Genomic DNA, 144179 nt, shown 5'->3' with positions numbered 1-144179 from the left:
AATATTATTAACCAAATTCTAGAATTAACTGTTTGGAATATTTTATTATATTTGGTTGGAGGGAAAAATTATTTGAATTGGTTAAATACTTTTATTTAGAAATAATAAATAAATAAATGATTTATTTATCATCTCAAGGAATATGCTTAAGGAATAATAAACAAATAATGATTTGTTTAAGTATTCCTAGAGGAACTAATCAAACTTCACAAGGAATAATAACTAAATAATGATTAATTAATTATTCCTAGAGAAAAATAAGATAAATAATGATTTATCTAATTATTTCTCATGATTGGGTCAAATATGACAAGGAATATTAGTTAAACAATGGTTTAATTAATTATTCCTAGAAGATAGTTAAATAAATAATGATTTATTTAATTATTCTTCATGGGTTTAACCAGAAATAACTTTAAAAATGTGGTTTATTAAGTAATTTCTTATAGTGAAAGCAATTTTACTATTGTAAAATTGGCCCCACATGGTGTACTTTGATCCATCTAGTAGGTTATGGCTAGATGATCAAATTTTGGTGATAACAGATTATATTTTGATGGATATTTAATAAGTATAATGATGTTGCTAATTTGTATGGATTTCCAGGGAGGTAGGAGCGGGAGGGGTTGTTTCTCACCTCAACGAAGAAAGGGAGATCAAATATGCATGGGGGCTAGGGGTGACGACCAACAACCAGGTAAAGTATATGTCATTATGGCAAGGGCTAGAACTCATAATAGAAAAATGGAGTACAACAACTAATGGCGACTCTAAAATTGTCATACAACAAGCTATAAAGTGTCGCACAACAGAGGACTTAAGGATTCCATCGCTTTTGCATAGAATCAAATTATCAATGGGTCAATTTGAATCTATTGATTTTTACCACATCAAAAGACATTTGAATGAGTCGATGGATCAAATGGAAAACATGGGAGTCTTATTAAATCTGGGAGATCTGAAAATAAATGGGGAAAGACCATCATTCAAACCCATACCATAATGACGGAAAGGTACTCATAAATTAGGAAACTCCATGGGTGCATTAAGCTCGAGAATAGTGAACAATTAGTGGATTCAAGTCAGATTAAATACATTTTAATTATAATAAAGATGAAGCATCATATTTTTGTGGGAATTTGTGTTTGCATGGCCACCTGGAGCACCTATGTAAGCCCAAAGATGGCACCAAACAAAGAACCCATGATGATTTGATATTTATTAAGGTGAAAATGTTTGAGATCCATACACCGGCGTAGACATATCTGTTTTGGTGGAGGGTTGAATATAATCCTTCAGAGTTATCACGTTGATCCATTAATGGATCTGATGCAAGTGGGTAGGCATAGATCAAAAGCCTTCAATGCGACTAGACTTGGGAGCAGGCTTGGGATAGGAATTGCATTGTTATATATGGAGAACGAGGGCACTTAGGAGGCCAAAGTGAAATTTTCTTATTTTCTCATAGCATTGATATGATTAATGCGATATTTATAGGCGATAATGACAAGCGCTAAAGGAGAGGAAGGTGGCGAGATCAGCCTCCATCTAGCTGTGATCACAGGGGAAATGGAATTCTTGATTATGTTGACATATCGTCAAGCAGAGATGCAACTGACAGAGACCAGAGCCATAAATGAACTCCTCTCCCATCAGATAGGTCTGCTAGAGCTGAAGCTGGAGTGTCTATAGTTGGCAACGAAGATGATGCAGTTCAGGGTGGAGAATCTCTGCCACAGGCTAGAAGGAAATGAGATGGCGTGCAACATGGGAAATATTGGAGTTCATGAGTTTGACAGACTCGAAGGGAATGACAGTAAGCCAATAATGGCTAATGTGGAGCATAGCTCCAGTTCTGAAGACTCTATGGAAGACAACTTGCACCAAGCCAAGGGTTCCAGGTCCAACACCAATGACTTTGGGGAAAATGACATGTAGCAAGCAGCAAATGGTGAGGAATACCGGGTCACTGTGACATAGGAGGATCAATAATATTTAACTTTTAATAGATATATATGTTATGCCGATATGTAGTTTTTAATGGAGTTTTTTGGAGAGTATATGGGGAAAACTTTCTTAGTATAATAATATGTGTTATGAAGAAACTTCTGTATGTAATGGGACGATAATTTTGGAAACAAGATGGAAATGATATGGCAATTGATGTAAAAGGTTGTGGCCTTTAAAAAAAATGATTTTATTGCCACTCAATACCTGTTCCTTTTAAAAAAAATTGTATGGATGTTTGTTTCCCTAAAAATTATTTATAAATGTTATCCTATAAAATATTTCAAATGCATTCATATGACTTACTGTATAATCATATAACTTATTTAAGAGACGTGATATATTTAACTAATTAAATTGAAATAAAACATATTAATTTAACTATATGCAAAACAATAATATTTTTTGGAAGAAAAAAAAGAAGCAACAATGGAAGCCAAATTGGAAGCCACACTAGAAGCAAAACAAGAAGAAAAATCAGAAGCCAAACTGGAAGCAAGCCCTGATGCTAAACCTGACACTATTCCTAACGCTTGGAAGCAAAAAAATAAGCAACAATGGAAGTGAAATTGGAAGACACACTAGAAGAAAAACTGGAGCAAAATGAGGAGCAAAATTGGATGTAAAATTGGAATCCAAACTCGAAGCCAAATTGGAAGCAAAATGTGGTGTTATTTTTGGCACTATTCCTAGCGCAACTTTTGGTGTATTTTCCAACGAAATTTCTGGCGCTATTGACATTGTTATATCTGGCACTATTAATGTTGTTATTTCTGGAGCTATTGACATTGTTATTTCTGGCATTATTGTTGGTGCTATTATCATTAATATTGTTTTTGCTATTTCCGATGTAATTTTTGGCGCTATTGCTAGAGATATTGTCATTATTATCTCCGATGCTACTGTCAGCGCTATTGTCGTTAGTATTTCCAATGATACATAGGATGCTACTATCGATGATATTACCTATGCTACAAATGACGCTATTGTCAACGCTATTGATGTTGCTACAAATGATTCTATTGTCAACGTTATTTCTAGCGCTACTAGAGGTGTTTTCTTTTTCAGCACTAAGATAGGCGCTATTCTCAAAATTATTTCCAGAGTTATGTAGGGCACTAAATTTGGCACTATGATAAACATACCTGGTTGCGCCCTTTTTTGCGTCAAAGAAGGTGTCCAATTCATGGACTGGAATAGAATAAATTCCAGCCCTATTTGCCTATTCTGTTGTTGTGTTTCCTGGTTAATCATAATGTGCTCTGGATTCCTTGGATTGGGTGGAGCTATTGTGTGTTATCTCTTTGGGGGTGGAGGTGAAAAGTCCACAGGATTCCTTTGTTTTTGGCTTAGGGTGGAGGTGTTTTAACCTCTGGAATTGATTATTTGGTTGTTGGGTGGAGATAAGAGGATCTCTAGACTCCCAGTAATGTGAAAGTATGAAAAGTCCCTTGAAGCGCCCTTCCTCAAGCTCTGAAATCTAGCTCAAGGGTGATAGATGCAAGTAAGAATTGGTTGTAGCTCATCTAAGGTTGGGTGGAGAGTTAGAGTCCCAATCTCAATTGCCTAGATTCCTTCATTTTCAAATAAGTGTTCATACAACATATATGCATGTAGAACTCTTGACTTTGGTTATTATATTATGAGTGCATCTTATGCCTTGTGTACCATGGATTTCCAAATGGATGTTTGTTGTGTTGTATAAATGTTATTGAATGCTACATATGTGTTCAATTACGCTCTCAAAGCATGGTTTAATGCTAGGAATGGGATTTCCTGTACAAATATGGATTCAAAGCCTTTTGTGTATTTATACGAAGATTAGATTGATTCTGGTGTTTCTTTCGGAGCCTATATGTTAGCTTGAAACTTTGAATGGGATAGGTAGGTGGATCTCTTTATTAATCTGAGCTTCAACTCGTCTAAATGCATTGAGTGTTTATTAGTTATTAAGTATTTTGATTAACAATGGCCTTGATAATACTAGGAAGTATAGTTCCTTTATGCCAATGAATTATTGAATTCATGAATAGTTTTGTAATTAGTTAAGCCCCCGTGTTAATTTGAGTATAAATTCTAGTTAAGGGCATGTATGTATTTGAATATGTGAATTGGTTATTGCTTGAGTTTAGAGCAATGTCTAAGTTTCCCAAGTGTCAAGATGTAGAAGGATCTCTGTAATAACTATTGTTCTGTTATAAGAATGGCCATTAGGCCTTGGTTTATAAATTGTAAAGTCCCAAAGGGCTAGCTTGGTTTTGTAAGACTATATATATATATATATATATATATATATAGAAGCCTCAACCCAACCCGACCTTATATATATATGGTTGAGTCGTTATCAAGCTCAGGAGAGATTGTGGCTATGTGCGAGTAGCACACAAGAGAAGGACCTTGAGGAGTTTACATATCTAAATATGCATTTATGCTTGGGGCCTTGGGCAAAGCCTCAAGTGCCAGAGGATTAAACTTGAGCTTGATGCCCCATATGTACGAATGTTGTGACCAAGGGCTAGAGAGGATGTGATCCGAGCCGTTAATCGCATGCCATTGTAACAACCATTGGATGATCCCTGGACTTTTACCCTTAAGGTTTCAAGTAGACCCCATTTGAGACTCCCAAGATTTAATCACTAGGGTGATGTGGCGTGTAGGCCCAGTCGGTTGTAGTCGTGTGTAAGGCCATGAACACCAAGTTAGCTGCATTTTCGGCAAATGACGAATCAAGCTCCCAAATCACCATTTGACTTAAACAATGTAAACTTTGAAATGGGAACTATAAACTCAAAACGGGAACTCTCGTCAAAAAACCCCGTAAAAACATCAAAAATAGTGCTAAAAGTGAAAAGTGTTAATGCTGTAATAACACATTTTTTTTCTAGGGTAAATTTTCAACATATTCTAAAAATGGCAGTGAAAACCAATTTTTTGTGCAAAAAATGTCCAAAAAATACCCTTAAAACGAAAAGTGTTGATGTTCGAATAACATTTTTTTTTCAATGGTAAATTTTATGCAAAAAACACCCTCAAAACGAAAAGTGTTGACGCTAGGATAACACTTTTTTTTCAAGAGTAAAATTTCAACATTTCGATATAATAGCGTAAAATATTTTATCGTGACCCCGAAACATTAAAATTTCAAAAAAAAACAAACAAACAAACAAACATATGCTAAAAAAAAAAAAAATGGACAAAAAAAAATCAATCATAAAAATGTTATAAAAAAAAACAAAATTAACCTATTAAAAGATAAGAATTAAAAAACAAAAAAAAAAAACTTAAAAATTATAAACAAATAAATAGTAAGAAAAACATATTTAAAAAAAAATGGAAAAACAAAAAAAATTATCTTGTAAACCATATAAAAAAAAAAAAAAAATGGGCAAAAAAAAAACAAAACAAACCAAAAATATGGAAAAGAAAAAAGAAAAATAATTAAAATTAACTAAAAAATTAAGTAGGTAAAACAAAAAAAAAAAAAACCTACTAAAATTAAGATTAAAATGTTGATTATTTAAAATATATATATAAAATATATATTAACAAGACGAAAATAAATAAATAAATAAAAATTATCTCATAAACCATAAAATAATTTGGAAAATATATATATATATATATATATATATATATATATATATATATATATATATATATTAAGTAAGTAAAAAGATAGAGGAAGAAAAAAAACTAGATTAAATATATATATGTATATATAAAATTAAGTTAAAAAAAAAAAAAAAAAAAATTAACAAAAAATAAACTTAAAAAACTAGTAAAATTAATATTTAAAACATTTAAAAATAAACTGAAAAAACAAAAAAAAACTCAAATTATCAAAAAAAAACCAAAAGAAAATGAAAATTTAAAAAATATATATATCTTTTCAAAAAAAACAAAAAAACATTTAAAGTTTAAAAAGAAATATGTATTTTTTATTTAAAAATAAATAAATATTTTTTTTTTTTTCTTTGCTAAGACTAACCTACGCACCCACGGGGATTTGAACCAGTGACCTATCGCAAGGAGTGCCTTAACAGCGCACCCATTCACCGTCAATCCAAAGCCCCGTGGGCTAAAAATAAATAAATATTATTAAGCCTTATATATATATATATATATATATATATATAGACAATTTTTTTTTATTTACAAAAAAAAAAAATACCCCGCTATCGCCCAGCCGCCCATAGTGGCGGCAAGTCCCGAAATCGCCTCTCCGCCGCCCGTGGTGGCTCGGCCCTGGGCGAAGGGTCTACATGCATACCCCTCCCTCTAGGGCCGCACCACCAAGGGCGGCTGGGCGTTAGCGAGGGTAAAAAAAAAAAATTAAATAAAAAAATAATTGTTTAAAAAATAAATCTTTTATTTTTTTGTTTTCAAATGAAAAAAAAGTAGGGCTTAATAAAATATAATTAACAAAATCAAAAATACATATTTCTTTTTAAATTTTTTTTTTAATTTTTTTTTAACTATATATATTTTTAAAATTTTCATTTTTTTTGGGTTTTCTTTTCTAATATTGAATTTACTATGAGTTTTTTTTTTTAATCTAGTTTGTTTTTATTTTTTTTTTAATTTTTTAATTTTTACTTACTTAATATATATATATATATATTCCAAATTCTTTTATGGTTTATGAGATAATTTTTTTTTAACATTTTTTATTTTTTTGTCTTTTTTTATATATATTTTTATATTTGTTTTTTAAGTAATCAACATTTTAAAAAAAAGAAAAATAAAAAAAACTTGAAAATTCGTTAAGTAATCATAATTTCAAAAAAAATTGGATATAATAAATTTTAAAGTGTGAAAAATAAGTCGTCTAAAAAAAAGGTATGCTGCATCAACACGTTTCAAAATCAGCATGAGAATCACTAACATTTAAAAACAAATATTTATATTTGATACATAAGAAAATTTAAGGTGTAAAAAATATGCTCAAAAAAAAGAAGTGTATTTTGCATCACCACTTTTCAAAATCAGGTCACGTTTTTACTACCCCTACGAAACAGGTAATCGTATCGGTTATTTAAAGTGCCAAAAACTATGCCCTAAAAAAATATGTGTGTTTTGCATCGCCCCTTTTCAAAATCGAGTCAATTTTTTGTTATCTCTACGAAACGGGTAACAGTATCAGTTCCCATCTCAAAGTTTATTTTGTTCTTACAACTAGAATAAAGTGGTTTGTGAGGGATTGAGAGCTTGGTGGGGTCCATGGCCAACATGGTGCACGCTATAGAAGGAGGGTGATGTGGCACCTTCGTGGTGTGCCATGTGGAACCTTGGTTCTATATTTTATAGGTCCAAGAGGGCTTAAATCACATGGCATGTACCGCTTGTGGAGGAGACCACGTGGAGGGTGACGTCATGTTGGCGGAAAGGGCCACTGATGTCACCCTAACACCATGAACCTAACGATTTCTGGTGGAGTCAGGTGCAATCCTGTAAGGATTTAATTTCTAAGGTCCGGTGACAGTGGTGGGAGCCACCTACACAGTGTAAGGGAGTGGAATCACATGATTGGTTGAAGCAAAGTGAAGTGACAAATGGCTAGTTGGACTCCCACGTTGATTCGAGTTGACTCAACTCCCGGATTTAACCAAGATCTTTTGCTTTCGTGAAGTGATTAGAATTTCATTTAAAAGAGCATAAAGGAACATATATGCATGCTATAAAGAAGAGGGAACATTACAAGAATCAACAACATAAAACACAAGACATTGATAACGAAGTTCGTCTAGGAGGGACTACGTCTCCAGGCCCCGATGTCAAGATGATGTAGGCTGCTACATTAAGTGTTGGAAAGAGTGATGATGTACATGCATGTGTTTTCTCTATCATACAAGGAATATGCCCTCACGCAAGAGTGGCTCCAAGAGATGTTCCGTTGCAAGAACTCTCATTCAAAAAAAAGGACTCCTATCAACATGATATAATTTCATGTATGTTAATAATGAGCATCCCGCCAACATGGCATCAAAGGGATCTCAATTCAAACATACATGGCGACAACATGAGTATCCCATCAACATGACAACTAAGAGATCTCAATCAAAACATGACAATAAGTACATCTCACATCAAGAACAAAAAAAGATCCCACATCAAACATCAAACAAAGATCTATACAACACAATGCATCTCAAGCAAAGAGATAAATAAGTACATGATCACACTGCATATACCTCACATTAAGGAGTTATCTGAAGAAGAGGATGATAAATGTTGGATCTGGCTGCACCATCAATCTCGTGGCGTCGAATCTCATGGAAATGATTGCTCACACATTGAATGTTGACACCTGCACTTCACTTTGAAAAGTGGCTGAAAAATGAAATAATCAAATGGAAAATATGATTGCACCAACATATTCATGGTGTCGAATAATGTAAAATCGACAGTCAAATTTATGAATTCTGACAAAGTGAAAATCTGGGGCTTAAGGAATCTTTTAGATTCCTCAAAGATTCCCTCCTCCAGGTCAACTGAAGATATGTTGCTCAGATCAAAATTATGTCTGTATCATCAGGTTCGTGTCGCTGAGAGGTGTAGGATAGACATAAAGTTTGTCCAATTTGGACACTGGAAAAATTTTGCTCTCCTGGAATTTTGGCTCAATCATGATTCCACCTGCTCTTTTCCAGGATCATGGTTCCAATTGCAAAATTAATTAAAAAAAAATTATACGTCTCGAAAAACGCGCCACCACTTTGGAACTGCGTCTTCTCGCGGTTCCACGTTGGTCTGCTCCCATTCATATTTGTTCCGTCCTCTCCCCCTCCGTGCCAAATGAAAACATAAGGTTTTAATATCTTTTGAGGGCGAAGCTACCCAAGTGGCTGTTATGGCTTAATGGTTAAGGAGGAGAACCAAAGGCGAGAAGTTGGGGGGATCAAATCCCGACCCCTCCAAAATTACACAAAAGTTTTGGTGTGTGGTTCATTTTTTGTTAATGGGTAACTGTTTGGGCGTTAAATGGGTTGGTTGGATGTATTAAATGGGTGGAAGGTTGTTTGGTTATTGCACGGTGCCACATGGGGCTGCCTGGTGGGGGTCGGCCCACGTGGGCCGGGCAGGTTCAATCCCTGCCGACTCCACTTTAATCAACACATATATATATTGGCTAGGGGGTGTGGGCCGGGTCCACCGGAGGTGGCCCGCCCACCCCAATGTAAATATTAATATAATGGAGTGTTGGTTGGGGGCCGACCGGGCTCATGGCTCCTTGGGCATATTTAATTTTTAAAAAAAATCTTTGTTTTAATATGATATGGTTTTCGATTCCGACGATGGTGGCGGGGGTCATGGCCCGCCACCTAATTTTATATATATATATATAGTCGTTTTCAAATATTTCGAAAATAAGGGATATTGGGAAATTTAACGAGGCCACAATTTCACCCGTTTTGGGAGCTAGGTTTCATGCCCTGGAGTCGGTCAAATTGTAGGATACTTAAACCTGGCCCATAACCTAACCAAAACTTTGATTGGCTCTTTCTCTCTCATACGAGCTCAGATTTGAGTGTCGTTCGCACCATTGGAATCAGGGTGATGAGCACTTCGATTTGGTGCTAGTTTGGGAGCATTTTGAACACTTTGAATTTTGACACTTTCTAAGTCCTCTTGGACTTCTGCTTGTGTCTGGAGCCACTTGGATCAATTTGTAGAATTTCCCACTATAGATCAACAGATTATGCAATATATTAAAGCAAAATACAAGGTCTACTTCTACAACAAACTTGCGGAAGCTTAATCGATTATGAGTAAGATCAAATAGAACACATATAACTGAGAATGAGAAAGCAATCACACATGAACACAGAAGAATACTCCAGGGAAAGCCTCAGCTAAAAACCCTGATCTCTGTAATATCATACAAGTGGAAATATGTCCAAATTACACAAAGCTTTAGCTCACAATCTATCCAGCTCTCAGTACAATCCTTCTGCTGCTCATAGACAGTCAAAGGCTTCTCACAAACGTTCTCCTCTGCCCTCCAAGCCTCCTATTTCCTTGCGCAGTTTCTCCTGGGGTCCAATGCTGCCACTTGTGTGAATTTACCTTTCACACAACACATTAAACTCAAAAGTAACTGCACAGTCCTGAAGGAGATAATTCCTTCTGCGTGGATGAGTTTCCTATATAGGAAAAATCCTCCAACTAATAGTACATTGTCTCTTCATCTGATCTCAACTGGGTCTCTGACTGAACTAACATGCATAAGTTATTTATGAGAGAATATTCAGTTATCTGAAGTGCAGCAGTTACATGCATGCATGCATTAACTAACTGAACTCACAATTAGTTCCACAAACTGTTGGAACTAATCTAACTGGACTTAACTGAGATAACTGAGCTAACTAATTACAAATCAAAGTACAACTCATCCTGATCTCCTTAATCGAGGGATAACTTCCTCAATCGAAGGGATAAATGTTGCATGTCTTCACAAAGACTTCATGTTTGATTTTCTCCAACTAATTAACTCAAGATGAATTAATTAGCTATTTTACAAACAGTTGCTAAGATCAAATTCGAATTTTAATTCTCAATTTTAGTTCAGGTACTAACTAAAATTGGAATCTATCCCGAAATGCTATTTTTAGCATTTCTATTTTATCATTACTTGTTGCTATTTCCAACACTGGTACCTGAGATGTTATTTATAGCATTTCTTGTTGCTATTTTCAACACTCCCTCTCAACAAGAAAGACATTCAACTCGAACCCGATCCTGAACCTTTGGAATGTTCTGCATACAACACTTCTCCCTAGTGTTGTTGCTCCAACAACTCTAGAAACAAACAAACAAAAATAAAAAATAAAATCCAACCTAAATCAGAATGATGCCTCTGTCATCAAAGTCTCTAACTGATATTGCCTCTGTTGACTGAAAAAATTTGCACCTCTTTGCTCTTCAGTATCTGACTGCTCTAGCCTCTGTCACTTTGATCTCTGACTACATCAATCACACTGATTCCTCCTGCTGCATCCATGCTGTTGCTGGTCCTGTCTCCCAGCACTGCATCCGCACTGCACCTCCTCTCATCATGTTGCATCGTGCTGCCCACTGCTGCACTGCAACTCAGTTACTGAGAAGTAAGTAACTGATCTCCCAACTGACCTCCCTGTTGGGCTAGAAACATCCTCTGATGCTGAAGCTTTCTCTGTCGCTCCATCTGCATCTGTCTCTACCCACTCGGCCAGTGCTGCTACTCCTCGTCGGGTCTCCCATAGTAAGGTCTAGTCAAAGAGGTTGGGTACCTCAAAGATCCTTCCCCTATTTTAGCTTTCTTGGGACTATCACTCCACATCGCCCCACCTCCTACCTAGAGGTATGGATACATGTGATCCCTCTACCCACTTGGCTCGAAATTTCCCCCTACTAGAGGTCTCTGCATGAGTGGATGCCTCCACTCAGTCTCCTCTCGACTTCTCCAGTTGTGACTGCTCCACAACCTCCTGAAGCTGCTTCACCAATTGTGGTTCCTCCACAATTGTCTGAGACTTCTTCTGGCGCTACATGTTGAGAGGTAATGTACTCTCCCTCTCAACCACCAAATCTCCAATAGTTTCCTTGCTCCTCAAGGCTTTGCATGCATCTTGAACCTCAAGAACATACAGGGTCTTGACTCGTGAACCGATCTGCTTCACCTGTCTCGTGGTGATGTGTCTAAGGAAAAATTTTCCCTTACTGAAGACTACATCATAGCCTTTGTCTTCCAGCATCACGATCGATATCAAGTTCTTCTTCAGTCTTGGCACATACTTCACATCTGTCAAGGTAATGTGAACTCCATGCTCCCTCTGAAAAACAATGGTGCGTACACCTGAGACACTATAATTTTCCTCATTACCCATCTCTATGAGTATCTGGAGGTCTTTCTCCTCCAAGGTACTGAACAAACTCTTATCGCCGGTCATGTGGAATGAAGCTCCAATGTCAAGAAACCAACTGCAACCCATCATCGATGAAACCATGCATGCGATGAGGGTAAAATCCAACTCGAACTGTGAGGCTAGTGCCTCACCTTCTAATCCTTCCAGGGATCCCTTCTTGGATTTCTTCTGTCGACAATTTGTTGCATAATGGCCCACCTCATGACAATGAAAGCATCACACTTTTGATTTGTCAAAATTCTTCCCATCATGGGAAGAACTCGATTTGGGATGAGAATCCTTCTCCTTCCCTTTCTTCGCCTTACTCGCTAAGGCGCAATTTTCTTCATCCTCCTTGGATGAAGAACCATCTCTGGTGCTTCTTCTTATCTCCTCCTGCATCAGATCTGACCAAAGTCGTTCCCAATATGGTAGTTTCTCTCTTCCATTTACCGAGTCTTGGTAGCTATGCTAGCTCTTAGGAAGACCGAGGAGAGAAAAACTCACCATGTCATCATTGTTGTCGTGATCCCTACACTTCTAAGCTCATCCCTACATTTCTAAGCTCATCCCTACAAGTGGTGAGTTTGTTCAGATATGTAGAGATCGTGTTGCCCTTTTCACACTTGATTTTCCAAAGCTTGTCTTTTAGCACCAACTTCCTCTGATCGCTGCTATTCTGATATAGATCTTTCAATATTTTCCACATTGAAAACAGTGTCTCCTTGCCATGGAGACTCGAGACTATGTGGTCTCGAACTCCCTCCAGAAGGATTCTCCTCTCTCTAGCCACACATTTCTTCCATTCCGCCAATTCTATAGCATTAGTTGCTACTAGCTTGGGGACTTCTTGATCAATGAAGTCCTTTTGACTGTTGTCCTCTAATATTGGTTCCATGTGATCCTTCCAGGCTATATAATTCGAGCTACCACCAAGGGCATACTCGAGTCTTAAACCATTGAACGCCATTAGTGAAATTTGAGATGTGATAAGAATTCAAATTCTATAATCAGGAACTTCAACCTTCGAACTTCTCCCTTCTTTGTATACTATTGTTTACTTTAATCACCTTTGCTCCGATACCATGTAGAATTTCCCACTGTAGATCAACAAATTATGCAATATACTAAAGCAAAATACAATATCTACTTCTACAACAAACTTGCGGAAGCTTAATCAATTATGTGCAAGATCAAATAGAACACATATAACTGAGAATGACAAAGCAATCACACATGAACACGGAAGAATACTTTGGGAAAAGCCTCAGCTAAAAACCCCGATCTCTGTAATATCATACAAGTGGAAATATGTCCAGATTACACAAAGCTTTAGCTCACAAGCTATCCAACTCTCAGTACAATCCTTCTACTGCTCATAGACAGTCAAAGGCTTCTCACAAACCTTCTCCTCTGCCCTCCAAGCATCCTATTTCCTTGCGCAATTTCTCCTGGGGTCCAATGCTGCCACCTGTGTGAATTTACCTCTCACACAACACATTAAACTCAAAAGTAACTGCGCAATCCTGAAGGAGATAATTCCTTTTGCATGGATGAGTTTCCTATATAGGAAAACTCCTCCAACTGATAGTACATTGTCCCTTCATCTGATCTCAACTGGGTCTCTGACTAAACTGACATGCATGAGTTATTTATGAGAGAATATTCAGTGATCTGAAGTGCAGTAGTTACATGCATGCATGCATTAACTAACTGAATTCACAATCAGTTCCACAAATTGTTGGAACTAATCTAACTGGACTTAACTCAGAAAACTGAGCTAACTAATTACAACTAAAAGTACAACTCATCCCGATCTCCTTAATTAAGGGATAACTTCCTCAATCAAAAGGATAATTGTTGCATGTCTTCACAAAGACTTCATGTTTGATTTTCTCCAACTAATTAACTCAAGATGAATTAATTAATTATTTTACAAACAGCTACTAAGATCAAATTCTAATTTTAATTCTCAATGTTAGTTCAAGGAATAACTAAAATTGGAATCTATCCCAAAATGCTATTTATAGCATTTCTATTTTATCATTCCTTGTTTCTATTTCCAACGTTGTACCTGAGATGCTATTTATAGCATTGCTATTTTTAGAATTTCTTGTTGCTATTTGCAACACAATCCTCCCCACTGAGGAGCTTCTGATCCTCCAAAATCATGAAAATAATCTGCCACTTCTTTGTACCCTGTCTGCACTTGCAAGTATCTAATATGTCACCCTTCCTTCTCCTTCACCTTTGTCTTTCAGAGCCATAAGCGATGAGATGACACCTGTAACTTCTACAACCTATAGTACATTGTTTTTGCAAATTACATGCTTGATTCACATGACCAACTAATGACCTAAGCATTCCATACTTGCCACGAGTTTATAACACATACTTGGTGGTCAAGTTTACATCATAATGGAAACAATACCCTAGCTATGAAAACAAGGCCAAAATATCATTGTTGCGTCAAAAAGTGATGGAAAACACATCATCACTACAACACATGTTTTACACAAATAAGGCCAAACATTATTGTTGCTTTGACAAGTGAAGGAGACACAACATCACTTTCAGAGTTTAAAATCCAACACAAAATAAGACCAGACATCATTGTTGCTTAACAAGTGACGGAAAACATATCATCACTTTTACATTTTAAAATGCAACAAATGATTTACAAAAGCACGACCATGACAAGTTAACATATCTAAAAATCATTTTTCACTTATCGATGTGAATGGGTCATCCCCCTACGGTGGTTTTGCTTGTCGAACAACTGTTTCACCTGGTTCATGCACCGATGCTTTGTCTTTAAGGCGTTCTTCTGGATGGAGCCTCCAACACGTGGCCCTTTGGTGACCACTTCTGTTGCAATGACTGCAATAGATCTACTTTACCTTTTTCTTTGCTTGCTATTGAGAGGGTCTTTCACGCCTCATCCTTTTTTGTGTTGTTATTCTTTTCCAACACTTAGAAAATGTATGGTTATGTAATCCACAAAAGGTACATGTTTTTCAATGCCTTGATTTATGTCCATCATTAACAACATGATTATAATTGAAATGAACATTCGAATATTGAGACTGGTTATACCTTTCCTTGTCGTCTCTGGTGTCATTATGGCGATGAGAGCTTGCCTCAGCTCCTTCCTTGCAATGGGTACTTCCATAGGATGATGGGATGTGTTCCCATCATTCTCTTTCCTCGACGATTTCAACGATGTCTTGGAAGAATATGACACCTTCGAGCATTCTCCTTCAGTGTATCCCAAGCCTGCAAATCGAGGTCTCTGCACAACCTCCAATGGTTGAGTTATGCCTTGGTTATTAACACCAATTTCTTCTTCCTCCTTGTACCTCATCCTAGTAAGGAGCCTCATGTTTGTCCCTGTAATTGGTATCTCCACATTTCCAACAGAAATCATACTATGTGAAGATGAAACTAAAGGGAAATCAACATCTTTTACCTCCACTGTCGAGTTGGAAAGAACTGATGAGGGCTTCTCATCATCTATTTTTGGTGGTTCGCTTGCTATCGTGGCGCATTCCCCAACTTCCTTTCCAACATACCCAAGTCCTGCCTAACGGGGTAATTCCTCTACTTTGATGGGGTTGACAATGCCTTGGCTATTAATGCCCAATCCTTTTCCTTCATATCCCATTTTCCTCAACAGTTTGGAGCCAATTCTTGTGGTATGATTTTCAAAAACAATGAAATCATCATCAGGAAACATACATGAAGTCGAAGAACTACTTTTTACCTCACATGGGTCACACTACAGCTTTTCCAAGGCCTCGTCCTTAGATTGCAGCTCTTGTAGCAAACTATGCTTCTCCTCTTTCTCTTTTTGGAGAAGCATCTTCAATTCAGCATTATCTGCTTGAAGACTCTGGTTGTTGTGCTTCAGTTCTTCTAGGGCCTCTTCCGTGGCTCGCAACTGAAGCTGCAATCACTCCTTTTCCTCTGTCTCTTTTTGTAGAGCTTCATACATTATTTCCACCTTTTGGGAAATTCTGAGCATGGTCTCGTACATTGCTTTGTCATCCTCCATCGTTTCACGTTCCATTGTTCATGCTCACAATTCACATCCATGCAAAGACCGCTTTGATACCAAACTTGATTCGAGTTGACTCAACTCCCGGATTTAACCAAGATATTTTGCTTTCGTGATGTGATTAGAATTGCATTTAAAAGAGCATAAAGGAACATATATGCATGTTGTAAAGAAGAGGGATCATGACAAGGATCAACAACATAAAACACAAGACGTTGGTAACAGAGTTCGTCTAGGAGGGACTACGTCTCCGGGCCCCGGTGTCAAGATGGTGTAGGTTGCTGCATTAAGTGCTAGAAAGAGCAATGATGTACATGCATGTGTTTTCTCTATCATACAAGGAATATGCCCTCAAGTAGGAGTGGCTCCAAGAGATGTTCCACTGTAGGAACTCTCATTAAAAAAAAAAGGACTCATATCAGCATGATATAATTTCACGTATGTTAATAATGAGCATCCCGCCAACATGGCATCAAAGGGATCTCAATTCAAACATACATGGCGACAAAATGAGTATCCCATCAACATGATGACCAAGGGATCTCAATCAAAACATGACAATAAGTACATCTCATATCAAGAACAAAACAAGATCCCACATCAAACATCAAACAAGGATCTATACAACACAATGCATCTCAAGCGAAGAGATAAATAAGTACATGATCACACTGCATATACCACACATCAAGGAGTTATCTAAAGAAGAGGATGATAAATGCTGGATCTGGTTGCGCCATCAATCTCGTGGTGTCGAATCTCATGGAAATGACTTCTTGCACATTGAATTTTGATACCTGCACTCCACTTTGAAAAGTGGCCGAAAAATGAAATGATCAAATGGAAAATTTGATTGCACCATCAGATTCGTGGCGTCGAATAGTGTAAAATTGACTGTCAAATTTCGGAATTCTGATAAAGTAAAAATCTAGGGCTTAAGGAATCTTTTAGATTCCTCAAAGATTCCCTCCTCCGGGTCATCTGAAGATCCACTGCTCAGATCAAAATTCTGTCTATGCCATCAGGTTCGTGTCGCTGAGAGGTGTAGGATAGACGTAAATTTTGTCTAATTTGGACACTGGAAAAATTTCACCCTCCTGGAAATTTCGTTGAATCATGGTTCTGCCTACTCTTTTCCAGGATCATGGTTCCAACTGCAAAATTAATTAAAAAAATATATGTCTCGAAAAATGTGTCATCACTCTGGAACTGCGTCTGCTCGCGGTTCCACCATTGGTTTGCTCCCCTTCATCTCTGTTCCATCCTCTCCCCCTCCGTGCCAAATGAAAACATAAGGTTTTAATATATTTTGAGGGCAGAGCTACCCAAGCGACCATTGTGGCTTAATGGTTAAGGCGGAGAACCAAAGGCGGGAAGTCGGGAGATCAAATCTCGACCCCTCCAAAAATACACAACAGGTTTTGGCGCGTGGTTCATTTTTTGGTAATGGGTAACCGTTTGGGCCTTAAATGGGTTGGTTGGATGTATTAAATGGGCAGAAGGTTGTTTGGTTGTTGCACAGTGCCACATGGGACCGCCCGGTGGGGGCGGGTCCATGTGGGCTGGGCGGGTTCAATCCCCACTGGCTCCACTTTAATCAACACACACACACACACACATATATATATATATTGGGTCGGAGGTCTAGGCTGGGTCCACCGTAGGTGGCCCACCCACCCCAACGTAAATATTAATATAATGGAGTGTTGGTTGGGGGCCAACAGGGGTAATGCCCTGTTTTGAAGAATTTGGTATCTACAGATAAATACCAATTCCATAGACAAGTAGCCATATCTAGAACAAAAGTTTAAAGCAATTTAGCCTTTTCCTATAAGCAATAGATAAGACAAATAAGATGAGAAGACCTACTTGTAGTTCCGCTTTCCTCTTGTCTCTTTTGTATCGATATTGTCGCTCCTTCTTGTACTTAACACACTTGAGAAGTCCCTGTAAACATCAACAGAAGACAAAGAACCGATCAAAGTAAAAGATCTATTGAATACAAGTAAATGGAATCAGATTCATTCACACATATAAGCATCATATAATAAGATAAGCATATGGGAAAAATGTTCAAATACTTTATTGAATAGAAGAAGGAATTACAACCATCAAGTCTGATTCGAAGTCACTCCTCTAGCTTGTATCCCATCCACATCACATCAAAAGCATGACAAACTTGTAGCATAACAATACTTATCTCAAATTCAATTCTTGTAGCAACATTATCTCCTTACAATTCAACATAGTCTAGCCTTTGATCACTTAATTGAGTGCTCAATTTATAGGAAGATGGAGGAGGTTATGTCATAAATGGGGGTATTGAATGGCTTTCTATACTTAGAATTAGTTCCATGGAGGAAGGGATGAGAGGATAGGATGCATCTTAACTCATTCCTTATCCATTTTCGAGCTCATAGGATTTGATAAGTGAGGGAAACTTCTAGAAGACTCCAAGAGATAAGAATATTCCCCAAACCCTATGTGAATTTTGTTCAATCTCGCCCAACGCAGGTCAAAGAGGGCCTAAGTGCTCTGCAGAGCACCCTGGCATGTACTTAAATTCTTTGCAGCACACCCTTACATGGGCCTAACTGTGTTGGTCCCTTTAGAGATCATTTCAGGATGTCTTCAAGTCATGAATTTGCCTGGGAAGGAGGCATTCAAAAGGTTGACTTGTTTAGGGCATGTAGCAACTAAAATTAGGGTTTAATGAGCCCTAAAACATTGATCTGGATGATGGGAGTGATATGCCCAAGTGGATATGTAACATGGCCCATCAACCATATTTAATTTAAAAAAACTTTGTTTTAATATGATATGGTTTTCGAACCCGACGAACGTGGCGGGGGTCATGGCCCGCCACCTAATTTAATATATATATTTTTAATATTTTAAAAACTATAGTCGTTTTCAAATATTTCGAAAATAAGAGATATTGGGCAATTTAACGAGGCCACAATTTCACCCGTTTTCGAGAGCCAGGTTTCATGCCCCGTGCTCGATCAAATTGTAGGATACTTAAACCTGGCCCATAACCCAACCAAAACTTTGACTGGCTCTTTCTCCCTCATACGAGCTCGGATTTGAGTGTCGTTCGCACCGTTGGAATCAGGGTGACGATCACTTCGATTTGGTGCTAGTTTGGGAGCGTTCTGACCACTTTGAATTTTGACCCTTTATGAGTCCTCTTGGACTTTTGCCTATGTCTGGAGCCACCCGGATCACACGTGACCCCAACATTTTGAATGCATCATCGAGTGGTTTTGGCCAAGACGATATGGTAAGGTGGAGCTCGAGCACATGTCCATAGTAATTAATGAGATGACACATGGATGGGGGGTCCACGAGGGGTTCACGTAACCCCATAAGACCTTCCCCTACTATTTCGATGAGGGACTGCATTGGAACCTATCAAGATTATATTCCTAAGGTGATGTGGTCATGAGAGGGCTCGTGTTCGCATACATTGTATATGTTATATATAAAAATATTATGTTGGGCCTCATGAACCACGAGAGAGTTATAACGTGTCACATATATAAATGGGTTGGTAGCTGGGGTAGATTGCCACATGGGTGGTGAAATGGCGATGACTTAGGTAGCCACTTGGAAGGTCAGATGATGTGGCATTATTTAATGGGCCAATCCTTGAATGACCATATTTTTGGATCCAGGAGTCGGGTTGAGACAAACTTTATATCACTAAAAAGGTTTCAATGAGAATGCATTGATGTCATTCGTTTTAGGTCTTGAGAAAGTAGAAAAATTTAGACCCCGTTTCCATAACTTGTCCTTGGCGGTTGAGTCAACTTAATAACTAACTCCTTCTAACTTTAATTGGAGCTAGAGTTAGTGGGGGTACGTTACATAGAGTTGGAAAAATATTGATAATTAAATTTTCTATAAGAATATTATATATATTTTAAATAATTTTTTGATTTATTAAATTTTTATTTTCTTCATTAATTCTATTTTTTATTTTATTTTAATTTAAATAATTTTATAACTATATTTTGTTTAACATATATATATATATATATATAATTTTATTTTATATTGAAAGATATTTTACATTCAATATAAAAAACATATTATAATATAGTAGAACATTAAATAAAATAATAATAATAAAACATAAAGTTAATTCCATTTATAATAATAATAATAATGATAATTAATTTTATTGTATTAATAATATATGTATTACATTAAAAATAAATTTAAATAATAACAATTTTAAAATTTGAATTATTTTTATTTTAATTTATATGATAAGATATATTTATTCATATTTTATATATATTTTACATTTATGCCGATATTTTTATTTTTTTTAAATATCTTTTGGATTAATTAAAGTTTTATTTTCTTCATTACATCTTTTTTTAAAATAATTTTATAATTATATTTTGTTTAATATATATAATTTTATTTTATTTTGAAAAATATTTTACAATTCAATATAAAAAACATATGATGATGATGATGGTGGTGGTGGTTAACGTCTACTGAGACCAAACTTTGGTTTATCAGACCTAAAGAAACAAATTATTTAGTTTGATTTAAGATTCTATTCCTATGCTCAAAAAGCTTGGAGAGAAGCCTCCCGAGCTCACTATAATTTTGACACCATAAAAGGCTAGGAAGGTCAGTATTGTGACAAAGATTATGAAACTGAGATCTAATGTGGTCGTACGCAGGGCACTCTAAGAGGAAGTGGTTTTCATCCTCGATGTTCCTATTCTCACAGAGATGGCAGATTCTTTCCATCCATGGTGTTTTAGGAACTTCCCAACGACCTGTTTCACTATGGAGCTCATGAGAGTTCGTTCTAATCTTCACTGTATTAATTTTCTTCTTTGAGCTAGTTAAAATAGAGAGATACTTTTGATCTTCTAGGGTGGGGTTGATGACCTTCTTATAATAACTTAATTTTCTTTTAGCTGCTAAATCTTTTTCACACCACATTTTTTCTTTGAACTTAGAAGTAACAATATTTTTAATGTTATTAATGTTTTGCAATGCATCATTCTCGTTGATCTCCCAATGGTTTAACCAAGCCCTTGTGTCTTTATACCACCCCCGTTTGAGCCTTAGGTGGTTTTGGCTGGAATTTAAAGCTAGCTTAGGAAGTCTATGATCTCCTATGTTATTGAGTTTGTGCTTGTACAACAGAAGCCTAATCATAGCTAGGCTCTCGATAGGGGAAAGACCTACTTCTATAAGGAGAATAGGATAGGGTGTATTGCTTTTAATTTTCAGGTTATACGTTATAAAGCGCTTCTGGATTTGCTCAATCTTTCTCCAGGATTCTCTAGAGATGCTGCAACCCCAAACCTCACATCCATATAAGATAACAGGAGTGACTAAGGTTTTAAAGAGGAACTTCTTTTTATCCCACATTACGAGGTTTGTCGTTTTACAATTATTTTCAAGACCAAAATAAGATTTCCACCCCCCATTAATCCTTTTCTTAATGCTATAGTTCTAGTTGAGCTTGTGATGAATATCAATTCCTAGGTACTTGTAAGAATACACTTCCTCCAAGTTATTATTGTCATACATAAAATTAGTGTAAGCGTCCTTCTTGGATTTGATAATCATAACTTTTGTTTTATCAATGTTAACAGTCATACCCATGGTAGAGCAGAAATCCTTAAGAAGCCTAAGTTGCTTATCAAGATCAGATTGGCACCTTGCGAGAAGAACAATATCGTCAGCATAGAGAAGAAGGATGACAACTATCCCAGCTAAGATCGTGCTAGCACATCCTGCTTCCTCTAAATAACCTTCGAGCTTGTCGATGTAAATGCCAAATAGGGTAGGGGAGAGGGGGCAACCTTGTTTAACTCCGATATTACACTTAATATCTTTCGCCCACCACTCATTGCTCTTTAGCTTGGCAATTGCATTCTCGTATAGCCTTATAGCGATAACTCTCAACTCGAAAGGAACCTTTAGCTCTTCTAATATATTCCAAAGGTTGTTTCTAGGAACCGTATCAAACGCCTTTCTAAAGTCCACAAAGCAACAAAAGAGATTGGATTTATCATTACGACATTCCTCCATAATGATCCTAAGCATAACGAGGTGGTATGTTGTTGAGTGATGCCTTCTGAAACCCGCTTGGCCTTTAGCCCGCTTACCTTCACTTTCAAGCCATATGCTCAACTTCTTTTCCAAAATACTACCATATAACTTGGCTAAGAGAGGGCTGATCATAATTGTCCGATAATTAGAGGGGTTATTTGTATCCCCACTTTTAAAAATAGGGATAATGAGGCTCTCAGTCCATGGTTTAGGGAACCCTTGCTTGACTGCTTGATTGAAAAGCTTGTGGATGTGGGGGATGAGGACAGGACCTCCAATTTTTAAGATTTCCGCCTGGTAACCTTCAATGTCCTTAGCTTTCCCATTAGCCAGGCGTTTAACCCCAAACTCAATGTCTTCTAAAGAGAAAACTTCTTTCATTGTGAGCAGGGTTTCAAAGTTATCCATGACATTTGGAGATTCATAAAGCTTTTTAAGATAGGAATTCCAATCGTGTAGAGCAATTTTATTATTATCTTTAGTTTTCCTAGTCAGAATCTGCCTCCAAAATTTCTTAGGAGCTACCTTAGAGAGGTGTAAGAGATTCTCTTGTCTTTTACGAATGTACTGCCTCTTTTTCCTTTTAGTTAAGGCTTTGTATATTTTTATCTTGCCCATTTTAAGAGATTCATAAAAAACTTCCTTAATTGCTCTCCTCGCACTTTTACAATCTTTGTCATACCATGGGTTGGTTTTTCTATTTATTTTATTATTTGAAACTTCAATTGAGAACTTGTTAATAGAATATGAGAGGGTTGTAGTAAAATTATGATAGAGGTCTTCTATGTTGTCTATACTAGATAAAGGAAGCAAATTAGTTTTTAATTCATTTAGAAAGAGATCATTTTTATTTCTATCAAATATTAAGTTCTTTTGGCTATAAGGATTATTTTCTATGGGATCTCTATGCATGACAAAATTGAGAGTTATAAGTAAAGGCCTATTATCAGAGTCAGGCTCGTGGTCGTTTAAGATGTCAAAATTTATTATTTCGTTGTATAAAGGGAGATCGGAAATAACATAGTCTACCACGTTGCTACCAAGCCCATGGATGCAGGTCATTAGGTTAGAATTGGACCAATTCTTTAGACCGTTGCAAATTATGAGATCCTAAGCACTACAGAGCTTGACTAACTCCGACCCAAACAAATTCTCCCCGAGGTCTTCAGAGCTCCTTTTGTACCTACTAGCCAGAGTAGGGTCTTCATCTAACCAAAGAGGATTAGGGTTGAAATGATTGCTTAGAATAATAGATTGTTGCTTGAAGTTCGAGCATTAAAGTCACCTATTAAAAGGATATTACCTTCATTCCTTAGGCTAGAAATATCATTCTCTAAACCATTGTTAGGACTATTTTTATCTAGATTCTTCTTCTTATAGAAGTTAGAATTGATGGGGGGAAATGACATATTGCTATGTAGGTCTTTTTATTATTAATGTCATTGATCTCTATCCAACTATATTGGTTGTAAGGGTCGTTTTTATAAATCCTAGCATGGGGGGGATGTTCTTCTTAATGTAACAAGCTATTCCCCCAATGCCTCTACGTGAGGATCACTTTTAATATTATAATATAGTAAAATGTTAAATTAAATAATACTAATAAAAATAAAGTTAATTCTATTTATAATTATAATAATAATAATAATTTAATTTATTATATTGTAATTTTACCTCATCTCATAATATACATATTACATTAAAGAGATGTAAATAAAAATATTTTTTAATGATAACCATGATATTTTAAATTTTTATGTTTAAATTTAATTAATAATTATATAAAAAATTAAATTTTATTTTATTTTATTTATTTATTTTTTTAATTTTATATATAAATATACAATTATTTTATATTATATATTCCATTAAAGTTAAATAGAAAAAATTATAAAACATATTAATAATGTTATATACATATGTATGTAGCTATATTTATAATGATACTTTTAGTAAAAATTAAAAATACCTCGTTTTTTTGAGCTGAGCTGCTGCGCGTGATCGCTCGGCCCTGCAACCTGCGAGGTCCGCATCCCACGGATCCAGAAAGCTGCGAGCGCGCCCGCTCCTGCTCCTTTCGGTCACTGCGGGAAGGTCCGCCGAGGGCTCTTCCTTCTGGCTGCGGTCGGCTAGGGTTTGGCCGCTGAAGGCACTAGCTTCTGGCTGCGGTCGGCTAGGGTTTGTGCTGGATCATCATGGAGGAACCAGATCCCCCCCAGGGGCCTTCCTCCCTTTCTCCACCTTCCGCTGCTGAGGCCTTCAGATCCTTGCTGGCCTCTCTGCCCAAGAAGAAAGCTGTGGAAGCCGCCAAATTCGTGAAAAGACTAGAAGACATCCCAGAGATCGCTCTTCCTCCTGAAGGTCCGATTCAAGTAGCTTTATCTCTGGCGGATCGCGCTCTGGTTGGCCAGTTTACAGGTCTCTGGCCTTCCCCGAAATCAACAGAGAACTGGGTTGCTAGGAACTGGGCTCCACTGATAAAGAACAAGGTAACCTCTTACTTCCTCGGAAGAGGATATTTCTTATTTGAATTTACTGATAAAGAGGATAAGGATCTCATCTTCAGAAACGGCCCCTATTTCATGGGCCCCCAAGGGTTGTATCTAAACAAATGGACGCCAGACTTCGATCCGGCGGTGGATGTGCCTTCTGCGGTCCCGGTGTGGGTAAGGCTCCCAAATCTTCCCGTCCACTGCTGGAATTGGGACTCTTTGAAGCATATCGGAAACGCCCTCGGGAAATTCATAGACAAGGCTAACAGCAAAGATCAATACGACTGCGCCAGAATTTGTGTGGAGGTAGATCTGGAGGTCGGATTACCAGAGGCCATCAAAATAAGGGTAGGTCCGTGGACGCATGTCCAAAAATTAGATTATGAGCAGCTGCCATTCAAATGCCGGAAGTGTCAAGTCTACGGCCACTTCGCCAGAGACTGCCCAACCAAAGGGGTTGAAGAAAAAGGGAAAGACGAGGGATGGAACCAGGCAAAAAGATCCAAAACTTCATTCAGGAAGAACGCAAACATTAATGTCAAAGCCCCCCAAGCGGGATCTCAGAATCCACCCTTGGAAAGCCAAGGGAACAAATTTGAGATCCTCGGATCAGATATCATGACTACGCAAGAGACAAAAATCCCGAAAGTAGTCTCTCCGACCAAATCCATAAGTATACCAGAGAAATCCAAAGAGAAATTGTCAGAAGATGAAGAGGAAACTCAAGAGTCCGAGGAATCAGAGGAAGAAGGGGAGATAGGGGAATCACAGTCTACCCCCAGAAGATCTACGAGAGGCAGGATGTCAACAAAGGAAAAAAGAGACCAAGAGACATATAAAGACAAGCTTCAGGGCAGCCAGCCAACGCTAGAGAAACTCCTAGCTAAAACCTCGAAGATGAAGAGGATCCAAACTCAGAGCTCCAAAGGGGCTCATCACAACAAAAGTAAATGATGAAGATAGTCTCCTGGAACTGTAGGGGAATGGGCTCCAAAGCCAAGGAAGAAGCTATGAATAGTCTAATAAGACTGGAAGCCCCAGACATTCTTCTCATCCAGGAGACTAAATTGGAGGACTCAGTTTTCCTCCAAGCAAGCAAAAATTTTTGGAAAAAAGACGGAGCAAAAGCAACCTCTGCTCGTGGAGCATTGGGAGGTCTTGGGTCACTATGGAATCCAAATAAGTTCTCTCTTATCTCTGAGTCCCTAAATACTCATTGGATTTTGTTAAAATTACAACACTTAGAATCTAAGGAAACTATTTGCCTGGTAAATGTATATGCTCCTAACAATGCAGGTGAAAAAAAATCATGTTGGGATTCCATCAAAAGTTTGGCAGATCTAGAAAACTTGGAAAATATAATCATTGCTGGAGACTTGAACCTCGCCCTCCTCTCGTCAGAAAAAAGAGGAGGCAGTATAATTAGAGATCCGGCAAGAGAATCAGTAGATGACCTCATGCAGGATTGGGATCTGATAGATATCAAGCTGGCTATTGGCAAGTACACATGGTCAAACAAAAGGGTTGGCCCGGGGCACATAGCGGCAAGACTAGACAGATTCTTGGTGCAAAGTTCCTTTCTGCTCCTTGGTTTAGAAGCCAGATCGCACATCCTCCACAATAGCATATCAGATCATAAACCCATAAGTCTTGAACTGTTGACCCCTAAGGATCTGGGGCCTATTCCTTTTAGATTCAGCTCCCTGTGGATCAAAGAAAAGGATTTTATGGATAAGATCAGAGAGTGCTGGAAAAAGCTAGTCAGTGGATCAACGTTTTTTGTGTGGGGGGGAAACTCAGAAGAGTTAAAAGCATGCTAAAAAATTGGGCCAAGACCCTGTCAAATCCTGCAGCGGAAAGAAAAAAATCCAAAGTGAGTTAGAAAGACAGCATCTGCATATTGAAACAACGGAAATCACTAAGGATGAGTTAGAAAAGGAGGCCAAACTCCAACAAAGCTTCCACAAGGCCTGCCTGGCAGAGGAAGAATTCTGGAGGCTCAAGTCCAGAAGCCTCTGGCTCAAATCTGGAGATAGAAACACCTCATACTTCCACAAACAAACCCAGGCCAGGAAAGGCCACAACACCATCAGCGAAATAAAGGAAGATAACCACGTTTTGAAGGACTTTAACAGCATAAAAAAAGCAGCTACTGATCATTTTGAACAGCTGTATAGAGAGGAATCAGGAGCTGAATTCAACGCTGACCTGTTGGACGCTGTCCCTAATATGATCTCCTCTAAAATGAATCAATCTCTTGAATCAAAAATCACATTGAAGGAAGTTAAGGAAGCCCTCTTCTCAATGGACCCGAACAAAGCCTCAGGGCCAGATGGTTTCACACCCAGGTTTCTCCAGGTCTGTTGGCAGATTGTAGAGAAGGAATTTTACAAAATGATACAGAAATCTCAAGATTGCCAAAATATAGGTGGCTGTACAAACTCAGCCTTCCTCGCCCTCATTCCTAAGGAGAAAGGAGCAAACTCCTTCAACAGATTTCGTCCAATTTCCCTATGCAATATTGGGTACAAAGTCATAACTAAAGTGATAGCCAACAGGTTGAAAAGGATCCTCCCCAAAATCATCCCGGACAATCAAGGTGGATTTATCCATGGAAGGCAACTGGTGGACAATTTCGTGCTGGTCCAAGAGGCGATCCATTCCAGTCTTCACCGAAAGGAAAAAGGTATGGTCGTCAAACTAGATCTTGCAAATGCTTTTGATCGGGTTAGGCATAGTTTTTTGTTTGATGTTTTGCAAAAAATGGGGTTCGGTCCAAGCTTTATCAAGTGGATTAGAGCCTGCATCTCGGAGCCATGGATTGCCCCATTGGTGAATGGAAGGGCAGCTGACTTCTTCAAAGCCACTAGAGGGCTGAGGCAGGGGTGCCCCCTGTCTCCACTCCTTTTTGTACTTCAGGCCGCTGTTCTCAGCTTCCATCTACAACGAAAGCAACAAGATCAAGACATATCAGGCCTGTGCATAGCTAGAGGGGTCAAAAGAATCAATCACGCCCTCTTCGCGGATGACACTATTTTGCTGGGGGCTGCAACACCTCATTCAGCATCCAAATTTAAAGAAGTTCTGGAAGAATATTGCAAGGCTTCGGGCAGTGTCCTAAACAATGCCAAATGTCACATCTACAGCTGGAATGTTCCTGCCTCAACTGCAAGCTCCATTGCTCGCTGCCTGGGTTTTGCAATCTCAGTTTCATGGTCGTCTTTCAAGTATCTGGGATTGCCCATCTTTCATTCAAGGGCGTTGAATAAAGACTGGCTGCCTCAGTTAGACAAATTTAAATTAAAATTGCAGTCCTGGGGGTCCTCCTGGTTAAATATAGCAGGGAAATCAGTTCTCATAAAATCAGTGCTCAGCAGCCTTCCCCTATTTAAATTCTCAGTTCTATTGGCACCTGTAGGAATCATAAAAAAATGGAAGATCTAATCAGAACTTTTTTCTGGAAGGGAGGTAAACAAAACGAGAAAAGAATTTCGTTGGTAAATTGGGATACAGTCATGAGACCACTTCAGGAGGGAGGCTTGAATTTTAAGGATCTCAATGCCCAAAACTTAGCCATGGGAGCCAAAATAATTTGGAAAATCATAGCTCCAAATCCTGGCTGGGTGCAAATTGCGTTATGGAGAAAATACTTCAGAGGACCGAGAACTAGATGTCTGGAGCAGCCCAAGAACAAATTCAATTCGCCTTTCAGCAAGTTTATCAGCAAAACCAGTTCGTTGATAAGGAACCATGCATACTGGATCCCAGGCAATGGAAAGCGCATACATATTTGGAATGATAGCATCCTTAATAGACCTCCGCTGGCAGAAGCAAGGAGCATGCCAGAACTGCAACGCTGGATGGCAGAAGCCAGCATAAACACGCTGTGGGATCTATCAACTTGGGAGGAAAATGCGTGGTTGGGGTGGAAGCAACTCGCAGTCCCTTCCTATCTTCGCTCTGACCTGAGCACTCTTATCACGAATTTGCATGGGATCGCTCCATCCCGAAAAACCAATCAAGACGTGAGAGGCTGGGGAACGAGTCGATCAGGCTACTCTGTAGCTCAGGGCTACGCCAAACACCTCGAGAGGCCTCACGTGCCTCCCAACCCTGCTCCCTGGATCGGCATTTGGAGAATTCCTTCAATCCCCAAGGTGGACCACTTCTGCTGGCTCCTCTGCCATCAGAAAATTTTGACTGAAGACAGGCTCCTGAAAAGGGGCTTCTATGGGCCGTCTAGATGCTCTCTATGCAAGGAAAACTCTGAATCTGCTCTCCACATCATGATTGAATGCAGATTCACAACCTCTTTATGGCAGGAGCTCCTAAACACTTGGAATCATAAATTCGCCTTCCCAACAGCAGTCCAGGATCTATTTGCGAGTTGGATGACCAAATACCCAGGCTATTCCCCAAAAAATAAAACAGTCAGGTCAGCTTGGAGTGCTTTACCAAAGTTCATCAGCTGGCAAGTATGGCTGGAAAGGAACCGAAGAATTTTTCGAAATAAGGAACAGGATTTCAGACTAGTGGCCAATGCAGCAAAATGCCAACTAGCTGAGTGGCTGGAAGATAAAGGGGACGACACAAACTTAAGCCAGCAGGACATAGAGCTAGGATCTGCTCTAAACTTTAAATTCCCAAAAGCCAACAGCTCCTCTTCTCCTTGCAAAGATTGGCAAATCAGAAAAAATGAACACGAATTCCAAAGCTGGATGTCCATCCAAGCTCTTCCATCTCTCTTCTTCGATGGGGCTGCTAAAGGGAACCCAGGCACTGCGGGAGCCGGAGGTATTATCATAAGTTCAGACGGAACATGGGTGCATAGATTCGCTTGGGGATTAGGCCACTCCACAAGCATTCAAGCGGAAGCGATGGCCCTCTACCAAGGAATTAAATTCCTCAAGGATCTGGGCTATAAGGAGGCAAATGTCTTTGGAGATTCCCAGGTGATTATCCAAGCCTTGGCGACCAATTCCAACTCAGCAGACTTGCAGCTTGCAAGGATAATTTCAAGGATCAAAGGTAAGACAAAGTCCATGAAGTTGAAGTACTTCCATGTCTTAAGAACAAATAACAAAGAAGCAGACAACGAGGCAAACAAGGCAGCTCAGCTAGACGTTGGTTCCCTTCTCAAAGACAACGAAATTCTTTGGGACCCAATTCCCTAAAGTGAAATGTTTTTTTGTCTCCTTCTACATCAGTTTGTTTGTATCTTCCACCTTGGGAAACTAGCAGCAGAAACTCACTTTGTTAAATGTAATAAGAAGATCCTGTTAAGAGTAGGTGGCATAGCTCACTCGCTGAAAAGTCATGCAGAAAATCTACCCCGTCTTTGTAACCGAATTTATGGCTTTTGGCCGCCCAGTTAATGAAAACTCATACCCGTTTCTGTGAAAAAAAAATAAATTAAAAATACAAATATTTATATAGTATAAATGTGCAATATAAATAAATCTATTTTATCATATAATTTAAAATAATAATAATTTATATACATAATTATAATATTTCAAATTTAAATAATAATTGATGATGATTATATATATATATATATATATTAAAATTTAATATTTATCACAAATACACTCTTTATTATTCTTGCGGCCTCAGGATATAACACATTCGCAAATGCGTTGAAGTTAAATAGTTATTCTTTAACCAAAAATTAAATGTTTATTTGTAATGTGAACTTTATAAAAAAAATATTTTATTTATTTTTTATTACATTATGATTGGTCAAGATAGTTAGATTTTATTTGGTAATCACGTGCCACCGCGGAATCATGTTGTCGCCACGAAGCCATTACTCTGCACCAACCCATCACATTATCATGCTATCATGCATTATAGTACGTTGTACATAATTAAATGGCAGCGAGTACCTCCAAAATTGGCACTTTGGCACCCACCAAATTCAGTGGCGCCGAATCTAAACATTTCAAGTAATGATTTTTATTTTGTTGGGCGTAGAATTTGTAATTGTAATTTTCTATTCTTTAAATAGTATTTTTAATATAAAATAGATTTAATTCTTTCAAAAATGCAAGATATTTTTGTAAATTTAATAATTTAAAATTATTTTATTTTTTAATTAAAAATTATTTTTTATAAAATTTTAATATTGTATTCTTTAAATTATGTTTTTAAATTTAAAAATGAAATTTTTTTATTATAAAGATACAAAAGCTTAAAATTATATTTTTTCAAAAATAGGAAAATCATAGTTTTGGGTTGTTGATGCAACATAGTCTAAATATTTCATGTATTTTCAATGACATTTTTCTGCCTATAATAATGCAATTTAAAACATAAAATATTTAAGACATTTTTCTACATTTAATAATACAATTTAAAACATAAAATATTTGAGATCTTATTAAAAATTAGATCATTGAATTATAATGAAATAATTAAACAATTATTCATTATTACACAATTGAAATATTTTAAAATTTTTTTAGAAGGTTGAATTTATTTATATAATCAAAAATACATTTTAAATGACTAAAAATCACAATTTCACTTAAAATCATTAAATTTTTAAAATAAACTTAAAATCATTAAATTAAATTAAAACAAAAAAAATACAAAAAAAATTACCAAAAAATAATTTCAAACTTAATAAAAATCCTCCTATAAAATTCAATAAAAAAAGTATATTCCACTAACAATACTTTCACTACTCAAGGGGAGTAAACTGGTTGAAGTTCACCAGTTTACCACCACTAACCTAGCTTGGTTTTTTCCTCTCAATTTTTTACTAACATATTTTTGGCTCTAACTAGCTATATTATCGTTGCCTCTCCATGTGCACTCTCTCCCCCATTAGCAAATTTATTTTCTGGCAGTTAACAATTTGCCATTAAACAACTTACATATAAAGCATAGAACATCCGAATTTATTATATTATATTTTATTTTGTTTGTTAAATAAGGTTTCTATTCTATATTTTAATTTTAATTTTATTTTTATTTTGAATGAACAAAAATATCTTTTTAATTTTTAATGAATAAGAAAATATTTCCACATTCTTGTTTATAAAAATATTATATATATATATTTTATTTTATTTTGAATTTCTCTACTCCTATATTAATACAAAAATATTTTTACAAAGAGGCAGTGGTCTCGAGAAGTCTAGCCCAGAGATGCGACATGTTCACATTACATAGCTGAACACTGACCAAAAAAACTTGCTGAAAACTGACCAGAAGAGCTTCTAGGACCATGACCATGACTAGTTCATAGAAACAGAATACGACAATATCGAAACTGAAGACTGACCAGAAGAAATTCAAAGACCAAAACAGGCTGACTAATGTGGAAAGATATACAATATGTGAAAATATATACAATATGTAACTCCTTAGACGAATCTAGGGGAGTGACCACCTTATAACACCAGGAGTATATCCAAATACCTACAAGCAATATATACCAGATCTTATGATTTAGCAACCTCCAAGCAAGATATACCAGGTTTTAAACAAACTCTTATTTCAAAAAACACAACATATTTTTTTTTTAACCATGAAAAATTGAAAATTCCTTGGACTAATATAGGGGAGTGGCTACCTTATAGCACCAAGAGTATATCCAATTACCTGCCAACAAGACAAGATATACATTCGATAACTCCTTGAACTAATCTAGAAAAATGACGAGATATACTCTCCTTACATCTTTGAACTAATCTAAAAGAGTCATTACCTTATAACACCAAGAATATATCTACAAAACAAGATATACAAAATCTTATGATGTAGCACGAGCCTGCACTTTCAAAAATAAGAAATCTACTCCGACTTTCAAAAAAGAGAAATCTACTCCTTGAAGTGATATCGTAAGAAACCATGTACTTAATAAGATTTCAACCGTGGTTTCATTAGTTTCACCCCACTAAAGTTACCATTAAACACAGCATATTACCCAAATCGCAATGTATAAAAACACACCATATTACCCAAATCCCATCGACGGATGGTTGGTGTAGTCGTCTTTAGTCGTACGCCCCTGCAGTTCGTCGTGCCACAGGATGAGAGGTTACAAAAATTCCAAATTTTAGTAGATGTCATTTACACTGGGATGCCATGGATGCCTGTATCCATTCTACCAGTGCAGGAGCTAAGATACCAATAGCCATGCTCTGTAATTTCTTGTCAGAAAGGCGAGGGAGATTGGTGTTGAACCCATGGGGACTTTCCAGAAAGGGGAATTCAACCAGCAGAGGAAAAGTAAGCTCTCAATTAGCCAACCAACCCACTCCAAAGCAACCTCAGAGTATAACCAAACGGTGTTTGCGATGCAACCGGAACTATCTGGACGAAGAGAACGGTCCCCAAGCTTGTTCTTACCACGGTCACATGAACGGTAATTGTCCTCTCGTCCTCTCTGTCTTTCTGCGTCTAGCCTGCGTTGGCACTAGCATTTCATGTGGGTGCTTGTTATTTGAATTGATAAGAGGATTCAGCATGTGAGCAGCCTTTATGCTGTTTTCTTCTTTTAAGAGGTCACTAGTTCCTCCCCCACAGAGTCCCCTGTTTCAAATTTTCGATGTGCGGGTCCGTTTGAAATTTTCAGGTGATAGAGGGCTGTTCTCGTTGGCGCCTCCGCATCAGGGCATTGATGGGGAGTGGACGGATGCAAGCGGAGTGATCGTGTACAAATGGAACGAGAAAGACAAGAGACCCAACACTGGAATGAGTAATTGGAAAAAGAGATGGAGCTGCTGTGGAGAGTATGATGACATGGCAGTCCCCTGCAGACGTGGATGGCATGTGTCATATGATGATGGTGGAACCCTTTTCTAGCTCATAAGTAATTTTCTCTCCTTAGCAAAGTGCAGTACGGGAGTAGAATATGTTAAAATTCATACAAAATTACCTACCCTTTTCAAGTCGCATAAAATCGCTCGGACTCATTGCAGTAACTGTGTTGATTTTATAGTATCGTTTGCTGTCATGTATGAGGCAATTTAAGGAATGAAATTAGTATTTTCCATAATCCTGATTTGATATTAGAAGAGGAATGGTGGGATAAAACTCGGATTTCTAACAAGTTCTTGCAAGGTGTGTCTCTTTTGCACATGGTAATTGTAAAGCTAAAACCAGTGGTCAAGGATAAGAAGGATATACCTACAGGCTTAGTTTGGGCTTCTTCTCCTTGTTGAACATGCTTAGTCTTTCTGTTTGAGTTGAATTTTTTATTTCATTGAAGGTATATTGGCTAGAATGGATTTTTGAATTTTGAAAGATTGTTACATAGGGCTCATAATGCAGTCTTGTTATGTTCTAAATCCTTGGAATAGTATAATAAACTAGAGTATGCACAATGTACAAGCACAACTGCAAAAGAGATAATAGAATCTCCCCCAAATATCTCCTTGTTGCGCTCCTTGTTAATGGCGGTGTTAATCTAACGCTCCCGTGTGTTTCGTGGCATGTGCTTAACACTAGCGATGTTTACTAACACCTGCGGGTTTTGGTGTAACGGCAATCGTGACTCTAACAAGTGGTATCAGAGCCAAAGGTCTCGAGTTTGAAACACACCTGGCTTGTGTTGAGGGGGAGATTGTTGCGCTCCCCATTAATGGCGGTGTTAATCCAACGCTCCGGTGTGTTTCGTGGCATGTGCTTAACACTAGCGATGTGTCTGTTCACTAACACCTGCGGTTTTGGTGTAATAGCAACACTCCTTAAAGAATAGGAAAACCTTCTCCAAATACCCCAATACATTCATATATTTAAATCACATGGATACATCGACTTCTATAAATGTCTATTCTCATTCATTGCACATGTGGGCCCTTACTATGCTGATGCCAATTATGTATATGTGTAATCCCATATATGCGCCCCTTGGGCCATATCAAAGCTTCACCTATCAGATTCCCTCATACTCTCCTCATGGCTTTGGAGGGTTCCAATTGGGCTATGGTATGTAATGATGGCTTCATCCAAGTGACCCAGAGCACCAATCGGGCCATGGTATTGTAAAGTTTTCTAAACCATGGTAAACATAATCTACATTGTAAAAGAATTCCTACATGAAACTAAACTGCTGAAACAAAAAGGCCTCTTAAAACAGCTCTTTGTAATAAATGCTAGAATCTATAAATGTATCCTATAGAAAACAAATAAAAAGACTCAATAGCTGACTTTCAAAACCTGCCACTGGTTATCGTTAATTCTGAAGAAGAAAATCCGCTAGAGAAAAACTCTAAACTGTTAACTGCTGAACTCAAAATCACTATCCCAGATCCATACACTGCCTTTCTTTCATAGGGGATGAAGAAAGGGATACTAGGGTGTTCAAAATTAAATCTAGTTCCTAGAGCTACGGACTTGCGTGAAGATGAGGTGGTGGATCCCAAGGAAGGAGTTCATATTCCCTTGGGCTCTGCACCCTAACTAAAAGTCAAACCCCAAAATAAAAATTGCTAAAAAAAATAAGGCTGAACTAAACTTGACACTATATCTACTTTAACTGGGAATTAGGGATAAAGATAACCTTATCCTATCTAAAGCTGGCACATGCATGCATGCGCTGTTATTGCTGGAAGCCAAATTTAATGCTGTGCCCTCATCTATAGATTGTATCTGCTGCTGCTGTAATAGAAGGCACATAGATCTGCTGTATGTGCTCCAGCCCATAGAAGACAGTCCAAGGTACACACTAGTGACTACTTCCTCTTACTAAGGAAAATGTTCTCCACAACACCAAGTTGGTCTCTGAACATTTCAAACTTTTCTTTTTCAAGGCTCTTACTCAAGATATCAGCAACTTGCTGATATGTTGGAATGTATTGTAGAACCATGGCTCCCTTCTTAACCCTGTCTCTGATGAAGTGGTAGCTGATGTCAATATGATTGGATCAATCATGAAATACAGGATTTTTAGAGAGTTTGATACAGTTCTCATTGTCACAATAAATCACGGTAGTGTCCAAAGTCTGGTCTGTTTGTTCTTCTAATAACTTATGAAGTCTGATGGTTTTACAAGTAGTAGAATTGGTTGCCATAGAAGTATGCTTTTCACTAAACAAGGAAATCGTACCTGAACCTAAACTGAAGCAACACCTTGAACTGCTCTTCCTATTACTGGCACTACCTGCCCAATCAGTATTCGAGAGATCATGCTGCACCAACGCTCCATCACCAACATAACTTAGTCCAAAATGCACTGTGCCCTTTCAAGTATGGCAGCATGTGTTTTTCAGCAACCCAATGAACCTGCTTGGGCTGCACCATCTGCTAACTCAAGGTGTTGATTACAAAACAAATGTTAGCCCTGGTATTTACCAAATACATGAAGAAACCTATTATTCGCTTGTACATAGATGGATCAATCATATTTGAATCACAACCAACAAAGGAATTTAGATTTCCTACCATAGGAGTAACCATGGGCTTGTAGTCTATCATTTAAAATCTCTTCAGAATCTTGATTTCATACTTGCCTAATCCAAGGAAAACTTCGCTTGGACTTTGCCATGCCTCTGGAGCTAGAGAGTAGTGCATCAAGCTGATGTCCTCTCTGTCAAATTCTCTCCCAAACTCTGTCTTGCACCATCTTATGAGTTTCCTTGAACTTCTTGTAAGTATGAGATTGTCTACATACAAGATTAAAACAAGAAGATTATAATTATCAACCAAATAGTAAAGATTGGAATCTTCTTGTCTTATAGAAACCCAAAACATGAAAGATACTTATCGATCTTGGATATATGCACATGATGCCTCTTTCAAACCATAAACGACATTCAACCTGCAAACATGGATCTCATGCTCATGCACCTCAAAGCCTCTTGGCTCATTCATGTATACCTCTTCCTCAGTCAAACCATTAAGAAATGCTATTTTCATATTCATCTGATATAGTGACAATACAAAAACTGCTGCTAAATACATAATGAATTTGATAAAGGTATACTTGGAAATAGGAGCAAAAGTCTCCTCATAGTCAACTTCCTCTTTTTAAGAGAACCCACTAGCCACAACCGAGATTTGAATTTGGAGAACCCGCTAGCCACAAACTGAGTTTTGAATTTTTCTTTGCTGCCTTTTGTTGCATGTTTCACCTTGTACATCTGCCAAGAGTCAAATCGCTTAGTTCTCCTTTGGTCTAGGCACTATCTCCCACATCATTCTTCATGATGTAGTTGTACTTCTCTATTATGGCATCTTGCAAAACTTGCTGACCTGTTGCCTCCTCAAAATTAGAAGGATTTTCATGAATGATGGAAGATATTAGTGCCACATACTACAAAAATTTCCTAGGAGGATGGCTTATTTGAAACAAAGTCATAGGAGCTCCAACTTGCTCCTGCATATCTTGTAGTGTCTAGGTTGACTACCTAGGTTTCCTAGCTGAATTGGATGTTAAAGAGGCATCTCCCGCACCCTTAGAAGCTTGCTGATTTGTATCTGATTTTTCTAATTTTTCTCATTTATGTAGATTAGCCTTTGGGGCAACAAGCTCTACTACCTCATTGGTCAATGCTGGAGGATTCCAAGACTTGGAGGACCGTGCATCCTCATTAAACTTGACATCTTTGCTCACAGCTACCTTCCTATGAGATGGAATGTAAACTTCGTAAGCTTTTGAGGTCTCATTGTGACCAACAAAGATACCCTTTAAACTAAAATGTTCCTATTACCCATTTAGATACATGGGTAACCCTAGGAGAATTTTTTTCTCTTATGTTGCATCTTGCTAGCTTGTAGCCCGACCATGATCCATAGATTTCCAGCCTTAGATGCCTCATCCATTCTTCAATTAGTGCATTCATTGATCTATCCAGCTCATTCAATGAAGGTGGGTCATCTATTGTGAAGTACTTTAACCATTTTTGCAATCAAGTGCTATCATTTAACGTTTGAGGCATTCTAGTATGGATCACATGTTGAAATTGGATTATCGATCGCTATTGGCTATGTACTTGTTCTCTTTCTTCACCTTGCTAGTTATCATGTGTCCCTAGCCTCGTGTGACCTTCTTTAGGGTATGCTGCCGCAAACTCTAGCAGGCCTGGTGCAAAGCCTCACTGGGCGGGACAAGACCTTATGGCAACAAGAGAAAGGGTTGCTGCTATCATCTCAACAACCTTTCTCCTGCTCTTTAGTGGTATTTAACCACACGGGAGGATTCCCTAGATCATTTGAAGGATGTTCTAAATGCTATGGCTTAAGGTGATGGATAAATAGGTCTCTGATATGGCATAGAGTATTGCCATGGCCTTGAAAGGCCTAGATGTTCTATACTAGGGTTCAAACACTCTATGCCTAGACCAAAGATAAGGCTGCTATAAGTTAGGGTTTGATTGGTATGCAGTAAGAAGGCACACAATTTCATATAGTAGCCAATGCAGAGGCCTTCTAATGATAATCAACAATAAGGGAACAAAGGCCTTCCAATAGAGACTAAGGTTAGGTTATAAAATTAATTTTTATGGCTATTAGGTATGCATAGACAACAAAAGAAGGATTATGTCAGCTCTAAATAAGAAAGATTAATCACGCAGTATGCTAGATTTTCCCTTTATATTATTTATAGATGCAATTCCTAATTTACAAGCCACAAACTTCTAACCAAAATTAACTTTTATGCATAAATCTGCCTTAGAAACCCTAGCGGTTAATTCTAGATGCCTAGGAATGGGATAAAGAAGATGAAAATTAATAAAAATTATGGATGATCAACACATCAATGATTAGCGCCTTGTCCTACTAGGGTTTAATGGAGTCTTTTAGGGCTAAATTTCATGGGAAAGACCTTGATGGAGTAAGGGGGATGGCTAGGACATCCACTTTTAAAACCCTAACTATTATTCTTGTGAGGGGGGAAATAAAATTTACGGAATGCACATTCAAGGTTTCCATATAGGCCTTAAGGAGAACAATCTTTCATGCAAAATTGTTGCAAGATTTTAACAATAATTAAGCATTTAATCATGGCATAAATAGAAACCCTACTACATACATCCAATATGCAAAATATCAATGATAAAGCATTAAACTTACAAAATCCTCCAAAGAAGCACTTCTTTCAATCCTAGAATAACATCTCCATGCAAAAGATCAACTCCACAAGAAAATCACACCATAAAAGATCACATCTTGCCCATTGTAGTGAAAAAAACTAATTCACACTCCCTTTGGAGAGAAGAGAATAGATTGTGTGATGATGAAAAGTTGAACTGAAGGGAATCTCTATTTATATGAGACTTATCTCCTTCATTTCTACAATAATACAACTAGAAACCCCTAATTACAAGCTTACTTTGAGTGTTCCACAAGGTAGAGGTTACAAGCCAACCTCATAGCTCAAAAACATAAGAAGATGCCAAAAGGCTCACACATGTGGGAGAAAATGCTTCCTCCACTTTGATGTCATATTATAAATGAGCTCTAAATGCCGCAAGCGTCAAGTGGGCTAATGAGTGCTTCGTACTTTAAGGAGTAGCTCCATGTCAATAGGAATGCCTCTAAAATGCCTTCAACCCAAGATTTCATCACCATAGTGCCCAACATCACCCTCTAGAAGGAAAGAGGGGTGATGTGGCACTCTTATACTCAAGCATTGGGGCTAAAAAGTGATGTGCAAGCCCTCCCTTGTCATCTCAAGGATAATCATCATCATTTGGGATTTGGAACAAGTAATTCCCATCAAACAGTGTCAAGGCCAACTTGGGGGTATCTTGGGTCCACTAGGCACATCATCAATATCTCCAATACCAAGCTTCCAAGGCCCAACGTTCAACATCTAAGGGTACCTCGGAGTGTCAAGTACCATGCGGAATTGTCAAATAGCCCAATGCTCTTCTCTGGGTGGGCAATGTTGCACCAACAAGGTCATATCTGTTCTCTAGAATGTGTAAAATGGCCTCTAGTATGTAGCTAGATGGAGTGATAATTATGTCTCAAAAGGCCTCTGTTGCTATGATAATGGCACTTGACAAAACCCTCTCAAGATCAAGTGAAAATCACTAATCATTAGGGATAATAATTGTAACAACCACACCCAACTTACCCCATGGGGTGGCTGCGATTGCTAATCCAACCCTTCTTGTGCTCTCAGAAGAGTGGGGCAATTTACATTATTTTTTTTTTGCTCACACACACACACAGATATATATACTAATTGTGTAATTATCATAATATATATATTTAATATACATTAAGTATATATATATAGAACCACAAACTGTCACTGCACCCTGGCAGTCCTCCACATCAGCCCGACGCTTTATCTTGGTGCATCCCTTGCTACTCCTCTTACACCTTCGAGGTGGGGACCATTAGAACAGGTCATCCCGATCCCCATCATTGAAAATATATATATGTATGTCTATATGCTCTAGAGCAGAGCCTGATTACAGAAGGACTAGTTTAGCGTGCTCATTCGAGTTTCTCCTCCATAGACCCACTATGCTCAGAGTCCCACCCTCGCTAAATTAGCCCGTTAGTGAATTTAAGTGTGTTAGTTAAACAACGAAGGTTGCGATGCCCTTACTAGTGCTCACCTACACCAACAATGTGATAGAGACACACTCAATGCTTCCGACTATATATACCACACCAACAATGTGATAGAAACACACTCAACGCTTCCGACTATATATATATATATATATATATATACATGCCTCCTTGCATTCAGAGCGTTGAGAGGAAATCATAGTCACAAGAACCATTTGACAGGGTCTCCTTCCCTTCCAATTATCACTGTAATTTATGCACATTTCAAGCCATTCAATGCAACTTAAATTTAACAGTCAACATATATCAATGTCTTTAACCAGAGTTCTTTGTTTCAAGCTAGAATACAATGAAATATAAATAGAATGATTACAAGCGTTACTCAGCTATTGTTGCCATCATTCAACAGAAAAGAGACATTCATTTATTGAAATTGCAGGTATAAATGAACACTTATCTTATCTCTTATGGGCATCTGAGTTTGGGACAAGGACTCTCCACCCAACCATAAATAGCTGCAGCCAAAGCTCACTTGCAACTATCACCCTCAAGCCAGATTCCAGAGTTTGAGGGGCTTGCTCAAAGGATTGAAACACCAACTTCCAGCTGAAACCGAGACTCCAGAGGACTCCTTCCTCCACTCACCAACCACTCATTGGTTAAATGATGCACAGGGAATCCAGAGGCTTCTTCTCCACCCAAATGCACACAGGGAATCCAGAGAAGCAAGTCTCCACCCTAAACCACTCATCGGTTAAATGATGCACAGGGAATCCAGAGGCTTCTTCTCCACCCAAATGCACACAGGGAATCTAGAGAAGCAAGTCTCCACCCTAAACACAATGGTTCCACCCACTTTGAGGAATCTAGAACCCACTGCAAAATCACAACAAGAAAGGCTTCAGAGGTCCTCCCGCCAGGAATCCGGGGACATAATCCTCCATCCCCACCATCAAGGGAATCAAGAGAAAAGCCATCTCCACCCTCTGGTTTTACAGGGACTCAAGAGGCATTTCTCCTCACCAAGGAGATACAATCTTCATGCCAGTCATGCCAATCGACTATTGTCATTATCTTTTCTTCCTTTCAGCAAATCCTTGCTCTTCTCTCCTCTGCGATATTCTCTGCTGAATGCTGCTCAGATGGATGCTCTGCCTTGAAGGTGAATCCGTGAAGTCTCTCCTCCATGAGGTCAAACCCCTCCTTTTCCTTTGCTGCCTTCCTTTCTGCGTAGGGATTTACTTCCTCATCTTTGTTGCCTAGCAAAATGTCTGATCTTCATAAATTTCCTGTCCTTATTACCTTGTTGTGGTTCTCAAGCACATGGCCTCTGTACTTCTCTTTGCAACCCAATTTAATTCAGAAAACTAACTTATTAAAGGCACACCAACCAACCTTTAATCGCTGTCGAAACAGTCTAGATTTATTGCATAAGGAAACCTCACATATTCCAAGCAAGCCATCTCCTTAGCTTTGGAATCCGTGTCACTTTTTGACTTGACCCTTTTTTGACCATTTGGTTCTAGGGTGGTGCTACTTTGGAAACCCCGATTTTGGGTGTGTGGTCCCGCTCCTTTATCCGCACATAGCACTCCCTTTCCACTCACTATACCCCCATTCATCTTTTCTCCCACCTGGGACCACATTCCCTTTCTGTGTCCACATAGGGCTAGCCTCCCTATCCCCTTACCCCACCTTGGGTCTGGCCTAGAATGATGCCCCAGAGGTTGAAGCAATTAAAAGAAAAAGTGAAAAGCATAAATGGCCGCATTTAATAGGAAATTGTACCACAAAATGTAAAAGATGGCCGAGACAAAAATAATTAGCACTTGGGCAAAAGTCATTACATAAGTTCTACCCCAATCATTGGCCATCACCTTGGTTCCATAGGCCCTATATGAGCCTCCTCTATTATTCAGGAACCCATGATTGCCCCAACCCCTGGAGGGCAATAAACCGTCCTACCTAAAAGGGGATAATCACTGCTATATCTTGCACATCATGCTCTTGTCCTTTGAGCCCCGAGTAATTAATTAAAGAAAATTCATAAAAGGCAAAAGGTATATGAAGAAGGGTGGAAAAATCAAGGTCGGGGCACCTCATGTACCACGATTTCTCCCTCCTATATATTACATACCCAAGTGTGGGCTTCCCCTTATCTAGCTACCCCTATGCCCCACTATGTGGCCCAATATTGCCCCTCTCTTTACCTATTCCATTCCACTTATTTGTCACTTGCCACCCCCATTAGAGGGATGTACTTTGGACATACTATCCCCTTTAAGCGCTGAAAACACCTAATAAGGTAGTTGGCTAACCCCCTTTAGAGCTTGGAGACACTAGAACATGCCAAAGCCCACTATAGTAGGGCATGGCATTATGAAGTACTCACGTTGTTATCCATGATTTGGAAGCTTTTTATCTGATTATTTTAATGACTGGTTGTACTAGAAGCCTAGGGGACGCATTGGATCTTATGCAGGATTACAGGTGGTTTCCATTTGGGTTTGGTTTCCCTATATGGGATCCTAACCCCTAGAGATCTACATTGGCACATGAAGGGTGTGCGTAGAGGGCCACGGGCCTCCACAACAGCAGACAACACTCCACGGATCTTCATGGATGCTCAGAGATTACTAGCGATCCACTTTTGGGATGATGATGACATGCTTGCTACATTATGCACAGCAGGCCCCCACAGGAGCCCCACACTCTTGACAGGTTTCTCAAGACTTGTACGATGTCATGGAAACATTCATTCCACCACTTGGACCCTTGCAGAGGATCTCTGGTTCATATGGAGACCCATGGGGTCATATATGTGCCCTCATACCCAATGGGAGCACCACAGGTCTACTACTTGGAGAATAAGGGGCCACCCCCTTGTCCATCATGTTCAGAGGAATTTATTCTTCAATATGGCACTTCAAGATATTATTGAGCCTTTAGAGGGCCCTACGCCATGCACATGTTATTATTTGGCCCCTTGTGAGGCTTGTTTTTACACTTATGAGCTAGTTTGGTGGGCTTGTCATTAATAGGGGTTTTATTTGCACATTATTTTATCATTAGGGGCTAATGTAGGCCCATAGGCTAATTTGAACTCCTTAGGAGGCTATATATTGATGTTAGGTACACTCATTTGTATCATTACTTGAATTTGGATCTCTCTAATCATAGATAATTTTCACACTTTTTCCTTGGTGGATATTTTTGGAGATGGATGAATTTTGATGTATGGATTTGGGCTATTTCTCGTGTCTTGGAGATTTGTTGAGCAAACGAAATGTTGGTTGGATATACTCTATAATGTTGTAAGTAAATATTGATGTTATTATTCTTGTTGCTGGACACTGTTAAAATTAGGGTTAGTTGTTGCATTGTCGAAATGTGGAATTGAGCATGTTTTAGCTAATTTAATGTATGGGCTAATGTTATATGAATGAAATGTCCTAGAGATTTTTTTATATCGAGAAGCTTGCGTCATTTGATTTGAAGTATAAATGCTTGAAGGTCACTTTTCTTTTCTTTCTCTCAACATTGGACGAAGTTGATTTTCTGGGCTTCCTTGATCAAAAAACCAAGTTCTTACTCATCATTATCCTTGATTCCATATCCCCAAGTGAGCTAGGCATTGATCCCTCAAAAAGGGTGATCATTTTAACCCTCCTTTTAACCATTTTACCCTTTTTCCCCAAGTCTAGCCCCATTAGGTCACCTAGGGCATCAATTTCCCTGGGACTTGAGCCAAGGAAAAAATTTGATCTCTTATAGGCTACTGCGTTGGTGGGTACCCTCCCTCTCCTCAAAATTTGACGTAATTCTAATGGTGAAATCTCCGGGAATCTCAAGCCCTAGCTCTAGGATCGAATTGTGCCTAAGCATCCCCAAGGCTAGACCTCAATAGGATCGATTCAACCTTTTGAAGAAAGTATTCTTGTTTGGTCCTTTCCCCTCACGTTGTCCAGAATAGGAGCATCACTGGTTGCTACATTCCATCCCCGAACCTGGGCTGGGTTCACTTGGCCTCGTATGGTCCCACTTCTCAATAAAGACTATTTGTCAAGGACCATTTGGGAATCCAAGTTTCCCAAGGATTATAGGGATTGAGAAACTTGTTCATAAGCCTATCCTTTTTCCCTCAACCCTCCAATCCTCACCCCTTATCCTTGGTGGACCAAGTCCCTTGCTTAAAGAGCAAGCAAGCTCCATTTTTCACTCCATCCTTGGGAAAGGGTTTTCGGGGTCACTTCTCACCTATCCATTGACATATACTTTACAAGTGAATCCCTACACTACCGAGATTCCTCCCATTGGTGAAAGTCCGTAAAGAGCAGGGAGACTTAACTGTGGTGATAGTGGGCTAAGCCTCCATAGTTGCCCTTAACCTAACATTTGCCCTCTTAGGAACCCCTTTAGGTCCTTTGCTGGTTTGAGTGGTAATACTGCCTATCTTGTGCCACTTTCAAATTTTGTTTGATGATTTGAATTTGATGCTCCATTTTCTTGAGCATATGAGACCCAACAAGGACCTTGTTCACTGGGTCATTCCAGCTGATAGGAGTATTATAACCCCTCCTATACAAATGCCTCAAATGGACTCATCTTAATGGATTCTTGATATCCATTGTTGTATGCAAACTCCACAAGTGGCAGGTACTCCAACTTCTTGGGCTGATGCATTACATACATCCTCAACATGTCCTTGAGGATCTTATTTGTCCTCTCTGTTTGCCCAACTGTTTGTCGATGATATGCTGTACTAAATGCCAACTCGGCTCCCAAACTTGCAAACAGTTCCTTCCAAAATATTGAAGTGAACTTAGCATTTTGGTCTGAAATAATCTTCTTGGGGATAACATGTAGTCTCACGATCTCCTTTATGAAGATTTGTGCCACCTCACTAGCAGAATTGGTGGATTTGACTACCACAAAATGAACCACTTTGCTCAACTTGTCAATCACCACCACGATAACATCATGCTGCTTGGAGGTTCTAGGCAAACATGTGATGAAATCCATAGAAATTACCTCCCATTTCCATTCCAGAATGGGAATGGGCTGCAATATTCCTGCTGGATGCTTGCATTCAACCTTTGTTTGTTGGCATTCTATACATTTAGCCACAAAATCAACCACTTCTTTCTTCAAGTTTGGCCAGTAATAGAACTTTTTAATGGCTATAAGGGTCTTTTGATACCACGAATGGCCTGAATAAGGCTTGACATGAAACTCTTTCATTATGAACCTCTTCAATTCTTCATTATTCGACACATACATTTTGTTTTTGAACCTGATTAGGCCATCATCAGTGAGGTGATATTCTTCATCCTCATTACCTTGTGACAACTTTTCTCTCATCTGTTGATATTTTTCATCATGCTGTCCTGTATTTCTGACCCTTTCTACCAGGTCTGATTTGTACAAGCTTATGGCTGCTAAGATTCGCTTGAATCCTTTTGCTAAGTGCGTCAACAACCCTGTTCTGCTTGCCTTTGATGTACTTATTCTCAAATTCAAACTCACTAAATGTGGCCAACCATCTAGCTTGTCTTGCATTCAACTTGGGTTGCTCAAACAAATACTTGAACGCACTATGGTCTGTCGTAAGTGTAAATTTTCTACCAAGGAGGTAATGCCTCCACATTTTCAACGCATGAATGATGATAGCCAATTCTTTATCATGGATCACATAATTTACCTCATGCTCATTTAGATTCCTTGACTCATAGCATACTACCTGTCCTTCCTGCATCAAGACTCCACCGAGTCCTTCTTTGCAAACGTCTGTGCAAAGAAGGACGCCTTCCTCCACCCACCAACCACTCAGGAGTTAAATGATGCACAGGGAATACAAAGGCTTCTTCTCCACCCAAGTGAATACAGGGAGTCCAGAGAAGCAAGTCTCCACCCTAAATACAGTGGTTCCACCCACTCTGGGGAATCCAAAACCCACTGCAAAATCACAACAAGAAAGGCTTTAGAGGTCCTCCCTCCAGGAATCCAAGGACACAATCCTCCACCCACACCATCAAGGGAATCCAGAGAAAAACCATCTCCACCCTTTGGCTTTACAGGGACTCGAGAGGCATTGTTCCTCACCAAGGAGAGACCATCTTCATGCCAGTCATGCCAACCGACTGTTGTCACTATCTTTTCTTCCCTTCAACAAATCCTTGCTCTTCTCTCCTTTGCATTGTTCTCTGCTAAATGTTGCTTGGATGGATGCTTTGCCTCGATGGTGAATGCATGAAGTCTCTCCTCCATGAGGTCGAACCCTTCCTTTTCCTCTGCTGCCTTCCTTTCTACACATGGATTTACTTCCTCGTCCTTGTTGCCTTGTAAAATGTCTGATCTTCATAAATTTCCTATCCTTTTTGTCTTGTTGTGGTTCTCAAGCACATGACCTGTGTACTACTCTTTGCAACCCAGTTTAATTAAAAAAACCAACTTATTAAAGGCACACCAACTAGCCTTTATCACATATCCAAAGCAAGCCACCTCCTCTGCTCTAGAATCTGTGTCCCTTTTTGACTCAGACCTTTTTAACGTATTTTGTAAAATATTACATTACATTTTCACGAGGAAACCTGGGTTGGGGTTGTCACAATAACCATAAATAAAACTCACTTTCAAATGTCTAACTAGATCAAGTTCTGGAAACAAGTTACCTCCTTATGTCAATGATGGTTAGGAGGATAATCCTATTAGGTGTTTCCATCCCCCAAGAGGAAGTGACGTGTTCCAAGTTAGCCGATCAATTCATAGATGTGCATGAGAATGGTGGCAGGGGAGTGGGAATGACTATAAGGTAAGTTGTCATAGCTAAGTGATCAACTAGTGGAGGTCCAACATCCTGAGTGTATAGATGTAAGAAGGGACCAATCATGGAGGCATGAGTTACCCCTTTTCTTGGCCTACTTTTTCCACCCCTTTGGTGTGATTTTTACTTCTTTAGATTTGCTTTGATTTGCGTGCATAACTTAGGAGCCCAAGCTTGCTTTTTGATATTATGCCCTAAATGATGAGTTAGTTTATCGCTTATCAAGGTTGAGACAATACAAGAGTTCCTTTTGTGGATGATGCATCATGTGCTTGAGGAACTGGGTGATGGCTAATGAGAGGGGTAGAGCTCATGCTCATATTTTTCCCACACGTTAATCAAATATCCCAACTATTTTTGGCATTTTATCCTTTTCTTTCAGTGAAGCCTTCTTATGATTTTATCTTTCAGTTAGCTGCATCAACCTCCAGAGCAAATTTTTATGGCCTAGACTCAAGGATGAGGATTAAAGGATGCTAATCCCCATGACCAATGACCACTATCCCAACGAATGGAGATGAAATAATGGGAGAGATGGAAAGTGGTATAGAATATCTTGGACATGCTATTGCAATCAAAGCCTCTCTAGTAGTGCCCTTTCTAAATGTGAAAATTCCTCAAACCCAGGAATTCCTACTGCAGCATTGATGATATTTCTTCTACGTGTTAGATTTACATGAACAAGTTATTTGCAGTTTAGCCGAAACAAGAAACTAAACAATAGAGAAAGATACACAAATGACACAATTGCTTTTGGACAAACGTTCTCGGAATAACCCAATGCGGGAAAACCGGTGCAGCAGATCTGAGGGTTTTTATTATTAAGCTAAATTATTTATGAATACAACTACTGGATATAGAGAATATCACTCGACAGAAGAAATTAGTGAGATTACCTCACTCTACACTCTAAGACTCGGCTGATCCGACAGCTGAACCAACGAGTCCCATACTACTTCTGCGTTGCCCCTGCGTGGGCCTTGTGTCAGCCTCTAAGGCATTGCGTCATCTCTGCTGGGAATCGATTTGCCCTCTGGCGCTGATTCCAACCCTCTTGGCTCAGAATATCTAGCTCCCCAGCAAATTTCAGACTTCTGTGTAGGAGGTTTTGCGTTGCTCTATGGGCCCTTCCTGGCTCCGCATCACCCTCTCTGGCCTTTGCGCTGCGTCCTCTGTGTGTCTCTCTGCCTCTATGCTGAGTATCCTTGGCTCCGGAGAAGATCCTCTAGCCAAAACTTCCTCCGCCCCTCTCTGCGTGATCACCACAAATCACTACGCTGCCTCTAGCTTCAGCAATTCGATTTGACTGATCAACTCTCTGTGTGTCTTCCAAATGACCCTCAAGCTTGATCATTTATGCTTGATCCTTGTATTCTTCTAGAAGTTACACCCACAGTTAGATTGATACCCATTAATTATTTTATTTTCCTAAGTTTAGACTTAGGGCCCCATTAAAAATAATTAATTATTTTAATAAACCCGTCTCTAGGTGGAATTTCCCAAAATGCTTTCTGGGTTTTTTGGAATACATGTGCCCAAGCCTCCCTGCAAAATTCTAGACTTACAACACATCTGATGCTACCAGAAATCAACACTCCCTCTTAGCGAGGAATGTGCTCTAGCAATGCCTCCCACTGAAACATCACCTTGACTTCATAACATCGTCCTCTGTGCTACTGATGTCTGACATGTTGTCCACCAACTACTGTGCAAATGCTGCATCTATACTGTTGCTGACCCTGCCACTATCAACATTGCATTCGTAATGCAACTCCCTCTCAATTCTGCATCTGTGCTACTGCTGGCACTGCCACTTCCAACTGCATCTGCACTGCAACCTTCTCCAATTGCTGTTGCTACTGCATTAGCAAAGGAAAAGCATCCCAAATTACTGAATTGGTGTTCAGTATGATCCATCTCGATGTTGAAGATCTGACTGCTGCTAGTCCCACACTATCCCTCTGAAGCCACTGTGCTGTTGTTGCTACTGCACTGTGCCTTCGTGCACTGTTGCAACTCTGCACCACGCTACTCAGACTTGGCGTTCTAGCCACTGCGTCTATCACTCCAACACGCCTTTGCACCAACTGACACTGGTCCATCCTGCTACTTCTGATCTGGGTTCCTGTAGCAAGGGATTGATCTTGAGGTGTGCTTCTCAAGGATCCTGCCTATCTGTAGCTCTTTCGAACTACAACTCTAAATCAACTCACCTCCCTCCTGTAGGTATCTCGGCTGTCATGGGAAAATCCTCCTCGATCTTTGCAGGTGCAACCTTCAGATCATGCTTCTCATATTTGTCCTTCTTCTTGTGAGGACATTGTGTTATGTTGTGACCCATTTCACCACACCTGAAGCATTTGATCTTCGAGATGTCCTTCTTTCGCCTCCACTAGTCCTACTGCTCCTTTGATGCAAGGGCTGCATTCTCATCCTCCTCCTTGGGCTTCGACCCACTACTGCTGCTTTCATCAAGTTTACACTTGACCAAGTCTCTCCTCAACTCCTCTTGCTTGAGAGCTGCCCACATCTCATCCCAATTTGGCAAAGTTGCCTTGCCCAGGATACTCTGGACAAAGGCTTGCCACTCATCTGACACTGAATTGAGGGCCAGTATAACCAACTTGGATTCTTGAGGTGTAGACCCCATAGCTACTAACTCGTCCCGGTTCCCTTGAACGGATATATGTGCTTTCCCTTCTGCATCTGTGCAGATCTCAGTTTCTGCTCTAAGTACATCTTCCGCTGCTCGGAAGATCCTTGATACAACGTTGCCAAGGCATCCCACATCTCCTTAGCAGTCCCTTTGCTAGCGATGTGACAAACTACGTGATCCTTTACTCCATCTAGGATCATCCTCTTGGCCTTCGCCATTTCTGCTCGGTACTTCTTCAGCGGATCTTGATCTGCAGGCACAACCACCACACTGTCGACATAGGTCTTGAGAGAATGCTCATTTAGAAGGGATGACATTCTTGCCTTCCAGATGACGTAGTTGGATGCCCTATCCAGCCTGTCATGATCTCTGAGCCCACTAGTTTCCATCTCTGTCACGAAAATGTTGAACTGCGCCTCTCTATTTCTTATTGTTGCTGCTCAGGCAATAAGAAAACAAACTTCTTAGTGGGAAGTCTACTAAGGAAAAATTCCCTCATTGTGCTTTTCTCTCTCTTCTGATGTCTTTCTGCCCAGCAAAAATGACCTACAAAAAAAATGCGTCTCACTAGCTCTTCCTCACGCTGAGGCTTCAGCGTCGCTCCATTCGCGATGACAAAATTTCCACTGGAAGCCCTTCCTCTCTGTCGACTCACTCAAAGAGAGACTGCCTCGAAATTCAGCCCTCTGGCTTGGACTACGCAAACCCTTCTGGGGATTCGAACTGTTGCCTCCTGCAACTATTTTGATCTCCTTCTTTGTTCAGCGCTGGGTTCTTTGGCACTATTCTTCTTGCTTCACCTACACTGCTCTGATACCATGTGAAAATTCCTCAAATTGGGGAATTCCTACTGCAACACTGATGATATTTCTTCTACTTGTTAGATTTACATGAACAAGTTATTTGCAGTTTCCTACGGCAAACATCGAAATACATACACTGCAGCCTACACCATTTAAATAATATGCCGAAACAAGAAACTGAACAATAGAGAAAGATACACACAAATGACACAGTTGTTTTTGGACAAATGTCCCTGGAAAAACCCAATGTGGGAAAACCGGTGCAACAAATTTGAGGGTTTTTATTATTAAGCTGAAGTATTTCTGAATACAACCATTGGATGCCTTCCTAGCAATCCAGTTACAGACAGTATCACTCGGCAAAAGAAATTAGTGAGATTACCTCACTCTACACTTCAAGTCCCGGTGGATCCGGCAACTGCACCAACGAGTCCCCAACTACTTCTGCGTTGCCCCTGTGTGGGCCTTGCGTCAGCCTCTAAGGCACTGCGTCACCTCTGTTGGGAATCGATTTTCCCTTTGGAGCTGATTCCAACCCTCCTGGCTCAGAATATCTAGCTCCCCAGCAAATTTCGAACTGTTGCTTAGGAGGCTTTGTGCTGCTCTGCTTGGGCCCTCCATGAGCCCTTCCTGGCTTTGCATCACCCTCTCTGGTCTCTGCGCTGCCTCCTCTGTGTGTCTCTTTGCCTCTCTACTGAGCATCCTTGGCTTTGGAGAAGATCCTCCAACCAAAACTCCCTCTGCCCCTCTCTGCGTGATCACTACAAATCACTGTGTGCCTCTAGCTTTAGCAATTCGATCTGACTGATCAACTCTCTATGTGTCTTACAAATGACCCTCAAGCTTCCTTAAATAATCTCCTCTGTGACATTCAACAACCCAGATTATAAACTAATCAATAGCTAAGATCATTTATGCTTGATCCTCGTCTTCTTCTAGAAGTTACACCCACAATTATATTAATACCCATTAATTATTTTATTTTCCCAAGTTTAGACTTAGGGTGCCATTAAAAATAATTAATTATTTTAATAAAATTGTCTCTGGGTGGCATTTCCCAAAATGCTTTCTAGGTTCTTTGGAATACATGTGCCCAAGCGTCCTTGCAAAATTTGTCACTTAGAGCACATCCGATGCTACCAGAAATCAACACTAAAACCCATAAGCCATAGAAAATATCCCATTGAACTAGAGTCAAATACTAACCTCCCAGGTGAATTGGGGGAACAAGAATATACTTAAGATCGATCAATTCTAGTTTGTCCCTTGATCCATATTAGTGATGGGCCTCCAAAATAGGTAAGTCATAAGGCCCATTAATCCAATCCTAAGCACAAAAAAATTATATTAAACCTACCTTTTGCATTTAATGATACATTTTCCTAGCTTAATGGGTTTTTAAAAGAATCAATGAGGTTTTTTATATTTGATGTGCCTTAACATGTTTATTGTGCAAGATTTGAAGAGATATTGCACAGATTTCAAGGAATCCAACGTTGGATATATTCTTGGGACTTGTTCCTTGCTGTAGGAGAGCCTCAACTTCCCTGGCTAAAGGCATTTAGTGCCCTTTCCTGTAGTTGCGAGGTGGACTTGGAGCAAGATCTCCTTTTCTAGGACTTTTTGGAGGGAAATGCAATCCTCCTCTCAAGGAGACTGCTTCCCACTCATTGCATAAATAAGAGGCTCGAGTAGCCTAGTAGGGAGATAGAAAAGAGTATGAAGAATAGGAGGAAAACCTAGATTTGTATTTCCAAGCAAGTTTTGCAATTCTATAATGTGAAAACAATTTCCTAGTTAATGGAAATGGTGTTCTGTTTTAGCTCTTAGTTTGGCTTTCCTCCGAGGACTTTGAATATCCTTGGGCTAGGCCCACTCGAGGAACTCTAGAGCCTTTCTATACTTGTGTTAGTGTTATTCTTTTATTCACTTTTCCAACATTTCTAAAGGTTACCTTTTCATAACTCTTATGCATGGTTAAATAGAAGATGTTATGAAACCAGCTCACAAAAGAATATAAAAGATAGATCAACGCCTTAGAAACCAACCTCTTCAAGGGGGCAACCTCCTTTACATTACACAAATGAACAATTCTTGGATGATACAAATGAAAAAACCTCCTTTCTAGATATAGGAGTCTAAGGGGTCACAATATAACCAAAGTCGACCTAACAATAATAATATAAGAGCACAAATATAACAATAGTGGGCTTCTATGGGGTACAATAATAACAATATGGGGACAATGGGGGCACAACAATAACAATAAGGGATACAATGACAATAGTAATGGGGGAATCACTAGTATTATAGGGACTTAACATGCCCCTCTCCTTCAAAAAAGTGTTGTCTTCAACGCTTGAGTAGTTCTGAATGCTTTTGTATAAAATTCTCATCCTCCCATTTGGAATCTTCAACGGGTAAGTTCTTCCACTTGATGAGAGACTCTGAAATTGATCGATTTGGTAGCTGTCAAGTTCTTGTTTCTTTGACTGCTTCAGGTTCCAATATGATTTTTCCTTCCTCATCAAGTTCTGGCAATATTGTTTGAACTGGGAGCTTGTCACCTGTAACCTTCTTTAAGCATGACACATGGAAAATTGGGTGCACTCGGGAAGCTGTAGGAAGCTCCAATTTGTATGCCATAGTACCTATCTTTTGCAACACCATTTATGGACCATAATAGTTTGGTGATAATTTATTATCCTTCGTAGCTTGCTTAAGGGACATTTGTTTATATGGTTGTAGCCGTAGGAATACCGAATCACCTACATCAAAACTTCTTTCACTGTGATGTTGATCTGCCTGTTGTTTCATTCTATTCCACGCCAAGGTGAGGTTATCCTTTAAGAGTTGGAGAACTTGTTGTTAATGCTCGATGTGATCTTCCACTGCTTGAACCTTAGAATTTTCTCTTAAATATGATGTGATGGATGGTGGATGATATCCATAAAGTGCCATAAATGGGGTCATTTTTGTTGCAGTATGGAAAGAAGTGTTATACCACCATTCAGCCAGAGGCAACCATTTGACCCATTGCATCTGTTTATTAGATACAAAGCAACGAAGATATCCTTCCAATCATTTGTTTACTATCTCAGTTTGCCCATCAGATTGAGGATGATAAGATGAGCTATGAGCTAACTGAGTACCAAGACAAGAAAATAATTCTGTCCAAAAATTTCCAGTGAAAATGGCATCTCTGTTGCTTACAATAATCTGTGGGTTTCCATGTAGCTTTTGAATTGTTTCCATAAATGCAATAGAAACTGTACTCGCTTTAAATGGATGAGATAATGCACAAAAGTGTGCATACTTGGTAAGTCTGTCAACTACCACCATGACAACACTCTCTCCTTTGGACTTGGGTAAACCTGTGATAAAATCCATTAAAACCTCCTCCCAACATTGGCTTGGTATGGATAAAGGTTGTAATAGACTTGGGGTCTTAATTGTTTCAACTTTATTTTGTTGGCAAACCAAACATTCTGCCACAAACTTTTGAATATCTGATTTAAGGCCATCCCAAAAAAATTCCTTCTTAACCCTGTGGTAAGTTTTTAGAAATCCCGAGTGCCCTCCTAAGGAAGAGGTGTGCAATTCCCTAAGAATCTTTTGTTTGAGTTGGGAATTCTTACATAGGTATAACCGATCTTTGTCCCATAACGAATCATTTTTCTAGCTAAATGTATCAGATGCTCTGGGATCTTGTTGTACCTTTTGAATGAGTGTCCACACTTCTTCATCATTCTTCCATTCATCCCTTGCTTTATTTATCCAATCTAGTTGGATAATAGAAATGGCGCAAAGAAATGCTTCCACATTCTCATCCTTTCTTGAGAGTGCATCTGCCACAACATTTTGCTTCCCTTTTTTGTAGATGATTTCAAAGTCATAACCCAACATCTTTGTGACCCATTTTTGCTGCTCTTCTGAAGATAATCTTTTTTCTAAAAAGTATTTAAGACTATTATGATTTGTTTTACCTTGAAGTGTCTTCCCATTAGGTAGGGTCGCCATTTCTTAAGTGCATGTAGTATTGCCAACATTTCCTTCTCATAAATAGCTTTGTGTAAATACTTTCCTTTGATTGGACGACTTTCAAAAGCAATGGGTCTTTCTTCTTGCATTAAAACAACACCAATTCCATTTCATGAGGGATCACATTCCACAATAAAGTTTTTTGTGAAGTCTGGTGTGGCTAAGACTGGTTCTTGGCACATTGCCTCTTTAAGATGTTCAAAGGCCTTTGTTGCTTCTGGAGTCCATGAAAATGCATCTTTCTTCAATAATGTTGTTAGAGGTGCTGCTATTCTCCCATAATTCTTAACAAATTTGCGAGAATACCCTGTCAACCCGAGAAATCCTCGTAGATGCTTTATGGATGTGGGGATTTTCCATTCCTTAATGGTTTTAATTTTGCTACGGTCTACCTTAACACCTTCATGAGATATAATATGACCCAGATATTCCACCTCTTGTACTCCAAAGGAACATTTGGAGCTTTTTGCATATAATTGTTTCTCCTCCAATAGTTTGAGTACCCTGTCAACATGTTGAACATGATCCTTCCAAGACTTGCTGTAGATTAGTATATCATCATAAAATACTGACACAAATTTTTTAAGGAAGGGTTTGAAAATGGAATTCATCAAACCTTGAAATGTAGAAGGTGCATTGGTAAGGCCAAAAGGCATGACCAAAAATTCATAATGACCCTCATGAGTTCTCAATGCTGTTTTTGGAATGTTCTCAGTCTTCATTCTGATTTGATAATATCATGAACGAAGATCCAACTTGGTGAAGTAAATTGATCCATGCAATTCATCCAGTAATTCATCAATGATAAGAACGGGAAATTTATTTTTAATAGTGAGCTTGTTGAGCTCCCTATAATTTGGACACATGCGCCATGATCCATTCCTCTTGTGAACCAGTACTACTGGAGCAAAAAAAGAACTTTGACTAGTTTGAATTATACTAGCCTTTAACATTTCAGCAACCATACGTTCAATTTCACTCTTTTGGGCATAGGGATATCTGTAAGTCCTATGTTTGGAGGAACACTTCTTGGAATCAAATGAATAGCGTGATCATGATGACGAATAAGTGGGAGGCCTTTGGGAGTCTCAAATACCTTGGAATGATTGTCCAGGGCTTTTTGGAGATCTGGAGAAATAGATGATTTCGATGTGGGAACCTCTAGTGAACATAATTGTGTAATTATGCCTCATTGTTTTTTCTTTAGAAACTTTGTCACTCCGTTAGAGCTGATTATCTTTCCCGGTTTCCCTGCGATACCCCTTAATTCAACTTCCTTTCCTTCTGAAGAAAATTTCATGAAAATTAAAAGCTATTGTACCTAAGGATTGTAGCCATTGGATTCCTAGTACAACATCAGAACCATCCATTGGAATGGAATCATTGGGCTATTCAATACATATTCTCCCATGGATAACTTGATATTATGGAACTTTCTTGAGCAATTTATGGTTTCTCCACTTGCAACCATCACTTGACACTCTTGTGCTGGATATAGGAAGCAATTCAATTCCTTGGCTATCTTACAATGAATAAAATTATGGGTACTGCCCGAATCGTTTAACACTATTACCTTTTTCTTCTTGATATGCCCTTCTATCTTGATAGTTTGAGGAGTGGTAATTCTAGCCAATGCATTACAAGATATGGTCGGATTCATTTATTCTTTCTCTAGGGTTTGTTCTTGGTGTATATCCTCTTCTTTTAACGTTTCTTATTCATTTTTTTCCTCCTCTTCATAGTCTATGTAAAATAATTTCTTCTCAACACACTTATGACCTTTAGTGTATTTGCTATCACAACTATAACAAAGCCCTTTTGCTCTTTTTTTGTCCAATTGTTGTGGTGTCAACCTTGTATGTTGTGGATGGCTAGGGGCAACAACACTTCCATCTTTATGATTGTGAGTGGTAGGCTTGTTGCCATAATTTTGCTTTCCATTTTTCTTGCCAACCTGAATGCCTTCTTCAATGAATCAGGTTCCCAAAGGCGAACCTCATGTTGGATGTTATCCTTTAAAAGCGAACCTCATGTTGGATGTTATCCTTTAAAGTCCCTATGAACACATCAATCCTATGTTCCTTTGGAATATATTTTACCCTTATATTCAATTTTTGGAAGTCCTCAATGTGCTACATCATTGAACCCTTTTGTTTGAGATTTATCAATTGGCTAAAAAAAGTGTTGCTTTTTGTATTCTCATAATGTGCTATCATTTCATCCGTAAGAATAGCCCAAGTGACAATTTGTTTATGAGAGCAAAGCCATCAATACCATACAAACTGATTTGGTTCCAAATATAAAGTTGCAATGTGTACCTTTTGTGTGTTTTGGACATTATGGAGATCGAAAAATTGCTCCATCTGTAGTATCCATGTTACGGGATCCTTGCCATCAAACTTCCTCGTATCGATCTTTGGAACATGGTGGTTCTTCGATCCAATGTTAGAGTCTATCAAATCATGATTAACATTTATTTTGTTCTCATCATGAGTTTCCTTTACTACACTTTCGCCATTAGTAAGCATTTCTTGTAGAAACTTTGTCAAATCTGTCATCAAATCTTCCATCTTAGCTTCCACGCCTTTCTTTAAATCATCCATCTTAGCTTTCACGCCTTTGTTTAAATCATCCATCTTAGCTTCCACACCATCCATCTTAGCTTCCACATCATTCATCTTAGCTTTTACGCCTTTATTTAAACCATCCATCTTAGCTTCCACGCCATACATCTTAGTTTCTACGTCTTTCTTGAAACCATGCATCTTAGCTTTTGTTACTTTTTGTGCGAGTGAAATTTGTTGCACTTGGTCTCGTAATTTTGATATATCATGTTGCATTTTTTCCTCTTCTTCATGAGTCATGCTAGAGCTTTCAGATTGCTTGTTTCCATTTTCTTTCTTCGAGGCATCAATCACTGATAATAATGCTTTACTATGCCCTTTGAATTCTTTCAAACTAATTTTTCAAACCAAACTTATGCAAAAATTTAAAAAAACTATACACCTTTTTTCACATTGTAGGAGCTCGATATTGAATCTGATGTATCTTTGTAATTTTGGATCTTCAAGTTCTGAAATTGCTTCTTGCGGTAATCCTTTGAGTACTCTTTCTAACCCCGCAAGTTTGATCAAGATTGGATTCTCCAATGAAGAGTTATGCCAAATCTCCCACGATGACCTGATTATAGACAGGTTCAGTAGAGCAAGCTTGTACAAAGTGCCACATGTCACTGTTTTGACCTTAGGATTTGAAATGGATACACAGAAAACTACAGTTCGTCCTCTTTCTGTAACTTCTTATGAAATTTCAATTTGATGCTCAGAAAACAAGTTATGATGATTTTCCCTAGGTCACCTATTTGAGATATAATTCGGGATCCTTCAAAAACCATAACTTCCCTGGATCATATCTACGAAACTATAGGGAGATAAGATTTGAAATTCGGACCTGCGGTTCAGAGATATTTTGGCTCAAATGGGTTTTTTTCGCGTCTGAAACATCGCAGAACAAAAGTTATAGCGAAAAGTCCACGATGACCTGTTTGGAGCAGCGAAACCCTAGAATCCAAGCTCTGATACCAAATGTTATGAAACCATTGCACAAAAAGATAGAAAAGATAGATCAACGCCTTAGAAACTAGCCTCTTCGAGGGGGCAACCTCCTTTACATTACACAAATGAACAATTCTTGGATGATACAAATGACAAAACCTCCTTTCTATATGTAGGAGTCTAAGGGGTCACAATATAACCAACGTCGACCTAACAATAATAATATAAGGGCACAAAAATAACAATAGTGGGCTTCTATGGGGCACAATAATAACAATAGGGGCACAACAATAACAATAAGGGATACAATGACAATAGTAATGGGGGAATCACTAGTATTATAGGGACCTAACAGAAGATTTTATGAACAATGCTTTTCTGTAGGTTATTTATGCATTTGATTATAGTAGTAGCATTGGTTAATGCCATTTCAAACCTTCATTTCACTTTATTTCTCTTGTTGTTGCAAACTTTATTGTTCACTATTTTCTTTTGTTGTGTAATTAGTTTTGCATCCACAGGAAACACATAGAGTTTGGTTTTACTAAGATAAATTTGTACTTGGTTGTCTTAAAGCTTTCATTAGGTTGTTGTTATCATTTTCTAACATTTCCATAGCTTCCTTTCTTGTTAGGTTTGCATTTTGCTTGGTTTACATGCTCACTAGACTGTCCCCTGTAGAAAAATGAGGGCTCCTGTAGCAACCTGTAACGAACCCTCCATTATCACTCAACTTTGCAATAAATTCATGATTTCATTCCTCTGGCATATTACAACACTCTTGGAACACTGATATTGAAACTTGGAAGTATAGAGACCTCATAGATGCTTTTGTCAATTTCCTTTGGAAAACTACTTTTTCTTGCAAATTAGGGTTTTGAATTCACAGTCTTTCATTTCAGCAGTGTACTTTTCCATTCCTTGCAAACAACATATAAGTGTGCAAGTGTGCTTTTTCATTCATTGCAGGTAGTATAGAAGGGTGCAAGTGTGATTTCTTTCATTGCAAGTAGCTTATATTTGCGTTCCATTTTCCTTTCAGCAAGTCATTTTCTGCAATTATATTTTCCCTGTAGCATAGGTTAATTAACTTGGTCTTTGTGCATCTAGTCTTCATTTCAATACTTCCACCTACATAAAAATCAATTGGAGAAAGAGATAGTGCCTGTTGCACATACAATGTCGACCCTTCTTAAGTTTGTACGAACCCCGGGTTGATAATAAAAGCTGAGATCTTTGGGAGTTGCAACATCGTTGTTGCAATACTGAGGGCCATCACTTTTTGGCATCGTTGCCAGGGAGGTGTCAAAGTATGTACTTCCTTTTTTTTAGTTGATTTGCTCTTTCTTTCATTTCATCTCTTGTAAAAAGAAAAACCACATTAACATCTTCTTTTCAGAAAATACAAAAAAAACAAATTATTTTCTTCTATGCCTCGAAGAATTAGGACAAGACAATAAAAGTTCTACCAAGAACCCCAACTTCCACTAGTAGTTAGCCATTTTCAATGGATTGTGAGCCTCTTGCACAGTCCATAGGGACCTTTGAGGTCCTTTTCGGTAAGCAAGTGAGGATTTTTGAGGAGCTTGCAGAAAAAGAAAGACCTTCACACCCCACTGACACTATGGCTGAAGATAGACAACCATAAGTGTTTACATTTCCCATTAGATAAACAGATGGAGAAACTAGAATGAAAAACATTAACCCATCTGTGTTCCCACACTTCTATGGTTTGATTACAGAGGATCCTTACACTTTCATGTTTGAGTTTGCTATGGTATGTAGGACTTGTGATTACACCACTGATGAGGAGAAGTTCAAATTGTTTCCTTCCACTCTAAAGGATGCAACCCTCCAATGGTTCATGAGCCTAGAAGGAAATAGCATCGCCACATGGGAATAAATGTAACAAGCTTTCAACAACCAATACTGGGATTACTATAGAGCAAGGGATACCAAAGGTGAAATATTCAGAATGATCCAAGAAGAAAATGAGTCTTTGGAAGACTTTGAAGAGAAATTCCAATTGAGTTATAGAGGGTCGTATAATTGCACTTTGGACCCTGACTCCTTAAAACTAGTTCTACTACAAGGAGTTAGGGAAGATCTAATGGAAAAACTCAACTTGCTAGCTAATGGAGATATCTACCAGCTCACTTATGATGACATTAAACATGTATTCAAAAATCATTTGAGAGCCACTTGAAAGAGAGGTAGAGCAAGCAAAAGCTCGGTAAGTCCCTTCTCTTCCTCCCTGATTACTAAGAATGAAATAGGAGGCATGTTAGAGGACATGAAGACCGAGATATTACATACATTTTGCATGTATATGGACACTTTGCAGATAAAAAAAATAGGAGGAAGATGAAAAGGGAGTAGCCATATTTTTCCCTCAGTGCACTAAAAGACATCCTAGGAATGAATGTCCTTTAAATATCATATAAATATGCTTTGTATGTGAGGAAAACTATTCCACCTCAAAATGTCCATCTTTGTAAAGTTTGAAGGCTGTGTACCAAGGAGTAGAAGGGAGCATGGAACAATTGTGCTTTGTCAACCAAAAGAGGCCATAAGCTCTGCGGAAATTCCAATAATGTATGGACTTTCCTTCTCCTTTTAATCCTAATTACACTACTCACTATCAGTCTTAGTGCCCTCTTAATCCTTCACCCTAGCCTATGCCCACTCCTTGGCTGTATCCTCTTCAAACTGTTGTTCCTCCCTTCCAGCCATATCCTAATCAACCTCCTCAATGGGGTAGTCCATCAGAAGGATGGAGGACTTAGGTGGCTCAACCGTTTGCTTTAATGTCGTCTCCTTAGCAATAAAAAGTACCCGAGAATATTCCTCCAAAGTAACCCCAGATGCCTGCCCAACCAAATGCAAACCCCAATAATAAGCAGGCTTAGCTAGTCTATAGTGGAGAAACTACCTACCAAACTCATGCTATAGAAATCTAGGAAATTGACCTTAGGTTAGGGAAGGTCCTCCTAGATGTCCATCCATCTTCTATAATTGAAAATCCCAAGGAAGAGAAGGAGGATTCTGTACCTCAGATCACCCAACGAAAACCTCCATATCTTGAAAGGTTGGTAACCCAAAAAGCACACACCCTAGAAGAAGCTAAAATTCTGGGAGAATTAAAGAATCTGTGTCAAAATTCCTCTCCTCCAAGCCGTCAAAGATGTTCTTATCTATAAGGAATGTCTTAGAAGGCTTGGAAGAAAGAGAAGGGATGCCCCTCCTATCAATGTCATAGGGAAGCTAGTTGGTCTAATGCTTGGGAGAGTAATCATTCCCAAGTATCTAGATCCTGGAAGTCTAGTAGTTGATGTGCACATAAATGACTTTGCAGTTTCAAACACTCTCATTGAATTGGGAGCTACAATCAACATCATGACCAAGGAAACCGTGTTGAAACTACTCCAAAGATCTCTAAGAAAGACCACTACTGTGTTACAGCTTGCTGAAAGATCCACAATAGCACCATAAGATATCATAGAAGATGTAATGGTCTCTATTGACTTTTGGGAGTATCCCACAAACTTCCTTGTTCTCCAGCCCAAAACCAAGTTTAATGGCTATCCACTCATCTTAGGGAGACCATGATTAGTTATTGTTGATGCATATGTTAGTTGTAGGGCTAGAAACATGACCATCACCAATGGGCAATCCCGAAAATAGCTTGTATTAAACCCCCCAGCTCAACCTCTTCTCGAGAATGATCTTCCTACATGGGTAAAGGAAGAAGAAGAAGAGGATTCTTGCCTCTCATCATCCTACCCTATGTGTACATTAGAAACCACCCTTGGAAGCAAATAGGTTGATGAAGATGATTTAATTGATAATTTTTTGCAAAACCAATATCTTGTTGCCATGAATATTGATGGGGCTAAAAGAAGAGTCATCTCTAGGGCAACCTAGTTGTTCCCAAGACAATCTTTGGGTAGAACTGTTGATTGCTGGTTTTGAGCAAAACAACATAAAAACAATAGAAATCAACCCCTCTAAAATGTTGGAAATTAGCTCTCCCCTTTCAGCTGATCAGGAGGACCAACTGCTTATTGTCTTAAAACAACATATTGATGCATTTACATGGGACTACAAGGGGATGAAAGGAGTACATCCTTCTATGTGCACTCACCACATATACATCAAGGAGGACCACAAACTTGTTCACCGGTATCAAAGGCGAATGAAACCCTGCATCAAAAGATATTGTAAAGGAAGAATTGCAGAAAATTTCTAGATGGAGGGTTCATCTATCTGATCTTAGATAGTGAATGGGTGTCTCCTTTGGTTATTAGTCCTAAGAAAAATGATAAGTGGAGAATTTGTGTTGACTACAAAGAACTTAACAAGGCCACAAGGAAGGACCATTTCCCCTTGCACTTCATTGACCAAGTGCTTGATGTGTTTGTGGGGAATAAATTTTTTTCCTTTTTGGATGGGTTTAGTGGGTACAATCAAATCCAAATCAGTCTTCAATATTAGGATAAGACCACCTTCACATGTTCTTGGGGGACTTTTGCTTATAAAGTCCTCCCATTTGACTTATGCAATGCCCCTGCCTCCTTCCAAAGGGTTGTGCTTAGTATATTCTTTGATCTAGTGCATGATTGGGTAGAAATATACATGGATGAATTCACACCTTATGGGGATGATTTCCAAGAAGCTCTCTCAAACCTGAGCAGGGTCTTGCAAAGGTGTGGAGAGGAACCTCTCCTTGAGCCATGAAAAGTCTCTGTTCCTAATAAATGAGGGAATTGTTCTAGGACATTATCTCTCCTCAAAGGAATCCAAGTGGACTCTAGTGAAATAACCATCATTAAAAATGATCCTGTTTCTCAAAAACAAAGAGATGTTAGAGGCTTGTTAGGCCTTACAGGATATTATTGGAGATTTATAAAAGATTTCAGTAAAATTGCTTTGCCTTTATTTTCCTTATTGACCAAAGATGCTAAGTTTTGTTGGACAAATCCATGTCAAGAAGCATTTGAGAGTATAAAAGAAAAACTGATGGCAACACCTGTCCTCAGATGTCCAAATTGGACCTTGCCCTTTCACATTCATACAAATGCATTAGATAGGGAAATTGGGGAAACTCTAGGACAATTTGAAGGTAAACTCCCATATGCAATTTATTTCATTAGCAAAAACCTATCCAAGGCTGAAACAAACTATACTTTAATTGAAAAAGAGTTCCTTGCCATTGTACATTCTTTAAATAACTTTAAACATTACATCACTAGTTACCAAGTCTTCGTGCATACTGACCATGCAACAATTAAGTATTTAATGTAAACGAGATGTGGATGCTCGCGTATTTTCGTGCCCTAAATTTAGGAATTACCCAGACAATCTAAATTTTATGATTTAATTGCAAGAAATTACTTGAAATGCCCTAAATTTTCAAATTACCCAGAGAATCTAAATTTTAACAATTTAATTGCAAATACTTATTTGGAAATCGTGTTTGAAGGTGATTCTGAACTGTCGTTGCTCCCACTCTTGCTACCAAACCGACATTTTCCTCCTAGCCTATCTAGGATCAACATATCCGGTTCCCATATCCAAAAGACTTCAAAAAGTTAAGTCTCTTGGCCCCCATGCCCAAAGCTCCGAGAACAATTCTCAAACTTCCTCCTCTGTTCGTGACTCTCTTCGTATTTCCTCCTCTATCTTCGCTTCACTGGAAAGGAAAAATAATAACTCCCCTTCTATGCCCTCTTCGTCCTCTTTATATCCCAAAACATCACCGCCTTCCCCAATTATAATAAAGTTTCCTTGCGGTGAGAAGGCTCTGAAGAGGCGGTCACATTTTTATAAGCGCTATGAGTGATGGTCTAAAATCAATATTTATTTAATTCGCATGACAACATAGTATTTAGGATTTCAATTTCTTAATACTTTTGAACTTACACTTTTATTAAAATTTATTAATTTAATTTGTATCTTAAAATTAATTATTAAAGTTGTTTGGGAATTAATTATTGAAATGATAATGTCATATGTCCTTTCCAACATATTTATTTAGTTTCTTTTTAGTTAATATAATATATACAATTTCTCTTAGTTACTATAAGAACTAATATATAATTATAATTCCCTTTTATTTTGTATAATCCATTGTATTTACCTTTTTTTGGGAATAATGTATTAATTATATATTATGATGGTGGTATACATATCAAGTACCCCACTCAATATATTCATTATATTCTGGTGAGTTAGGCATTTACTTCACAAATCAATTCATTATCCTATACTTGAACATTTTTTTCATTATTAGCTAGTATGTATACTAGTGCAGTACATGCGATGCATGCATATGTAGCTATCATATGCATGCTTCGTATGCATGTTAATATTCTTATGCTCCCTTTAATTCGAGATGGGTCATTACACATAATTAGGTGGTTATTGTTGTTGCAACAATTTGACTTGACTATTGTTGACAAACTAGGGAAGGAGAATGTTGTTGTAGATTTCTTGTCAAGACCAACATTGTCTGTAGATAAAGAAGTGGTAGATGACTAGCTCCCAGAGGAGTGTCTTTTTGCCATATCACTTCTTTCTCCATGGTTTGCCGACATTGCCAACCATCTAGCCACTGGCCAATTCCCTCCTCACTTATCTTTAAAGGAGAAGAGCAAAATTGTCAGAAAAAGTGTTTCCTCTACTTGGATTGGGGGAACCTCTTCAAGATGGGCTTTGATTAGATTTTGGGATGTCTGAGGGAGGATGAAGTCTATTAAATCCTCCAAGCTTGCCATGATGGACCTTGCGGGGGTCATTTTGTTGCAAAGAGGACAACTTACAAAATCCTACAAGTAGGATACTTTTGGCCAACCCTTCATAAGGATGCCTAGAGATACACTGCACAATGTGATGAGTGCCAAAGGATGGGAAATCCTACTCGGAAGGATGAAATGCCCCTTCAACCTCATGTTTTTTTTGAGCCATTTGAGAATTGGGACATTGACTTCATTGGTCCTATCGATCCCCCATTTATGCAGAAAAATTACATCATTGTATGCACTAATTACCTGACCAAATGGGCTGAAGTGAAGGCAATATAAGCAATAAAGCAATAGAAAGTTATTGAATTATTGAGGGAAAATATCTTCTACAAGTTTAGTTTTCCAAGAGAATTGGTGACAGATCAAGGCTTCCAGTTCACGTCCAATCTAATTGAAGGAATAATGAAAGCAACACCACATTCGCTAGCGAAAGTCCACTCCATACTACCCCAAAGAAAATGGGCAAGTAGAAGTCACTAACAGGGCATTAGAGAACACTCTTACCAAAGTGATTAGTGGTAGCAAAAATGACTAGGTAGAAAGGCTTGTTGAGGCCACTTGGGCCTACAACACTACTTGGAAAACCACCACTGGTTTCACCCCCTATGAGTTAGTCTATGGGAAGAAGGCTTTATTGTCAATTGAATTTGAGTACAACACACTAAGGATGGAAGCCCAACTTGACATTGATTTGACCAAAGCACAAGCTGATAGGATACAACAATTGAATGCATTAGATGAGTATAGAATGCAAGTCTTGTTACACACTGAGGTATTCCAGTTTCAAAGAAAAGTATGGCATGACAAATACATTAAGACCAAAGCCTTCCAAGAGGGTGATTGGGCTCTCTTGTATGGCTCTAGGTTTAAGGACTTTAAGCAAAAACTCATGATCAGATGGCTAGGGCCTTATCTGGTGGAGAAACGCTATGATAATGGCTCTGTCAAAATCAAGACTACAGATGAGGAACAAATACCACTTCTAGTGAATGGATATCGGTTGAAGATTTACAAGAAGCCCCTATCCATGGCTGACTTTACAAATTCAGTAAGCAAGGAACTGAATGTGATTGAGAGCATCAAAGCTTTCAATCCATTCAATCCTTGACCAACAATAAAAAAGAAGAGAAGAGAGAGAGAAAAAAGAAAAAAATAACCTCAAGTGAAAACCTCCTTTGAGGCACTTGAGATAGACTCACTAGCTGAAAACCTCTATGAAGCAGTTTGTAAGTTTGGAGAAAAAAAAAAAATAAGAGCTCCAAGTGAAAACCTCTTCCAAGGCGCCTGAAGCAGACTCACTGGCTGGAAATATCCATGAGGTGGCCTGTAAGCCCATAAAAAAAGAGAAAAAAAGGAAAGAAAGAGAAAAAGAAAAAAGAGAAGAGAACAATATGTGTATTTTTTGCCTCACATTGATTTATGTGCAGGTACTGCCAGGACACAACAAATCAGGTCAAATAAGTCAACCTGCATCACGGTCCAAGTTATCAGATCAGTCACTCCAAAGGGGCCTAGATGACATCCTTGTGCCATCTCCCATTTTCCTTCATCACCCACAACATCAACCATCACATACCATCTCCTTTGTATTTGCTTTCTATAGTTTCCCTGAACTGCTACAGGAAAGTCCTGTATTGCTACAAGAAAGACCAATTTAAAGAAAAATCCACAAATTGAAGAAACTTTTAATACTTGGCATGAGAAAGGACACTAAGGGAATCCTAGCAACAATTTTTTTGATCATCATGCACTAAAACCTAGTTTCTCCCTTACTGTTCACCTCCTTTTTGTTAGTTTTTGTAGCATCGGAGGTGTTCGAGTCTTGAGACTTTGTGGAGAGGCTAAAACACAAGAGTTCTCCATAACCCAGAAATAGCTTTTGGAAATTCCACCAAGAGATGACTCAATTAAATTAATTGACCGTAATTTAAAAAATTCTTAGTTAGGAATAGCAATTAATTAATAGAAATTAATTGAGAAATGTGTGAATCATCTAAACAATCACATGGATTGACTTGGGGATGATCTTGGCCATTGGAGTTCCACAGTGAGATTATAAGAAGTTGATGGGTAGATGGAGGAAGACACTGGAGACACTTGAGATTGATTTCCTTGGGCAGTTTGAGTTTCCAGGGAGCAGCAACCGGAAGAGTTCGAGCCAGAGAAGGGAAGCAGAGGGGCAGAGACAGTGAGTATGGAGGAATTTTTCTAGTTCTGGAGAGTCAGAAAGAGGAGACCGAGATTTTCTCCAGGAGGCTGTGTAGAGGCAGTGCAGAGCCTCAAGAGGGCAATTCGATCCAGCTGAAGAGGAGCTCGTTCTCAGTTCCATAGGTCAGGAATATTTTCCAGAGTGTCAGATAGACAATTTCTCAGTTAGCAACAGGGAGGAAGGCTAGATTGGCAGCTGATTCAGGCAGAGCGTGTGAGGGACTGTGCTAGGGTGACACAGGGCCTGCGCAAAGCTGGTTGGACGACTAGCTTTTCAGAGGTAATTAGGTGCCAAGATTGCTCGCAAGAGGGTAAAATCCCTCAGATATTTTTTGCCAGTATTTCTCTTGGATAGATTCACCAGTTTGGCGATATTTATTGTACTCAGAATTTCTCACCGTTGCTTAATAATAAAAACCCTTAGCTACTGCACCGATTTTCCCAAGTTGGGTTTTTCTGGGGACTTTTGTCCAAAAATAACAGTGTCATATTTTTTGTGTGTGCCAGTATTTTCTTAGTTTCCAATTTATCTTCTGCAATATTTTTATTTGTGAAGATTGCATTGTGATTAATTCGTTGTTTCCGTAGCAATAAACTGCTAAAATTAATTTACAGTTAGAAAAATTAATTCCAATTGCTGCAATAGAATTTCAGTGGTGAAATTTTCACATGGTATCAAAGCGATTTTGATCAGATAGGGAAGCTCAGAAGCGGAATAAGAAATTCACTGTTTAGAGGGAGCAACAGCACAAATTTCTGGGGGCTGCGCAGAGCCTAAGACAGGCAGTGCGAGTTGCTAGGCAGTGCGATTTTTCAGTGTAGGATTGGTAGACAAATTTGGCTTGCTTGAGTGATTCTAGCAGGCATAGGGGGCAACAACTCAGTCATTTTCGTTGAGCAGATTCCGTGTTTGGGCGCAGAAGGGTTTTGCAGCAGTTTGCTAGAGCATAATTAGCGCCGAGTGGAAGAGAAAGTGCACACACAGAGGGTTTCTAACCCATAAATCCAAATTTCCAGTTGCAGTTGATAGTAAATGCAAGAAAATCGTCTCACTCCAAAAGGGAGTGCGAATACCAGATTCAATAATTGAGTAGGTGAAAGAGGGAGGTTTTTCCATTTCATATTCGAAGATGGCCACAACTGGTCTTAGAGATCAGGATAGGCTGGAGGGAGCCTCCAAGTATGCGGATCAGCTGAAGGAATACAAGAAAGAGATGACAAAGGCGAAGTAGATGATCTTGGATGGAGTCTGGGAGCATATAGTCTCACATATATCGGCCAAGAATACGATCAAGGAGATGTGGGATGTTCTCACTTAGCTATATCAAAATCCTTTCGAGCAGGTAAGATTTTCCTAGAAGAGAAGTTGAGGAACATCAGGATGCAGAAGGGTGAAGGCATAGATCCCTTCCTCACTAGAATTCAGGAAATCTGGGATCAACTTGCAGCTGTTGGGGAAGCGCCTCAACCTACAGAGCTTGTGTGTTTGGCCCTAAACAATGTCTCAGAGGAGTGGCAAGTCTTTGTCCAAAGCATCTTGGGATGAGACACATTGCCAAGGTGGGATAGGATGTGGTTAGATTTGCAACAGGAGGAGATGAGGTGAGCTCTAGTAAAGAGCTCCATCAATGGAAGCAACAATAAGGGTTCGAAGGGTTCGAAGGAAGAGGAGAATGTGGCCCTTGCATCAAAGGGTTACAGTCAGGGACAGGGGGAGGAGAAGAAGAAGAAAGACCTATCTAAGGTCAAGTGCTTCAGGTGTGGCAAGTTTGGCCACTACAATACTCAGTGTCCTCGAAGGAAGAAGGACAAGCAAGAGAAGCAAGACCAGGCGACAACATTTGCAGAGATAGACTAGTTTTCCTCCATGCTGGAGGAATATTTTGCCATGTTTCCAGGAGTGAGGTGGGGCAATATGGAGTTATAGTCCTAGAGCAGTGCAGATTTGGGTAGGGTCCATTGAGATGTCCTCCCCAGATCATTACCTTGCTACATGGGTCCACAATATTCAGTAGTGGTGAAGAAAACGTGACTAGGTTTGGTTTTCATTATGACTTGTAAATATGATATTATGAAAAGAAACATTTATTATTCCTTGCATCATGGGTTTCATGAGCAAGATGTGTTTACCATAGGTCAAATTTTTTTTCTTGATGTCTTTAGGATTTTGTGTCTTAACATAAGTATTATTGAAGTCATGTCAAAAAGATCTACTCTTCAATGAATAAATGTCATTATCCCTTGCAAGTCAGCTAAATGAAAAACAATGATCTCCTTGATAAGTCGGCCCAACTTATGGCTTACATGTCGGCCTAATATATGTCAACGCTTGCCCATATATATAATGCATGAAGTGGCATTACAAGGACAAAACTTTGGATCATCTCTGAAGAAGAAAAGCGAAGAAGAAATACACAGAACCATAGTGACTCGGAGAAGCTCGGATACAAGTCTGTCTCTCGGTGAAGCTCAGAACACAGTCTATCCCACAGAGAAGTCATCTATCTCATAGTGAGGTCTGTCTCTCGGTGAAGTCTGTCTCTCAGTGAAACTCAGATGATCTATACTCTCTAGGTATAAGACTGTCCTATCACTGCCAGCATAGCGAAGAACTCAACACACTGTCTCAAAGACTGTGTCATTCAAGATCAAGTGAAGAACTGTGGTAGCTGAGAAGCAGTGGACTGTGATAAGAAGACGAATGTATAAGGAGGCTGAAATCTGAAGGAGTGCAGTGTCATAAATACAAAAGACTATGAAACAAGGACCGAATAGTGTAAGGGATAGTTACAAGCATATTAAAGGTAATCTTTAGTCAAAGATTTGTCAAGGGTCTTCGTATTCATACACTAAACATCTATAAGAAGAGATTCAAGGGTTTTACTCTCAAGAGGCGAGGTTGTGTACTTGTTCTATTGTTGATCTTCTATTTTGATAATTGTTTGAAGAACACACTAACATAACGAAGATAAGCATATAGAAGAGAAAGACAACACAAACATTATCAATAAGTTTAAAGAAGAATCACTAAGCCATGATTTGCCCTAGATTCTTCAACATGGTATCAAAGCTATGGTTCAAAGAGGGCATGAAGGAGATCAACTATATCATAGAAAAGCTGGTAAAGAAGTGCTCATCTTTAGCTGGACTAATCAAGCAATACTTCAAAACAGTATGGAGTAAATTCTTCTATTCCCAAGATCCAAAAGATTCAAGAAATGAAGGATTGTTCTCAGCTCTCTCTAGAACATTCCAAGATGAAAACATATGGGTAATAGACAGTGGAGCTTCAAGGCATATGACCAGGTATCACAAGCAACTCAAGACCTTATCTAAAGGAAAATCTTCATACTCAGTGGAGCTTGGTGACAACAAAAGTTATCCCGTCAAAGGAATTGGATCAACATCAATTGTGTTGGAAGGTGGAGGTAACATTCATCTCAACAACATATTATATGTTCCAGGTTTGTACAAAAATCTAATTTCAGTTTCATCTCTAGAAGAAAAGGGAGATAGAGTTGCTTTTATTGATGGTAAAGTAGTAGTTTGGGCCAAAGATTCAAGCATTGAAAAAGCTAGAGTCATTGGAGTTAGAGAAGGCAGACTATACAGACTCTCATCTCCTCAAAATCAAGCACTTGTCCACATTGAGATAAGCCCATGTGAATTATGGCATAGAAGATTGGGCCATCTCCATTACAAAATTCTACCAACCCTAAATTCCATTGTAAATGGGATTCCAAATCTTAAAGAAGAACATGAAGGAATCTGCAAAGGTTGTGCCCTGGGAAAGAGTACAAAGAAACCATTTGCTAACAACACATCTAGAGCTCAAGAGATTCTGGATCTCATTCACTCTGATGTATGTGGGCCTATGTCCAAATCTCTTGGAGGTCATCTATACTATGTTACATTCATCGATGATCATTCAAGGAAAACTTGGGTTTATCTACTTAAAACAAAGGATGAAGTATTCACAAAATTTCAAGAATTCAAGACAGAGGTAGAAAATCTTATAGAGAGAAAGATAAAGATCCTGAGACCAGATAATGGAGGTGAATACACTTCCAAAGAACTTATTGCTTTCTGTAAAGAGGCTGGGATTAAGAGGGAGCTCATTGTTCCCTACAATCCCGAACAAAATGGAGTAGTGGAACGAAAGAATAGAGCTATAGAGGAAAGTGTCAAGGCTATGTTCCTTGATCAAGACCTAACAAAACTCTTGTTGGGAGAAGCAACAAAAACGACAGTATACATTCTATTCAAAATAGAAGTCCTCACAGGTCTCTTGGCAATATAACTCCCGAAGAAGTCTTTACTGGAAAGAAGCCTAATATTGATCATCTTCGAATATTTGGATGTCCAGTATATATCCACATTCCCAAGGAAAAAAGGAAGAAGCTAGATCCTACAAGCAAGAAGGGAATCTTTGTTGGATATAGCAACTCTTCCAAAGCCTACAAAATCTACATAAAGGAAGGACACCAAATAGAAGTAAGTAGAGATGCAATCTTTGATGAAAGCATTGCCTTCAAGAAATCCAAGGATCTCCCATTTGATTCTGATGAAGAGGATCTTCCTATGTTTGAAGAGGAAGCTTCTAATGAAGAAGAAATCTCTCACCATGAAGAAGAAGGTCCCAGTGAACCTATCACCATCCCTGAAGGAAGGAAAAGACCTTATTGGTTAACATCCACTCTTCAAGAAGCAGAAGGTCACATGGAAAACCGAACTTTCAGGGAAAGCAAGAAACCAAAAAGATACTCAGGATATGCAACATACATATCAAAGCTCATTGAAGAAGAACCTTCTACCTTTGAAGAAGCAGCCAAACATCAAGAATGGAAAGATGCAATGAATGAGGAGTACCAATCTATCATGAAGAATGGAGTTTGGGAAATTGTCCCAAGACCAGATGACAAGTCAGTGGTAACCTCCAAATGGTTATATAAAATCAAGCACGCTGCCAATGGAAGCATTGACAAACTCAAGGCAAGATTAGTGGCTCGAGGCTTCTCTCAGGAAGAAGGCATTGACTATGAAGAAACCTTTGCTCCCACAGCAAGGTACACCACAATCCGATCTCTGATATCTCTGGCAGCATCCATGAAATGGAAGGTACATCAAATGGATGTCAAAACAACATTTTTGAATGGCACCATAGATGAAGAAGTCTACATCGAACAACCATTAGGATATGAAGTAAAGGAAAGGGAGACTCACGTTTGCAGATTAAAGAAGGTACTCTATGGCCTCAAGCAAGCTCCTAGGGCATGGTATGCCAGAATGGATGCATACTTGCAAAGATTGGGTTTCAAGAAAAGTACAGCTGATCCAAACCTTTACATCAAAATAGAAAATGATGAACTTGTCATCATACTTCTATATGTAGACGATCTTCTAATCACTGGGATCGAAGAAAGAATTCAAGAATGTAAGAAATTGCTGACAACAAAATTTGACATGAAGGATTTAGGACTCATGCACTACTATTTGGGTCTAGAAGTTTGGCAAGAGCCAAATGAAATCTACCTGGGACAAGGGAAGTATGTGATCGAATTACTAAAGAAATTTGATATGATGGAATGCAAACCCATGACTACTCCGATGATCACAAACTTGAAGATGTTAAGAAACTTTGAATCCAGTCCAGTAAATCCTACCAAGTATAGACAACTAGTAGGATCTCTGATGTATCTAGTAAATACTCAGCCATATATATGTTTTGCAGTAAACATTCTTAGTCAATTTCAAATAGAACCGAGACATGATCATTGGATAGCTGCAAAACACATATTAAGATATCTACAAGGAACCATCCACTATTGCCTGAAATATGAAAAGGGAAGAAGTGTAAATCTAGAAGGATTCACTGATTCCGACTGGGGAGGAAGCGAGAAGGATGGAAGAAGCACTACAGGAGGATGTTTTAACCTAGGATCCTCTATGGTCTCTTGGGTGAGCAAAAAATCAAGAGACAGTGGCCTTAAGTAGTGCTGAAGCCGAGTACGTTGTAGCTTGTGAAGTAAGCAGGGAAGCAGTTTGGTTGAGAAAGATGCTATCCGATTTGTTTGCAGGACCATTGGACCCTACCATCATACATTGTGATAATACCAACTGTATAAGACTATCTGAGGACCCAGTATTCCATGGGAAAACAAAGCACATAAACAACAAATACCACTACATTCAAAAGTTGGTACAGGATGGTGTGCTAAAGCTGGAGTATATCCCCACCGATGATCAAACTGCAGACATTTTTACGAAGCCTCTACCTAATAAAAAGCTTATGTATTTCATAAATAAGCTTGGCTTGGTTGACATATCTTCCCTAGTTGAGAGGGAGAGATAGACACATCATCCTTGTCTTCATTTTGAAGAAAGGATGGAGGATTGAGTAATCATTTGGCATCCGATGCTCTTTGAGGATGTGTAGGGCATCCAAGATAAGAGTAGGCAAGAGGACTGATATTCTTTGAGGGCTGGGGATCCAAGATAAGAATAGTCCTAGACGGTCATACTTGGTGAACACCCGAGTGGGTATGTACCTTGAGAGACAATGATGAAGGTGTCTATCATCATTGGTCTCACCAACATTGTGCTCTGATCTATTAAGAGATAGAGTTGTTAGTCAAGGCCTTGCTATGTGACAATGTTGGTTATCATGATGCTATACAGATGGATTACTAGTCCGACTCTTTTTATGAGATCTCTTTAGTGATGAATAACCTTGTACCATTTAATGAATACCTCCCTAGTTAAGAGGGAGTGTTGAAGAAAACGTAACTAGGTTCGGTTTTCATTATGACTTGTAAATATAATATTATGAAAAGAAACATTTATTATTCCTTGCATCATGGGTTTCATGAGCAAGATGTGTTTACCATAGGTCAAAGACATCTTCTTGATGTCTTTAGGATTTTGTGTCTTAACATAAGTATTATTGAAGTCATGTCAAAAAGATCTACGCTTCAATGAATAAGTGTCACTATCCCTTGCAAGTCGGCTAAATGAAAAACAATGATCTCCTTGATAAGTCGGCCCAGCTTATGGCTCACATGTTGGCCTAATATATGTCAACACTAACCCATATATATAACGCATGAAGTGGCATTACAAGGATGGAACTTCGGATCATCTCTGAAGAAGAAAAGCGAAGAAGAAATACACAAAACCACAGTGACTCGGAGAAGCTGGGATACAAGTCTGTCTCTCGGTGAAGTTTGTTTCTTGATGAAGCTCAGAACACAGTCTATCCCACAGAGAAGTCATCTATCTCACAGTGAGGTCTGTCTCTCAGTGAAGTGAAACTCGGATGATCTATACTCTCTAGGTATAAGACTGTCCTATTGCTACTAGCATAGCGAAGAACTCAACACACTGTCTCAAAGACTGTGTCATTCAAGATCAAGTGAAGAACTGTGGTAGTCGAGAAGCAGTGGACTGTGATAAGAAGATGAATGTATAGGGAGGCCAAAATCTGAAGGAGTGCAGTGTCATAAAGACAAAAGACTGTGAAACAAAGACTGAATAGTGCAAGGGATAGTGACAAGCATATTAAAGGTAATCTTTAGTCAAAGATTTGTCAAGGGTCTTAGTATTCATACAATAAACATCTATAAGAAGAGATTCGAGGGTTTTACTCTTGATGAGAGGTTTTTCCTTGGCTTGGAGCCAACATACTGTGTACTTGTTCTACTGTTGATCTTCTATTTTGATAACTATTCTAAGAACACACTAACATAACGAAGATAAACATATTGAAGAGAAAGACAACACAAACGTTATCAATAAGTTTAAAGAAGAATCACTAAGCCATGATTTGCCCTAGATTCTTCCACTAGTAGGATGGATCAGTGTCAGTTGATGCAGTCAGATTCCTGAGTGATAGTTGCAGACTAGTTGCAGTTAGGTGTTGAGGAGCGCAGATGCAGTGTTGACAGTAAAGCAGGTGGTTCAGTGCAGAGTTAGCAACAACACAAATTCTTGAGTCGACAGTGCAAAGACTAGTAGCAAGTCAGATGCTTAGTAGATAGATGCAACACAGGGACGTAGTTGATTCAATATTTTAGATGCTTCTCAGTTGCAGTAGTAGCAACAACAGTTGAGAGGGAGTTGCAGTGCAGATGCAGAGTTGACAGCAGTATAACAATGTCAGAAGTAACATAGATGCAACATCGGGGTTGCGTAGTGGTTGATGGGTAGTGGTAGGCAGTCAAGTGGCTAGACATCAACAATGTACAGAGGGTGATGCAGAGACAGAGTGTTGGAGCAGTTCAACACTTGACACCTTCCTTGCTAAGAGGGAGTGTTAGTTTTTGTAGCATCAGAGGTGTTCTAGTCTCAAGACTTTGTGGAGAGGCTAAAACACACGATTTCTTCATAACCCATAAATCGTTTTTGGAAATTCCACCTAGAGATGGCTCAATTAAATTAATTGACCATAATTAAAAATTTCCTATGTCTAACTTAGGAAAAGTGGTTAATTAATAGGAATTAATTGAGAAAGGCGTGAATCATCTAGAAACTCACACGGGTCGAATTGGGGATGATCTCAGCCATTGATTAATATTTAATCTTAGCCGTTGGAGTTCCACAGTGAGATTATAAGAAGAAGTCGATGCGTAGATGGAGGAAGACACTGGAGACACTTGAGATCGATTTCCTTGGGCAGTTCTACTTTCTAGAGAGTAGCAGCGGGAAGAGTTCAAGCCTGAGAAGGAAAGAAGAGGGGCATAGACAGTGACTCTGGAGGAATTTTTCCAGTTCCGGATAGTCAGAAAGAGGGGGTCGAGATTTTCTCCAGGAGGCTGCGAAGAGGCAGCACAAAGACTCAAGAGGGCAATCCGATCTAACTGAAGAGGAACTCATTCTCAGTTCCAGAGGCCGAGAATATTTTCTAGAGTGCTAGAGAGAGTTTCTCAGTCAGCAGCAGCAGGATGGCTAGATTGGCCACTGATTCAGGCAGAGCGTGTGAGGGACTGCACTAGGGTGATGCAGGGCCTTCACTAAGCTGGTTGGACGGCTAGCTTTTCAAAGGCAGTTAGGTGCTGGGATTGGTTGGAGAGAGGGTAAAATCCCTCAGATAATTTTTGCCAGTATTTCTCTTGGATAGATTTTCCAGTTTGGCAATATTTATTGTACTAAGAATTTCTCATTGCTGCTTAATAATAAAAACCCTCAGCTGCTGCACTGTTTTTCCCATGTTGGCTTTTTCCGGGGACTTTTGTCCAAAAGTAGTAGTGTCATATTTTGTGTGTGTGCTAGTATTTTCTTAGTTTCCAGTTTATATTTCGCAATATTTTTATTTGTGAAGATTGTAGTGTGATTAATTCATTGTTGCCGTAGCAATAAACTGCTAAAATTAATTTACAATTAGAATAATTAATTTCAGTTGCTGCAATAGAATTTCAGTGGTGAAATTTTCACACTTTCAGCCTATAGCAACCCATTTCCTCCATCTTTTCCATCACAGCGACACTAAAACCCTCTCCATCACCATCACCTCCATTTCCATGAATATCTAGCCACCCAGCCACTTCAAAAGGTTTTTTTCAACGAGCATGAGGGGCCTTTGTGCTTGCTACAGTAGAGTACACAGTCCTGTAGCAGACTGCAGAAATTCTACAGGCCCAGTTTTCAGATCAACAATTTTTTTTTGAAGAAGACCACACCTTGTAGTAGCGTAAAAACTTCAAAAACTTACTCCAACTTTGATGAAAGGGTCTTCAGTAGCTACAAGATCCCCTGTAGGCTGCTATAGGATTAACTGTCCACTACACAACATGTTGAAGGCACCTACAAACTGACAAACAATAGTCTCCAACACCATGAAAGGTAAACTGTAAGTTATGAAACCTCCAACTCTTGTTCTTTGAATTCATTCGAGCATAGGGTAAAATATCTTTCGTGCAAAAAGATTGGTTTAAATAGCCTAGCCTAACTAGCAACAACCTCTGCCAAATTAGCAGTTAAATCCCCTTTATTTAAAAAGTTATTCCCATGTGTGTCGGGGGGTACGGGGGGGAAGGGGGGTAAAGTATTATGCAAAATTATGTGGGTAGGTGGGCTAGCTCAGTGCTGTGCGCTGAGCGTTCCATCTCCACCACCTGAACAAATCATTCAGATCTCCACTTAAGTCATGAGATAACTCAAGCTCACCATCTATCCTCCAATTGACGCTATGTGTGCAAAAGGCCATAAAAGGCCACCACGAAAGTGCCCAACGTTACAAGAAGCAAAGCTATAGGTTGCATAGCTATAGGAAACAGGTTGCCAAGCACTACAGGAAGCAAAGGGTTTACTATAAGAACACAATTTGCTGCCAAAATCACTCACAGAGACCCCTGTGCATGTTGTAGAGGTTGGTGCTCTAAAAAACAACATTTGAATTCTTGCCATCACTGTGTTTTGAATTTGGAAAAGGTTTGTTACATGTTTGTTGACAAAACACCAGCCCAATTTTTAGATATTTCTGTGTTTGAGTTGTGAAATAAAGGAAAGAGGGCGGTCCATTAGTTTTTATCCTCCAAACATTTGTGAATAAATAGACAAGGCTGGGTTGCTTTTACATATTCAGAAAAATAGAGTACCCTGATGCCATAGGAAACTCTGTATCCTGTAGCAGCACGGAGGCAGTGACTTTTTCTGCCTACAGAGGGAAATTGATAAGTCTGACCATATTTCTGAGAGAACCCCTCGAATCAAACCCAACCCTGGTTGAAAGGACTCCTTTAAATAAAATGGGGGGCAGTTTTAATAGGAGGGAACCTACTGATACCAGCGAAATTCACCGAAACTCTGAGGTTGTCACCATCCTGGAAAATTGTCAGTGCTTGGAATTCTTTGAAAGATTTACAGGGTTTGATGATGAGATAGCTATGGAGTTTGCAATGAATTTACATAATCCTGAGGGACAAGAGCTTGTCACTGCAGTGAAGGGGTTGGTGATCTATATCAATGAAGATTCCATTAGCATATTTACAACTCTTCCTAAGGGGCTGCATTGGAACAAGGAAGAAAGACAAGAATCCATTACTGCTAAGAGAGGATTTTTCCTATCCAATGAGCAGCCTGATGAAGATAAAAATGGAATAAGGAGGGAGAGTCTACCTAGCCCTTGGGATGAGGTAGCTTACTACATTCTTAAGTATATTTCCTGTGAAGGAAGTTTGAGCATAGTATATGCATATCGGTTTAGATTGTTATATCAGCTAAGGTTTCAGACCCACATTCTAGTCAATGAGCTACTGAGTATCCCCTTTTTCCTTCTTCAATCTCTCAAGGAAATGAGCATCAAAGTAAAAGAGGGCAAGCACAACTACTTGGCCCATCATGACTTGATCAAGTTAATAGTCATTGATGCATTAGAGGACTTACAACATCCCATCTCTTGGGTTAATTTTGTAGACATGGACAGGCAAGCATTCTTAGAGGTCTAATCAAAATTTAGTAAACCACAGAAGGGCTCAGCCAAGAAAAGGAAAGGAAAGGAAGTGGCCAAGCTTGCAAAGCAGGAAAGGGCAAACACCCTAGAAGAAGAGGAAAAGGAGATTGCAGCCACATTGGCAGGCCTTAGCACTCCTTACAAGCCCAAGGCAAGTAGGCCTGCTTAGCAAATTGTGTATACAAGGAGGAAAAGTACCAGAATAAGGTTCAATGGGAAATCAAAACCTCCTTCTGCTACCCCCATTACCATCGAAGAAACACCTAGTCTAGAAGGGGAGAGGTTACAGGACGAAGAAGTGCAATGATTACCAGAACTAGAGGCACAACGAGGAAAAATGCTAATACTACTTGAGGTCATAGAGCATCCAATACAACTATAGTGGCAAACTGTCCAACTATGGGAGTAGCCTATACAACTACAGAAGCATTCTGTATAGCTACAAGAGACATAAAAGGCAACAAACCAATCAATGCCAAGGAAACCACCTTCCTTCTTCTCCTGGCCACTAAAGGTTGTTCCCCCTATTGCAGGAACATTAGGGAGAATGGTCCCTGCACACTTGGTGCCCCACTTAATGGTTGATGTGGATGAGGCCAAGGTAGAAACAAATTGATGGAGAAAAATAACACATGACAAAGGATTGGCTAACATTGCTAAGATGGAGGATGAAATAAGCAAGATGAGGGAAGAGATGACCTTATTAAGTATAGATGAGGCAAACAAAAGAGAGCGGCTTGAGAAAGAAAACTAGTAGCTAAGAGGCCAATTGCAACAAGCACAGGAATTGCTGAAGGCCAAAGATACCCAGATTTCATCATTGGAAACAGCCGTGGGGACTATGGTGCACCTCTCCTTGGAAGTAGTTAGTTGTAGGCAACCTTCAAGGGCTTATTGACTATTTTTGAAGGAACAGTGGTGGAGGTTCCAAATAAACCAGATAGCACAAAGGGGGACAATTTGGCTGCAAGAGACTAAGGATTTCATTGATTTTTGCCATGGAGGACAAAGCTAAGGTAGCTGAATTCTACATCCACAACCTTGTGCTTACCAACATGCCCATATGGGATCCAAATCCATACCTAGGTGATGCACAACTGTTAGCACTAACATCCTGGTTGAGGCATGAGGAAATCAAGGCAGAGGAAGTGAAGAAAAAATTGGATGGGGAGCTAAGAGAACCACCATGGATAAGGCTTGAACATCTAAACCCCTCCATACTCACCACAACTCATGCCATCCTTGCAAAGGACCTTGAGATAATGGACATTTGGAAAAAGAGACAAGTGGAAGCCATCCTCCATTTTGAAAACAATTTCAGACTATTAAAGGGGAGAACTCACATGCTTGTCAAAGAATATGGCAAGGGTTGCCCCATAGCATGAATATCAGAGAATGCCACTCTCTTGATTGGTGGCAGGTAGCACTAGCCAGAACTCCCTTATACAAAAGGATCATCCAAAGACTTGGAGTTCAATGGATAAAAATCCACTCTTGCTATTGGGGCTCCAAGAACACCAAGATTGGGAAGGAGAATCCAAGGAATGGAAGTCTATAGAAGAAAATGTAGGATCCCACCCAACAGGTGCAACTACTACTAACTCAGCTTGGGATATCAAGCAGGTTAGCAGAGAGATGAATGAAAGAGAGAAGAGAAGAGAAGAAGAGTAAGCTGCTCAAAGGTGAGCAACAGTTCTAGTAGGGGGGTATGATGGACCTCCAAAATAGGTTAATCATATGGTCCATCAATCCACTCCTAAGCACATAAAGACTATATTAAACCTACCTGTTGCACTTAATGATACTTTTTCCTAGCTTAATGGGTTCTTAGAAGAGTCAATGAGGTTTTTCATATTTGTTGTGCCTTAACATGTTTATTGTGCATGATTTGAAGAGATTGCACAGATTTCAAGGAATATAGCTTTTGACATATTCTTGGGACTTGTTCCTTGCTGCAAGAGAGCCTCAACTCAATTGGTTGAGGGCATTTAATGCCCCTTCCTGTTGCACTGTGGTGGACTAACAACACGATCCCCTTTGATAAGGATTTTTGGAGGGAAATGCAGTCCTCTCAAGGAGGCTGCTCCCCACTCATTGTATAAATAAGAGGCTCGAGTAGCCCAATAGGGAGATAGAAAAGAGTGTGAAGAATAGGAGGAAAGACTAGATTTGTATTTCCAAACAAGTTTTGCAATTATGTAATGTGAAAATAGTTTCTCAGTTAATGGAAGTGGTGTTCTATTTCAATGCTTAGTTTGGCTTTCCTCCAAGGACTCTAAGCATCCTTAGGCTAGGTCCACCCCAGAAGCTCTAAAGCACTCCTGTTCTTTTGTAATTGTTATGTTTTTTTTCATTTTTCCGGTGTTTATGAAAGTTACCTTTTCATAGCTCTCATGCATGGTTCAATAGAAGATTTTATGAACAACTCTTTTTTGTAGGTTATTTATGCATTTGATTATAGTAGTAACACTAGTTAATGCCATTTCAAATCTTCATTTCACTTTATTTCTCTTGCTGTTGCAAAATTTATTGTTCACAGATTTCTTTTGCTGTGTAACCAGTTTTGCAGCTACAGGAAACACACAGAGTTTGGTTTTACTAGGATAAATTTGTACCAGGTTGTCTTAAAGCTTTCATCAAGTTGTTATCATTTTCTAACATTTCCATAGCTTCCTTGCCTCTCAAGCCCGCATTTTGCTTGGTTTACATGTTCGTTGGACTGTCTCCCATAGCAAAACAAAGTTCTCCTGTAGCAGCCTATAAACAACCCTCCATTCTCACTCAACTTTGCAATAAATTCATGATTTGACTCTAGCATATTACAACACTCCTCGAACACTGATAATGAAACTTGAAAGTATAAATACCTCATAGGTGCTTTTGTCAATTTGCTTCATAAAACTGCTTTATCCTACAAATTAGGGTTTTGAATTCACAATCTTTCATTTTAGCAGTGTGCTTTTCCATTCCTTGCAAATAGCATAGAAGTGGGAAAGTGTGCTCTTTCATTCATTGCAGGTAGTATAGAAGTGTGCAAGTGTGGTTTATTTCATTGCAAGTAGCTTAGGTTTTCGTGCCATATTCCTTTCAGCGAGTCATTTTCTGCACTTATATTTTCCCTGTAGCACAAATTAGTTAGTTTGGTCTTTGTGCATCTAACCTTCATTTCAATGCTTCCACCTACATAAAAATCAACAAGAGAAAGAGATAGTGCTTGCTGCACATATAGTGCCAGTCGCTCTTAAGTTTGTACAAACCTCGGGTTAATAGTTAAAGCTGAGACCCTTGGGAGTTACAATATTGAGGGCCATCAATTAGTTTGCCCATAACATTAAGCACATGATTGCAAAATGGTTAAAGTACCTGTCGATGGATGAACCTCCTTCCTTCAAGAAGAAAGGCTGGATGGGGGAGAGAGATTTGACTAGAGAAAGAAGTGGAGGATCCTAGCATTATGTTGTGTTGAACAAATAGGGGTGCTGCCTGGCTAGCTGTCCAAGGACGAAAACAATTTTCTCCTATGGGTTACCCACTTTTTGGTGTGTAATAGGGTCTTTCTTTCACTATCTAGGAGGGGCACAAATAAGAGGCTCTGATGATGTAGTGCTCCATGTTATTCATACTTAACACTTGTTGTCATTCCCCTATGTCTGTTATCACATCTTTTGATTGGTTGTTGTCAGTTGCTTGTACTAGTTCCCTATTGGCGTTGTCTTATGAGAAGAAGCAATTGAATATATTTGAGGTTGATGCAGCTGTAAGAAAAGAAAGGGCATGAGGCAAACATTAAAATGCAAAATAGTGGCAAGTGATGTAAAGCAGGGTAAAGCCAATTTTAGCTTGAGCTTTACACTGTCTTATATAACTACTCGTCCTTGAGAGTATCCATGCATATCACACCTATCAAAGTTAAAGGAAATCTTTGTAAACATCCTGACTCTGATGAAATGATAAGTCACCAATCATTAAAGAGGGGTTATTTCATCATTATTAGATGATAAATCGATGAAGCTTATTAAACAAGCCATATTGAATCAAGGAAGAAACAGGAAAATTTGATGGCTTGGAAAAACAAAGGCAAGGGAAGGTAACTCAAGTAGTCAAGTGCTCCCTTTACAAAGACACTCATGGACAATAAGACCAAGGCACCTTTCATGAAGTAAACCCCAAGCTATAAACTCCTATCACTTGCATTTATCATTTGAAAGGGTCACCCTAGGAATTGTTCCTCCTCTTAGGGTTGTGTCAACCCCTGCATTTTCCCTTGCAAATTTAGAGGGGTAATGATCAACACATTCCTTTAGGCTGGAGGTTTAGAGACATGTAGATATAGTTTTGCTTGGGATGGGGGTTGGTTCCTTAGGAGATTGGTTGTAGTATTGACTCAATGATTATTCAGAAACAATTTTACAAAGATTGAAGAGAGTTTCTATTTTTAACAATTCTCTTACTTTTTAGGAGACAAAGTTCTTGGGCTTGCACGGAGGTATTCATTACATATTCAAAGTCTTTGAACTCGGGATTCCAGTGAGACTTCTCTGGGTGACATACATGACACTCTCTATTTTTAGCAAGTTTGGTCTGAAGACTCGCATGTCAGAGATACTGGTAGTTTTGGGATGCTTGGGAAATTATGAGTTTGATGAGCTACTTTTGAGTGACATGTGAGCACCTCCTATTTTTAGTAGTACTTACGTGTTAATTTTGATCATGGATTCACGTTCCTCGCTGAAAGACAAATCAAATGAGTATGGTTTCATAGGCATTTGAGACATTTTTAATTTAGTAGCAGTCGTATTATGTATGCCAGATGTGGTTACATATTCATACTCCCCACTGAAGACTGAGTACGATAAGGGTGTTTTCGTCAAAATGCGAGATGTTTCTATTTTTAACAGTCTTTGCATGGCAGTGTTGATAGCATAAATGAACTCATGAAAATATGAGTTTGATGAGTATAATATTTTGGACACGTAGACAATTTTCTATTTTTAGGTGTACTATATTTGGTATGGTCCCCCTATCTGTTTTGGATTTTTTTTTTAATCTTTTCTTATTTTTCATTGGGATTGCTATTTTTGGCATGTCTATTTATAATAGGGTGACATGTGGCAGTGTTGGAGGTTGACACATGGCAACTTTTGAAGTGGACAAGTGGCGATGTGTCATTTGTGATGTAGCAAAGCGCATGAGTAATTTGCTTGCATGGAAGGGGGTGTGATGTGGTACTAACATCAATTTATTTTGATCTTCTCCACTCTATTTTCTCTCTTGATGCACATTACCTCAAAATTATGTAAGGATAGTTTTAATCCAATTCAAATTAGCCAAAATTACCTGAGGATATTCTTAACCTAGTTCAAATTACCTAAGGATATTTGTATCTCAAGTCGAATTTACTCATAATACTCGAGGATACTTTTTACCCAAGTCAAATTTGCTAAAATAGCGCTCAAGCATATTTTTATCTTGTGACAACTCAAAATTACTTTAGTGGAACTCAAGCATGTGCCACTTCACCCAATGTTTCTTCTCCAGTTTAGTTCAATGGATGGCAAGTTAACTCTACATGATTTCCCAAGTGTGCATTGATTTTCCTTTTTGAGGAATTCAACCTCCTATTATTCCTAGTGCGCATTGGAGGAATTAGAGGAGGGAGAGGGTTTTAAATATAGGTGGAAGCTATGGTTTCAGTTGAATTATATTTAGTAGCAACAACATATATTATCTTTCTCTCGTCTCCATTTTCTTTCTCCCTTCCAACTTCTATTCTATTGTGTTTGAATATCATTGTCATTGATTGTATAATAGTCATCTTGGCGCAACCAACATCTTGGCCTTTGCAAAATAAAGCTCGTTTTTTATTTATTCTATTTCTCTGGGTTGTTCGATGTCTTAATGTTTATCTTATGTAATATTGTTAAATTTTTTGAGCCTTTTTCATTGGATAAATATGCCATTTATATGTGCTTTCTATCTATTTTATTTTCCACTTAAAAGTCAATACTAGAGATTATTCCACTTTTTAAGATATAAAGAATTTTATAATCCCATTTGGTCGCTAACTTGCTGGTCAAAAAAACATTGAATGCTGTTTTTTCCATGTGATTTTGCAAATTTGTAGGTGAAAACAATACATGCTAGACTAGGGACACCCCCTTGAGGTTGGCAAGCACTAGCTTGAATAGAGAAGTGAGCTAATTTGTGCACAATCATAAGGTAGTAAGACCATTGAAGATGATACTCGTGTGAAGTACTTTAATGGCCTTAACATTGAATATGGCCCACCTTGATGCTTTATGGTTCTCGTACCTGTGATGTTGATCTCACCTGATTCCTTGAGGGATAAGTGATGCTTCTCCAAGACTTTGTAGAGTGCGTCCAACAACATTCCATGATGATGCGGGACACTTGATGGAGGATGTTGGAGCCCCTTTGAGGAGCATTGGCCTTAATGAGGATCTTAGCACTAATGATGTAACCCTCCATTAGTTGCAAGACCTTGGACGTTAAGCTTTGGTGCTACGACATTGACTTGTGGGATGGTGCACCTGAGATGACTGGATGCCCCCAAGTTGTCATTGTACCTTCTTGATGGACATTACACTTCTCTTGATGGTGTTGATCACTTGGGACCTCTTTGGAGGGGTAGATACTCCTATCTTGATGACATCATGCCTTAGCTAGATGACATCATCCTAGTTCCTCATTTCATAATGATGTTCATGACTTTTGGGGAATGATGTGGGCTTTGGAAAGCTATGTTGATGATGTGCCACCTCATGTGGGTGAAGATCCATAAACAATGGGATAAGATACATCCTGAAGTTATTCATTGCACCTTTTCGTCGAGATACACACCTTTTGGATGATCATGTCACCCTTGGAGGACATTAGGCTCACATGTATGGGCTAATTGAGGCTTTATTTTATGTTTTATCATTGATTTGGCTATGTTTAGGGATTGGCTTGTGACTTATCCACCTTGTATCATGGCTTTTAATTATTTTCAAGGCTTTTTAGTCTAATTTGAGGCAAATAGACTTGCCTACCCTCATATAAATAAAGGGAGTTGCTTTCTTTTGGATCATTGTCACACTTGGAGTATTACACTTCTTCATTAGTGATCTTTCTCTCTAGCATGCAATGAAGGCCTAGTTGAGCGACTCTCTTGGGTGGATGATGTGATGTGATGTGATCTATTTTCATGGATGCTTATTATGGATCTGAGATCTTGCATGGTGAAGTTAGTTTGCTTGATTTATCTTGGTTTTATGTTCCATGGGCTGTATGTTCTTGTGTTAGGTTAGCTTATTTGGCATTTGCTTCCTTATCCCTTGTTGATCTAAATTCTTCCTCCAAGTATTTGAGGAATAGCAATAGTTTTTTTGTTTTTTGTTTTCCTTAATCATCTAGAAAATTGAGAACCTAATGTGAAGTTAGCTTGTTTGCTTTATCTTGGTTTTATGTTCCATGGGATATATGTTCTTGTGTTAGGTTAGCTTGTTTGGCATTTGCTTCATTATCCCTTGTTGAGCTGAATTCTTCCTCCAAGTATTTGAGGAATAGAGATAGTTTTTTTTCCCTTAATCATCTAGAAAATTGAGAACCTAATTTGCAAGCTCTAGGGTAAGTTTTATTTTGCCCTAGTTTTGCTTGAATTTAGAATCACTTCAAAAGAAACCTTAGAAAAGTGTGTATACTAGACTATATTTGCCCTAGATTGATAAGGCACCAGTCTTTATCATTTATGGTATTTTTTTAAAATTCTAAAATCGTTTTTCTTTTTGTTTTAAGGTAAATTAGGGTTAAATTATAGCAAAATCTTGTATTTTAGGAATTTAATGACTTCTTGATGTATGCCCTTGGGTTAGATTTTATTTAAAAGTGCATTAGAGAGTCTAATTTAAAATTTTTCATGCATTTTGAGCCATTTACTAGGGCTGATGTCATACTTTATTTGTTGTTATATGCTATATTACTGCCAAAATTTGTTGTAATTTTGTCCTTAGTTTATTTTTGAGTTTAATTTTCATTCCATATAATTTTTACACAATTTTAACAGTTAAATTTGCTGCTATTATAAAATTTTGTTTTGCTGCAATTTGCTGCCCTAAAACCCTAGTTTGTAGCAGCCTTGAGATTTTACTGATTTAGTGTGTTCGGGTAACCTATTTGAGACTCCTAGGGCTAACCCAAACCTTTAGATTGACCCATAGGCACTTTGAACTTGAGTCTTGAAACTACTCTTTCATCCACTGCAAACCCTAATTTGTCATACCCTTATCCAATGGATTTATATTGTAGGATCTTTAGGGGGATTTTAGCTTAAGATCCTTGGGTTACTTGATCCCTAAGCCCTACCAGGGAAATCTCCCTTTCGTTGGATTGTGTCCTTCACTAAAGAGAGCGGAGTAGTTGCTGAGGTGATAGTGGTAACACTCTTATATGTTGTACATTGTCTAGGTCACTTGGTGAAGCTTTGCACTAGGTGATAGATTTTGCTGTAACAATTTTTTGGTGCTGTTGCCAAGGATAAAGTCCATTTCCTGAAAGACGACATTGGATGAAGTTTAGACTTGAAGATCTTTCCATCCAAGCAACTCCATTGGAAGAACAAAGTCCTTGTTCTTACAGTTTTTGAAGACTTGATGCTTATGAGGTGAGACAAGCACCAATGTGAAGGCATTTGATAGCTCACATTGGAAACTGCATTGTGAAAAGGTATGAAATTGTATATATCATAAAATTTGAATTTGCATTGATGAAATATGGCTCCTTGGAATTATCATATATTTTTTCCCAAGTTGGATATTGAGAATATTCTGGGATACCCAAACAAGCCTCCAAAATTTCATGAGGAGCCTCCTAGGTTTGAAGGGGACCCTTTGCTGCTGCTCCACATGTCTTGGTGTTTATGAAGCATATGGTAAAATTCAAGGACAGACACAGGGATGCCATGATGAAAGTGTTCATTGTTTCTTTGGGGCAAAGGCATAATGACTGGCTCAAGCATTCTTGCAGCCTAAAAAGCATACATTCTCTCAAAGCTCTGGTTGAAAACTTTATCATGTTTTGTGGCCCAAGATTTCAGAGATATGGTGACACATATTAAGGATTATCGACAGCCCACAACAAGAAGGCCTTTTTGAAGGAAATAAAGGCGTTAACAATAATGAATTGGTTGAAAAGGAGGTCCATATTTTTCCCTTTGAGAAACATGAAGAGATTGAAGGAAGATTTTGTTACAAACAAGGAGGTTGTTACAGATTTGCGGGATACATGGATGCTCTTATGGCATCACAGCAAAGGAAGGATTCTCTTGTCCCTAATAAAGACAATGACAGCTCTGATTTGCAAATTCAAGAGTGAAATTCATAGGTTAAGGCTCTAAACTTTGATTTGCTGGCTGTCCAAAATGAACAGGGGTTGTTGACAGCCTTAAAGGACAAAGACTTGCCCTCGTTGGAGCTAATGATGTCCTGGACCAAGGAGACTGGTATGATTTTGCAACTGTTGTGAATGAACAGAGCAGCATCGAAATTGAATGAAACAGTGTTGTTGACTCCCAAAATGAAAGCCACCGTGAAGAAGATGATAACAAGGTCAGACAAAATATATATGGTGAATATCACTTTTTTTGGGGAAGATGTGCATCATTTTGTTGAAGCTCCTGTTAGTTGCATCCTTGAAGGAATTTCTGCAGGCTCAAAAGAACAACCTATGGACAGTACCTGTGGCCATGATGTCAAAGAGATCAACGTATCTTTGGATAGGATGCAAACTGGTGATAGATACTATACTTTGCAACTTGATTCCCTTCCTATGTATGACATTGATTGCGAGGAAGATTATTTCAGGGTGACAAAGCATGGTACAATGTCCGGTGATGAGAGTCTTGCTCCCCCAAAATATGACAGTAAGATCAGCACGGCATAATTGGTGGGTCCATGGTTATATTGTGAAATCGGTAACAGGCCTGTATTGCATATGGATGACAAGGACGAGTCGGTAGACTATAATATTGGTTTGAAATTTTGCAGTGATAACATCCTTGTTGTCCCTAAAGAACAGTTGGATGATGAGGTAAAAATGGATACCTTTCCTCTGTTTGCTGCCAATGATCAGTCCCAGAAAATATTGGATATATTGGATCATGAACAGCATGAGCAAAATGATAATGGTAATGAATGGAATTCTAGTCAAATATCAGCCAGGGATCAGACGATTAGCAGAGTTAGCAGCATTGATTTTTCTGTTAGTTTGGAGCAAGATAGAGACAGAACCATTATGTGGGACTGTGCTATCTTTCTTATTAATGATGACTGTCATGACAGCCCTGCAGTGGGAATTGAGAACAGCATTTTGGGATTGTAAGTCTGAAAGTTTTCAAATATGGTGACAAACTTGATGAAGTCGTGAATATTGAAGGAGATTGTTTGTACAAGCCAAAGATGTCAGTTGGTCAGTTTGCCTCCTTGATGATGACATTAATCTTTTAAATAAATATTTGGTTGTCCCTGAGAGAAATAGTAAGAAAGGAAACAGAATGTTTAATACCCCTTTGACAGAGGTCTTTGCCTACCATCACATAAATTTTAACATATTTCTGTTTTGCATGATCATCAAGCACAGAGGAAAGGGTCATTGTTCTTCCGAGATTTCAAGATGGTTACATTGGATTGCAGACTTCACTTGGCATTGCCTGATTTCATGACCAGAGATTTCTCAGGTTCTCAAGAGCCCCAAGGAGTACACTTGTCCCCAAGTTGGAGCCAGATGTTACCCACCATTTTGCTGGGTATTTAAAGGGAGTCCTGAAAGCACTTTAAGGAAGAAATCACTGAAAGATCATCCAGATGTAAACTACTTCTCAGTGTCCTTTGAAGATCTTAAGTTAAAAAGAAAAAAACAAATGATGAGGACATGGCATTGATGAAATCTTGAAGACCTATTGTGATTTTTTATTGCTGTCAAGACATAGTTATTAGAACCAGACCAGTCATTGAACCAGTAGCCCCCGGGACCGGGAACCGGTTAGAACCGTACAGAAACTGGTAAAAAAACCGGACCAAAAAACTGGTCAACAAAAAACACATAAAATTTTCAAATTTTAAAGAAAAACATATATATTCATGTGCATCCATATGAATCCAAACCATTTATACACAAATAAGCAAGAATTCTCATTTATATAGTATGTAAGTGTGCACATAACCAAAATAGCACCGAGTCCAATCCATCTCTAAATCGAAAATACATCAGCAAACAAGCTCCACATGGCCTTTAGCATCCAAAAAAAATTATGCTACAACAAATACCTACATATCATCAAAATCATTGTCTATATTGGGATCTTTGTCATCAATATCACCCTCTAAGCATTAAAATAAGATAGAAAAATCATAGCATGTCAAGTCAAGATTTTGTTTGAGTGATGGGTATTTTTTTAGTAGGCTCATGATAGAGGAGTTCAACAACCAATGCCACTAACATCAAGGTACATAGAGGGCTTGGTGCTCTTGATTAAATACTAGTTCCATACCCTCGTACATGAGAAAATCCAATGTAGTGTTGCAATCCCCCCAATCCTGAAATCTTGGAAAACTGTTAAGTTTGCTGGATTTTGAGTGAGATCTAAAATTTTACTTTCTCCATATGAAATCCAATGAGGTCAAAACCACTCTCAAACATCCCGAGTCATTTTCATCCTTTTTCTTAAATTTTTAACATTATCATGAAATGCATAGCAATAGTAGGACAATATGCTTGAATATTAGGCACCTATTTTGCGTTAGTGCCTATCTAAGACAAACATAAAAAGAAAAAAACAAAATAGGCCCCACTTGTTGCATTCTACGTGGTTTTACCGTACCGAACTGGAAAAAAATGGTTCAAGTCATCGGTTCGAACCAGTTTTTGCCCCAAAATGGTTGGACCAGTCTGAACCCGCTGGTCTGTTCGGTCCTTATAACACCAAGAGTCGGGGCAGTGGAGGAAAATGAGGCATATAGAACCTTGAATTTGATAAAGATAAGCAAAGTATTTTTCTTGCCCCATATGATTATGATCTTGATAGACGTCAAGGAGCATGTCAATGTGTACCACCCTTTTATGATACCCTTCTAGAGGATTAAAAAATGGGTCTACAGAACCTCCTTGGTTGGAGGCCCTGTCTAGGAAACTTGGATTGGATGAGTTTGAAAATGTAGTTGTTATGCCTACTGGAATTGCAGTATCTCCTGTTGTGAAGAGTATTCTTTTAAGGTGAAAATGGAAGTCGTCATGATGTGATACAGGTCAAAGATATTTTGACTGTTTTCTTTGATTCCTTCAAGGAGCAGGTTTTGGCTCATACACTTCCACAAGTCCAACAAACTTCTTGTTAGAGGCCCGATTAAGTTGAGAGCGGTTACATATTTTTGGGTAGGTTGGGACTTGATGGATCAACTTGGAGAACTACATTGTTCCATTCTGGATTGGATTGCGAAATGGATGAGCTTGTTAAAGGATGTTGTCTATACACGCCAAAGGTGTCTATGGATCAGGTTGTGTTTCCAGGCAACCAGAAAGAAATGTTGTTGAGGACTGCAAATAATTTCACCAATTTTTGGCAATAGAGGAAAGGACCTGGTCAAAATTTCAAGAAACCTTGCAATAATATGCTCGCAGAACTGCATTTTTATGGCCTCCGGAGGACTCTGTAATCAAGAATTATTGATATTGCATAAAACTCATCATTTAAAGACCATGTATTCAACTCTGGAATCCCCAACACATAACAATTGAGAGAAGTCTACTCAAGTGTGTGATTGAGGAAGAAAGGGCAGATTTTGAATCAGTCTGGAGGTCTCTCACATATCAGCCTGGATTTCAATCTATAACTTATGGCACCAAAAAAAGTGTGAATTTGAAGGAAGAAGAGGAAGAAGGATAGCTAAAGAGAAGGAGGTCTCTCACAAGCATAAAAAGTTGATTTTTTCGCTCTTTCCCACATGTGTGAAGTTGTGTAGTTGCTGCAAGGAGGATGAAATTTTGCAGTAACTAGGAGGTCGAAATTCTATTGCTGGGGGTTGAAATTTTGCAACTAGGAAGTCAAATTTCTGGATTGTTGTTGGGTTGGAGCTGTTGGATAAGAAGAGACTACTATATCATCTTGGAAGGCTGACTTGGTGGAGGAGGAAAGTTTGTTGGTCTAGGGTCTTGGTCCATCTCAATCTGAATTACTGAAGGAAGATTTCTTGACTGGGTTTTCCCCTATATAGGGGTTTTAGCCTTGGTTCTCCGCCTACATCTGGTGTGCCTGATCTTCATGTTTTTATTTTGATAATTGCTTGATGAAACAAAGATGAAAGAAGAACATAGGAAAGTTAATAAGAACATAAAGATATCACAAGTAGTTATCAACATAAGAAAATCTTTCTGCCTTTCTGATTTTCTAGCATGGTAAAAGAGCTAAGGTGAAAGAAGGAAGGAAAAAAAGATCTATTGAAAGGAGAATAAGGAGTTTCAAGGTTAGAATTAGAAGATATCAACATGACAAACTCAATGAAGGCAGAGAACAAACTATAAGAAGCCTCCAACTATAGGGCCTGGAAAAAGAAAATAGATCTCATTCTCGAAAAGAATAAAGTCTTAGATCTTGTTCAAGGAAGAGTCAAGAAGCCTACTGATGAATCAAGCAATGCAGATAAAGTGAAGTTTAGAGAACTTGAATTTGTGGCTATGAATATAATAGTGGATGGAATTAAGGATAACTTGATTCCATATATATCCAACATAAATTCCACTCAAGAAATGTATGAGGCTCTCTCCTAGTTATTCACAATCAAGAACATAGGTCAAATAACAAGCCTCAAGAATGAACTAAGAACTGTTAAGATGACAAATGATGATAATGTTTCATCATACTTTATAAGGATATCCAGAATCAGAGATGAACTCCAAGCAATAGATGAAGTTGTCCCAGAAAAGGAGCTCGTAATTACTACTATTATAGGACTACCTAAATTTTGGAGTGCCTTTGCATCAGGACTCAACAGTTGGAAGGATATGCCTACATTTGAACAAATGTGGAATGCATGTAGCCAAGAAGAAGTCAGAATATCAATGGTAAACAAAAAAAGGAAAATGAAGAAGAAAACACCTTGAATACTTACTCTACGCATCACAAAAAGAAGGGAACCTTCAATAACTTCAGAGGACCAAAGAAGAAAATGGACCTATCCAAGGTTGATTGTTACAATTGCTACAAAATGGGACATTACTAGAGTCATTGTCCTGAGAATCCAAGAAATAAGAAGAGAGAAAGAGAGCATGCAAATGTTGTTGATGAAGGACCACCAAAGAAGAACAAGATAGAAGAATTTGAAGTCAGAGACTTATTTGCTAGGGATTCTTAGGGACACTATCCCTTACATATCCTTCTATTCTAAGTTTTGATTTGTTTTCCTTTATGTTTTTATCTCTAGAATTTGTAGGTCTAACAAGTCTTGTTAGAACACCTTTTATTTTGATAAAGTTGTAGGTATCCCTCAAGATTGGATTAAGAGGGAGCCCCTCATCATTTTACTAAGGATGAGTATCTTACTCCTTGTCTTATCTTTTATGTTTCATTTCCCTCTATTATCAAGATGTGTTTGTATTATATGCTAATAACCTTTCTCTTTATATTTTTTCTTGGCTAGGAAAGCTTGCTAACTGCTCAAGGATAATGGAGAGGACTTCAAAGGATAGACTTGAAGTGTGAAAGAAGTTCTATTGAAACCCTTCAAGCATTGATGTCCTACAAGGTTTTTGAAGAAACAAACTAAGGTATGTCTTAGCCTATAAGCTTTGTTACAAAGATCTCTTTATTTAAAGGTACGATCATTCTTTTAAATTTTTCTCTACGTTACTGACATCGTTATGTCTAGGGTTTTGAATAGTAAGAGACTCTTGTTTGGGTGATTAATCATTAGATTGAATCTACCCTCATTATATTTTGATCATTCGTATGGAACCCTAAAAGGTTCTCTATAAAACCCTAACCTAAGGGTATGTCCATAGTTATGAAACCCTAGTCTACTTAGGGTTAGTAATGCAATTTAGAAATCTTATTCTCTTGGTAGTCTTATAATAGACACCCTAGTCCTTTAGGGTTTGCTGTTAATGTTTAATAGAACCCTAGAACTTTAGGGTTTATGACCGAAACCTTTGTAATGGCTATAGTAAAGTTCTAGGGATAAAGCCCTAGGTGTATGTTCATATGTTTGATTGAAACCCTAGCTTAGAGAAAATTTGTTGACGTTTGTGTCTTAGGTTTACCTAGTAAATATTGATGAAAAATGCATCCTAGATATGTATATTCGATTATGGTTACCTAATTATTGTTGCTCATGTATATTCTAGGGTTTATAACAAAGCCCTAGTAGAGATTGATATTCTAGGATATGATGATATTGTTTTCGATATGATTTAGTCAAGGGTATGCATCAAACCTTAGTAAAGTCCAACATTATTGAAACACTAGATGCATAATAGGATTGTTATTACTGATATCTAAAGCTTTGTGTATTGAAAATAAAATCTAGGGTTTGCAATAATTATAGTAGAGACTATCACATATCTTTGGAAGTAATATTGAAGCCCTAGATAGAATGAGACTGATTTCTTGATTAAATTGCTTTATTTTGTAGTCTAGGGTTTTTAACAAAACCCTAGCAAGAAGTAGAAGTTAGAAGTATGCATCTCTTGCTGATTATGTACCTAACCAGGTTTAGGTATTTGATGTCTAAAGTATTTGATTGTTTTGATGATTTCATTATATTGACATAACTTTGATACTGTTAACCTCATGCTTTTGTCTATATATATTTGGTTGTACTTGCTATGAAAGTGTTACAGGTGCATAATCTTCAAAATGACGAAGATGTTCGTATAAGCACGATGAAGGAAATTATATATCAAGATGACCTTGATACTGTGAGAAGAAATGACGCTGTGAAAGGTTCTCCAATATTATGGAAGAAGGAAGTACTTGATCTCCCTGAGCTAGGAGGGAGTCTGAATAAAAGAAATGCTATATCTCCCTAGTTGAGAGGGAGGACATATTATGATAGAGAATACTTTGAAGTAAACAAAGTACTATTGATAAATGTTCATGAAAAACATTGAGGCTATATTTGGTACTGCTAAAGAAGTGAGCTTTCGATAAGATGTATTTGGATAGCTTGATGATGATATAAGCAACATCGGAATGAATGAAGACCCCGAAGGTTTGTGTTTACTTGTATGTATATTTGAAAGTTTATTATTGAGGTTTGTGTTTGTATAGGTAAAACTCTCCATAAAAAGGTTGAACACTCTGGAAGCATGCTTGGACAAATGGATATATCTATTTTATTAGGGGTAGTTGAAGCATCTAATGGTGGATGTTTGGGAGGATATATGGCCGGCCTATGTGTTGATGTCTAGATCCGGAAGAGGGAGGGTGGCGTTGGTCTTGGAGCTCTGACCTTGGATACACACCTAGAACCGTGGGTTGATGGTTAGCAAGTAAGCCTGATGGTACCTAGAGTCGCTGAAAGTTTATTCCATCTTAATCCACCCAGATAGATAAATCTGTTCAGTTATCTAGTCTGTGGCACTGAGTGTGCCTGAACTCTTCATAGTTTGTATTGGAGATCTTCCATGTACCTCTATATGGTGTTAATTATGAATACCTCCCTAGTTAAGAGGGAGTGTTAACGAATGTAACTAGGTTTGGTCTTCATAAATGTATTTAAGTCACAATATATTGTATTTGTTAAAAGAAAGAAAATAATTTTTTAAGTCACATGTATGGTATCCCACTTGCTCTTAAAATATACAATAATTTATTTCCATCCGCTCCACCAATTTTGCTATTGTGATAAGTGAAAGAAAAGAAGACCTAGGCTATATAAGATTTATATTTTGTTGTTTTTCTATTTGAACCTTTGTAAGCTTGGCTAAGACATTGAATCGAAGGCATTGGAATTTAACATTTAAGGAAGGGTTTTCAACCCTATGATTATTTATAATATTAGTGAATTCCATTGTGGAATTTTATGTGTGATATATAGATCCTAAAACTAATATAAAGTGTTTGTTGTGAAGAATTTGGTTTTCCCTTAAGTGTGCTTGTTTCTTTTTATACATTTGTGTGCTTCCTTATTTGTTATGTACTTTAAGTTTGTCATAGTGAGCTTGGTGGTTGTTGTTGTGGGTTAGGATCCATGGCTTAGGAATGCATTAGCTACCTATAAAGATTGTTGAGTTTCTTGACACCATTGCAGATTTGTGAAATCAAGAAGGAATGCCACTTGAGGAAATATATAAATGGAAAAAGGGGAAAAGTTACATATGAGTTTCTCATATTTGATCATTAGCAAGTGATCCTTCATGATCCTTAAATAGAAATAAAGGACCAATCAAGTTGTAATCCATAAATAAATAAAGCAGTTAGTATGAAGGAGAATATGAATTGTTGGACCATTGTATGTTTAAAACATATCAAAATGATTGGATTACATAGATATAAATACATATCAACACAAACTAAAGAAACACACTAAAAAAACACATTTTACCTTAGGACACATGAGACCAAATTGATCTTAACTAACTCCTAAGTGTCTAAATACCTTAACATCCATCTTATGAACAACTTGGGATATGATTGAAGGATTTACAAAGGTGACCCAATAGGAGAAGGAAGGAAGCATTTGAGCCTATCCCCCCTTATTGCCAACATCTTGAAATCCCAACATAGATCAATGTTCGGAAAACTTCATGTATGTAGGAGACTTTGTGAATATGTCTGCAACTTGATCATCTATAGGGAAAAAGAGCACTTAGAGAGTGTGACCTTGAATAAGCTTTCTAATGAAATGCATGTATAGCTTAATGTATTCATTACACTGATGTTGAATTGTATTGTTACTAAAGCAATAACTGGCCAAGGAACAATGCCATGCCACCTTATGGAGGCTTTATAAACCTTCCTAATTGAAGTCGCAAGCTAGCTCTTAGGCCAAAGGGGGTAACCCTTCAACATTCTCAAAGACGGTTGTTTAGTGTCACTTCAAAGCAATTATGTTCTTGGCATTATGTTTAGACATAGTTATAAAGACAACTTTGACAACATTGAAAGAAAGTATACAACATTATCTTCATAATTGAAACAAAGTTACCCATGAGTTCTTAGACACACAAAATAAAAATTCTTGATAAATTAGAGAAACATACATAAATTAAGAGAAATACAAAATCCACAAATAAGATGGCAAGTCCTTTGGCAGGGTCTTAGATCTTCCATAAATACAGTGGTCCTCTTAGATCTAGATCAACTTAGCTTCCAAGATGCAAAATATTATTGTTTTTTATCCTCTTTTTCAGTGTTAGGTTTTAGTCTCCTTTTGTTTAACTACATTTTAGATATATAAAAAATGGTTGATAGGATTGACAACTTGCATGCTTGGTATCCCACTTGCTCTTAAAAAATACAAGGATTTTTAAAAACCACTTGCTTGGTATCTCTCTCGATAAAAATTTACAAATAAATACTTGTAGCCTTATCAAAATTGCCATTTGGAACTGGCTCCATGCTTAATTGATTGAAGTTTTAGCCACTTCTAATAATAATGGTGTAAAGTGAATCAATTTTGAAGGATCATTTAAACTAGGCTAATTTCAACCCTTTTAACAACATCATCATAAGTGTCCAGATTTAATATTTTAAGAAAGAAACCCTCTTCTTTTAGATTATCTACGAAGGGTGCTTTTACATGAAATCACTGTTGTGATGTACTAGCCATCATTTGTTGTGTTCATTGTGTAGATCAACTAGAACCTTGACAGAAGTTAACATTTCAAGAGCATAAAACTCTTGATTCCCAAATCTTTGCACATATATAAATTCATTTTGAGTCATATTCACCTACGCTACCGATGACATAATGGGGAAGTTCATTTGAAGAGTTTACCAATGAAGCACTATGATTTTGATTATTTTGATAGGAAATAGAACCAGGGAATTCAACAACTTGAGTTTTATCACTTTTATATTGCATTATTGGAATACTCCCCTTCATGTTCCTTTTCCGCACTTATGCTGGATAGAACACACATTTTGAACATGTTAATCCATTGTATCAACCAATGGAGTTGCTCCTTCAATAATTTCAATGCATTGGGAAAGTCACAACTTTCTGGTTATGGGAGTGGAACATAGAAAATTTTAGGGGCGAATGTTCGCCCTTTGGCGAAATTAAGGGGTTTTAAATTTTTAGTGGGCGAATATTTTGTATCATAGTACATTTTTACAAATCACCTCAAATAGCCCACCTTATTTTAAGGGAGAGGGTAAAAAAGGTAAATTTAGCCCTTGAAATTAGGAGTTACAACCTTCCATTCGCCCATTTTCAAGAATAGGTTTTATTTAAGTGAATCCTATGGGCCAAATACCATATTTATAAAAGAGGTATGGTAGATTAATAAAAATATAAATAAATGAGAAGTATGGTAAATAAATAAAACATTTTTTATATTTACTCAATAAGTCACCTTATATACATGCAAGGGTGTAAACAAATAAAAATATAAGTAAAGTGGAGGTATGGTAAATAAATAAAAATATAAATAAACTAGACGTATGGTAAATAAATAAAACATTTTTTATATTTAGTCCATAACCCTCCTTCTATTTATGAAGGCTCAAGAAACAGGTTTTATTTAAATGAATCCCAGGGGCCAAATACCATATTTGTAAAAGAGGTATGGTAAATTAATAAAAATATAAATAAACGAGAGGTATGGTAAACAAATAAAAAAAAAATTACATTTACTCCATAAGTCACCTTATATTTACGAACACTCAAATATTTAGGTGAAACCTATGGGCAAAATACTATGGGACAAATACCATGGACTAGATTGTTATTAATACCATGCAAAAAAACATTATTAACCCTAATATTAGTATTAATAAAAATAAAAATGGCACATGGTATTGACCCATGGTATTCACCAAAATGCCACATGGTATTGACCCATGGTATTCACCTGGAATGTAGCCTATTTAAATGGGGGAATTAAACTAGCATAGATCCATCTTTACTCTAGATCTACTAACCCCCCAGAGGTATCAAATATCGTGATATGAAAACTAGCATAGAGTGAAAAAAGAATGTAGCCTATTTAAATGGGGGAATTAAACTAGCATAGATCCATCTTTACTCTAGATCTACTAACCGAGGTATCAAATATCGTGATATGCAACTAGCATAGAGTGAAAAAATATTTGATCCCTCTGGATATTAATTTTTATAAATTACTAATAGTAATGTTTAAGCTCCAGGTTTATGATAACCCATGGTAATACCAAGATCTTACAAGATTTTATAATTAAGTAAAATATTCGCCATGCCTGGTGAGAGATTCGCCAAAAAATTATATATACATATTATATTATTGATAAAATCGCCTTCCATTTTTCCTATATACCATGGAGATTCGCCAATTTATTATACTTATAAATTTAGGGGGAGTTCTTAAAATTTTCCCTGGAGTGGAACTATTATCTCTAGAGCAAGATCCAACATAAGTTACACCGCATGGTTTTCATAATTTGGACAAATTAACTCTTGCAATAATTCATAGAATTTCTGGATGAAATGGTTGCCTATAATCTCAAATGCTTGTGCAATAGACCTATTGGTGTTAAATTTCACCCTCGAGAATTTTGCAATTTTTTCTTAACGGGATCGGTGCAAATCTTTCCAAGAAAAAAAATTGCATCAGATGACATTAGCATGACGTCATGGGCCATGTAACATCACACTGAACTCACCCTTACTATGACATCACCCTGACCACGACTTGGGAGTTACGCCTCTAGATCTGATTGTCTGCGATCGTGCAAATTGACAATGCGAATCACATCGCATTGCCAACCTACACGAGGGTTAATGCCCACAGGCAGTGCGCGATAAAACTGCTCGTGATGCGTGGCTGACCCCATTGGCAGCACACCTAAGTGGGTGGTGCACAAAACTGCCCTCCTCGCCATGCGAAAACCGCTTGGCATGGACGGGTGGACCCACTTGGCAAACCTACATCACTCCCATGTCAGCCACGCTACCACATGCCCTACGCCCATGCCTCCATTTCACCTCACAATGTTATCTCCGTACCCTTGTCACCCAACTCCCACATCATCGCCACATCATCATCACGGCTCGTATGATGATGTCGCCATCATCATGATGTCATCACGCCCAATCGTAGATTGTGATGCAGGAGCATCCAACTAAGGCACCATGACTGGGTGTTGGTCTCTGCCAGGGTGGAGAGTTGAATTAGTATATTGTTTGTTTTATGTGTTCAGTTTATCAAAGTAGGAGGTAGGATTTTGTTTTTATCTTAATCTCAGTATTAGTTAAAGGTAATTTGGTCGGTTAGGGTCGTTTACTTGTTTGTCTTTAATAAACAATAGATTAATATTTGTCCTGTCATTTTAAAAGGAAAAGACAAATGTGTCTAAATGTAAAATCTTGCCATATAGGCAAAACCGAATACTTAATAGTTATGTAACTATAAGGTCTACAACTAAAAGTAACTACAGAGTTTCATTAACTGTAGACAGAACATATAAATGTAACATTGAAAATCAATGACAAGGTTCAGCATTTCCGGATACAAGCAATAAAAAGAGACAGAGCACGAATTTAACATTCATCCATCTGTACCATCGTCTACACACTGTGCAAATATATTTTCTCTATTGTTTAAACGATTTAGAAATGACAAACAAAGTGCAGGTATGTATTTTTATGTTTTTCCTCTCTTAAGAAACAGAGCACTGTAAATCGCTTGCAAGTTTCCAAGAGCAGAACAGACAAGCAAGTAAACAGACTTGCGGCCAGGAGAAAGTCCACATAGCGAAACAATTGAACGAAGAAAACAGAATCCGAGTATCGATTGAACAAACCAAACAGAGGTAATTCATTACGAACTGTTATACACCATTTTCTTTCTTTCTAAACAAAATAGAGACAAAGAAATATATAACTGTTATTATATAAGAGTCCAGTGTTACATTGTTAAAGCAAATAGAATAAGCAGTGACCGCGAGACAGGGTAGACCCTAGTCAAGGGTTTGACATTGTGAAACCCTCGAGCCTAACCAGAAAGTTCGACCAGAACAATTTACAAACTGGAATTGTAAACAGAGGAGTGCCCAGGTCGTGTAACGACTCAAACAAGAGACAACAAACAGTGGTCGAGGCGCAGCCCTAGAAAACTACAAACCCTAGCTACAGTTCAACAAAACTGTGGTGACAGAGCCTACCCGAAAGGCCCCGAAGGGTTTGCAAACCAAGTGTCGAAGCCATCCACCTCGAGGTCGAGCTCTTGACCTGTGCAACCAGAACAAGCCAGTGTCAAGCACATCATGCATAATAGTGGAGCGAGCAGAGATACAATACAAGCAAGGGAAGAACATAATCTTACCTGGGAGTGCAATTGAACAAGAAACCTTGTGCTACAGAGCCACAGAACACAAGAATGACTTGAGACAAGAGGAGCGGACATTGTTAGTTTCTAAACCAGGAGAAGGCAGAGATAAATCAAAGAAAGACAAATTACCTGAAAGACAAGCCAAGCGAGCCATTGTGCCTGAAACCTGTGCACACGAGAACAGTAGTAAAATGATTTTAGCAGCAGAGCAGTGTTGGCATTATGATTCTGGTATGGCTCTATGATACAGGTGTTGTACTTGATGGCAACTCACTCAAGGTGGCAATGCTCTGTTCAGGCTCTCAAAATGATGGAAATTAAGAGGTTCGCAGGTGAATGGTTCAAAAGGTGCGGACCCATAGGTTCGTCGTTCAGGAAGTGTGGTCATACCCGCATGTTATCCGTTCAGAAGGTGCGGTCCCCCAGTTCACTCACTTCAAGGCAGAGAAGCACGCTCACGTGGGGTTTCTTATGTTTGGCCCGTGGTATTTAGCCCGTCGTTCATGATCCTATGGTTTTGGCCCGTGGTATAGGATCTAATTTAGCCCCAGTTTGGATCCCTTGTATTGGTCATTTGATGGTTTTGTCCCATGGTGTGAATAAGGGCTTGTCTATAAATAGGGAAGGAGATCACTTGGCCAATGCATCTTTGCAAATTGAATATCTTAAGATCTGAAATATTGGGTTATCGGTTTAAAAGCTTGATCTATATAAAAGTGAAGTTGGAAGTGAATCTATGAAGTGTGATCTATCGGGCACAAGATCAGATCTGTGAATCTGACTGTCAGTGGCACATAGGAGGACTATTTAATTGGGTTCTAATCAGAGGTACGCAGACCATTCGTTGTGAAAGTGCGGACGTACGCAGCGGAGCGGAAGTCCTGGTGCGGAGGAACGCAGGTGATACACAGTGAAAGTGCGAGGGTGCGCAGCAAAGCAAGAGTCCCGGTGCAGAGATACGCGGTGTGATCGAGGTTCAGGTGCGGAAGCACAGTAAAGGTACGCGGCGTGATAGAGGTTCAGGTGCGGAGGCACAGTAAAAGTACGCGGCGCTACAGAAGCCGCAGGTGCGTAGCTACGCGGCGCGATAGAAGCCGAGGTGCGGGGGCACAGTAGAAGTACGCGGCACGATTGAAGGCACAGTGCGTGGGTACGCGGTGCAGCGGAAGGCTCTCTACGGGGATACGCAGAGACGCAGAAGGTGAAGTGCGAAGCCTCGCAACCCAGATAAAGAAAAACTGCGGATTTGTCTTAAAACATTTGTTGGTTATCTTTTATCTATTGCTGCAGAGTTCTGGGTTTATATTTCTGGTACTATCTTTCTGTTTACAGCACTCTGAGAAGTTGGGTGACTCTTGGTTGATTGTATATGAAGTTTGGGTAACTTGCATGACTATTTGGATCCAGTTTGAAAATTGATGAAAAGTGGTCCTTGAAAGAAAAGAAGTAGGGGGTTGTAGCTCCCTTCCAGGAGAGACTGGAAAACAAGAGAGAGTTGTAGCTCTCTGCAGGTTGCAGCCTGCGTACTGGTAAAAGACTGCACCAGTACAAAATCATTGTAAAAGGAGTTTCTAATTGAAAGAAGATAGAGACATATTGCAGCAGGTGGTTTTCACCCACATTGGGTTTCCACCTTATATCTGGTGTTCTTTGGTGTGACTATCTGTTTTTCTTATCCATGCTCATTATTTTATGGTACTGACATACAAAGTAACGATCAATATCTGAAGAATAATTCAAAGTATAAATAAGGAAGATATATTGAAAAGAATTTTATAATACTGATTCACCCCCCCTCTCAGTATTATTTCCAACAATTGGTATCAGAGCAGGTCCTTCTGAAGAAGCTTGATCGCTTGAAGGAAGATCTATCATCATGAGCAACTACGAGAGGGAAGCATCAATCAGGCCACCGATTTTTGATGGGACTAACTTCGTATATTGGAAGGTAAGAGTTACTGCCTATCTTCAATCTCTTGGTACAGATGTATGGGATATCATAGATACAGGGTACACTTTTCCTTCAGCTACTCCTACAGATCCGGCTGAAAAGAAGAAATATGAAACAAATGCTAAAGCAGTCAATACTCTGTTGGGATGCCTATCTCAATCAGAATTCGTGAAGGTTATGCAATATAAATCCGCAAAAGAAATATGGGACAAGATTGTTTTGAGCTACGAAGGAGATGATCAGGTAAAACGAGCAAAACTTCAAACCCTCAGGATTCAATATGAGAATCTCAGAATGTATAATGATGAAAGTGTGGCTAACTATTTCCTTCGGGTAGATGAGATTGTTAATTGCATGAAAAACTTGGGTGAAGAAATAAAAGAAGCTGTCGTGGTTGAAAAAGTCCTAAGATCATTGTCCCCCAAGTTTGAATCTAAAGTGTCTGCAATAGAAGAAAAGGAAAATCTACGAACTCTTACTATGTCTCAGCTACACGGAATTCTAACTGCTTATGAAATGAGAAAAGGAGGTCCATCAGACAGGAGAGAAGCTGCTTTTAAGGCTTCAGGCAAAGGAGACTACTATGAATCAAGTCACGTGCCAGAAGAAGAAGAAGAATCAAATTTTGTCAGAAATCTTCAACGGGGTACTGGAAGGTTCAGAGGTAAGTTACCTTTTAAATGTTTTGCTTGTGGAAGAGTAGGTCATTATGCTGCCAAATGTCCTCATAAGGATAAGATTGACAAAGGAAAGGAACCTGCTAGATGGAACAAGAAACAGAATGCAAATAAGAAAAGCTACTACACTCATGAAGACAGTGATGGTTTATCAAATAGTGATGAAGATGAACGAGGTAATGACTATAAACTTTTAATGGCATTTGAAGATGATGATTACATGGATGCTATAGATGTGGATAGCTTTTATGAAGAGATTTCTAGACTCAAGACATGTATAGAAGAAAAGAATGTGATCATTGATACTCTACAATTTCAAATTGATGAAAAAGAAAAATTTCTTGAAAAGTTAGAATGTGAAATTGTTGACCTTAGAAAAGAATTGAGAAAACAAAGGCTATTAATTTTAAGTTTGTCAAAGGATCTGAAACTCTGGATGAGATCATCAATGTACAACATTCTCCGCTAAACAAGACAGGTCTGGGGTATAATGGAGAAACATCTCAAGCATCCACCTCAAAGAGCTATCTTGATGCAGCAAGAAGGAATGAGCAAAAGCACAATGGAGATCACCAGGTAAAGCAGGGACGAATTATATCAAGAACAAACAAGGACTATCAGGTAAACCAGGGGCAATCCGTCTTAAGGGCGAACAAAAGCAACAACCAGCCACAGGTAAAATCTTTTCAATTTGCTTCAAGAATGGATGACAATAGAAATTACAATCATTTGGCCTGTAGATTTGATAATCGAAGAAGTTTCTTCAATGGACAATGTTTCTCTTGCCATAACTTTGGTCACAAAGCAGCTCAATGTGTTGCATATAAAACAATCTGACTAGAGAAGCTCAAAAACAAAGAAGTATGACCGGGTTTACAAAAAGGACCTATAATAACTTTTCGGCTCTTGAAAATGAAGTTGAATGTTCTATTTGCAATAACTTTGGTCATGAAGATTCTGAATGCAGGAGCAGGTTTCAGCAGACAAAGGAACAAGCCTCAAGCACCAGAATGTGGAGAATAAAGGAACCACAAACAGAAAGATGTGGGATAGCGTTTTATGCAGAGGGATAGGAAAATCTATGGTACATCGACAGTGGATGTTCGAAGCATATGACAGGTGATAAAGAAAAACTTGAATCATATTCTGCTTTAGAAAAGGGAAAGAAAGTTTCTTTTGGAAATGATACTCCTGCAGCTATAAAAGGTAAAGGCACTGCTCAGTTAAAAGAAAAGGGCAAAGCTGGAAATGTTTTGTATGTTGATGGATTGAAGCATAATCTTCTGAGTGTCAGCCAGATGTGTGATCAAGGAACCGAGGTAATATTTAGATCAAATGGATGTCGTGTTCGTGATCTTAATACAGGTGAAACAGTGATCAAAGGTAGAAGAACTCCAAATAATCTATACATATTTGAAGAAGGACAACAACAATGCTATTTGAGCAAGGATGATGAACACTGGTTATGGCACCGGAGGTTGGGGCATCTAAGCTTTTCACAAATAAGGAAAGCATGCAAATATTAGGCAGTTCGTGGTCTTCCAGATATCAAAATTCCAGACAACACCATATGCAAATCATGTCAGTTTGGAAAGCAAACCAGAACTAACTTTTCGGAGAAGGAAGGATCAGCTAGCATGCCTCTTGAGCTAGTCCATACAGATGTATGTGGTCCATTTAGGAAAAGGACACCTCGAGGAGAAGAATACTTGATATTATTCATTGACGATTTCTCCAGGTTTGTTTGGTTAGGACTTATGAAGCACAAAGACGAAGCATTCGAAAAATTCAAATCCTTCAAAGCCTTGGTTGAAAATGAATCAGGTTACAAAATTAAGTGCCTCAGGTCCGACAGAGGTGGGGAGTTTACCTCAAATGAATTTTTCGTTTTCTGTGAAGAACATAGGATAAGAAGAGAATTCTCTACAGCTAGAACTCCTCAGCAAAATGGAGTGGTGGAAAGGATGAACAGAACAGTCCAACAAATGGCTCGTGCTATGCTTGATGAGTCTGGAACTCCCACAACTTTCTGGGGTGAAGCTGCATATGCTGCAGTTGTTATTCTCAACAAAACAAATGTTCGAGTGAACAACACTCAAACTCCTCATGAGCTCTGGTATGGTGAGACTCCTTCGGTAAAGCACTTCAAAATCTTTGGGAGCAAATGCTATATTAAGAATACTGATGAGCAACTTGGCAAACTTGATCCTAGAGCAGATGAAGGCATTCTTCTTGGTTATTCTCCACACAGCAAAGCATATAAGTGCTACAATAAAAGACTTGGAAGAATTGTTGACAGCATTGATGTAGTGGTTGATGAAAAGGGATACATTCCTAGGCAAGTAAATCATGAAAATATCGAAGAAGATGAAGACTACTCTCAAAGACAGAATGATGAAGAAGAAGAACCTCAAGAAGCACCAGAGGAACAGATAAGGATAGAAGAGAAGATTCCATCTAGGTATGTTCAGAAGAATCATCCAGAATCTCAGATTTTGGGGCAGAAAGAAGCAGGTGTACAAACAAGAAGAACAATTGCAGAAGCTTCAAGCTATTTGGCATTACTCTCTTCCACTGAACCACAAAATGTGAAAGAGGCATGCAAAGATGAATGTTGGGTCAGAGCAATGGATGAAGAATTTGAGCAGATCGAAAAGAACAACACTTGGGAGTTGGTTCCTAGACCAAAGGATAAGAATGTTATATGGACAAAATGGGTCTTCAAAAATAAGTTGAATGAAAATGGGGAAGTAATTAGAAACAAGGCCAGACTTGTCTGTAAAGGGTATGCGCAGCAAGAAGGAATAGATTTTGAAGAAACTTTTGCTTCTGTTGCAAGACTTGAGGCCATCCGAATGTTCCTTGCTCTCTCAAGCTTTCAAAAGTTCAAAGTATTCCAAATGGACGTGAAATCAGCGTTTCTGAATGGAGACTTAGAAGAAGAAGTATACATTGAACAACCAGATGGTTTCATTCTTGGAAATGATCCAAATCTTGTATGCAGACTGAAAAAGGCTCTCTATGGTCTTAAACAAGCTCCAAGGGCTTGGTACTATCGTTTGGACAAATATCTTCATCAACAAGGTTTTTCAAAAAGATCAGCAGATAGCAATCTTTATATAAAAATTGAAAATGACAAATTGCTAATACTTGTTGTGTATGTAGATGACATTATATTTGGCAGCAATGAAAAAGCTATGAGTCAAAGCTTTGCCTTGGTGATGCAGAAAGAATTCGAAATGTCCTTGCTTGGAGAACTGACATACTTTCTTGGATTGCAAATCCAACAAAAGGAAGGAGGGATCTTCTTGTCACAAACCAAGTATCTCAAGCAGATTTTGAAGAAGTATGGCATGGAAGATGCAAAACTAGTATGTACACCCATGGTCACAGGATGTAGCCTCAGTGCAAATGATGAATCAGCAGCAGTGCATCAACCAACCTACAGATCTATGATTAGAAGTCTACTTTATTTGACAGGTACCCAACCAGACATCATGCATGCAGTGGGAATAGTTGGAAGATTTTAGGCAAATCCAAAGGAAACTCATCTTCAGGCAGTGAAGAGAATTTTCAAATATCTTCAAGGGACTCAAAATTATGGCTTATGGTATCCTAGAGATACAGATCTCACACTTCATGCTTATACAGACGCAGATTGGGCCGGAAGCGTGGATGACAGGAAGAGCACAAGTGGTGGTGCATTCTTTATGGGTTCCAGATTAGTATCTTGGTTCAGCAAGAAACAAAGTTCGATTTCCTTGTGTACAGCTGAAGCGGAATATGTTGCTGCTGCATCTTGCTGCACTCAACTCCTTTGGATGATGCAGACCTTGCAGGATTTTCAAATCACTTGTACATCACCTATCTCCATCTTATGTGATAATACAAGTGCAATCGACATTTCAAAGAACCCAGTCATGCATTCAAAGACCAAGCACATACCGATCAAGTATCATTTTCTCCGGGAACAAGTGCTTGCACAAAAGGTCAAGTTGGAGTATGTTCCTTCTAAGGAACAGGTTGCTGATATACTCACCAAACCATTGCCCAGGGAGACCTTTGAATACCTCAGGCAAAAGCTGGGGGTTGTTGATGCATCATCTTGTTGTTGAATCTCTTCTGTTTGTTGGTTGTACCCAAGGTTCATCGGGGGTATATGCGTACATGTGCTGGGTTGCGGATTGGTCGAAGATTGAATGGCACAGGTTTAGGGGGAGCATATAATGCATTGTTGGCATTATGGAGGAAGTACAGGAGGAGATCATGGATGCTGGTCTGAATATTGCTGCAATATGTCTCTATCTCTTTCATGGTCATTTATGGTGTTTGGTGGATTATGGTTCTTCTTTGCAGATCTGGTTTATAGTCAGGGGGAGCATGTTCTTAGGGGGAGCATAACCCTTTGCCCTTGATGTCAAAGGGGGAGAATGACGTTGAGGATCTTGAGGTTGCCATCAAGTCCAAAGGGGGAGATTGTTGGCATTATGATTCTGGTATGGCTATATGATACAGGTGTTGTACTTGATGGCAACACACTCAAGGTGGCAATGCTCTGTTCAGGCTCTCAAAATGATGGAAATTAAGAGGTTCGCAGGTGAATGGTTCAAAGGGTGCGGACCCGCAGGTTCGCCGTTCAGGAAGTGCGGTCATACCCGCATGTTATCCGTTCAGAAGGTGCGGTCCCCCAGTGCACTTACTTCAAGGCAGAGAAGCGCGCTCACGTGGGGTTTCTTATGTTTGGCCCGTGGTATAGGATCTAATTTAGCCCCAGTTTGGATCCCTTGTATTGGTCATTTTATGGTTTTGTTCCATGGTGTGAATAAGGGCTTGTCTATAAGTAGGGAAGGAGATCACTTGGTCAATGCATCTTTGAAAATTGAATATCTTAAGATCTGAAATATTGGGTTATCGGTTTAAAAGCTTGATCTATATAAAAGTGAAGTTGGAAGTGAATCTATGAAGTGTGATCTATCGGGCACAAGATCAGATCTGTGAATCTGACTGTCAGTGGCACATAGGAGGACTATTTAATTGGGTTCTAATCAGAGGTACGCAGACCATTCGCTGTGAAAGTGTGGGCGTACGCAGCAGAGCGGAAGTCCCGGTGCGGAGGAACGCAGGTGATACACAGTGAAAGTGCGAGGGTGCGCAGCGAAGCAAAAGTCCCAGTGCGGAGGTACGCGGCGTGATCGAGGTTCAGGTGCGGAAGCACAGTAAAGGTACGCGGCGTGATAGAGGTTCAGGTGCGGAGGCACAGTAAAGGTACGCGGCGTGATAGAGGTTCAGGTGCGGAGGCACAGTAAAAGTACGCGGCGCTACAGAAGCCGCAGGTGCGTAGCTACGCGGCGCGATAGAAGCCGAGGTGCGGGGGCACAGTAGAAGTACGCGGCGCGATTGAAGGCACAGTGCGTGGGTACGCGGCACAGCGGAAGGCTCTCTGCGGGGATACGCAGAGACGCAGAAGGTGAAGTGCGAAGCCTCGCAGCCCAGATAAAGAAAAACTGCGGATCTGTCTTAAAACATTTGTTGGTTATCTTTTATCTATTGCTGCAGAGTTCTGGGTTTATATTTCTGGTACTATCTTTCTGTTTACAGCATTCTGAGAAGTTGGGTGACTCTTGGTTGATTGTATAAGAAGTTTGGGTAACTTGCATGTACTTGATGACTATTTGGATCCAGTTTGAAAATTGATGAAAAGTGGTCCTTGAGAGACTGGAAAACGAGAGAGAGTTGTAGCTCTCTGCAGGTTGCAGCCTGCGTACTGGTAAAGGACTGCACCAGTACAAAATCATTGTAAAAGGAGTTTCTAATTGAAAGAAGATAGAGACATATTGCAGCAGGTGGTTTTCACCCACATTGGGTTTCCACCTTATATCTGGTGTTCTTTGGTGTGACTATCTGTTTTTCTTATCCATGCTCATTATTTTATGGTACTGACATACAAAGTAACGATCAATATCTGAAGAATAATTCAAAGTATAAATAAGGAATATATATTGAAAAGAATTTTATAATACTGATTCACCCCCCCTCTCAGTATTATTTCCAACAAGCAGTAACAGATTAACCAACAACAGGAAGGAACGGTTGGAAGTCCGACAAGCCAAACCAGAAATCGATTCCAGGTACCAACAAATGAAATAACCCATTGTGCAGAGGAAAACAAACAAACTAACCTCGAGAGCGCAAAATAGGACCATACAACAAGGAATACAATTGCCAACAACACAGGTGAGTCCGTGGAACCACATTCATTCGTAGACAGAACCAGAACAGAGCATTTCCATAGAAACCCTCGTAGAGCTCTCACAGCAGAACGAAATGCTGAAAATGACCAAAATGCCAAAGGGTTTTGCGTAATGACCAAGCGGGAAACGAGGACCGAGGCAGGAGGACAGGTCAGGTTCTTATTTATGATTCTTATTAAATGATTGCAACCACCAACATAAATATCCACTGATCATAACAATAATCAAAAACCAAATCATCAACCAAATCCACCTTCATCAATAGCACCAGACAAACTTGTGTTAAGTTATACGTTGGAGTGTGGGCTGGGTCCCATCATAGTGGTATCAGAGCAGAATTTTTTTTTAAGGTCAGTCAGAGAAATGGAGGTAGGAAGGCGAGGTCGTGGCAGAGGTGTTCGAAGGATAGCAGAGGAAGGACTGAGAGAGGAGATCAGGATTCTTACTGCCCGTTTGGAGGTAGTTGAGGCAGGGAGAAGAAGAGATCCAGAAGTAGGCGATGATAGTGAAGAGGAAGCTGAAGCGACAACAGATGGATCGGATGGAGAGGGCCCAGAAATGAGACTGTTGAGATCAGTCTTAATAGCAAGCAGTAAACCCAAACCAGAACTCCCAAATTATGACGACAGCCTGTCCACAGAGATCCTGTTGGATTGGATTAGCGAGTTGGATAAGTATTTCGAGTGTGAGGAGGTTAGTGAAGACCGTAGAGTTAAATTTGCTGCGACAAAGTTGAAAGGACACGCAGCCCTGTGGTGGGACAGTGTCCAAACAGAGAGAAGGAGATTGAACAAGTTGCCGATCAAAACTTGGTCAAGGATGGTGGTCAAGTTAAAGGGTAGATTTTTGCCGAAAGATTATCAGATTGCACTACACAGGCAAGTGCAGAATTTGAAACAGAAAGGAATGACAGTAAGGGAGTACACTGAAGAGTTTTATCGAGTGAACCTAAGGGCCGGTTATACAGAGGATACCACAGAAAAGACAGCCAGGTATGTAAATGGTTTAAGGCTAGAAATTTTAGATGAAATTAGTATGTTGTCTCCAAAGAATATTGAAGAAGCGTATCAGAGTGCTATGAAAGTTGAAGAGAAAATTACTAGAACGCTGTTGAGTCCCAAACCTGCATCTTCCCTATATACCTTTTCAACTTTATTTTCCATTTATTTGATCCACCAGGCTGTCAAATCATTGCATATTAGTCTAAAAAGGGCTTATGAAATGGTTTCCTAACTATGTTTATGGCTGCTGTTTGATTTAGATTTTTGTTCAAGCAGCTGCGGAAACTTGTCACTTTCCGCAGCCAGCTCAAGTTTCCGCAGCCACTTTGTTAAAGACTATGTTACAGGTGTACAATGGAGAATCCAGTCACATGGGCAAGCTGCAAGTGACATGTACATGGAGCGTGTCCCTTCAGATCAGCGGAATCACTCACAAACAGCCATGGTCAAAGACGGTCAAAGGAGGGGTCAAACCAAGAGTTTTGCAGTGGCACGGCTCTGTTTTGCCCATGTGAAGGTTTGTGTGGCACGATCCTCAATTTCTGGAGGTGTTGGCACACCTGTGGATCAACCCGTGAATTGAATCGAGCAGCCACCATCCCATGGATTTAACTGTCATAATTACCATACCGCTAGATCTCAGGCCGTGGAGATTTACGTGTCTGTTTGGCAGCGTAGAATCTAGGAATTAGTTGCAGCGTTTTCACTTATAAATAACGCGTTATCAAACGCTTGACAGTTAGCTTTTCATATGTAATATTGACTGTGTTTTACGAGCCACTGTACCGTGCTCTGTTTCTATGTTTTTACTGCACTTTAATATATGAGAAGACAACATTCTTGAGTTCCATTTGTGACTGAGTATTGATTGGCTGAGGTTGCAGAGGGCCCCTGTACACCAAAGCCCTGTATCTACTGTATAATTTCTCGCCTTCTTTCATTATGTTATTGCTTTTATAATTAGTTGCCTGTATATATATTTCCTGATGTTTATAACTAGCTGCTGTTCATCTTTTCCTTTTATGCTTTCTTATGGTTGCTAGCTGATCAGTCTTTGTCTTTCAGGTTCTTGTAGGCAGCCCAGGCAAATTACATAGTTTTAATGACTACTGACATGAGATCATCTTGTCCTTTCTGCTGATTCATTTACTGAGTTTTAATTCCAGCATTGTCATTTCTTTCAATTTTGCTTTGCTTATTTACTTTTCTGCCACTTAGATATCATATTACTCATCTGTTTATGATTTCCTTCCTATAGCCAAGCGACTCAATTAGTGAGGAATCAGAATATTATTTGATGTAGTATGATTTAGTTTGCTTTCCTGCAAGTTAGAGATTAAATTACTTATGTCATTTTCAAGAATTGAAATATGAATGAGTAGTTAAATCTTAGTTTCCTTTTATGCAATTTGATTTCCTGCAATTTAGATATCATATTACTCAACTTGTTTATGATTACTTCCTATAGCCGGAACGAGTCGAAAAGTGAAAGGTCAGAATGTGAGTTGAAGTAGTGTGATTTAATTTGCTTTGCTTTCAGTCCTTTGAGTTGCTTTGAGTTCAGTTTTTTTTTTTATTTTCTTTTCATACAACAATAAGGATACTAGGCCATTGTCACTAGTTTACTGTTTTGGTGCATTTATTTCCTTTTGAGAGTTGATTTCATCACAGTCAGTTTGAAACCTTCTTTTTGAGAACTTTAAAGTTTGGAAAATCATTGTAGAAATCACCATTACCATCCATACTTGGATCATTGTAGAAATCACCATTACCATCCATACTTGACTTTCAATTTCGCCATCTCACACTAGGGAATCCACAGAAGATAAACCCAAAAACAAACCAAAAACTCAAAAACGACAAAGAACTAAGAAGTCGGTTATCTTGCATATATAGTGCAATTTACTTCAGCAGTTTACGACTCCTGGATTGACATTTTAAATAGCAATTTAGGACCACACTAAATTGACCAAACATTTTGGCGCCGTTGCCGGGGAAGTGAAACTAGGTAGCCAATTTCTTAAAAAAAAAAAGAAACAAGAAAATTTCAAGGAAGGAAAATTGATAACCTCTAAAATTATGCTCTCCTCTTGCACTTAGTGTGAACTGGAGGATCAGAAAAGAGAGAGTTATTGGTTTGATAATTTGTTTAGTATGCTCTCTTCTTGCACCTAGAATGACCTGGAAGATCAGAAAGAGAATTATTAGCCCGACTTGAAGAAAAATAAAAAAAATGACATGCATAGAGCAAGAGATTCTAGGGGAAGGTTTTTAGCGAGGGCCAAGAGTTCGATTTTTACAACTCCATCTACTTCAAGGAATAGACAAGAGACACCTCCATCATCTCCAACTCACACTCCTAGCCTTAGGATTCCTGGAATTCAGGAGGCAGTAGTTGAATTAGGAGACTCTCCCACACTATCCATTGAATCTGAATTAGGAAAAGATCCTTTCTTTCCTTCTACAGGGAGACACATTGTAGTTGAAGAAGTAGAATCACCTGAAGAAGAAGAGGGAGAAATTCCTCCTCGTTCGCCATTAATAGAGGAACCAGAGGACTCTGAAGTCTCTGAGGAAACTATCATGACAGAGGAAGTAGTAAACGGATTCGGTAGAGGTAGAGGTAGAGGAGGAGGAGGAGGAAACAATGGAGGAGGTAGAGGTAACAATGGGGGAAATAGGGATGGAGATAACTCATTCGGATTTCCTATAGTTGATGAGGATTCTCGAGCAACAACGAAAAACATCTCACCATCTGTCCTCCCAAACTTTCATGGGTTAAGAAATGAAGATCCTGAAACATTTCTATTTGAGTTTGAGGTCGTATGTCGAACTTATGATTATCTGGAAGACTCTCAAAAACTCAAATTGTTTCCTTCAACATTGAAAGGAGCTGCTTTGAAATGGTTCATGGGATTAGTCACTCAATCCATTAGGACTTGGAATGATATGAAACAAACATTTTTGGATAGATACCTGGACTATTGTATGCCCACCAATCACAAGGATGAGGTATTCAAAATGGTGCAAAGAGAAGATGAAAACTTAGAAGATTTACTTGAAATATTTCAATACAACTTGAAAAGAGAAAAAATGAATAACTTAGATGAGGAAACCTTGAAAGCCCTTCTATTAAAAGCCATTAGAGATGAATGGATAGATATTTTGAACATGATGGGAAAAGGAGATATATCTCAACTTCCACTTCATGATATAATAGAGTTATGTGTCCATTTCTCAAGGGGAAAATCTAAAACTGGAAAAGGGCCTAGAGATCCTTCTCTCATTAGAGCAAACAAATCTGCAACTGGATCAGTAAGTAGGGCTGAGATTGGCAACATGCTTGATGAATTTAAAACTGATATCTTAGGGAGTCTTAGTGAGCAACTAGACACCCTTAAAATACAAAACAAACAGAAAGCAGAAGTTGAAGTTTTGGCCATATTTTGCCCAAAATGTAGAAAGAAACATGCTTTAAGGGAATGTCCCTTGGATGCAAAAGTTGTAGAAACATGTGTGATTTGTTCAGAAAACCATGAGACCAAGGATTGTCCTTCAATTCCTGGGCTCAAAGCTGTCTTTCAAGAAGATCCAAATACAATTGAGTCTCTCTGTTTTGTTGCAAGGAGACCTTGGCTGGGGCAACAAAACCAAGGGTTTAACAACTCTATGAACTTTCAAACCCCACCAAATTGGAATCCTTGGCAACAACCTTGGTCCCAACCTCAAAATCTTTTTCAATCATGGGTACAAGGTATGCAAAATCCTTATGGGAGAGTTGCTCAATTTTACCAATATCCTCCATCTTTTCAAAACCAACAAGCTCCACAACTTCCAAATCAAAATCCACAACTATCATTGCCATTTCCACAACAACAACAACCTTCTCAACAGAATCCAAATTCTCAACTCTTACTTCCATTCCAACAGAAGACAATTCAATTACCTTCCCAACCATTGCCGAACCTCAACAATAAAAACCCTCAAAATGCTTACATGTTTGAAGGACAACAATTTCCTACCTATATGATTGTTCCTCTTAATGATGTACAACTCAGATCTGGTAGAGTTTTAGATAAACCTTCTATAGATGCTCAAAAGCAAAGCATTTCTGAGGAAGATTCTCTTGAAGCCAATAAAGGTTCTGAAGCATCTCTTCAAAACCCAAGCATTCAAAAAGAAAAAGAAAAAGAGTCAACCCCCACAACTCCTATAGTTGAGCAACCTGCACCTTCATCCACACCGCCTTTTCCTGAAAGATTACAAATTGACAAAGGGGTGGAAAAACAAATCTTGTTCCCTGACTATGATTTCTTAGATGAATTAAAGAATGTCTGTATCAAGATTCCCTTGTTACAAGTCATTAGAGAGATTCCTATTCTAGCAAAAACAATAAAGGAGTTGAGTCTTAAAAGACAAGGAAGGAAACCGAGAGATACAAGAAGAATCCACCTGGTAGGAAAAATTGCGGATATCATGATGGGAAAAATTACTATGCAGAAGTATGTAGATCCCGGTAGTCCAATTGTCAAAACACATATCAATGGGTTAGAAATTCCAAATACTTTGATTGATTTAGGGGCTGCTATCAACATTATGAGTAGACAGACTATGGAACAGCTGAAACTTCCTAATCTTCTTTTTACACCTACTTTACTGCAACTTGCAGATTGATCAATTATCAAACCAGATGGTGTATTAGAAGACATTTCGGTCTCCTTAGACTTTTGGGAATATCCAGTAGATTTTATGATTTTAACTCCCAAGAGTAATTTAGGAGGACACCCTCTCATCTTAGGAAGACCTTGGCTAGCCACAGCTGATGCTTTTATCAGTTGTAGGTCTAGGGATATGTATATTTTTGATGGTAATTCGACAAAGAAATTCAATCTGTATTCTCCAGCAAAAGCAATTACAGAAATAGGAGATAATGAGGATACTATACAACCTGTCTTTACCATTTCTGAAATCAGTGAAGATAGTCAAATTCTGAACACATTAGAAAACTTTGAAACATCTTCATAATATGACCACACAATTTCAGTTAGATTCTGACATTGAGTATCTATCATCTAGACAAATGTCTCTTTTCTCTATGGAAGAGTTTGGTAGTTCCGCCATTGAGATCTTTCCAGGTAAAACATTGAATATCAACAAAAACTTGGAAAAATCACAACAGGGAGAGCTAACCAAAATCTTGCAAAAACATTCTACTGCATTTGCATGGGAGTATACCGATATGAAAGGTATTGACCCTAAGACTTGCATTCATCACATCTATATCGAGGAAAACAGTAAACCAACCAAACAACCTCAGAGAAGGATGAATCCAAACCTTAGGGAGATAGTGAAAGAAGAGCTCCAAAAACTACTCAATGTAAACTTCATTTATCCAATTTCAGATAGCCGATGGGTTTCTCCTTTGGTTATAGTACCTAAAAAGAATGGTAAATGGAGGGTATGCATTGATTACAGGGAATTGAACAAAGCAACTTTGAAGGATCACTTTCCTTTACCCTTTATCGATCAGGTATTAGATATTTTAGCAGGCAAAAAGTATTTTTCATTTTTGGATGGTTTTAGTGGCTATAATCAGATTCAGGTAGCACATGAAGATCAAGACAAGACCACATTTACCTGTCCATGGGGAACTTTTGCTTACCGAGTAATTCCCTTTGGATTATTTAATGCACCCGCAACATTTCAAAGGGCAATACTAGGAATCTTTTTTGATCTAATCTATGATTGTGTAGAGGTTTATATGGATGATTTTACAGTTTATGGTAATTCATTTGAAGAGGCATTAGAGAATTTGGAAAAAGTCCTTATAAGGTGTAAAGAAACAAACCTTTCATTGAGTCATGAAAAATGCTTTATGATGTTTACTGAAGGTATTGTTTTGGAACATCATATTTCGGGGGACGGGATTAAAGTTGATAGATCAAAAGTTGAAGTCATCTCCAAATTGTCTATTCCAAATTGTCAGAAAGATGTTAGAAGTTTTCTTCGATTTACTGGATACTATAGAAGATTTATCGAAAACTTCACCAAAATAGCATCTCCACTCTTCAAATTACTTACAAAAGACTGTGAATTCAAATGGGATCCTGATTGTCAATCTGCATTTGAAACTATGAAAATAAGAATATCTGAAGCACCCATTTTGAGAGGGCCAAATTGGAAACTTCCTTTCCATATTTCTACAGATGCTTCAGATATAGCTCTAGGAGCTGTGTTGGGTCAAAAGGATTTAGTTCCTTATGCCATTTACTACACCAGTGAAAATTTGACTCCCACTGAGTTAAACTATACTGTGACTGAAAAAGAGTTCTTAGCTGTTGTTCATGCAATCAATAAGTTTAGACATTATATAACAGGCTATGAAACTTTTGTCCATACTGATCATTCTGCAATTGGATATCTAATGAACAAACCTGTTACTAATGGCAGAGTTACAAGATGGCTCTTACTTTTACAAGAATTCAATATTACTGTGTTGGATAGACCAGGGAAACAAAATAAAGTAGCTGATTTCTTGTCTAGAATCCAGAATACTAAAGAAGATTCTCCTGTAGAGGATAAGTTTCCAGATGAATATTTATTTGCAGTAACTACTAAGACTTCTTGGTATGCAGATATTGCTAACTATTTGGTTACAGGGAAGCTACTTCCACATTTATTTCCTAGTGAAAAAAGAAGAATTATTCAGGAGAGTTCGAATTATTCATGGATTTCTAATGACTTGTTTAAGACAAGGCTAGATTGTGTGATCAGAAGATGTGTTCGGGAAGATGAAATGCCTGACATCCTTAAGGCATGTCATGATGAACCATGCGGTGGACACTTTGCTGACAAAAGGACGGCCTATAAAATCCTTTCTTTAGGATATTATTGGCCTTCCCTCTTCAAAGATACAAAACAATATGTCAGAAGGTGTGACAACTGCCAAAGAGTTGGGAGACCAACTCTTTCAAATGAAATGCCATTACAACCACAGGTATTCATCGAACCTTTTGAAAAATGGGCTTTAGATTTCATTGGACCCATTAATCCACCATCTAAACAGAAGAAGTATATATTGGTATGCACTGATTATGTCACTAAATGGGTAGAAGCCAAAGCATTGCCTTCTGCCACTGAAAATTCAGTTGTTCATTTTCTTTATGAGGATATTTTTACTCGTGTTGGTGTCCCAAGAGAAATTGTGACAGATCAGGGAAGTCAATTTACATCTAACTTGATGGAGAAGCTGATGGAAGAATACAAAATCAAGCACAGAAAATCTACTCCTTACCATCCGCAAGCAAATGGCCAAGTGGAGTCTACAAACAAAGTTTTTGAGAGCATCATCACCAAAACTGTCCATCTACACAGAAGAGATTGGGTAGAGAGGCTTCCTGAAGCCTTGTGGGCCTACAGAACTACATGGAGGAACACAACAGGGCATTCTTCCTATGAACTTGTTTATGGGAAAGAAGTCCTGCTCCCCATTGAATTTCAAGTAAAGACTTTCAAGATGGCAGTTCAGTTGGGGATGAATCTATTAGAATCCCAAAAGCACAGAATGGAGCAGCTGAATGAGCTATATGAGATTAGACAAGAAACAATTCTAAGAACTGATCTAGTTCAACATCAAAGAGCTAAGTGGCATGACAGATACATCAAAGAGAAAAAGTTTCAAGAGGGAGATTGGGCACTACTATTTGATTCCAAATTTGAAGACTTCAAAGGTAAATTTCAAACTCATTGGCTTGAGCCATATGAGATTGACAAAGTCTTTAGCAATGGAGCGCTAAGAATCAAGACCATTGATGAATTTCAAACTCCTCTCATTGTGAATAGCCACCGATTGAAAATTTATCATAAGCCACTCTCAAAAGAGGAATTTGTCAAAATGTTTCAAGAGAATTCTGCAATAACGCTGGTGAAGAAGAATTCTTCTTCCCCACCAGCCTAGCCTTTGTTTCTTTCAGTAAAAAAAAAAATAAAATTGTATAAGACTGAAAACCAATCACAGATTGGCGGTCTTATACAGAAAATGTAGAGTGAAAATCAGGGACACCTGACACTCTATATTTTCCAAAAAAAAAAATCTCTTCTCTCCTTCTTTTTCCATCTTCACTCCACCTCATCTACCATTCCACTCCATCTCCATATCATTTTCATTTCACTTCACTCCGCTTCACTTTCACTCCATTTCATCTTCATTTCATCAATAAAAGTCCATTTCAAGACTATTTTCACTCAGTTAGTTATTATCTAACTATCTTTGTTCAGCTAAGAGGGTGCTGTGCAGTTTCCGCAGCTGGTAGCAGTTTCCGCAGCCAGAAGCAGTTTCCGCAGCCACCACTCTGTTTTTCAAATTCACAGTCAAAATGTTAGTGCAATAATCATGAAAATGCAAGTGTAATTGATCATATGCTATGAAGACATGGAGCATCTCCAAGACATCAAGGAAGAGCAGTTGGTTAAAAGCTATGAGCAAGAAATGACAAGGTTTCCAAAGGTATGAGCAATTTTTTTTAATCAAATAGCAATTAAAGTCATGATTATGCATAGTTATCAAACCATAAAAGCTCTACTATGTGCAATGATCGGTACGATAGCTCCATTACCCACTCTCATTCCACGATATTATTCCGCACACCATGCATTCATTTCTTAACGGTCTCATGATTGATTTTCGGGTTTAAACTCATAGTCGACTGCACTTTCACTTACCACCTGTACTCATGAGATGTGACCTATCCCATTACGGCTCCTCTCCACCGCATTTTCCGCAGCCATCCATTAAAACGTGTAATATTTCGTACGCAGCCGTTTAATTCAAAAATCTCGACCTCACTCCATTCCCTTACCATTCTATTAAGGCCATCCTCTTCACATACATCCGCATTTCATCTTGTGAACTCATTTGCGGCTGCTCATCCTCTGTTCCGCCTGTAATCCCGAAGTATTCCCGTTACCTGCTATCTATCTACCGCTGCAGCCACTGCATTTTACCATAAACCCTGCAACCGAGCCACCTTCCCTCTGCTAAACCCTCACACGCAATTGAATTTTCAGTTGAAATTCAAAACAGAGGAAGGAATGGGAAAATTACTAAGGGCAGAACCAGAAGGACCGAAATATTTAGAAGGTTACCCTCAAGCAAAAGATTTGCTAAAGAAAGCCAAATGGTTACGCTTCATCCAAAAGTTTAAGGGCTATAATAAAGAGGTAACCAAAGCTTTTGCACAGTCTTTCGATGGCCAAATGGTGGAGATTGGAGACTTGAAGCTCACGGTGACTGAAACAACAGTAGCAGCTGCCACAGGCTTACCCCAGGAAGGTGAGCGATGGTTCAAAAACAAAAGCGTGGACGAACAGGCATGGAGAATTATGCTAAGAAACCCAGGTATGGACACCACTGTGTTTACGAAAGGAATTCCTGTTCATGCATTGAAAGAAGAATGGGCCAGTCTGCTGTTAGTTATCCAAAAATTTATCACTTGCGAAGGACACTTTGGTTTGATGTACATGTATCATGCTAGACTGTTGATGAATTTCTTAGAGAGTCAAACTCTTAATTTGCCTTATTTCTTACTGTTGAGTTTGAAAAAAATGAGTATTACAGTCCAAAAACACATAGGGAATATAGAACCTCATCTATATCATCATGGACTTATAAAGATTCTCATTGAGGACCAACTAAAGAAAAACAAAGATACCTGGGAACAATTCTTGATAAGAAACTACTTTCAAGAGCCATCTGAGGCATCTGAAAGTAGTACACCAAAGACACCAAGAAAAAGTAGGAGAAAAGAAAAGAGTGCCATAGTCCAAGACTCTCTTACTACAGAAACTCAAGAAGTTGGTCAAAAAGAAAAAGAGAATAGAACTAAGGACAAGAAACAAAAAAAAGTGAAAGGCAAAAGAAACATACAAGAAGTCTACCAATCACCTAAGCCATCTATAGGAGAAGATTATCAAACACTGTCGGAGAGATTAGTGCATCTTCAAGAACAGGCTGCTATAGCAAAGAAAAATGAAAAAGGAAAACAGAGCATACAAGAAGGGAGTACTAGTCCACCATACTTAAGGAGAAGCACCAGGCTAAGAGAAAAGGGGAGTAAAACACAAGTAAAACGGCCCCACTTCATTGACTTGGGTGGGGATACATCCGAGAAACCTCCAGCTGGCCGTAGTCCACATCGTCCTCAGCCAAGTATTGAAACTAGTCCTCCACATATTGATGAAAGCCCTTCTCGGCCAGAGCTAGAGAGCAGTCCTCCTCCTCCACAAGATTTTGAACTCAGTCCAAGAAAGACACCTGAAATAGATCCTAGTCAACAGGAGGTATATGACTACCTTGAATCTTTAGAAAATTCAGCTGCAAGTCCGAGTACCACTCTGTCCCACATGACACCAGATGCACAAGTTCAATCCTTAAAGCAGGAAGTATTTGAATTAGAGGTTCTAAACAGACATATCAAGCAAGAAAATGAAGCACTCAAGGAGCATAACAAAGTAGATAAAATTATTCATGATAACACTATGCTTCATTTGGGACTATGGCAAAAGAAAAACAAGAAACTAAAGAAAAAGTGCAGAAAGTTGAGCAGAGAATTGATCAATCTCAATTCAAATGTCTAATAAGGAAATCCAGGATGGTGGTAGCACCAAAGAAGAAGAAAAGAGGGCTAGATGTGCTAGCAGAGGCTTCAGAACATATGGATTAGAGGGGAATGACTAAATTTTGGTTGCATGAGGATATGCAACACCTTCACAGTGGGGGTATGTTGAGTCCCAAACCTGCATCTTCCCTATATACCTTTTCAGCCTTCTTTTCCATTTATTTGATCCACCAGGCTGTCAAATCATTGCATATTAGTCTAAAAAGGGCTTATGAAATGGTTTCCTAACTATATTTATGACTGCTGTTTGGTTTAGATTTTTGTTCAAGAAGCTATGGAAACTTGTCACTTTCCGCAGCCAACTCAAGTTTCCGCAGCCATTTTGTTAAATACTATGTTACAGGTGTCCAATGGAGAATCCGGCCACATGGGCAAGCTGCAAGTGACATGTACATGGAGCGTGTCCCCTCAGATCAGCCGAATCACTCACAAACAACCATGGTTAAAGATGGTCAAAGGAGGGGTCAAACCAAGAGTTTTGCGGTGGCACGGCTCTGTTTTGCCCACGTGAAGGTTTGCGTGGCACGATCCTCAATTTCCGGAGGTGTTGGCACACCTGTGGATCAACCCATGAACTGAATCGAGCAGCCACCATCCCATGGATTTAACTGTCATAATTACCATACCGCTAGATCTCAGGCCGTGGAGATTTACGTCTCTGTTTGGCAGCGTAGAATCTAGGAATTAGTTGCAGCATTTTCACTTATAAATAACACGTTATCAAATGCTTGACAGTTAGCTTTTCATATGTAATATTGACTGTGTTTTACGAGCCACTGTACCGTGCTTTGTTTCTATGTTTTTACTGCACTTTAATATATGAGAAGACAACATCCTTGAGTTCCATTTGTGACTGAGTATTGATTGGCTGAGGTTGCAGAGGGCCCCTGTACACCAAAGTCCTGTATCTACTGTATAATTTCTCGCCTTCTTTCATTATGTTATTGCTTTTATAATTAGTTGCCTGTATATATTTCCTGATGTTTATAACTAGCTGCTGTTCATCTTTTCCTTTTATGCTTTCTTATGGTTGCTAGCTGATCAGTCTTTGTCTTTCAGGTTCTTGTAGGCAACCTGGGCAAATTACATAGTTTTAATGACCACTGACATGAGATCATCTTGTCCTTTCTGCTGATTCATTTACTGAGTTTTAATCACAGCATTGTCATTTCTTTCAATTTTTCTTTGCTTATTTATTTTTCTGCCACTTAGATATCATATTACTCATCTGTTTATGATTTCTTTCCTATAGCCAAACGACTCAATTAGTGAGGAATCAGAATATTATTTGATGTAGTATGATTTAGTTTGCTTTCCTGCAAGTTAGAGATTAAATTACTTATGTCATTTTCAAGAATTGAAATATGAATGAGTAGTTAAATCTTAGTTTCCTTTTATGCAATTTGATTTCCTGCAATTTAGATATCATATTACTCAGCTTGTTTATGATTACTTCCTATAGACGGAGCGAGTTGAAAGGTGAAGGGTCAGAATGTGGGTTGAAGTAGTTGTTGGCATTATGGCTAAAGTGTTGTCCTTGATGGCAACCCATACAGGTGATAGATCACAGTACTTCAGGTCAGTAGCAGAGATTGATGATCAGCTCTCAAATATTGAAGAAAATAAGGGGTACGCAGGTACACCGGACAAAAGGTGCGGACACGCAGGCATGTCTTAGATAAAGTGCATACATACACGCAGGTATCCCGTGTAAAAGGTGCGGACCCTAGTTCACGCACTTTCATGCAGTGAAAAAGTATTCTCACGTGGGAATCCAATGGTGGACCATAGTATTTAGCCCGACGTATTTGATCCTATGGTTTGGTCAGTGGTATTGTTTTATATTATTATTATTATTATTGAGCCCCATGTTTTTGGGCCTCTTGTTTTGGTTATCTATGGTATTGATCCATGATTTTAGGAAGAGCTTGCCTATATAAAGCAAATGAGATCATTTGGCTAGACACTTGTGAGAGAAGAAGATCTTAAGAGAAGTTAGATCTGAAATTCTAGTGATGGGTTTGTGAGAGATAGCTGAATCTAAATCAAGGAGAAACATGAGAGTTACAAGTCGGATCTACTAATGGGTTGAGATCCCTTCGGCGCATGCTCAGATCTGTAGATCTGATAGTCTGGGTTATCCTTGAAGTCTGAAAATTGTCTATGCCCGCAGGAACGCAAGTGCAGTGAAAGAAAAGTGCGGAGTTACGCAGGCGCAGAAGCGTTGCAGGGGCGCAGATACGCAGGCGCAGAAGCGCTGCAGGTGCGCAGATACGCAGGCCCAGAAGCGCTGTAGATGCGGAGGTACGCAGGAAGTTAGTGAGGCACAGTGCGTGGGTACGTAGGAAAGCAGTTGGAAACAATGCGTATGTACGCAGGTGTTCTATGGGTGAAGCTGCAGACTTTTCATGAAATCTATTTCGCTGCCCCTGTTTATTATTGTTGTGTTCTGGGCTTTTAAGTGATGTTTGGTTTCTGATATTATGTTCTGATAACAGTAGTGATTGATTGAATGATTATGATTAGCTTCAGTATTGATAGATGAATGGATCAGGTTCATAATGAATTATCCTTATATGATCTGGTGGACTAGATCTGGTTGACAACTCTCATTGTATATGTATTGATCTAGTGATTGGGTGATTCAGAAAGTTGTTTGATTATGAGCTTCAATGTTGTTGTTGGGTCCAGTATGAAAATTGGATGAAATGTGGCCTTTCAGATTATGTGTTGTGCTTCAATGTATCCAGTCTGAAAATTGATGAAACGTGGTACCTGTAGGAGAAAAGATTGTAGGCCAGCACCTACAAGAGCTAAAGGAAATCTTTGGAGCATTGTAGCAGGTAGCAACCTGCGTACTAGTAAATGGATCGGCTAGTACAAGAGCAAAGAGGGTTGTAGCTCCCGTACTGGTATAAGACTGCACCAGTACAAAATATTGTAAAATGATTTTCTTATTAAGAAGAAGATTGAGATGACTTGCAGTAGGTGGTTTTCTCCCGCATTGGGTTTCCACCTTATATCATGGTGTTCATGTGTGTGCCTTATGTGTGATGATCTATTCTATGTTATTGCATCTGTTAACTGACAATATGGTTGATAATGTTCCAATGCACTCATTGAAGATCAATTAACTTAATCATAAGAAGTTGTGGAAGTAGAATATATGAATTAGAGTTTAGAAATGAAAAAGTTTTATTGACTTGACAATACTGATTCACCCCCCCCTCTCAGTATTATTTCCAACAATTGGTATCAGAGCAGGTCCTTTGGTAGAAGCTTGATCGCTTGAAGGAGATCCGTGGAACAATGGGAAAGAAGCTTAAGAAGAAAGCACCTAAGAAGAAGAAGTCATCTCAGAAGAAATATGACAATGGGAGAATCGATTGGGGATTAGGTATAAGAAGCTCTTCAGATTCAGAATCAGATTCAGAATCATTATCAGGTATGAATATATTATCCTCTGATGTTCCAGCTATCTTTCCTTTTGGAAGAGATGAAAGCGATAGCGAAACTACTGAATTTGCTCTTATGGGTGAACAAGAAAGATATCAAATAGAGGCAGAATTTAAAAGGCTGACAGACAAAATTAGAGATCAACAAGATCTATTGAACAAAAGGGAATGTGAATTCAAAGAAGAAGCTACCAAACTAAAGGCCCAATTAGAAGAAGGAAACAAGGTAAGAAAACTACTCAAGGAGAAGGAAGACCAATGTCAAAAATTGTAGCATGAAGTGACATCATTAAGAAAAGAAGTCAACGAAAGAAGCACAACCATCAAGAAACTCAAAGATAGATCCAGCTACTATGAAAATCTTGAAGCTACAATCCTCTCACTAAAATGAGATCTTGAAGAATCAAAGAAGCAGAATAAAGATCTACATCAAGCAATTGAAAAACAAGACAACGAAGTCATCAACTTAAAATCCCAGCTGGAATGTGCCTTTAGAGTTCGTAAAATGCAGCAGGATCTGAATGAAGAACAAGAAAAGGAGATTCTCAAAGTAAGGCAACAAATGGAAGAAGGAAGAAAAGCTGAAGAAGACATGAAGAAGCAATGTCTAGAAAAGGAAGAACAACTTCAAGTTGAGGTAAATATCTTGAAAGGTAAATTAGAAGAAAAGGATAAGCTCTTACGATTTCAAGATAGTACTAAAGTCTTGGATGATATTCTTAATAGTCAAAGGTCTCCTGCTATCAAAACTGGTCTTGGCTTCCATGAAAATGTTGAAGGTGAATCGAGTTCACAAGGTGAGGCAAGGAACTCTAAAGAGAAATCTAAAGTGATCAAAGAAGAAATGAAAGGTCAATCTCATCATCTACCAAGGGAAGAGATTTTTCAAAGAAAATATTTTACTCCTCCTATGAATAATGTTGAATGTTATGTATGTCATAATCTTGGACATGTTGCAGCCAGATGTAGAAGAAGAAGGGTTCAAGACCATTATGCAGAAAGATCATCACATTCAAGGTACTTTAATGGATATTGCTTTGCTTGCAATATGTATGGTCATAAAGCTGCTGACTGTTACAGGAGGAATATGAAACATGTAAGATGTTATGCATGTAACAAGCTTGGACATATAGCTAAGGAATGCAGGAACAAAGTGTGGGTACCATCACGCTTGAAGATATGGAGGAAAAAGGAAGTACAGTCAGAAAAAGGCGTCACAACACAACATACAGACATACCAGAATCAGAGGGAGCTGAAAGTACAAAACTTCAGTGTCCTGAATCTCATATGCAAACTCCATAAAGGAAAGTCGCGTATATACGCGAGTTGGATACTGCACAATCGCGTATATGATTGTTTGAAGAAAGGCAGTAGGGAAAGTGAAGTTGGAAGTGAATCTATGAAGTATGATCTCTCGAGCACAAGATCAGATCTGAGAATCTGACTGTCAGTGGCACAGAGGAGGACTGTTAATTGGGTTCTAATCAGAGGTACGCAGGTGATACACAGTGAAAGTGCGAGGGTACGCAGCGCAGCAATGGTCCTGGTGCGTAGGTACGCGGCGACATAGGAGGTCGAGCTGCGAAGGTACAGTATAAGTACGCGGCGTAACAAAAGGGCACATGCGGACGGACGCGGCGAGACAGAAGAGGCGGTGCGGAGCAAGATCGGAGGTACGCGGCGCGATAGAAGGAAAACCTGCGGAGGTACATAGAAGTACGCGGCGCGATAGAAGCAAAGAATGCGTGGCCACAGTAGAGGTACGCGGCGCAATTGAAGAAACAGTGCGTGGGTACGCGCTGTAGTAGAAGGCTCTCTGCGGGAATACGCAGAAACTCAGAAAGTCAAGTGCGGGGATACGCAGAGGAGCGGAAGGTGAAGTGCGGAGCCACGCAGGCAATATAAAGAGAAACTGCGGATCTGTCTTAAGGCATTTATTGGCTGACTTTTCTTGTTGATAAGATCTGACAGATGGCACCAGTTTAGGGGGAGCATATGTTCTTAATGCATTGTTGGCATTATGGTCCTTGGTGACGATGCTTATAATTCATCCTGCTATGGTTATGAGTTGTTCACATGGTTCTTGGATCAGATTTGTGGTTGATTCTCTAATTGTGCTTGCATGGAGTCTTTATTGTTCTTGGCACATATATGGATGAGGATTGTTGGCTGGATTCATGGTTGACAATTCAAAGTTGCATTAATGCAGATATTCCAAATTGATGATACTTGGTTCATAATGGCTATGAATGAGTTGATGCAGACATACCTTGATGATTCATGCACTAATGCAAGTTGCTGATCTAGTTGCTGTTGACAGATACTATGGAGCATATCATACAGTGTTGTTGCTGATATTTATCTTAGGTGATTGGTCTATGTTATAAATGTCATATGACGACTCATGATGTAATAGTATGTCTCTATTTATTGTAGTCATCTCTTCAGGTCATGTAACGACCTATGTTGGTTTCCCCACTATGCCTGGGATGAAGATGTAATGTATTTAGTTTCTGATGTATCCCCACTTGGTTGGGTGATGGATGTATGTATTGAGTCTTTTGGTGATAGGAAGGTCATTTATGATATATAGAGTCATGTTCTTCTTGTAGAACATCTTTTTGCAGACCTTGCTTACAGTCAGGGGGAGCTTGAGCATGAACAACACTATATAGCAGAGCAGACATTTCAGCTTGTTCTCAGAAAGAGCATTATCAGATTGGTGCACCATGGCATATACAAAGGGGGAGCTCATTCAGAGATTTCAGCAGATCTGGTTTATAGTCAAGGGGAGCATGTTCTTAGGGGGAGCAAAACCCTTTGCCCTTGATGTCAAAGGGGGAGAGTGATTTGGTGTTGTTGCCATCAAGTCCAAAGGGGGAGATTGTTGGCATTATGATGCATGTGTTGTACTTGATGGCAACCCTCTCATAGAAGATCATCTCACTTGTATACATTCAGATGAATCCACAGAAGAGATATCATATATGACAAAATACATGGATGTAGGACAGTTCAAAGGGATCAGATGACAATTCACAAGTAAGCCTTGCCATCAAGTCCAAAGGGGGAGATTGTTGGCATTATGGCTAAAGTGTTGTCCTTGATGGCAACCCATACAGGTGATAGATCACAGTACTTCAGGTCAGTGGCAGAGATTGATGATCAGCTCTCAAATATTGAAGAAAATAAGGGGTACGCAGGTACACCATACAAAAGGTGCGGAGACGCAGGCATGTCTTAGATAAAGTGCGTACATACACGCAGGTATCCCGTGTAAAAGGTGCGGACCCTAGTTCACGCACTTTCATGCAGTGAAAAAATATTCTCACGTGGGAATCCAATGGTGGACCATAGTATTTAGCCCGACGTATTTGATCCTATGGTTTGGTCAGTGGTATTGTTTTATATTATTATTATTATTATTGAGCCCCATGTTTTTGGGCCTCTTGTTTTGGTTATCTATGGTATTGATCCATGATTTTAGGAAGAGCCTGCCTATATAAAGCAAAGGAGATCATTTGGCTAGACACTTGTGAGAGAAGAAGATCTTAAGAGAAGCTAGATCTGAAATTCTAGTGATGGGTTTGTGAGAGATAGCTGAATCTAAATCAAGGAGAAACATGAGAGTTACAAGTCGGATCTACTAATGGGTTGAGATCCCTTCAGCGCATGCTCAAATCTGTAGATCTGATAGTCTGGGTTATCCTTGAAGTTTGAAAATTGTCTATGCCCACAGGAACGCAAGTGCAGTGAAAGAAAAGTGCGGAGATACGCAGGCGCAGAAGCGTTGCAGGTGCGCAGATACGCAGGCGCAGAAGCGCTGCAGGTGCGCAGATACGCAGGCCCAGAAGCGCTGCAGATGCGGAGGTACGCAGGAAGTCAGTGAGGCACAGTGCGTGGGTACGCAGGAAAGCAGTTGGAAACAGTGCGTATGTACGCAGGTGTTCTATGGGTGAAGCTGCGGACTTTTCATGAAATCTATTTAGCTGCCCCTGTTTATTATTGTTGTGTTCTGGGTTTTAAAGTGATGTTTGGTTTCTGATATTATGTTCTGATAACAACAGTGATTGATTGAATGATTATGATTAGCTTCAGTATTGATAGATGAATGGATCAGGTTCATAATGACTTATCCTTATATGATCTGGTGGACTAGATCTGGTTGACAACTCTCATTGTATATGTATTGATCTGGTGATTGGGTGATTCAGAAAGTTGTTTGATTATGAGCTTCAATGTTGTTGTTGGGTCCAGTATGAAAATTGGATGAAATGTGGCCTTTCAGATTATGTGTTGTGCTTCAGTGTATCCAGTCTGAAAATTGATGAAACGTGGTACCTGGAGGAGAAAAGATTGTAGGCCAACACCTACAAGAGCTAAAGGAAATCTTTGGAGCATTGTAGCAGGTAGCAGCCTGCGTACTAGTAAATGGATCGGCTAGTACAAGAGCAAAGGGGGTTGTAGCTCCCGTACTGGTATAAGACTGCACCAATACAAAATATTGTAAAAGGATTTTCTTATTAAGAAGAAGATTGAGATGACTTGCAGCAGGTGGTTTTCTCCCGCATTGGGTTTCCACCTTATATCATGGTGTTCATGTGTGTGCCTTATGTGTGATGATCTATTCTATGTTACTGCATTTGTTAACTGATAATATGGTTGATAATGTTCCAATGCACTCATTGAAGATCAATTAACTTAATCATAAGAAGTTGTGGAAGTAGAATATATGAATCAGAGTTTAGAAATGAAAAAGTTTTATTGACTTGACAATACTGATTCACCCCCCCTCTCAGTATTATTTCCAACAGTAGTGTGATTTTGTTTCCTTTGCTTTCAGTCCTTTGAGTTGCTTTGAATTCAGTTTTTATTTTTATTTTCTTTTCATACAGCAGTAAGGATACTGGGCCATTGTCACTAGTTCACTGTTTTGGTGCATTTATTTCCTTTTGAGAGTTGATTTCATCACAGTCAGTTTGAAACCTTCTTTTTGAGAATTTTAAAGTTTGAAAAATCATTGTAAAAATCACCATTACCATCCATACTTGAATCATTGTAGAAATCACCATTACCATCCATACTTGACTTTCAATTTCGCCATCTCACACTAGGGAATCCACAGAAGATAAACCCAAAAACAAACCAAAAACGAAAAAATGACAAAGAACTAAGAAGTCGGTTATCTTGCATATACAGTGCACTTCACTTCAGTAGTTTACGACTCGCGAATTGACATTTTAAATAGCAATTTAGGACACACTAAATTGACCAAACAAAGGCAGAATTCCAGGAGAGGACGAGGAACCGGCAGAGGAAGAGGCCAGTCCTATGGCAAAGGGCGAGCTGCTAGCAGTAATGAGGAAGGCAACAGTTCTAAAACTTCCGGAACAGTGGAAAAAGGGGACAACACAAGAGGAGGTAGGCCATATCAGCGAGGCAGGGGAAATGGCCGAGGTAGAGGAGCTAGTTATCAATGCTACAGGTGTCATAAGTGGGGACACAGATCATTTGAGTGTCCTGAGGCAGACCAAGCTGGACAGAGAGGTGCATATGTTGCACAACCAGAAGAAGCAGAGGTGCCTCCCCAAGAAGCAGAAAATGCTCCAGAAACCGGGGAAGCCTTGGTTTTGAACAAGGTGTTGTTAAAACCAACAAAAGAAACCACCGAACAAACGCAGTGGAAGGCTTTGTTTCGGACGGTCTATAAGTCACACCGTAAGTGCTGTAAGCTAATTATTGACAGCGGTAGTACAGATAACTTAGTGGCCACAGAATGGTGGAAAAGTTGGAATTGAAGCGATTGAAACATCCCACCCCTTATAAAGTTTCATGGCTGCAAAAAGGCCATCAGTTGCTGGTAGATGAGTAATGCGAGGTGGAGTTTCAAATAGGCAGATATAAGGATAAGGTCATTTGTGACATCATGCCGATGGATGTATGTCACATACTGCTAGGCAGGCCATGGCAGTACGACAGAAAGGTGGTACATGACGGAATGACGAACTGCTATAAGTTTGTCAAGGATGGAATCAAGCACACGCTTGTGCCCATCAAGGAGGAAGGGACAACAGGGACAAGTGAGCCAAGAGCATTTTTGATCAGTGGAAAGCAGTTTCTGAAACAAGTTGAGGATAGTGAGGTGAGTTATGCAGTTGTAAGAAGAGCAAAAACAATGTTGTTGCATACAGAGGTGTCAAATTTACCCCCAGAAATTCAGCAGATGTTGCAGGAATTTACAGATATAGTGGTAGATGACTTGCCAGATAAATTGCCCCCCAAAAGAAGCATAAGTCACCATATTAACTTCATAGCCGGAGCAAGTTTGCCGAATAAGGCAGCTTATCAGATGAGCCCCAAGGACAATGAGGAGATTAGAAAGTAGGTGCAGGAACTGCTAGACAAAGGAATGATAAGGGAAAGTTTGAGCCCTTGCGCAGTTCCAACGGTTCTCGCTCCCAAGAAAGGAGGAGAGTGGCGGATGTGCACAAACTCGAGGGCCATCAACAAAATTACCATCCGGTACAGGTTTCCACTGCCACGGATGGACGACATGATGGATTGCCTAAGCGGGGCAGCATATTTTTCTAAGATAGACTTGAAGAGCGGGTATCATCAGATCCGAATTCGAGAGGGGGATGAGTGGAAGACAGCCTTCAAGACTAACGAGGGATTGTATGAGTGGCTGGTTATGCCATTCGGACTGAGCAATGCGCCCAGTACATTTATGCGGTTAATGAATGAAATGCTGAAAGAATATATTGGAAAATTTGTGATAGTTTACTTGGACGATATACTAATTTTCAGCAGGACAAAGGAGGAGCACCTTCGACATGTTCGGAAAGTGCTGGAAAAATTACAGCAAAACAAGCTGCTGATAAATCTGAAAAAGTGTACTTTTCTGCAAAAAGAGTTGATTTATTTGGGCTTTGTAATAGCAGAAAATGAGCTGAAGATGGATCCGGAAAAGATTGCAGTGATAGTCAATTGGCCATCCCTGAAAAGCTTATTTGAGGTACGTAGCTTTCATGGGCTAGTGAGTTTTTACCGGAAATTCATAAGAAATTTTAGCGAAATTTGTGCACCTATGTTGGACACTATTAAAAAGGCTAGTCAACCTTTTCGATGGACTGATGCAGTGGAAAAGAGTTTTCAGCTATTAAAGAAGAAGATCACAGAGAGACCAATCCTGAGATTGCCAGATTTTAAAAAGCTCTTTCAGGTTCACTGTGATGCTAGCGGTATGGCTATTGGAGCTGTACTCAGCCAGGAGGATAAACCTGTTGCATTTTTCAGCGAGAAGTTAAATGAGAGCAGGCAGAAATATTCGTCCTACGACAAGGAGTTTTATGATGTCATCCAGGCACTGAAGCACTGGAGACACTATTTGCTGGGAAACAAATTTGTGTTGTTTTCAGATAATTCTGCACTACAGTATGTGATGCAACAGCACAAGCTGAATCACAAACATGCTAAGTGGGTGGAATATTTGCAGAGCTTCACCTTTGCGTTGAAACACATCAGCGGGCAGGCCAACAAGGTGGCAGATGCATTGAGTAGGAGAGCTTTACTTTTGTAGGAGAGTACGGTGCAAGTGCTGGGCTTTGAACACTTAAAAGATTTATACCAGACTGATATAGATTTTAAGGAGGCCTATGAGGCATGTCAGAATCCCTTGGTGAGAGATAACAGTCCATGGTTGGACTACAACTTATAGGAGAAACTGCTGTTTAGAGGAGGACAGCTATGCATTCTTGACTGCTTGATGAGAGAGAACATTATTCGGGAGAAGCACAGTGGAGGTCTAGCCGGACATTTTGGCATAGACAAGACACTTGAGCAACTCAATGATTTTTACTTTTGGCCAAGAATGCGAAGGGATGTACAACGATTTGTGACCAGATGTAAGGTATGCCAATTAGCGAAGGGTCACAGTCAGAACACAGGATTGTATACACCATTACCTGTTCCGAGTAGACCATGGGACTCAGTTAGCTTGGACTTCGTCTTGGGTATACCTAGGACACAACGGGGTTATGACTTGGTGATAATAGTAGTGGACAGATTCTCGAAGATTGCACATTTTATCCCTTGCAAAAAAACCAGTGATGCCACTCACGTGGCCCAATTGTTTTACACTGAGATTGTCAGGCTACATGGTTTGCCTAAGTCTATTCTTTCTGCCGGGATGTGAAGTTCACAGGGCAATTTTGGCGCACCCTGTGGAAGAAGGTGGACACACAGTTGAGTTACAGTTCTGCTTATCATCCGCAAATTGACGGACAAATAGAAGTGGTAAACAAAAGTCTGGGGAACCTGCTACGAAGCTTGATTGGTGAGAATTCGCGGATGTGGGATCGAGTGCTTGCCCAGGCAGAGTTCGCTTATAACGACTCGCCTAATCGCAGCACAGGTTACAGTCCATTTCAGATCCTATACGGCATGCATCCTTGCGGAGTGCATGAGTTGAGGGATCTCAGATAACAAGAAAGGCGAAGCGCAGATGGAGAAGATTTTGCTAATGCGATGAGAGATTTGCATGAGCAGGTGAAAATTAAATTGCAGGACAGCAGCCAAAAGTATAAACAGAGAGCAGATTTAAAAAGAAGGGAAGTATAGTTCAATGTAGGGGATGAAGTCCTCGCGCATTTGTGCAAGGAATGCTTCCCTAGAGGTGCATACAATAAGCTGAAGTATAAGAAGATAGGCCCCTGCAAAGTCCTCCGGAAATTTTCAGCGAATGCCTATGAGATACAACTGCCACCAGGGATAGGCATTTCACCCATCTTTAATGTGGCAGACCTGTTCCCTTACACTGCTGACCTAGAAGAAGAAGACAAAACCACACGGCCTACACGGAATACCCAGGATGGAGGAGAAACCTGGATGAGACAGATGCCTTACGTTCAGCCTCTCGAGATCGAGAGAATCCTCGACACTCAGGTGGCCAAACGAACTCGGCGGAAGGACTATCTGTAGTACCTGGTCAAGTGGAAGAACCGTCCTATTGAGGACAGTTCGTGGCTTGATGCTAGGCAGATTGAGCAGGCAGGTTTTTTAGTCGAGAAGCTCATGGACCAGAGTCATGATTTCTTTTTGCCCCGGGAGCCTGATGCAGGAGCATCCAGCTAAGGCACCATGACTGGGTGTTGTTCTCTGCCAGGGTGGAGAGTTGAATTAGTATATTGTTTGTTTTATGTGTTCAGTTTGTCAAAATAGGAGGTAGGATTTTGTTTTTATCTTAATCTCAGTATTAGTCAAAGGTAGTTTGGTCGGTTAGGGTCGTTTACTTATTTGTCTTTAATAAATAGTAGATTAATAATTGTCCTGTCATTTTAAAAGAAAAAGACAAATGTGTCTAAATGTAAAATCTTGCCATATAGGCAGAACCAAATACTTAATAGTTATGTAACTATAAGGTCTACAACTGAAAGTAACTACACAGTTTCATTAACTGTAGACAGAACATATAAATGTAACATTGAAAATCAATGACAAGGTTCAACATTTTCGGATACAAGCAATAAAAAGAGATAGAGCACGAATTTAACATTCATCCATCTGTACCATCGTCTACATACTGTGCAAATATATTTTCTCTATTGTTTAAACGATTTAGAAATGACAAACAAAGTGCAGGCATGTATTTTTATGTTTTTCCTCTCTTAAGAAACAGAGCACTGTAAATCGCTTGCAAGTTTCCAAGACCAGAACGGACAAGCAAGTAAACAGATTTGCGGCCAGGAGAAAGTCCACACAGCGAAACAATTGAACGAAGAAAACAGAATCCGAGTATCGATTGAACAAACAAAACAAAGGTAATTCATTATGAACTGTTATACACCATTTTCTTCCTTTCCAAACGAAACAGAGACAAAGAAATATATAACTGTTATTATATAAGAGTCCAACGTTACATTGTTAAAGCAAATAGAATAAGCAGTGACCGTGAGACAGGGCAAACCCTAGTCAAGGGTTTGACATTGTGAAACCCTTGAGCCTAACCAGAAAGTTCAACCAGAACGATTTACAAACTGGAATTGTAAACAGAGGAGTGCCCAGGTCGTGTAACGACTCAAACAAGAGATAGCAAACAGTTGTCAAGGCGCGGCCCTAGAAAACTACAAACCCTAGCTACAATTCAACAAAACTGTGGTGATAGAGCCTACCCGAAAGGCCCCAAAGGGTTTGCAAACCAAGTGTCGAAGCCATCCACCCCGAGGTCGAGCTCTTGACCTGTGCAACCAGAACAAGCCAATGTCAAGCACATCACGCATAATAGTGGAACGAGCAGAGATACAATACAAGCAAGGGAAGAACATAATCTTACCTGGGAGTGCGATTGAACAAGAAACCTCGTGCTACAGAGCCACAGAACACAAGAATGACCTGAGACAAGAGGAGCGGACATTGTTAGTTTCTAAACTAGGAGAAGGCAGAGATAAATCAAAGAAAGACAAATTACCTGAAAGACAAGCCAAGCGAGCCATTGTGCCTGAAACCTGTGCACACGGGAACAGTAGTAAAACGATTTTAGCAGCAGAGCAGTAACAAATTAACCAACAGCAGGAAGGAATGGTTGGAAGTCCGACAAACCAAACCAGAAATTGATTCCAGGTACCAGCAGATGAAATAACCCATTGTGCCGAGGAAAACAAGCAAACTAACCTCCAGAGCGCAAAATAGGACCATACAACAAGGAATATAGTTGCCAACAACACAGGTGAGTCCGTGGAACCACATTCATTCGCAGACAGAACCAGAACAGAGCATTTCCATAGAAACCCTTGCAGAGCTCTCACAGCAGAACGAAATGCCGAAAATGACCAAAATGCCAAAGGGTTTTGCGTAATGACCAAGCGGGAAACGAGGACCGAGGCAGGAGGACAGGTCAGGTTCTTATTTATGATTCTTATTAAATGATTGCAACCACCAACATAAATATCCACTGATCATAACAATAATCAAAAACCAAATCATCAACCAAATCCACCTTCATCAATAGCACCGGACAAACTTGTGTTAAGTTATACGTTGGAGTGTGGGCTGGGTTCCATCAGATTGACGTGTGTAAGGTGCGAAATTCATTTTTTTTCATATAAACCTAGGTAGGAAAATTTTCAGGTTATTATCACTGTGATATTCGTCGGAGCCAACAAGATTCTCGTATTATTGCCCTGTGCCATTTTCTCGTGCCTGACTTGCAACAATTTTCTGCTCACCCAATACTCCTCACATACCTTAACACTGTTGAGACATCAACGACACAAACAACCACAAGTTTACCATTCTCCAGTCTCGGAAGCCAAGCAACTCAAGTCGACTGAGAACTGTCGCTGTTATACACCTAATCTACCAGTGTTTCCCATACCAACAACCACCTGTCTTTTCTCGCTTCTTTACCCAAATTCAATTCGTACCCCTTTCGTACTTACGATAAAAGAGTCAACTCCAATCGACCAAATTCAAAATTAAATATGTTGCACAATCGAGCTTCAACGACTTCTCCAGTAATGGAGAAGCCACACGAAGAACTGGTGGATACACATTTTGAAATATATGATCACGTCCTTAGCACAAAGGACATGTACGTTGCCATTTGATAGATTTACACCAATGTGCAAGCGGGTATGGATCTGGATAACTTGTTTAGTAGTAACTTGGTGAAAGCTGTAGTGCCCAGAGTCTGTTATTTACTAAAAATCATCACCTGGATAGCACCCCACTATAATTTTGACAAATGACCATTTCTTTAGTTACAGGATCTAAGGCGATTGTGTGAGTGACTTCGAAAGCAATAGTAGCAATGCTATGCTTCCCGGATTGAATTGGACTACAAAAGCTGGAAGAGGCCACCCTCCCTGGGTATTGGAATGCTCTCACTGAAGAGCATAAATCTAAGGTGTTGGAAATATTTGCAGGAATTGTTGTAGGCCCATCCATCAAGCTTGTAATACCTAAAGGCTCACCAATCATACTACACCACATATCAACAACTATGACTTCCTCAGAGGCCATAGATACTTCTGATATTTAGACTGATAGGGAACCCTCATCCCTCCTGACAGAATTTGAGAGTACAGAAAAGGAGTCCAAGCAAGAAATGAAGAAAGATCTCAGGGTTATTGAAAGTGGAAGGATGCCAGACACTTGATTTCTGAGTGTCTTGGATTACAAAGGAGGGAAGCTAAATTTGGCAGTTCTGAAAGCCAAAGGCAAGGAGGTCCACTCTCTTGAATATTATGAAGCCACTAATATCACTTTTGATATGTCTCAAATACCCTTGTCTGACACTTACAACTTGTCAAAGGCTCTAAATGACATCATATACAATGAAGCCCAAAAGGTCCAATCATCCCTGAAAAGATTGAGAGAATACTATAGTAGGGCAGAGAAAATTTTGAAGAAAGAAAAGGTGGCAACTAGGGTAAGAATGCTGAAGATTGAAGCCTTGGAGAAAGTATTTTTGAAGATGTCTATTTCTGAGAGCTAGTTTCAAGAATATAAGCAGGTATTAGTTGAGAAAAATAAAGAGATCAATTTCTTGAGGAGACAAGGAAAATGGGAGGGCTATCCAGTCTAGACAATGGTGTTGATGGAGGTCAAGAAGAAAAAGGAGGAGTTTGTGAAGAAGTTATATGTAGTCACCCTAGAGGCACAACAATATATAGATCAAATCTTGCTATTGAAGTCAGAATTGACTAATCTAAAACCTAGGGGCAGTGTAGAAATCACTGTTATCCAGACCCCAACAGATAATTTGGTTGCAACCATGGAGAATTTGTCAGTAAATGATGAAATCAATAAACTCATGACTTTATTGGTTGGTAGAGATGAGGAATTGGTTCAAAACCAGAAAGAAATTAAATAATTGAATAAAGGAGTTGAGGAGTGAGAGAAGTCATTTGATTAGGTCAAGTGGGAATTGATGCTATCGGGAAGAAGCACACCTCTTGAGCAAACTTGAAGGTGACTTATCACACTATTTGGGATAAGATCACTGAAGACATGATGGATGATGAGAATTGAAAACAAATTTCTTTGTTAGAAGAGAAATGGGCTCTGGTTCTAGAAGCTAGAAAGGAAGCTGACAATTCTAGGGCAGTGATGGAGAACAAACCAGAGCAGTGTAATGAATTGGTTTAGTTTATTCCAACAACAAGCTAAGCAGAGATATCACTGCATGACAAAGCGTACTTGGTTTGCCAATGTAATGTGGTTTTCCAGAAAGTGAAGCTTATAAATGATATGGAAAAGAAATCAAGAGAAATGTCAGATAATCTAATGAAGATTGTAGGAGACTTCGAGCCATTATTCAAAAAGGGTCTACCAAGATTCATAGATACAGATGGAAAGGTTGCACAAAATGAAGATTATCAAGTTGGGTTGGAGGCAACCAGAAGTTACCCCCTAATATTTGAAAGGGAAGGAGATGCAGTGACACCCAAAGAGATCATTAGACACTTGCAATCCTCCTTTTACATTATGTTCAAGGTGAAAGAGATTCTTAGGGTATTGTAGCCTTTCGAGTACAACTCAATCATTGATTTCGCTGTTGCTATTAAAAGAGCTTGGAATTTTAGGTGTCCTTTGATGAAAGATTGGAGCTTGATCTCATCACATATTTCTGCAACCCATAAATGGTATCAAATGCAATTGAAGAAAATTGCAGCGCCTGCAACATCCACTTCCTCCCAACAAACACCATCAACATCTACAACAGGGACACGACACACCCGTTGAAAATCCACACACTCTACTGAGTCACCCACCGAATTTGAATAACAAGAAAGGTGATATTAAGAAGTGGGACCCATCTTGATAGCTGGAGGTCCACATTGACTACCGAATTTCCAGTGGCCTAGTTTAAGCTTCTTAGTGGTTTAGGGTTAGGTCATGGGGTATTGTGCCTATAAATAGGCCCTATTTTGATGTAAAAAAGCGGAAAGATTTGTATGGAGACTTTGTCCGAATTTTGAAAATTCTGCTAGGCATGTAATTTGAAGTTGGGATCAAGGATGGGTTTTGCAGTACATGACAAGCTGTCAATACTTCCTTCTGTGACTTTGTAATTCTAGTGTAATTTTGAATTTGCAATTTCAGTTTAATACAAATGTAGTTGTTCATGGCAATTTGATGGTACATATTAGTTGTTTAATGTATAATTCTATGTTATATATTATGAGAGAGTTTAATTAGTATAATGTTCATCTCATTTCTGTGATATGAATAATTTTTTTAAAGAGTATTCATGTTTCTTATGAAATATCACATGGGTTTTAATTCAAATGCAAATTTATTTTACATCTATGTTAAATAGTCTGATTCTTAAGCTCCCAATTATTGTTCTTTCCATATATGTCATCTTTTAACATTCCTATCATACCCATAATTTGTATGTCAAACCCCGAGTGTATGAATGCCTCAACCTAAAACTAGGTAAAAGAAATACACCCAATAGTATTTTTGAAGATTACAAGTGTTTCTGACATAACCCTTGAAGAAACAAATGCAAAATTAACATAAAATCAAAATTAAGAAAACCCTGAACATGAAATTTAGATGTTCCCAGGATTTGCACTGTTTTCATACCTCAGTCTGACTCTAGGGTCCCATCATCTCTTGGCACCATTGCTGGGGTATCAATTAACTTTCCTTGGGTAGAATGACATATTCCTCGTATTTTATGGGTAGGAAAAATTAGGATACACTAGCTATGATTTCCTACCTGGAGACTCCACTATCTTTCCTCAATATACTCACTAGTATTCCACAATTACATCTAACATATTTTTCCCACTGCGTACTCCCTGATCTGTGAACAAACGTACTTTACATTAAATTCTAGCTTCTACGAGGAGAAATACTTTGATCAACTTAGATCCAAACCTAACACTTTCGGTTTTCAATCCCGAGCATTTCGTTTATCATTACAAACAACTAAATAAGGCTTTGTAGGCAGGACCCTCAGAGACTTGCATACTAGATTCTGCCCCCTAGCCTTTTCCCATAGTGATATCTTAACTCGATCATTCATAAACTCCTCATATTGGTACACCTTCCTTGTACCCGGCACAGGAACAACCTGAAGTATAGAACCCTCCTCATATGTTTGGACCTACCATCTCATTTACACCCTCCCTAACTCCTGAAGCAATAGAGAAAATCAGGATCTTGATATCATCTGCTACTAGATGCCTTACTCTACAACATATTATGGCAGGACAAGGATAACCCTGTAGTCAACAAAACTCACCTAATCATCCATTAGCCTGGGTGGCAGCTCGATATGCACCCTTGGCTTTGCCTCATGTCTTACATGACATGTCTGAGCAATATTTGATAACTCCTACCCATATTTAATGGGGAAAAGAGAAGAACAATCGAAGAACATATCAACACTTTTAAAGATTTCACTAGTAACTTCATGGTAGAGGAAGATGATGTTTTTATGAGACTCTTCGTACAAACCCTGAAAGGAGATGTGATGAAATGGTTTCTTATCCTGCCCCTCGCTCTCTGAACTCATGAGATGACTTAGAAAAAACATTTTGTATGCAATGGGGAATTGAATTTCAGTATTACCTCACATAATTTTCGGTCGTTAAGAAGATATCCTTAGAGAATGTAGAATAGTTTACTAAAAGGTTTAACAAGGTGTATAACAAAATCCCAAATGAGATAAATCCTAAACCCACTGTTGCTATGTGAATTAACCTTTGAACCCGATTTCTTTGTCATGTTGAGAGAAAGAAAACCCACAAACCCTTGCAGACATGCAATCCGACACAGTCGAAATAGAAGGAAACCTAACCGCTACTGGAAAATTGAGAAGAATTGAGACAGGGGATGAGAACTATAGTGTGGATCAAGAGAAGGGAAACATGAAGGACAACTATAAAAATAAAATAAAATATGAGCATAATCACTCCACATACGGTAAAGACACTGCGAAAGAGAAGATTGAAGAAATGACTAGGCTGATAAGAAATATATCCAATAAGATTGCTAGAACTGAGTCATAAGTGCCAAGTAGAAATCAAGCGCTGCCACCCTGTAATCCTAATTTCATTCATAGGCCATTCAATCCACAACAAATACAGAGAGAAAAGAGGCCCGATGATCAACCGATCCAACCCTCGTGTTGGGGCCCCAGAGTCACACTATGTTGTGTTATAATGTAGAGCCCAGGAACATCAAAGTTTGATTTTAATTCACTTCTTGGTTTTGTTTCGTGCTGGAAAATCTGTGTGTGAAAGCACCAAAAATTATTTTAATTATGCAGAGTGAGTTTACATATATTTCCAAGTTTTAGCATTCAAGCACTTTAGTTCTTGGTGCGAGGTTTGAACAAGAGAACAAAATATTGCAAACGAATTTCAACAACTTAAATTAGGTTTTGTTCATGTTTTTATACATTTGTTTATGCTAGAATGAAAGTGTAAATTTTTCTCTTAATTATGCTGGTATTTCTATGTATCTTCAAATTTGAACATCCATGCACTCTATCTTTAACATGGAGTCTTAACAAGAAAATATAATATATAATGTGCAAATTTCAATTAGCTAACTCAATTTTCATTTTTTGTTTTATGATTTCAATTTATTTTGAGAATTCAAGTGGGAAAGTATCAACAATTCATAAATGTTTCGCTGGGTATGATATCCACATGTTTTCAGGTTAGAGCATCCATGTGCCTTGGGTTTGACATAAGAACAATGTGGGTTTGAGTAAGAAAAGAAAATATGGAGGGTAGATTTCAGTAAACCAAGATGAATAATTAAGAATTCATTCCTAGCCTACTGATATCCAATGAACAATTGAGCAATTAAGAATTCAATTGTGAGAAACACAGTAATTAGAATTTATGCATTTTCAATTCAACCCATGTAAAAGTTTACCAAAATAACAAAGATACTCTTCACAATCTTGATAAAATTCACAAAATTAAAGAAAACAATCTTACAGATTCATAATTCTCCTTAATTCACACAATTACATTCACATTCCATACAAAATCAGGTTTATAACATGATTTGCCATGAAAAACTTCTGTAATTGTATTAATATGGAGAAAAATTCAAATTACAAGGTGGATTTTCAAAATTACAAGAATAGAAGCACTCACGTCCCAAGACATAATTCAAAATTCCTCTCAATAACTTTAAAAATCCCCAACAATTCTAGAAAATATTTGACAGAGTTTCCCCTACACCAGAAATTTCTCTTTCATTACATCAAAATGAGGCCTATATATAGGCTCTTAAGACTCAACACCCTAACCCTAAACTACTATTAGTTTTCAGTAACAACTAGGAATCTTTACAAAACTGCCTAGTTGTTCAGTAACTGAATTCTTCTAGAAATTTCCAGAAATGTGCCCATTGTAGGGTGTATCCCAGTTGCCTTGGTTGTGGTGTTCTAATTTGCCTTCATTATGTGCTGGCTGAAGGGTGTGAATGGTCTAGCTAAGGCACACTGGGGTCTACCTTGGCTGTGCCGATGTCGGTGCCAATGGCTGAGGTCATACCTTCTGTTGTTGTCCTGATCTAGAACTGGAACTTGTCGCCATCGGTGATGCCTGTGGCATAGCTTCTCCAACTTGAGATTTAGTAAGGGGCCTTTTTGTAGACAATCTGTAAAGGTCCATCAACTCCTTCCATTCTTTTCCAATCAAAATTGCATGTTTTTGCATCCAAAATGGCTCCATCTAAGTTTGTGTCTGCATCATAATCAACTGGCCCCTGTTCTCTGAAAATGGTCTTCAAAATAAACAAGATTTCAAAATAGTCTGAATACAGATTCACAGTATCCTTTCCTTGAAGAGGACAATCTTCGTCCTCGAAACCTTTCTGATCATTTCCATCAAACTCTTCATTAGGGACTCCTTGGGATATATATCTCCATTTCCATAAAAAAGGTGGAAATTTATTCTTGTGTAGAATTCCACACCTATCTTTGAAGCTCTGCATGTCTTTTAAGATCATCTCCGCCTTCTTATCTACTAATGTTACCAACTTTTGCTTCCTCCTCATTTGGTTAGCTCATGAAACTAACCTGGATCCATCAAGTTCTGCTTTTGTAATGTCCTCCTTAGACATACGTTTAAGGAATTTTACTATTGCTTCAACTTTAGCAGGGAAGTCTCCTATATTGTTCTTTATTGTATTCATCTCCTTATGTGCTCTTTTGACAACATTTATCTTTTCCTATAGCAGCTCGATATGGTCCTGATTTTTATCTACCATTTTAATTATTTTGTCCCAAATGATTATTCTAGTAGCTTTAAATGAGGATTTGCTTGGGTGTTTTCTCCTCAGTAACTCCAACTTTGCTTCAATTTGCTGATACTCCTGCTTTAGATATAACTCCATTTTTAAAAATTCCAATTCACTTTCATTTTCCTTCAATTCTTGCTCTCGACTGGAGAGCAGAGCTTGCAACTTCTTAGCTGTAACACCCTCCTCCCACATCTACCCGAGTAACCAACCAACCGAGGTAAACATGTGGCGAGAGGTTACTATGATTGGATTTGACCTCCTATGTGAGTTTAAGGAAGTGGAATCGACAAAACAAGACCGTTACAGACCTCCCTCAGGTGCTTCAGGACCCCAAGAAGCTAATCCACCACTCTAGGTGCCCAACCCATGAGTTAACCTAGCATTTCAATGAATTAAAACTAGAGTCGCTCCCATGACAAGGTATGCATGCGACTGTAAACCTATAGTCGCTACCACAGTGCCTACAAGGGAGAGACTGCAGTGTCTTTCAGCTAGTTCTATGCCAGAGACTACAAGATTTAAGCCACTTTTTCAAGGCTAGTCTCCAAACCAATGCCTAGAACTTGATGAAACTTCCAAAGACGATAAATGACACCAAGGAAAATCCTCTAACACAAAACTTGATCAAGGGCTTGACCTAACCAAGCCTAACCATGACAGAGATTTTGTCGAACACTTAGTAAATATGCAACCTACAAGTGTAAATAACAGATTTGAGCATAGGGATCTCATACTTATCCAACAATCGCTGTAAACCATTGTTCACTCGTGTCATTCGCTGCATATTCATCTATTAGGTCATAGACACCTTATCCATTCATTTACAAGTGAAAACATGTTGAGACCCAAACATAACTGTTATCATAAAATGTGCATGTAACCAACATAATAGGAACATAAATACAATAAACATATCAACCATCAAAATCCATATATATATCAGTACATTTATAGATGAAAATCAATGGATTGAATTTCTCGTTAATCAATGCATTGAACCAACTCGTGATGGGA

At 38.8% G+C, this 144179-nt stretch overlaps 2 protein-coding genes across 4 annotated transcripts; both read left to right on the top strand.

The window, feature by feature from the left end:
* Nucleotides 1-32525: 32525 nt before the first annotated feature.
* On the top strand, nt 32526-111835 carry LOC149154448 (uncharacterized). 3 transcript variants are annotated; one of them, XM_089439981.1, is made up of 3 exons: nt 32526-32910; nt 33121-33357; nt 111817-111835. In XM_089439981.1, the coding sequence occupies exons 1-2, from the start codon at nt 32631-32633 to the stop codon at nt 33348-33350; spliced, it is 510 nt and encodes a 169-aa protein (XP_089296107.1). In that variant the 5' UTR covers nt 32526-32630; the 3' UTR covers nt 33351-33357; nt 111817-111835. The 3 variants fall into 3 exon arrangements, with proteins under 3 accessions (XP_089296107.1, XP_089296108.1, XP_089296106.1); XM_089439982.1 differs by lacking the exon at nt 111817-111835 and adding an exon at nt 94239-94257; XM_089439980.1 differs by lacking the exon at nt 111817-111835 and having other exon boundaries at nt 33121-33685.
* On the top strand, nt 65367-65807 carry LOC149154449 (uncharacterized). The gene has a single exon (XM_089444148.1). It carries the CDS (start codon nt 65367-65369, stop codon nt 65805-65807), a length of 441 nt encoding a protein of 146 aa, XP_089300274.1.
* Nucleotides 111836-144179: the final 32344 nt, after the last annotated feature.

The sequence above is a fragment of the Pinus tabuliformis genome, chromosome 9 (genome assembly GCF_031772625.1).
Source record: "Pinus tabuliformis cultivar Carrire ecotype Pingquan chromosome 9, CPIR1, whole genome shotgun sequence".
Taxonomy (NCBI): Eukaryota; Viridiplantae; Streptophyta; class Pinopsida; order Pinales; family Pinaceae; genus Pinus; species Pinus tabuliformis.
This window is presented reverse-complemented; position numbering and strand designations above follow the sequence as displayed.

What these genes read in the sequence shown, in the direction of transcription:
- LOC149154448 (XM_089439981.1), top strand. Translation starts at nt 32,631, where the DNA reads ATGGATGCCTGTATCCATTCTACCAGTGCAGGAGCTAAGATACCAATA. An exon ending in TTACCACGGTCACATGAACG is followed by an intron (nt 32,911 to 33,120) that starts GTAATTGTCCTC and finishes TGAAATTTTCAG; the next exon opens with GTGATAGAGGGCTGTTCTCG.
- LOC149154449 (XM_089444148.1), top strand. Translation starts at nt 65,367, where the DNA reads ATGGAAGCCCAACTTGACATTGATTTGACCAAAGCACAAGCTGATAGG.